Source organism: Phacochoerus africanus, chromosome 5 (genome assembly GCF_016906955.1).
Source record: "Phacochoerus africanus isolate WHEZ1 chromosome 5, ROS_Pafr_v1, whole genome shotgun sequence".
NCBI lineage: Eukaryota > Metazoa > Chordata > Mammalia > Artiodactyla > Suidae > Phacochoerus > Phacochoerus africanus.
Window position 1 is genome coordinate 135,926,160 of NC_062548.1, and position 138,927 is coordinate 136,065,086.

Genomic DNA, 138,927 nt, shown 5'->3' on the forward strand with positions numbered 1-138,927 from the left:
TGGCCAAAGCACCCCAGAGATAACTATTTTCGAGGATTTGTCTTTGTGCATATCTGTATTGCAAACTTTTCCTGTTCGTACTACTTCTGTGAGCTATTAACCATGGCAATGGTAATGGTAGTAATACCACTAATGGGTGGGCGGATTGATCCAGCGGCATGAAGATTCCTGCATGCCTTAGCGCCACAACTGAATCGTAGGCAAACGGGGTGGGGGTGGGGTGGCCAGGATGCCTTTGTGCCTCTGCTTCTCCGATTTCTACTGTAACCACCAGATCTCATTCTAGAGATGAGGATACCTACCCAGCCCGTATCAGGCAAGTGCTGGGCGCTGGAGTACAGCTGAGCCAAACCAGACTCAGCCATTCCGTTCTTATTTTTAATGATTTAAAATATTTTCGACAAATAAAAATATTATGTATTTATGGTGCACAACGTGATGTTTTGATATATCTATGCATTGTGAGAAGGTGATCACAATGGAACAAACGAACTTATCCATCACTTCACTTATTTTCCAGTGTGTGTGTGTGTGTGTGTGTGTGTGTAGAACATTTGGAATCTACTCTTGGCCAATTCGAAGTCTAGGATATATTATTATTAACTATGTTTCCAGAACTTATTCATCCTGTAATTGAAAGTTTCTACTACTTGGCCCATCTCTCCCCCTTTCCCACCATTCTGTCTCTGGTAACCATTCCATTCTGTTACAAGGATTTCAACTTTCTTTTTCAGATTTCACATGAAGTGGAATCATGCTGTGTTTGCCTTTCTGTATCTGGCTTATTTCACTTAGCACAATGTCCTCTAGTTTCATTCATGTTGTCGCAAATGACAAACCTCCTTCTTTTAAAAGGCTGAATAATATTCTCTCTCTGTATATATATGAATGAAAAGGCACTTAAAAACTGCCCAGCTTAAACTGGTTTCCTTAAATAGATGATTAATCAAACCTTGAGTTATCTTATGGACAGCACATAACACTCGCAAGACGGGAACCTATGTCTCCAGTGCGACCCCTCAAAGAATCTTCAGTCTACACAACTCAAGTAGAAATGTGGCTGGAGCCCTTTACGAGGCAAGAAATCTTTCAAGAAGGATTATGTGGCTTCCAGCAGCACGAGTAGTTTATATGGACTGATTTTAGACTAGTCAATCTGCTTCCAAGTTTGAAATTCCCCTAATCTCTCAAATTTCTCCCCAAATCCTGCATCAGGGACATAGATTTAAGACCTGCCTATGTTCCCTTGCTGGTCAGCCTCACAATAAGGACTGTTCTTTTCTCAAAAGCCAATGCCATAGTATGGGCTTCTATGGGCGGCAGGCACTGAGCCCTCGTTTGGTATTATTATACATATTTTTTTCCTTTTCCATCCAGCTGTTGGCAGACGCTTAGTATGTCTCCTTAGCTTACGTTAAAGCTGCTACAATGCACATGGAGTGCAGATATCTCTTTGAGTTAGTGATTTCATTTCTCTCAGATCATAGAAGTGGGACTGCTGGATCATATAGCAGTTCTGCTTTTATTTTTTTAGGAAGCTCCATACTGTTTTCCTTAGTTGATGTATCAATTTACCTTCTCACCAACAGTGTACAAAAGATCTCTTTTCACCAATCCCGCCAACACCTGCTATCTTTTAACTTTCTGATAACAGCCATTCTATGAGGTGTCACGGTGAGAGCTCATTGGGGTTGATTTGCATTTCCCTGATAATTAGTGATATCGAGCATCTTTTCATATCACCTGTTCCAAACCCAGTTATTTGTCACAAAGATTAAGGAAAGACAGTAAAATTAAATGGTCGCACAGATGGAAGAGAGGCGTGCAGTCCTGGAATCTTATGGAATTCAGACTAGTGAAGGAGGTTCAGCTTCAGCATTTTAGGATTCCCTGCAATGTCATTCCTGTCTGCCAAGGGCACTGGCAGGACATGTCAAGGTCAGGCATTTTGGGAGTACTGCCTGAGAGGGGCAACCTCTCCAGCATGAACGTCTTTGGAGACGGAGGGATGCCAGGGTCTTCCCACCGAAACCCCTTTAGAAACGAATGCTGCCAAACAATGGCAGTGGTTCCTGACAGGCATCCTTCGTCACCGCGGCGCTGGTAGTGCGGTCCCTTTGCCAGTCGACACACAGCGCTGGGCACCTGCGGACATGAACTAGCGCGGCCCCTAACTCTAAGGCTCCTGGGCCCAGCCTACCCGGGTCTGAAAGACCAGGCACATACCCTGGCCCCCTCACCTTAACACCCCCGTGCCCCAAACTGTCACACATTTGCAGCGGCTCATCTGCACAAGGTTAAGTATGATGCCTTAGCCTAAGGCTGGAAGGAAGAATTTCAAGACAGTGCCTATAAAACGCGCGCCCGGCGCCCGGAAAAGTACTAATGTCATCAAATGACGACGTCGCAGCCACAGGTGAGCGATTCCCTCTGGAGCAAGGGAGCCGAGAGGGCTCCCCGCAGTGGGCGGCCCAGCGACGGCTGCGACCTGGCGGGGCAGCGAAGCCCCAGGCGAGGCTCCTCCCCTCTTGGTCCTGCTGCCGGGCCGCGGAGCTGAGAGCCCGGATGGGAGCCAAGTGAGCATGCGCGCGAGACCCGCGCTGCCGCTATTGGCCGCCGGCGATGAGTACAGTGATGACGAAAAAGGAAGGCGCCGGAAGTGAGCCCTACGGAAGCCGGGCTGGGCCATAAAGATTTCCGGTTAGACGCCGCCTGGGCTGGAGGGAATGAATGGATACTGAGCTGTGGGCGCGCCGGCTCCGGGGGTCCGCCTTAGGCGTGTGAGCGGCCGCAGCATGGAGGACGACGCGCCGGTGATCTACGGCCTGGAGTTCCAGGTGGGTCACAAGAAGGCCCCGCGGCGCCCGGAGCGGTTTCCCCTGTGTAGCCGAGGTCACTGAGCCTCCGGAGACCAAAGGCCGTGGTCATCCAGGACGGGCCAGGGGTCTGCGTGACCCAGAGTGGGCGCAGCAGGTCCGCCCGCGACCCCCGGGCTTGGGAGCCCCCCGCCGCCTCTCCCCATCCCGGGGCGTTACTGTGGCCTAGTTCGCACCACTCATCTGGGCGTATTTACCTGTGTACGTTTCTTCCAGCATTGGAGTTCCTTCCTGGAGGCAGGCACTGTATCTGTATCTGGGGGTTTTTTTTGGCTTAATTTTGACACAATGTTAAATCCACATAAGCCTTGTGAAGATACAGAGAAAGTTCTTGTGTTTCCTTCACCCAGCATCCCCTAACGCTGGCATCTCCCATGGCCAGCGAACCTTGACCAAGGCTGGGAAATTAGCATTGGTACAGTCCTGTTAACCAAAGCTCACATTCTGGTGGGATTTCATGTGTTTTCCCATTCCTGTCCTATTCCTCCTCGTCCTATGTTCTCTAGCGCCTGTTCACTGTGATCATGCTGTATTCAGTGCCCCCTGGATGACTGAAATGAGTGGGTCCCACTGTAAGCGGTGGAGTGGGGATGCCTCTGGCCATTTAGAAGGACAGCAAGAGAGCTGAGTGGACAGAGTGAAGGAGGGAGGGGCGGTGGGCTAAAAGGATGAGTTAGAAGGGCAGGTAGGTCACACTGAGCTGGGCCTGTTACAGCCCCGTATTGGTTTCTGTCTATTCAGATGGCTGGCCTGTTATGTTCGAGGCATTGCAGGATAGCCACAGAGAAATAAGAACACAATTGGTTGCCCTGTGAAGTAGCTGATGCTTAATTGTGCTTAGCAAATGCATGCTAAAAACATAAATGATTTCCAGTTTCAAGAAACATACAGTGAGAGAAGCAGCAGTGTTAGTTTTTAAAGACCTGGACATCGCTGAAGCTCCTGAGGTTTGAAGCCTGGTTCCAGCACTTATCCTTAAGCTTCAGTTTTCTTGTCCACAAAATGGGGACATGAGCATCTACCCCTTGTGGCTGTTATGAAATGAAACGAGTTAATACATTTAAATCAGGCACTTAGCCTGGCACATAATAAGCATTCAGTAAATGTTGTTCTGATTATTATAATGATACAAAATTCTTACAGATGAATTCCACACAAGGCGGTATCTAAGTGTCCTATGAGCTGGGAACTTTTTTTTTTTTTTTGCTTTTTAGGGCTGTACCCCCAGCATATGGCAGTTCCCAGGTTAGGGGTCCAAATGGAGCTGCAGCTGCTGGCCTACACCACAGCCACAGCAACACCAGATCTGAGCCACGTCTGCAACCTACACCACAGCTTGCACCAATGCCAGATCCTTAACCCACTGAGCAAGGCCAGGGATCGAACCTGCATCCTCGTGGAAACTAGTTGGGTTTGTTACTGCTGAGCCATGATAGGATCTCCTAAAATGAGTAATTCTTATGAGTTGTTTAAGAAGTCAGTTGCTGAAAATCTGATTAAAATCAGCAGGCTGTAAACCCTCCTTTATACATCTTATGTGATTCCCTGAGAACGACCACTTTCAACACTTAACAAACTGGGAGTTCCCCTTGTGACTGAGTGGGTTAAGAATCTGACTTGTATCCATGAGCCTGTGGGTTCGATCCCTGGCACCGCTCAGTGGGTTAAGGATCTGGCGTTGCTGTGAGCTGTGGTGCAGGTCGCAGATGTGGCTCAGATCCCAAGTTGCTGTGGCTGCGGCGCAGGCTGACAGCTGCAGCTCTGATTTGACCCCCAGCCTGGGAACTTCCCTATGCAGCAGGGCTAAAAACATTAAAAAAACCATTTCTCCTGGTCCTTACCTTCCTGCTTTTATCCCCTGGGTATAACCTGGTGACTAGACAACGTGGCCCAAGAGGGTTTTGGCTTTTCCCTGCCCTCCTGCCTTCAGGCTCCCCGTACAGTCAGTCACAGTCTTTTGCCAAATCCTTGTTCACGGTTCTGGGTTTTCTTTTTTTTTTTTGTCTTTTTGCCATTTCTCGGGCCGCTCCCACGGCATATGGAGGTTTCCAGGCTAGGGGTTGAATCGGAGCTGTAGCCACCGGCCTACGCCAGAGCCACAGCAACACGGGACCCGAGCCGCATCTGCGACCTACACCACAGCTCACGGCAACGCCGCTGGATCATTAACCCACTGAGCAAGGCTAGGGATCGAACCCTCAACCTCATGGTTCCCAGTCGAATTCATTAACCACTGAGCCACAACAGGAACTCCTGGTTTTTCTAATTACACAATTTTGTTGACTGCTATTCAAGTAGGCTTCTCTGACTTGTTTAGCCAGCTTTTCAGGATATTTGCTCAGAAACAATTTGAATTTTTTTATTTAAAAATTTTTTTTGGTCTTTTTAGGGCTGCACCCGTGGCAGACAGAGGTTCCCATGGTGGGGGTCGAATTGGAGCTGTAGTTATTGGGCTGTGCCACCGCCACAGTAACGCATCCTCATGGATGCTAGTTGGGTTCGTTTCCGCTGAACCATGGCAGGAACTCCCAGTTTGAATTTTTTTTTTTTGTCTTTTTTTTTTTTTTTTTTTTTTTGCTATTTCTTGGGCCGCTCCCTCGGCATATGGAGGTTCCCAGGCTAGGGGTCGAATCGGAGCTGTAGCCACCGGCCTACGCCAGAGCCACAGCAACGCGGGATCCGAGCCGCGTCTGCAACCTACACCACAGCTCACAGCAACGCCGGATCGTTAACCCACTGAGCAAGGGCAGGGACTGAACCCGCAACCTCATGGTTCCTAGTCGGATTCGTTAACCACTGCGCCACGACGGGAACTCCCCAGTTTGAATTTTAAGTTTTGTGCCTTTCCGTATTTTTGTACTTATCTCCTGCATTGCGGAAATTGGTCATTCCTTCTCAGGTAAGTCTTCTGTGGGGCCCTGTTTTTGGAGACTTTCAGGCCTTTTCCCTCAAGGGCGACATGTGCCTTTGAGCCCTGCTGTCCCCGTGGGCCCCTCGTCCTCTGCACACCTGAGTTCCACCCCAGGGGTTTGATTCCAAGGCTATGCAGACCCTTCCTCAGAAGTGGTGTTTCTCTAAGGGGCATTCGGAGAGTCTGGGAATTTGCTGGTATTATGCAAAATTCTGTGTTGTGTTTGTACCTTTTTGGCGGGAGGTCTACAGATTTGCTAAGATTCATCGATTTTACAGAGGGGTCTAAGGCTCCAGAAATTCTCTAGCTGCGTTTTGCCAAGAAGGGTACAGGCATCCCGATGCAGGAAATCTGAAAACTGCTTAAAATAGTTGAATGGTCGAAGTAGGGTTTTTTTCCCCTCCAAATGTCTAATAATGTGAATATTGCCTTAGACATATCCTCTCTGAGAGCAGGATGTGGAACTGTTGTCTACAGTCTTTTTTGGTGTGTGTGTGTGTGTGTCTTTTTAGGGCTATACTTGTGGCCTGTGGAGGGTCCTAGGCTCAGGGTCAAATTGGAGCTACAGATGCTGGCTTACGCCACAGCCACAGCAACACGGGATCTGAGATGCACCTGTGACCTACACCACAGCTCACAGCAATGCTGGCTCCTTAACTCGCCGAGCCAGGCCAGGGATCCAGCCCATTTCCGCGTGGATATTGGTCGGGTTCTTAACCCACTGGGCCACAGCGGGAACTCTGCATCCAGTCCTTTGGGCAGTGAACACCAGAAGACTCTTGTTTCCCCGGAGGTGGAAACCAAGTCAAGACCAGATGAAATGGCCAGGACAGATGTTCAATGATTCCTCTTACCCTGCTTTAAAAAGAATGGATCAGGGCACTGGGGCAAAATCTGTGGGCATTAGACGTGATGGAGGGAAGGAGGGTGTCCAGCCGCGTGCGGAGGAGAGGACGTGGGCAGAGCGGGCCAGTGAGTGGACTGCGCGCGGCCAGGTCAGGGTCCTGCTGCCCTTTAACAAATCGGCACCAACCTCGTAGATGAAAAGAATTCCCCCTCCCGTTCTCCAGTTCACAGGCCCAACAGGGCCCCCTGGGCGGGAGTCGAGGCACGGGCCAGTCAAAGGATCACGGGGAATCAAGGCTCCGTCCCTTCCTGGAGACTCAGGGGGCTTGTCACTGGCTGTCTAGCCTCTAGAAGCTACCCTCGTATGCCCTTCGGCTCATAGACTCCTTCCAGCTCCAGAGCCAGTGACAGCTGCCCATGTTCCTCTCGTGGCCAGCCAGGTCCTTCTCAGGCGGCCAGCTCTCAGGTCCTCCCCCCGTCCTTACCTCTCTCTCTCTCTCTGATGACCGCCAAGAAGGGTTTTCTGAGTTTAAGGACCTGTGCGTCTAGATAATCCAGGATAATCTCTCTTTCTCAAGACCCGTAACCAGATCACCCCTGCACGGCCCTTTGCCATGTCAGTTAACACCTGCGCAGGTCTGGGGATGGAGATACGGTCATTCTTGGGGCCGTTTCCCTGCCTCCCACAGGCATCAGAGCATGAGCACAGGGAGCAGACGAGACACAGCCGTGGTTGTGCTGGCGGAGCCGGGTTTGAGTTTCTAAGGCCAAAGCGCTGGGCCCGCTCGTCTTTTCCTCTCTAGACCTCGGGCTCTTCACCTGGGATTCTTAATTTGATCCGCTAAACATTAAACATATTAAGTGTAGACATCGTGATTTGAGCTGGGTGCCCTGCCCGCGTTGCTCTTAGGAAATCCTGTAGCTCCTGGGGCCCTGCTGGCTCACAGCTCTCGGCCAGGTCCTGCTCTGGACCCACCGAGCAGACCCCTTTCCCGGTCACCGCCTTGTCCAGGGGCAGCCTGTGGCCAGTGATTGGTCAGTGAGGTGGGGTTGGGCGGGGGGGTGGCCTGGCCGTCTTGCTTCAACTCTAAAGGGCCCTCCCAGGCTCCAGACTGCCCAGGGGGTGGGCTGAGACCTCCGTTGCAGTTGCATTGCTGCTCCACTTTCCCTGAGCACAGCCCTGCTCCCTTCACCCCCACACGGTGCAGATCCAAGACCCCTGCCCCCAGTGAACCCCGTGCACACGGCCGAGTGGCTCAGAGCTCGTTCTCCGGATCCTGATTTTCTGGACGTTCAGCTGGCCTTACTCTGTGTCTGAGGTTGGAGTTCTGATCATATGACTCTGTCTTATTGTATGTCTGTTTTTTTTTTCCTTTTTCTTTTTCTGTCTTTTTAGGGCTGCACCTGTGGCATATGGAAGTTTCCATGCTAGGGGTCGAATCCAAGCAACAGCTGCTGGCCTACCCCACAGCCACAGCAAGACAGGGTCTGAGCCGCGTTTGTGACCTACACCACAGCTCACAGCAATGCCGGATCCTTAACCCACCGAGCAAGGCCGGGGATTGAACCTGTGTCCCCATGGATGCTAGTCAGATTCGTTTCCACTGAGCCACGATGGGAACTCCTGTCTGGTTATTTCTTTCTTTCTTTTTTTTTTTTTTGGTCTTTTTTGCTATTTCTTTGGGCCGCTCCCGAGGCATACGGAGGTTCCCAGGCTAGGGGTTGAATCGGAGCTGTAGCCACCGGCCTACGCCAGAGCCACAGCAATGCGGGATCCGAGCCGCGTCTGCAACCTACACCACAGCTCACGGCAAGGCCGGATCATTAACCCACTGAGCAAGGGCAGGGACCGAACCCGCAACCTCATGGTTCCTAGTCGGATTCGTTAACCACTGCGCCACGACGGGAACTCCCTGTCTGGTTATTTCTGATGGTGTGTTGGACATCATGTGAAAATTGAGGAAACTTTGGTTGTCTGTAACCTCCTCCAGAGGATGTGCTGTGACTGCTGGCGGGCGGCAGGTGGGCACAGGAGGACCAGCTCAGGTCACCCTAAATCCAGGCAAAGGCTGAGATGGTTTGGCACCTCTGTGTGCAGGTTCACGCTCACGCCTGGCTGGTCACCTCTGGGGTCCTTACCCAAAGCCTCTCCTCCGTGGTGGAGCCCACACTTGCTACGCCCACCCGGTGAGCCGTCAGAACTCTCCTCGGCATCACCACTTTGCCCCCCTTGCTAGACTGATCAGGGCCTCCAGCTGAAAGGGGCAGGAGGCCCTGCCTGCCGCTCTCAGCTGCCCTCTTTCCTGGGGATCTTGCACGTCACTGCCGGGCAGCGCTCTGAACACCTGCCCCAGACTCGGGGCTTTGGCTGAGTTTTTCGTGTTCCCTGTGCTGGAGACTTGGCTTCAGCCACCTGCTCTGCAACCACAGGGACCCATTTTCCTCTCTGTTACCGGAGCGTCGCTTGTTGAGTCGGTTACTGCTGAAGATGAATAATGGTTTTGTTAAAAGCAATGTTGTCTCTGTTGCGTCATTGCTCACTCACAGTTGTTTCCGGGGTGGCGTGTCACAGAGTGTCACAAAGTGTCACAAGAGTCGAGGCTGTGCATACGTCCTTCTAAATTGCCTCGCAGGCCCTTGCACCCTTGCTGCTCCGTCCGCGTAGAGGAGCCGCTGCCTCTGTGTCTGTGTGTTGAAGCTGCCTTCACATGTGTGTGCCTTTGCCTCCCTCCCGCAGGCACGCGCGCTCACACCTCAAACTGCCGAGACAGATGCCATCCGGTTTTTGGTTGGGACGCAGTCTCTAAAATATGATAATCAGGTAACTATTTCTGACAAACGTATACATGTTCATTGCTAAGCCTGTTCTGAGTTTTACAGCCATTTTGTTCTTGGTTTTTCAAGCAGCATTTGAGAAAATCAATGCCGCACAAACAAAATAAAACTCCCCCTGGGATTTACACCTCCAACTCTATGCAACGGCCCAGTGAAATGCCGTCAGCTGGTCTTGTGGTTGTCCTGGCCTCGCTGTGTCAGTGGTTGAGGAGCCATCGGGGCACGTGGGCGGCATCGGCCCTTCGACCCTGGCTGGTGGGCGCCCGCTTTGACGACCCCCCAGCGCCCTCTCTGGCTGAGCCTGGACGGGCCCTCCTCCATCTCAACGTAGAGTCCCGGCCGTTGCTGCCGGCCACCCAGGGGGACCCACAGCGAGTGACCCACATGCTGTTGTGGCTGCTGTAGTTGGCTGCTCACGAGCTCAGGGTTCAGTCCATGGCTTGACAAGGTCACAGGCCCCTGACCTTGGGCGAATGGGTCCGCCTTGGTGGACTTCATTTGCCTCATCGCTGAAGCGGAGGCAGAGCCGTCTGTGGGTGCCGGGGGCGTCGCGGAGATGTGCGCTGCCCTTGATCCTGGGCCGGTGCGCGGCAGGCCCCATCGTCACCGGGGCCATGGCCTGAACATAGCCGCCCAGGAAGGCCGGTGTCGGGCAGGGTGGTGACATCCTCACCTCCGCCGTGAGGAGGATTTCTGCTGGTGGAGCCGTCTGGGCAACACGTTTGGTGATATCTATCTAGAGCTTCATAGATAAATGTTGGTATTATTTCACCGTCGTTAACTAATATGTATGAGTTAAATATATTAGTTCTTATACCCGAAACATAGAAAAAGCTTTAGATACAAGGAATGTTTTCCCGGTACCTGTAATGCTGAGAACATTAGAGGAATCACATCGTGCAGGTACCAGGCTGGCTGTTATGACAATGGCAGGTTCATGATTAACCTGGTTGGACCTGGTTGCCCGGAATGGTGTTCACTCATTGCACTTATGGAAAGTTACAGCCTTCCATAAGCATCACAGCCTAAAAATTCGTAGACGATGCAGTGAAATGTTAAGATTGTACCTTCCGTGTGGCCACTGTCATGTAAAAAAGTAGATCCTTTTGCAGTGTGTGCAAGTGTCAGGGCATCACACTGTACACCTGGCACTGGGATAGCACTGTGTCGGGGATGGCTTTGTGACACAGTGACGTCCAAGACTGAATCTCCGCGTAGAGTGAAGACCAGAAAGAAGTCGGTCCAAAGGGCTCAAGCTTCGAGCCCTGGTTATCCTCCGGGACGTGAGCGTTTGCAAGGCAGATCGTCTCTGGATAAATTCTTCTTTCTTTTCTTTTTTTTTAATGATTTTTGTTTTTTCCATTATAGTTGGCTTACAGTGTTCTGTTTATAATTTCCGTTTTTCTGAGCATGTGTGAGTGTTAATTTTCTGCTGGAAAGTGTTGGATGGGAATATGGTTCATTTATGAAAAAAGTTTGCAGAGCCCTGTCCCAGGGAAAGAAGAATGCCCTTGATGGCACCGCGTGGTCTGGGGGTGCTGCCGGCAAGGGGCAGGGAGGAAGGCCACGGTACCTGGTGGCAGGTGATGGGCACACAGCTGCCTCTTCGGGACGGAGCTGGCCAGGTCCCGCGGGCAGGAGTCGGCTGGGCACGTGCTTTTGCCTGGGATGGCCTGGGTGGAGTTGGTGATGGGGTGGGCTTCTGTCCCCAGGCCTCAAAGTGCCTTTTTCTCATCTACTTGCTTTTCAGTTCCCCTGCAGGTCAAGTGCAGAGAAGGAAGCTCCGAGCCTCATCCTCCTCCTTCCGCTCAATCCTGGCCGGAAAACCAACCGAAGGCGAAGGCTACGCACCTTTTCAATTCAGAGCTGTATCATTGACCTTTTTGGTAGGAAGTCAGCTTTTAAAATTCCTGAGGATTAGGAAGAAACTATTATTACGTAATGAGGGATGCTTATAAGATTTTTCTAGAAAATATTACAAGCTAACAGAAACACATGAATTAAAAACAAAAGAGGAGTTAGCATTGTGGCTCAGTGGGTTAAGGATCCAGCATTGCTGCCAGCTGTGGCGTAGGTCGCAGATAGGATTCAGATCTGGCGTTGCTGCAGCCCTGACTTGACCCCTAGCCTGGGACCCGCCATATGCCACGGGTGCAGCCACTAAAAGCAAGCAAACAAACCCGAAGCAAAATGAGGCCATGTAAGGCATTACTAAGTTACATTCAACCTGGTTTATCAGCCGAAGTTACGTGCCACTTGGCTGTGACGCTAAGAAAGGATCAGGCAGAAGTGACAAAGTGCTTTGATCTCCCTGAGCCCCTTTCGGGAGCAAGGTCATCCTGGGAACAGGCCCAGGCGCGGGCATTTCTGGCCGGCTTCAGGACCCCCCGTGTGGCACTGTCACAGGAGCTGGAATCAGCCATGCCGGGGTGGACAGCAGCCTCCTCTGACAACCTGGCGACAGCTCCACGTGCGCCGTTTATCACCTGCAGTTTCTCTGCGTGAACCGTCCTGGTCTCAGTCCTTGGACCCAGTGGGAGAAACGTTTTCTTGTTAAATGAGAGACTCCGGCCCTTCTTAGTAATCAGCCTAGAAACTCAGCTTTCCCGTGGAAGGTACCGCAGCGTTAGATGTTTAATGGTAACGAGCAGGTAGCTGTTGGTCCCCCGCCTCCTCCCGAGTCCCGGCTGCCCGGGCGCTCTGGCCAGAGCCACCGCGTCCCCTCACCTTTCCAGCTGCCTCCCCGGCTGCTCAGTGAGGTGCGTAGCCTCCGCCTTCGGTTGGTTTTCCGGCCAGGATTGAGCAGAAGGAGGAGGATGAGGCTCGGAGCTTCCTTCTCTGCACTTGACCTGCAGGGGGCTTTCCTCTGAATCCACAGCGATGGGAGCGTGTGTCCCACCTGCTGGGGTCCCGTCCCGGGTCCCGGGCGCAGGGCGGCCCCTCCCTGGCTCACCTGCAGCGCTTAGTTCATGACCTGTGGGACTCCAACTCCTCGCTGAGCTCTGTGCTGGAAACCCGGGGACCGGGCCTGTTCCTGCTCCTGCACCTCTGCCGCACGGTGACAGGTGTGCCGAGACAGGTGTGCCGACGGTTGCAGTGACACTCAGGAGGGAGGCACATGCAAAGCGGCGTGTGGCCGGGAGGGCCCTTGGTTTGTCGTGGTGGCATCCGAGCCGCCACCTCTAAGAAGGGGCCTCTGAGCTGAGGCCTTCTGGCCGCGGTGACTCACGTCCCTGGTACTTGGGCTCCTCCCTGGGGCGGGGGCCCCGGGACAGGGGGGTGAGGAGCAGGAGGGCAGGGGCGAGGGCGCACGCAGGTGCTCACGCTTCGTGCGCGTTTCGTCGCAGATGTGGTATGTGTATCCCCCCACCATGGCGTGTGTGTTCCTGTCACACGTGACACGTTTCCACCCACATGTGACGGTATGTTTCTCTCACACATGACGCGTGGTATTGCACACGGGATGAGCCTGGCCCATGACACCTGCTCCTCTCCGTGTGACACGCGTGTCTCGGGAGGCGGGGTCCTGGGAGAGGAGCCCCGGGGGCGGATGGGGCGGTGTGCTCGGCCCTCTGTCGCCATTGGAGAAGCACTGGTCCCTCTCTTTCCAGAAGTGTTATTGTCGCAGTACGATCACCAGTGCCTTTGAAAATGATGAGGACGTCCTCACTGATGGCCCCGTCTCCGGTTGCCTGTCCCAAGCGTGCTTCCCTGCAGGGTGGGCGCCCGGAGCTGCCTAGGGGCTCCCTGTGTCCTCTCCGCTCAGTGGTGTTGTGTGTGTCCCTGGCTGCTGTGTCCTGTGTTGTCTGGGGTTCCCCCCCACCCCCGGCTCCAGCCATGAGCTGGTGAGAGAGTGACCGCCATCCCGGCCCTGCAGCCCTTGGGGACCCAGGACCAGACAGGTAACCCACAGTGGGCAGGGGTGGCCTCCCCCGGGTCAGGGCTCCACTCCTGTGCCCTCGGTGGGCAGGGCGGGTGCTGTTGGCCCCGTTACCAAGCGGAGGATCAGCCCTCGGCAGCCACCTGGTTTCTCCCGGGCGGCCTGCTGGCGTGTGACAGGGCAGCCACCAAGACGCCAGCTTCCCTCGTCTGCTGTGCCTCTGCCCCACAGCACCTACAGCATGGAGCTGTGGCTCTGGCATCGGGTGACCTCCAGGCTGGCTATGCAGCCTGCCCTCCCTGCGTGAGCCGCGGGGCCTTTGTCTCAGGCTGTGCCCAGGTCCCGGCAGCGTCAATTCCCTGGAAAGTGCCTGCCCCTAAGTCAGCACTGCTGACTCCCTCTGCTGGGCTGTCTTTCTGGACGTGTTAGAGGCAGTCACAGATGCCAGCCTTCTGCCTGGTTTTCTGTGCCTCTCATCTTGCCCAGGCCCTCCCTGCGTTCAGAGCAGGCCAGGCACCCCTGAGCCTTTCCCTCCCCGGGACTCTCCTTGCGAGGCTGCAGCAGGGCTGCCCTGCGTCTGGCTGTGCTTCACCCGCACTCTCTCTGCGTGTTGCCTACCCGCTGTTTCTCGTTAGGTGGGGGTGGGCGAGGGGCTGCAGAGCTTCTGGCCCTTCCCCAGGTGAGGACGCGGGAAGAGACCTGGCCAGAAGCCGACCAGGGGGCACCCTGACCTCAGATTCCACCTACAGAGCGTGAGAAATCAACGTCTGGGCTTTATAAGCCTCTGGTCTGGCCATTCTGTTACCGCGGCTGAATGCACGCCGTCCCTGCTGTTCCGGGAAACCCTCTGGCTGGGCACACAGAGGCTGTGCCACGTGGAGTGGTCTTTTCCTGGGCCGCCTCGTGTCCTCCGGGCATCGCAGACACGAGCTGTAGGCGCACGGGGGCAGAGGGATGGGAGACGGCGGTCAGGCGGGGGCGTGTTCCATAACCCGGAGCCTGTGAGGTTTCAGCAAAGGCCCGCGTGGGTTTCCATCAGCCACAGAGATCTTAGAAACGCAGGGTTGCTGCAGACCTGCCCTTAGTGGGAACACAGTGGCCGTGAAGTACTCAGACGAGGGCTGCGGGGTCTCTGTTGTCTCAGGGAGCTGCCAGCCAGAAGGCGGCTTTGGTTCTGGGCGGGAAGGCAGGCGCGTGTCGGTGGCGAGGCTTCGGCCTGGACTGGCTGTGGGCGGTGGCGCCACCGTCCGGCGCTCCTGGGAGGATCCTGCCCCCGGAAGACCCTGGGTTCTTAGCTCTCCCTGAGAGGGGCGCGTTCACGTACTCACTTCCAATTTTGTCCGCTTTTTTGTTTCTGAATTTTCTCGAGGTCAGTAAAAGAGATGACAGGGACAGACCGTGGGGAGGCCTAGTCACGTGCTCAGGCCTGGTGACGGGCTGCTTGGACGAGGGACAGCTCTCTCTGAGCCCTGACGCTGCCGGGAATGAGCGAGGCTGGACTAAGGCCGTCTTTGCAGACTTCCTGATACGTGCTGTAGCCCTGGCTCCTGGGCTTTTGTAGAGCGTCATCTGTGCCCTTAGCCCTGCACTGGCAAATCCAACTTCAGACCGTGAGTAACGGTAATTCAAAGTGTATGAGTTGGAGCTTCATTATAAGCTGTGAAAAACAAACTCAGCGATGGCATGAAGCATTCAAAGTCACGTTTAAATACCACCCAGACAACTCACGTCTTCTCCAGCCTCTGCGGCAACACGAATTGTTCTGTCTTCTGTGTTCCCTTAATCTGTTGCACTCACCTCAATTGCAGTGTGTTCTCTGTTGTATTGCTTATTTGTCTTACTGGCCGGTGACCGCGTGTATTTATGCAACAGAAGATTGCTTTGCGCCTTGTGCGGGCCGGGCACAGGGTGGTACCTGAGAGTAGACGGGTAAGATACAGTCTCTTTCTAAGGAATCGGGAGCTGCCTCATGTTCTCGTGCTGACCTGCTGCAGTGCAGAGCCCAGCGTTGGGGAAGGCGAGGTTCCCCGACTACCTGGTGTGGTGTCCGCATGTGCCTGGTGGTGCGGGGTTCACAGCAGGTGTCTGGAACCCTGTTTCTCAATACTGGATCACTACGTCCGCTCTGTAAGCCTGGGTTCCTCCACCTGTGGTCGTGGCTCTTGCTGATGTGGCAGCACAGGGCTCCTCTGAGGGTTAAGGAACCAGTGTGTGTGCAGCGCTCGGTGCCTGTCGTCTTTGGTGTGTTAGGCGCTGTGCCTTTGATCCCGGCTTGTGTGTGGTGTCGTCCTCCTGCTTTCTGAGCAGGCGCTGTACAGCATCTCCTGAGGAGGTACCACCCTGGACCTGTCTGTCCGGGAGCCTGCTGTACGTGACAGCGTGTGGAGAAGCCCTGGGACTCGCAGGCTTAGCGGTGAAGGTTAAGGGGCCAGACCGTCCGAGTGTGTTAGATGCGGAGAGGTGGACCTGGGGGTCTTGCCCCCCCCGCCATAGTCACCCGAGGGTGGACGAAGCCCCCTCGCAGAGGAAGAACAGTTTGGATCTGAACAGTTTCCTCTGCAGCCTGGTTGGTCAGCAGCTTCCTTGTGAGGTGGTGGGGGGACCCTTCCCCAGATGGCAGCAGGGATCTGGAGCAGCGGAAGACGTGGGCACAGCAGGATGCGGGGCAGGTGGAGAGGTCAGAGGTCAGGCTCAGAGCAGGGGTGCCCAGGGGAGGGCGCACTCACCAGGCGCCTGGGTGCACCAGCCACCGAGGAGGGGGAGGGGGAGGGGGAGGGGCGGGGGAGGAGGAGGAGGAGGTGGAGGGGCGAGGGGCTGGGGACACGCACACTCGGGCGCCCCCGTGTGGCGGTGCGGAGGCCGCGGGAGGGTCACGGGAGGAGGAACGGCGCGTCCCCGCAGCCTTTGTCCCCTGTCGAGGGCTTTTCTGTAAGTAGGAAACGTGCCCTACACTGAAGAGAGGAATTGCCTGCTCCCCCCACACCACACGCGTTGGCCCTGACCTTGCGTGTTGCCTTTCTCGTCCGTGTTCACAGCCAACTGTGTAATGTCCAGACCCGCAGCCAGAACTGCATGGGGCTGTGGTGCTGCAGATACGGGCTGAAGACAGCTTTCAAGATGACAACAAGAGTTTTGGTTTTTAACCCCCCCCCGCCCCCCGCCGTGCACCCCTAAGAGAAGGGAGGGCGCTTGTGTGTGTGTGTGTGTGTGTGTGTGTGTGTGTGTGTGTGTGTGGTAAGCCGCACACGGCCACCTTGGTCCCAGCAGTTCCAGGAGGTTCCTCCTTCACCTTCTCCGTGCTCCCCGGGTCACGGAGGCTCAGGGTCACGCAGGCTGTAAGTGGCAGTGGCAGGATTTGAACTGAGTCCGGAGTGGCCCCCAAGGGGGCCAGGGGTCGTTCTCACCAGAGGGCGCCTGGGAAGCAGCGAGAACAGCATGAGGTCCTCGGCGAGCACAGAGCAGGGATGTCTCGGGTGTCATGGAAACGTTTTCAAAATAGCATTTAATGTTTGTTCTGACTGCAGAGCAGTGCATATTAATCATGAAAAAAATGTTAAAAACAAAAAGAAGTCAACCAGAAAGATGCAAAGGAAAAGCCGCTGTAACCCCGCTGCCCGGAGGTAACCAGTCTCCTTCTGGCTCTCTCGTTCCGGACGCGCTTCCTCTTTAACAAAAGCGCAGGGAGCGCTTGTGCTGCACTTTTATGCTCTTTTCCCTTTAAGAGCACGTTGTGGGCCCTCCCCTGGCACCAGGAGTTGATGGTGGAGTGAACGGCTTCGGATTGTTGTGTTACCGTCAGACACCGCAGCATATTTGAGCAATTCTCCATTGCCAGGCATTTAGGTGGCTTCTGATTTTTCATGACCACAATCCATGCCACGGTGAACATGCGTGGATGTAAATCTTTGTGCATGTCCATAATTATTAATATCAATTTATTTTTTATTTTTATTTTTTTTCCTTTGCACCTGTGGCACCCATGGAAGTTCCCAGGCCAGGGATCAAATGTGAGCCACAGCCACAAGCTATGCCACAGCCACAGCCGTGCTGGCTCCTTTCACCCACTGTGCCACCACCGAGACGAGCCACATCCTTAACCCGCTGTTTAAGGTGTTGAATTTTATTTTCCCCAGTGGCTTAGGGATTGATAAGAGAGTGAATATGAACATCTTTTTCATTCCTCTAAAAATTATTCAGAAAAGCGTGGTGACAGCACAGTAATCTTTAGTGGCTAAAATGTCAGGCTGTTACACTGTTATTTGATCATTTGCATTGACAGCTGTTGGCCTTTTTTGGTTTTGTTTTTTTGTCTTTCTGTCTTTTCCAGGGCCACACTCGCAGCATGTGGAGGTTCCCAGGCTAGGGGTCTAATTGGAGCTGTAGCTGCTGGCCACAGCCACAGCAACTCCAGATCTGAGCCGCATCTGCAGCCTACACCACCGCTCACGGCAACGCCAGATCCCTCACCCGCTGAGTGAGGCCAGGGATCGAACCCGCAACCTCATGGTTCCTAGTCGGATTCGTTACCCACTGAGCCACGGTGGGAACTCCTGTTGGCCTTGTTGTTAGGCTTGCTCACGGGCAGCACTTTCTCACCCCTTCCCTCCTCCGTTGCTTCCAACGTGCATTACGTACACTGGGGAGTGGGCAGAGCAGGCTAAGCCTGGGCCTCATCAGGTGGCCGTGCCTGTCCCCTTCTTCTCCCAGAGCAGGTCTGGGAGGTCTTGGCTGGTTGGCACCACCTGGATGACCCTGCCACCAGCCATGGTCTACCCCCACCAGGCAGGGCGGAGCTTCTGGTGTTGCGGTTGAGGCCGGGGCAGTGTTGTGTAGCTTTGCAGTCTCAGCCGCACTTTGTGGGGACTTCCTACCTGTGTTCCGAGAGGCGCACGGTCAGGTGAGCTTGTGGAAGCATACGCTGTCCATGTACTGAGAGCGCCCGGGCGGTGCTAATAACAGCGTCCGAACCCTGACAGTGCACCCATGGTACCTGCCTGACGACAGTCCCCGTGCACCCGTAGCACCAGCTGGTTAAGGTGCCCCGGGTGACTGCTCGCAGTCGCGGGTCCCCCGAGGGCACGGGGACAGCGAGGGAGGCTCTGACGTGCGCTCTCTTGTGCTTGTAGATCCACATCATAGACTTTGACGATGAGAACAACATCATAAATAAAAACGTGCTCCTCCATCGGGCGGGCGAGATCTGGCACATCAGTGCCAGCCCTGCGGACAAAGGGGTGCTGGCCACCTGCTACAACAAGAGTGAGTATCCTGGGGCCCGTGCCCGCGGGGGGTCGGCGCGCGGTGCGTGAGAGGTGCCGGTCGGAGAGAGTCATGTCGTGGGCTCATGTAGGGGTCACGAGTGGCTGTGGGGACCCAGAGCCTGAGAATCGAGGCTGGATCAGCTGCTCCAGGAGCCTTGACCAGGCCGGGAGCAACGTGCCCGAGGGCCCCCCTGTGGGCGGGGCTGCCCTCGCCTGTCAGTGTGACAGCCGCTTCGGGACCAGTAGGCAGCAGCTTCCCAGGGTGTTTGTGGTCCTTAGTTGGCTTCTGCCCGGCCTCCTGTCTCTGGATCTTTTAACGTTCGTGCCAGTCCAAAGTCTGGGGCACTAACCTGGCCACACAGCATCCTTAATTCTCCTTTCGCTGTCTTGTCCAGTAATGAGTGTGCAAATCCTTGCTTTGGCGTTGCTGTGGCTGCGGTGGAGACCGGCAGCTGCAGCTCTGATTCAACCCCTAGCCTGGGAACCTCCATGTGCCGTGGGTGTGGATCTAAAAAAAAAAAAAAAAAAATTCTGGCTTTGGGGGAAGACTCACTTTCTGTTCTGTTGTTTTATGTTACATAAACCAGAATAGTCTGTGTGGTGTTTGTTTGTTGCAATGTAATTTCTAAAATGTTTCCTTCATTGATCCAGCGTGGAGGATGATTCTAAAGTATTTGTTTATTTCTTCATTTATCTGTAGTTTTTAGACATTAGCTGTAAGCACTCTGTCTCATCTCCCCTCTCATCCTCTAGTTTTAGGGATCGTTTTCCTTCTGATTGGAGTTTGGTCCCCAGGAAGCTCTGTTTCTAGAGCTGCATGATTCGATTGCCCACGTTTGTAGAATTCTGCTGCTTCTTTACCTTCACATGAGCCCCCCCCAAACACACGTTTTCTTTGGGGCTAGAGCATTGTCTTCTGAAAGGCCTTTTTCCCTCCTTATTTTCCTCTCTCTCTCTCTTTTTTCTTTTTAGGGCTGCACCTGCAGCATATGGAAGTTTCCAGGCTAGGGGTCTGATTGGAGCTGCAGCTGCTGGCCTACACCACAGCCACAGCATCACAGGATCCGAGCTGCCTCTGCGACCGACACCACAGTGCATGGCAACGCCAGATCCTTAACCCCTGAACAGGGCCAGGGATGGAACCTGCGTCCTCATGGATACTAGTTGGGTTCATTAACCACTGAACCACATCGGGAGCTCCCTCTCCCCACATTCTCTATTTCTTGTTCTTAGCTTACACAATTTTTTTTATTGAAGTATAGTTGATTCGCAGTGTAGTGTTAGTTTTAGGGGTGTGGCACAGTGATTCCGGTGTGTGTGTGTGTGCGCGCGCGCACACACACACACACACACACACACACACACACACACACACACACACGTGTTCTTTTGCTCTCGGTCTCAGCTTCTGGCCGCGCGGCTGCGCTTCCCTTTCTCCTCCACCGTCAGGGCTGGAGCCTCTTTCTTCTGTGTTGCCTTGTCCCCGAGGACTGCAGGGCTGGTGTCCGCAGCCCGTCTTCCCAGGGCACCTCTGGGAGGGTGATGAGCTCCATGCTGCTGTATCAGCGGCTGTTCTGCCCAACGAGGCCCGAGTGCCGGCCGACACGCCGCCCCCCAGCCTCTGGGCCACCCCCGCCCTGCCCGGGGCCCCGGGCGGTAGGTGCTTTCGCTCGGATGGCCGATGCTGTTCCAGGGAAGCCAGCCATCCCTGCACCGGGGCGGGTCCATCACCGCCCCGACCCTGGTGTTGCCGAGGCTTTTGCCTCCACCCCCCGACAGAGGTTGGCGGCCTCCCCGACTGGAGAGAACCAGAAGTTTCCACACAGGAGAACACATGCGGGCTCTTGTAGGAAATACCTGCAAACGTGCGGGAGCCATCTCCCTTCAGATGAACGCAGCTGACCTGAGTCCTCCCCTGTGCCGTGTCACAGCCCGTAACCGTGGGAGGGCCAGCCCCCCTTGACCGCATCTGGGGGGTGGAAGCAGCCGTGGGTCCTGCCCGCACCCATGGCGGGGTTGCTGACAGCGTGTGACCCCTAGAGACCGGCGTCACGGGCCCCTGGAACCGCCTCATGGGGGCAGAACACCGCGGTCGCCCTTCTAGATGTGCGGCCCTGACGGCATCTGGCCATCCGGGCTCCTGGTGGACTGGGCTGCGATGTCACTCGCCCCCAGCCCGGCCATCAAGCTGTGGGACAGCCCAGCAGCCGTGGACCTTCCATCCGAAAGGGAGACCAGGGGCCCAGAGGTGTCCCACGGGCAGCCCTGCTAACCAGTGTCAGCCGAAGGCGTCCTCACCAGGGCGGCCCAGGTGCCCAGCAGTGGCGTGGGTGCCCCGTGCAGGGGGCTGGGTGCTGCGGGAACACAGGGTGTGTGTCTCCTCTTGGGTCTGGGGTTTGCGTGGAGGCCCTTCCCCGGGGCCCCCTGTCTGGTGGGAGGTGGCAAACCAGCCACGTAGGATATTGATCAGAGTGCTGTTGGTTGTGATTCTCGCATCACGTTACTGTCTTGTTTCCATGCTGTTTATGCTGAATCCTTATCTGCCCAAGGCTGTGCGGCACGTGGTGTCCTGTTCAGTGAACAGTTTCTGTTAGCGGCCAGTGTCGGGTGGCCAAGAGAAACGCGTTCTCTGCCACCTCCGGCTCCTCTGCCACTTGGCTTCCTGCGAAGAGGAAGCAGAGCTTCTGGACAGCCTGGCCCGAGGGTGTGCGTTGGTGTGACCCATTCAAGGGCCTGGGCTGGTCCACGGGGCCCCAGATGGAGGCCAGTGCCGAGTGGGGCGGGTTGGGGAGCGGTGCCCCCGGGAGACTGAGGTCCAGGCCCACCCTGTGGCTCTGGTGGTGCTCGGGCAGGTCAGGCCTTGGAGTCAGCTGTCATCGTCCCGTGTACACGTGAGGAAGCGACGGCGATGTTGACGGTGACACCGTGTGATGCTGATGTGCCGGACGCTGGGCTGAGTGCTTATGTGAACCGTCCAGTTTTCATGTGTTAGAACTGTCTCCAGCTTTTGGAGGCATGATTGACAGGCAACATTGCATTAGTTAGGACTCCAGCTGCGGTGCCTCGGGTTGCTGCGGAGGTGCGGGTTCCATCCCTGCCTGGGGCAGCAGCTTAAAGGATCTGGCCTTGCCCCAGCTTTGGTGTCGTCGAAGCTGTGGCTTGGATTCCATCCCTGGCCTGGGAACTTCCATGTGCCACAGCCATAAAATGACAAAAACGAAACCAAAACCCACTGCATCCGTCTCTGGTGTACCGCATGACAATTTCACACACGAACGGATTGTGAAATGGCCACCCCAGTTAACACCCATCACCTCGTGGTTACAGTTGTTTTTCTGGTGGTGAAACGCTCTTAGGGACTCTTCCTACACACAGCACAGCACCGTGGTCACCGTGCTGGAGTTGTGTCCCCAGGACCTGCTGTCTCGGAGCTGGGAGCTGTACCTCCTGCGGCACATGGAGGTTCCCAGGCAAGGGGCTGAATGGGCGCTGTAGCCGCCGGCCTACACCACAGCCACAGCAACGCGGGACACGGGACCCGAGCCGCATCTGCGACCTACACCACGGCTCACAGCAATGCCGGGTGCTTAACCCTGAGGGAGACCAGGGATCGAACCTGCGTCCTTACGGATACCAGTCAGATTCGTTTCCGCTGCGCCACGACGGGAACTCCAGGGAGTCGTCCCTTCGACCCCCTTTGCCTGCCGCCTCCTCGGTGGCCTCCCCTCTGCTCTCTGTGAGCTTGTTTTTCTCCGATCCCGCGTGTGAGCTGGTGCAGTGCTTGTCTTTCTCCCTCTGACTCATTTCCTTGGCGTCGTGCCCACAAGGTCCTGACGGCAAGTTTCCGTCTTTTTCTGGCTGAGTGATACTCCGCCGTGTGTGTACACCGCATCCTCTGTGCCCGCGTCGGTGGGCATGTGTGTGGCCTCCGCGTCTTGGCTGTTGCGGGTTGTGCTGCAGTGAGCCCGCGGCTCCCCGGTTGTCCCCTTTCATCTGCCCTTAGCGCCCTTTCCAGCCAGGACTTTGCTACCGTGATGAATGGGCTGGCGGCTCTGTTAGCGGCGGAGCCGGGGTTGCATCTGCGCAGCGTGGTTCCAGAGCACCTGACCCGCAGGCTTGAGGCTTCAAGGATGTCGTTTCCGGGGCGAGGATTTTGTAAATATTCTTTCTCATAAAGATGTTTTCTTTTTGTTGGTTTTTGTCACCAAGAATAGAGGAATAGGAGTTCCCGTCGTGGCGCAGTGGTTAACGAATCTGACTAGGAACCATGAGGTTGCAGGTTCGATCCCTGGCCTTGCTCAGTGGGTTAAGGATCCGGCATTGCCATGAGCTGTGGTGTAGGTTGCAGGCATGGCTTGGATCTTGCATTGCTGTGGCTGTGGTGTAGGCCGGCGGCTACAGCTCCGATTCGACCCCTAGCCTGGGAACTTCCGAATGCCGCAGGAACGGCCCTAGAAAAGACAAAAAAAAAAAAAAAGTAGAGGAATAATGTTCCTCCCTTTTGAGTGACGTTTTCTAACTTCCTCCCTCCTTCCCTCCCTCCCTTCCTCCCTTCCCTGAGGTGTGCAGCAGCTTGATGTGGGATCTCAGTTCTCAGACCAGGGATTGAACCTGGGCCATAGCAGTGAAAGGGCCAAATCCTAACCCCTAGACCACCAGGGAGCTCCCAGAGTGATGTTTGTAACGTTCAAATATTGGGGTTTGGAGGCCAGTGAGATCAAAGATCTTAATGCAGGCCCTCGCGACCTCTCTGGGGAACGGACGACGTTTCGTACCCAGCATTTCGTTGTTCCAGGTGTCCCCCCTCCTCTGGCATCTCTCCTCTAGGCACCAGGTGCTGTGTTACCAGAATCTGTTTTGGCCTCCGAGTTTTTTTTTTTTTTTGGCTTTTTAGGGCCACGCCTGCGGCATATGGAGGTTCCCAGGCTAGGGGTCCAATCGGCCTACACCACAGCCACAGCCACATCAGATCTGAGCCACACCTGCATCTTACACCACAGCTCACGGCAAGGCCAGATCCTTAACCCACCACACAAGGCCACGGATCGAACCCGCAACCTCATGGTTCCCAGTTGGATTCATTTCCACTGTGCCATGGCGGGAGCTCTCTGGCCTCCGACTCTCGAATTACAGGTGAAGAGCGTTCCGGCTGCCGGGGCCCCTCTGCGCACTGCTGTCCCTTGGAGCCCGGCCTGTTGGCACTGAGGTCTTGGGCAGTGAGAGTTCAGGCAACACGGGCCACCTGCATTGTTTCATTTGTTTTTTGGGTTTTGGGGCTTTTTTGGCCGCACCCATGGCATGCGGAAGTTTCCAGGCCGGGGATCGAACCTGTGCCACAGCAGTGGCAATGGCAGATCCTTATCCTGCTGAGCCACCAGGGAACTCTATGCATTGTTCTTATCCAGGCATCTGATAGACATCAGATAGAATTCCAGAATTAGGGGAAGTTTGTCATTAGCTTCTTTTTTGGCGATGGCATCCTGGATGTTTCTAACCCTCGTAACGAACCTCTTTGGATCCCGTCTGTATCGTTCTCTGTCCTCATTGACTTTCTGTAGCACCTCCAAATTTAGTCTCATCTGGAAATTTAATTAATGTGCCGTTTACTGCTCCTTCCAGGTCGCTAATGAAGGTGTTAAATAAGACCGCGTCCCCGGGGCGCCCACCGGACGCGTCCTCGCAGCTTAATACCCTGTCATTTATCAGTGCACTTTGTTTACGGCCCTTTCTCCAGGTTTCGGGCCGCCGGGGGGTGCTTACCCGGAGCCCAATTTGAATTAATTTTTCCAGTAAGACTGTAAAAAGCCCTGTGCCAGATTCCTCCCTCAGCCCCAGACGTGTTGTGTTGTCTCTCTGCGCTTCCTGGGCCTGGCGACCGCTCTGCGTCCTTGGCCCCCGCCCTCCGCCGTGCCCATCGCCCCGGAGGTGCCCGGAGATGCGGGGAGGGGCCCTCAGCTGCCTGGCTTTGTGAGGTGGTTCCTTCCGCCCTGCTGTGCACCTTGCACAGAGGGAGGCGCCTGCTCTGATCTCCGGGACAGACACAGAGGTACAGATGTGTCCCTGATGGCCCAGGGCTCCGGCCTGAGCCCTAGCAGCCACGGCCAGCTCCTCTCCGGTCCTGCCTGGTTGTCCCATGGTGCCAGCTGTGCTCCAAGTGGCCTTTCTTATGAGGAGGCTGGTGCTGGTGGGACTTCCCCTGACCTTCGTCACCTCCGTAGAGGCCCCGTCTGCCAACAGGGTCACACCGGGAGGAGCTGGGGGCTAGGGCTTCTGCATGTGAATTTGGGGGATGCAGTTCAGCCCCTAGGAGTGTGGATCCTTTGATGCATTATTTATGTGGGAGGTCTGCGGAGGGGCTTCTGGGTCAGGTCCTCCAGACCTGGACGAATGGTGGGGGTCCAGCCTCCCTCCCTCAGCACAGTCCTCCGCCCACCTGCCAGGCGGCACAGTAGGTCACGTGCTTTGTGCTTTGCCTGGTGGTTTTGGCAGCAGGTGAGACCTCGCAGCCCCCTCAATTCTGATGAGACTCTCACCGTGAGCCGTTTGGGGTGTGGCTGGGGGCGTGGCCAGAGAGGGTGTGGCTAGAGGGTGGGGGTGGGAAGACTCCCCCCTCCTCTGGCTCTGCGGGAGGTGCAGAGCTGAAGGGGCGGGGCCTGGAGGGGCGGGGCCTGGAGGGGGCGGGGCAAGTGCTGGGGCCCAGCACTATTCTGGAGCGGCCGCGGGCCAGTGCAGCATCTGTGGACAGCTGGGCCTGGCGGTGACCACGCCTGCGCCCTGGGTCCCCAGGAAAAGCAGGACTCCCCGGGTGGAGGGCATTTCAGGCCCAGGCCGGGCGTGGGGAGTAGCCCTGAAAGGAAGGGCCGGTCGCAGTGACAGATCTGAGCTCCAGAGCCAGAGCGTTTTCCCGAGACACCCCCCCCCAACCAGGGTCGGGAGGGGATAGAGGACGGGGTTGTGACACCAAGGGCTCCGGAGGCCGTGCTCTCTGTCCTGTCATTCATGTTGCTCTGCAGTCCCTGACTCCCCAGGTAGAAAACCCTGCGAAAACAGTCTTTGAAAAAGGTGGTTGCAAGTGCCCTGAAGAGGAGAAAAATCTCAGCACGCTGGTGGAATTTCAGAAGGACCTAAAGATGCGCTTTAAAAATAATAACAATAAAAAATAATGAAGGTGAACCCAGGATGGAGAATAAAAGGAGATGTGGGCGGTGGCCAGGTAGCGTTTCAGGAGGCCTCCACGTGGCGGGTGACTGCCTCCTCCGCCGCGCCCGGGTGACCGCGAGCGGAGGGTGAGTGGCAGCTGGTACTGCCGGTGTGGACTCGATCTCGCCCCCGCTGAGGAGAGGGTGTCCCAGCTTAGGACAGGGTTGGATTTTTCCGCAGAGGGAGGTGAAGTGTCAGGAAGACTGCAGATCATGCAGCGCAGGGTCCTCAGGAGATGAGAACGCGGAGGGGCTGACGGAGCAGCCGGCGCCGAGATGCCGCCTCTACCGCGCCCTCCCGGAGACGGCGAGCTGAGGACGGCTGGCAGCGGAGTCCTCCCAGGCCCATCGACCAGGCTCGACGTTTGGGGACAGCCCGAGCTGCTGCTGTGACTGTGGGAGGCAGCCAGAGGGGCCCGGGGCACCTGCTGATGAAGACCCTGGGGTGCCGTCAGAGGTCTCCCCCTCCCTGCGCTGCCCCCAGAGCCCGTTTTCTCCTGTCTCCTGCCCAGGCCACAGTGCCGGCCCTTGGGTCTCAGCCTGACGCTTCCCCTTGGACTCCTGCAGCTCATCCTCCAAAGCCGGGTGCGCCTCTCGGCTCTGCTTTGCGGAGCTGCGGGACCCGCCCAGAGTACCGCCTCCTTTCCGGTCGGTGCAGTGGGACTTGTCCTGGCCTCAGTTTGTCCCCTGGACCTGGAGCAGTTAGGGACCCTCCCTGAGCCTCCCCAGACGTCCGCGTGGGGCCGGGAATGTCATTACGGGTTACGGTACAGTTTTCTGGGAGCTGCCCTCCGGTCCCACTGCCCAGCCGCCCAGGTCTCTGCTCGCACCCCCTGCACACGGCCGGTTCTCTGGCTGATTTTCAGGCTGATCCCTCTGCCTCAAGCATTCTTCCTCCTGTCTCTGCCTGTCACAGTCGGTCTTATCCTAGCCCCCTGTCCCCTCCACCTCCTGCACCAGGCTGCGTGTGTTGGAAGAGCGCTGTGGCGGGGTGTGTAGCGAAAGGGAGCCCCGAGGACTCCGCACCGTTCCCGCGGCCCCTGGGCTCTGGGGAGATGGGGCGGGAGGTGAGACTCAGCCTTTCCGCCGTCTGTCACCATCACACAGCCTTTCCTTGGCGTCTGAGGCAGGCATCCTCGTGAGGGGTTACCCTGGAACGGGCTGTGTCCCGCCTGCCCGGAGCTGTCAGAGCTGTTGTGGGTGCCCTGGCAGGCCCGGCTGTCAGTTGCGTTCATCCCCAGCTAGTCCTTGGCGGGGGAGGCAGGAGGGGAAGCGGGGGCCAGGAAGGCGGCCGTCCGCGTGCTCCCCTGGTCCTGCCCGGCCCTCCGCCTGCCCAAGCCCTTCTCGTCCCTCTGTTCCCTCAGCAGTGCTCCTTGGGGCCCCCAGTTTTAGGCGCAGCTCTGGCCATCAGGGGTATGAAGCCCCCAGGGCGTGGACCCGGTGCTAAAGGAGAGGCTGCCCCCAGCAGCCAGAGGAAGAGGAGGGGGCAGCGGACAAGGGCCTGGCGGGAGGCACTGGGGGCGGCAGGGCCTGAACCGGGGGCGTCCTGCTTCCTCCCGCCAGTCAGCATGGGCAGGAGTCAGGGTCCTGGAGGCTGCTTCCCGGGGACCCCGAGTGCGGGCTGTGTGGAGCGAGGGGCGCGGCGGACACTGCCCCTCCCCTTGGCTGACCGAGTGTCTGGACCTCAAGTTCTCTGAGTGGCACTTCCTGCCCCGTGGACCGGTGGCCGCTCCGTGGGCTGCGGCCGGCTGGGCTCCTCATGTCCAGCTCCTGGCTTTGGGGTCGGGACTCCATGGGACCCCGGGGGGGCTGCCCCCCTTATCCGGGGGCTCCACTAATAAGCCTGGGACAAAGCTTCCGGTTTCATAGTGTGTTAAAGATACCCGCTGAGAACAGGGGGCAGGTCCTGAGAACGGGGTGGGGGTGTGGGGGGCGCAGGCACCTAGTGGCAGAGGTTCGCATTTGGGCAAATCAGGGAAAATGCACTGCAGCGTAAGGGTCTCTGGGAGGCGCCCCAGAAACAGGCCATAATTGGGTCTGGGGTGCCCTCTGCCCTGGAATGAAGCGTCCTCCCCTTGGCAAGGACATGGCCCGACATGGGTCTTCCTTCCTCAAGCGTCCGTGTCAGCTTGGCCTCTGTCCCCGACGCGGAGGGGGTGGGTGGCTGGGAGGGCCTGGCGGTCGGGCACACGCAGGGCGGACGAGAGGACCTGCAGTGGCCCTGGCTCGTTTCACGGAGCAGAACCCGGAGGCCCAGAGCTCGCCTTTGGTTTCGAAGAGGGAACGGCTGTGCTGTGGCCGGAATGGGGCGCTCCTGGCCAGCCGGTGGAGCTGCGGGGCCAGCAGGCTCAGCGGCTGTCACAGGAGACCCACCGCTTGACCAGGGACCGGGTGGACCTCCCCTGGGGGAGACGGGGGACTGTCCCCGGAGGTGTCCAGCAGACGCCGATGGGCACGTGCACCCACGCTGAGGGCCGGGGTTCAGTTCCTGCAGGTCCCGTGTCACGCCGGCCCCTGGATGGGCGGAGGGCCTGCCCCTGCTCAAGTCTCAGGTGAAATCAGTGAGCGGAGAAAGGAGGGGAACCTTCGGGAACGTCAGGTTGTTTCCAGATACAAACACGTGACTGCCTCCCACGTGTTCCAAGTGTGAACAAACTGAGTCCTGACTCCTGGGAGTGTTTGCAGTTCACCCGCCCCCAGCAAAACAGACCGCTGCGGAGCACTGTCTGTCCTTAACGTCTCAGCCTTTGTTCAGCGCTGGGTCACTTCCGATCCCAAGTTGCTGGAAGTGCACTGGGTTGGGTTGGCCACGCTGTCTGACTCCTGCCGCTGGTCACCAGCCTGCCCCAGAGCGGCCAGGTTGCTTTCATACCAAATTTACGGCACTGTGAAGAAGTTGGGGTCTCTGCACACATTTTCTCTTTGGTCATGAAAGAAGAATCAGTAGGAATCTTGCTTTATAACCTTGTTTCTAACAGACTCCTTGACCAGGTTCTGGATGGAGAGGCCCCATCTGGATGGGGTAAGACCCGTATGGTCTTGCAAAACCTGTGGACATCCTTACACTTTTCAGATCCCAGATTCTTCATCCAAAGAACTGGTAAACTGAGCGAAGAGTTACGAGAAGATAAACGATCAGCAGTTAGTGTATTTAAAGAGCTGTATGTTATGTTTTGAGAGGCAGTCTGACCTGAGAGTGCGCAACTCCAGCGCTGGTCCTTCAGCTCCGAAAGCCCCAGAGGCAGAGAGCCTCTCCCGCACATCCCACGGCACCTCCGAGCTCTTCGGGTGGTCTTTCCGGTAGTGTGCTGTGTAGACGTCCTCACAGATCCACTTGAGCAGTACGAAAGCAGAGGCTCAGGGAGCTCATTGCTCAGGGCCTTGCAGATGACACACCGCATTCCAGGTTCCAAGGGCACGTCGTCCCCTGCCCCCACCCCCGCCCCCACCCCAGTGATTATTTCCTCTAGAGGGTGGAAGACTAGGCCAGTTTGTTTATCTGGAAAAAAAAAAATCCCATGCTTTGTGGGGGAAAGAACCATAAAGAACTTAGCAGTGTGCCAAAGGCGAATGGATGGAAACAAATTTAAAATACTTCTGTCCTCAGGAGAGACGTCACACCCGAGGACAGGTGGACCCGCAGATTTTGACGTGTTCTGTGTAACACAGGACAGACCTGCCCTGAAGTTCAGGTTAATTTACTGTTTTTAAATCATCAAGACATGTAAGAGCTTTGAGGACTTAAAGTATTTCTCCTCTTTCCAACCAGAACATTAGGAAGAGCGACTTTTACAGAATCCCAGACACCCTCTTCTTCTGAAACCGCTTGTGTTCTTCAGGCTCAGGGGAAAAAACGTGACAAACACCTCTCTGCTGTGGTCAGTCTTCAGTGACCCCTGACTTCTGCCCTTAGTTCTGCGCTAACAGTGCACCTCTAAGGTCCAAATGGCTCCTCGTCCCGTCCTCCCACAGACGTGGTCATCGGCTTGACCCCCAGCCTGGTGGATGCCACTGGCTGTGTGCACAGGGGGTGGCTGGGGCTCCCCTGTCCCCAGTGGCCTGGGCTTCCCTGTCCCAGGGCTGCCACCCAGACGAAAGGAAGGAGAGGGACAGGAGAAAGCGGAGAACCAAGTGGCAGTCCTGTCACTGACGGCCATGAAGACTGAGAGTAAAACTCAGGAGTTCCCGTCGTGGCTCAGTGGTGAGGAACCCGACTAGGATCCACGAGGACGCAGATTCGATCCCGGGCCTCGCTCAGTGGGTTAAGGATCCGGCACTGCCGTGAGCTGTGGTGTAGGTCGCAGATGAGCCTCGGATCTGGCGTGGCTGTGGTGTAGGCCGGCGGCTGCAGCTCTGATTTGACTCCTGTCCTGGGAACCTCCATGTGCCGTGCGTGCAGCCCTAAAAAGACAAAAAAAAAAACCAAAAACAAACTGAAACGACTCGATGGATTCGATAGATTGAATGTTATAGAGGAAAGAGTCAATGAATTCGAAGGTAGGACCATAGAAAATACCCACTTGCAAACGTGCAGCAGCCATTTATTTGGGCCTCATCCTTGCTAATGACTTGTGGCAGCTGTTTCTCTTTTCCTAACTGGAGCCCTTCTGAGCCAGCGGGCGCTGATGTCAGGCCACAGGCTGGGACGTGCGCTTCGCCAGCAGAGGGCGAGGCTCTTCCGGGATCCGAGGCCGTGGCCTTAAGTGTGTCTCACACTGGCTTCCCTGGGGCCTGGGGCGGAGCACTCGGAAATCAGCAGGGACACCTGCCTTCCTTGGGGCTGCTCACCACCTTCTGAACAGCCTCCTGTGCCTGGGGGATCCTAGGTTATTAGGCGCCTTTCCCCTCGTGGAAATTAATCAGGTTTCCAGTTCCCTGGGGTCAGGGACCCCGCGCGAGACCAGCGGGGACCCCGTGCAGGGACAGCAGGAGCCCCACTGCGGCGGCTGCAGAGCTGCCAGCTCTGGGGAAGGGGGTCGTGGTGACAGCAGTGCCCGTGACCTCCAGGTGGAAGCAGGTCCCCAGCAGGAGGCGGCTTTGGTAGCTCACACCTGAAGTGCGCCTGCAGCTCCGATGCCAGTCCTGCAGGTCAGGACTCGGAGGCATGGCCCTTTGCTGTCCTTGCCAGGCCACCTGTCAGTGCCCGCGTCTAGAGGAGACTCTGTCCCTGGCAGAGCTCATGTCTGGGTGGGGGTCAGCCCTAGGCCCGGCCCCCATGGCAGCGTTGCCCGGGACTGGCGCCAGCTCCCCGGGTGGTGACCCCTTGGCCGTGGCCCAGACCCGCCCCTCCTCCCCCTTGGCGTCCCTGGTTCTCCGTGTCCCTTGGTCCAGTGCCTCTCATTTAAGGGACGCTGTTGGACCAGCCTCCTGCAGCCGTCCGCTGCTGAGAAGGAGGCCCTGCTGCTTAGAGAAAGAAACCCCCGGGGCTGGGCGTGGCAAGGGGGCGTGGCAAGGGGTGGGGGCGGGGCCTCGCGGGGTGTGGGACAGGGAGGCCTTCCCTCTCCCCAGACGGAACCTGAGCCACAGCAGTGACCTGAGCACTGCAGCGACAATGCTGTGTCCTAACTTGCTGCGCCACCAGGGAGCTCCCCAGATTGTTGATGTTTATTTTTCTTCTCTAAAGTCAGCTTTCCTTGTGATTCCCGAGGGCTGCAAGGTTGTGCTTCTCCAGGGGTTGCAGGGTGCAGGCAGGGCCCCCTCCACGCGCAGGTCCCCCGTTGACCCCCAGATGCCCTGCTGGCACCTGCCTCACACTCAGGGCTGGCAGAGCTCAGGGAAGTTAGTTCCTTGTGCTGTGTGTCCACAGGCCTTCACACGGCTGGATCTGGAGCCCCCTCAAGTGACTGTGTCCCTTCCCTTTCAAAACTCTGGGGGTTTTGCCCCAGGCTGTGTAGTCTCGGGGGCCCTGTTAGGAAGTACTCGTGGGCTTTCTTGCACCTGGTGGCCCCCGAGCCCTTGTGCAGGTCCCCTCAGGCCCTCAGCAGCTGCCGCTCCACCTCCCGCCTCCTGCTCTGGTTCCAGAGTGAGTTCAGACTGAGTCCCTGCCGTCGCTTTTATTCCCTTGTGTTCCTCAGGGAAACGCCTGCCGCATCCAACACTCGAGAGCTTTCATTTATTCATTCATTTGAAAATTATAGTGATTTTCAATGTTGTGTCAATATCTGCAGTACAGCAAGGTGACCCTCACACATATCTATATATTCTTTTTTTTTTAAAAAATATTCTCTTCCTTCACGGTCCATCCCAGGAGACTGGACAGAGTTCCCTGTGCTGTCCAGCAGGACCGCATTGCTCATCCATTCCAAATGTCATAGTTTGCACCTGCTAACCCCAGACTCCCCGTCCACCCACCTCCCCCATCACCCCAGACATTTTATAAGGTGCATTTGAGTATCCCGAGATTGCAGCTCATTTGTGATCCCTCCACCGGTAACTTTCTTGTTATGGCTGTCACTCTGAGCCTACATGTGGCCAGTCTGAATTGGAGGGAAGTGCTGTGACTTGTCGACCTAACTTACGGGGACAGAAGTACCTGCCCTGCAGCTGTGTTCAGGCTGGCAGTTCAGGAGTGACTACGAGGTGCAGCTGGAGGCAGTCAGCGCCTCCCCGGACCTAGCAGCCTGGCTGGGAGAGTCCCCACGTTCCCGGGGCTGTCCCCTGGCCATCCACAGGCAGGGCCTGTTTTCCAGCTTGTTGAGGCCGGAGGCGTTTTCCTGGCCGTCTGCTTCGTCTTGCTGGGAACTGAGTTGCTGATCCCAGAAGGGGGTGCTTACAAACCGAGTAGACCTGCACGTCCCCGTCCCCGGTGAGCACTGGCCCCTGCCTGTCCCAGAAGCTGCCTCGCCCCTGCACTTTCGGAGGCCCTGGAGACCTGCCTCGCTGCCTGTCCCCGGCTGGGTGGCCCGTCGCACTCCTCAGGGCGGGCCTGGGGCACCCCCTTTGCAGACTCCAGTGCACCTCCTCCTCATGAAAGGCAGTCACAGGACGCTCTGGGCAGCTGCAGGAATTGCCATCAGCGCTGGGGTTCCAGGCTTCGTCATTCGCTCCGCGTTCGTAACCTGGCACGTGTGTCTTTGTCGCAGGTGTGCCCTGGTGACCCCTGCCTCACAGACACAATGTTGGGTCATCAGGTGCTGGTGCGACAGGGACGGTCCTGAAGTACGTCCTTAAATAATAACCCCGAAGTCAGTGGGTGACGGTCAGCTTCCCAGTTCTGTTTCTGGATGATTCTTTTTTTTCATGGAGTTGGTGTGGCAGGCGGGGGCTGTGATGGGCTGTCGGGTCAGTGCTCAGAGTCCGTCTGACCTTGACCTTTGGAAAGGGAAGGGTGAGGGAGGACAGCCCTAGGCCCTTGGTGACGGCTGGGCAGGCTTTGTGGGGACCGAGTAGAAGACACTTGTGAGGAGTTCCCGCGTGGCTCCGTGGGTTAAGACTCCCGCTGAAGCAGCTCAGATTACTGTGGAGGTGCCGGTTTGATCCCCAGCCCGGCCCGTGGATTAAAGATCTGCCGTTCCCGCAGGTGCCGCTCAGATTCGGTGCCAGGCCTGGGAGCTTCCATTTGCCGCGGGTGCGGCCATGAAAGAGAAGGGACGACTGTGAGAGTGGAGGCCGTGTGTGAAGGGCCTTCGGCTGAGACCCCAAGGCGTCCAGGAGGGGGCGGGGGGTGGGGGCGAGGGTGCCTGGAACGCAGAGGGGGCTCTGGCGGGACTGTCCCTCAAGCCTGGCCTTCGCAGCCTCCCCCGCCGTCCGGGTGCAGGTGGCAGGTGCACCTGTGGTGGGGAAAACGGTCTCTGCAACTGGCCTGACAGCACTGCGGCATTTTGAAACTGCCTCAGGTAACCAGGGGTGTTCATTTCGCAGATGTGAACTCTGAGAGGCTAGGAGTTTTACCTGAGGTCGTAGGTGAAGTCAAGGTCTCGGCCAGATCTGAGGTCAGCTGAGCTGGCGGAACGTCATTCTGTGCCCGGCGCTGGGCCCATGAACACGGTCACTCCTCTAGAGTTCATGTTTACCTATGTTTTAAAAAATATTCCGGAGTTCCCGTCGTGGCTCAGTGGTGAACGAATCCGACTAGGAACCATGAGGTTGCGGGTTTGATCCCTGGCCTCGCTCAGTGGGTTAAGGATCCTGTGTTGCTGTGAGCTGTAATGTGGGTCGCAGACGCGGCTCGGCTCCCGTGTTGCTGTGGCTGTGGGGGAGGCCGGCAGCTACGGCTCCGATTCGACCCCTAGCCTGGGAACCTCCATACACCGCGGGAGCGGCCAAGAAGTGACAAAAAAGACAAAAACAACAAACCCCCAAAAAACCCCTGTGTTTCCTGCATGTGACTGCTTGTTGATTGGTCCTTTTAAGTGGAAGAGGGAGTATATCGTTTCATGTTGGATTCAACTAAGGCTTATTAACGTTGGTATTTGTTCAGGGGTTTGGCGTCTGCGATGTTCAAATAGCCACCATTTCATTGGCTTGAACTCCAGGAAGAAACACCTTACTGAGCAGCGTGGCTTGTGTTCCCCTCGCACCACGTTACAGGTGCTCTCAGGACATCCGATGGGCGGGGTTCTGGGCAAGGTCGAAGTCGCCTGTAAGAAAGGTGAGGGTGACCTGGTCACTGCCTTAAAATCACAACTCATTTCTCCTCGCGCGGTAGGGCTTCCCTGGAGCCTGTGAGAACGTCACCCGCGGTCTGGAGACACCTGCTCTGACGCCCGTGAGGACCGTGCTCCCTGGAAGCCCAGGAGGAGGGGGCTCCGCTGAGGTGTGCGTGGCCAGGCTTCCCACACTCCCCTCGGAGCCCAGGGGTGTCTGCACGTCGGGACCGCGAGGCTGGCCCCCTGGGGTGCCTGCAGGCCTGCTGCGAGCCCCCTCGCAGCCTCCTCCTGACCCAGAGGCCACGACGCCCTTTACCTGCCAAACGTCCCTGGGAGGCCCCGTTGGGGTGGGCCTCGCTGGTGGCCCCGGGGCTGGTGGCAGGGCTCTGGGTACCAGGATGTTCTGAGCTCGTCATTCAGCAAATCACGTTGTGTGTGTGTGGATTCGGGCTGGGGTAGTTTGTCAGCGGTCATGATGGAGAGGAAGCCAAGGCGCCTCGACAAGGGGTGGCAGGGGCCTCAGGGAGCCTCAGCCCGTGGCAGCAGATGGCAGTTCTCATTCGGCTGGAAGCCTCGGCCTTTGAGCTGAAGGTCTTATATTCTGGGTTTGAAATGGCTTTTCTCGTTTAATGTCAAAAAACCTTTTCCCTTCCTATTCATGGCTATTTTTTCTGAGATCCAGCCACTGAGGTTTATATTTAGCTTTAGGGTTTTTTTTTTTTTTTTTGTAAAACAGGTCCCTCTCATCTCTGTCTGCCTCATATTTTATTATATTTAGAAATAATCAAATGAACCTATTTACCAAATGAACAGAACCAAATGAACAGAAAGAGACTCAGAGACCCAGAGAACAGACAGGATTGCCGGCAGAGGCGGGGGGAGCGGGAGGGACGGGAGGTTGGGGTCGGTAGATGCAAACTATTCCATTTAGAATGGAGGAGCCGTGAGGTCCTGCTCTCGCCAGCCCCTTGGGGTGGAACATGATGGAAATATGAGAAAAGGAACGTGTGTGTGTGTATGTGTGTGTATACATATGAATGACTGGGTCACCCTTCCGTCCAGCAGAAACCGACTCAGCGGTGTAAGTCAACTATACCTAATAATAAAAAGAAAGAGGGGCCGCGTCTGACCCCGCCGGGGCTGCCGTAGCTCAGCACTGTAGGCGCGCGGGGGCCGGTTAGCAGCAGCAGCTGGTTTCCCACAGTTCTGGAGGCTGCACGTCCAGCCAAGGCCCGCTCGGTGTCTGGCGAGCACCTGCTCCAGGCTCCTCGGCGGTGTCCTCCGCTGAAGGGAGGGTGGCCCTCCAGGGGCTGATCCCGTCACGAGACCCGACCCCCAAGCCCCCCACCATCACTTTGGGGACTAGGATTTCAGCACACAAAGGTGGGGGACATTTAATGCGTAGTAATCCATTCTGAAGAAATGGGCCTTATGTTTGCAGCTGAGGGCTTTTTGGAGGTGGTTTTCTGTTCATCACAGGAGCCTGGGCGGAGTCAGACCAGCCTGGGTTTGAACCCCAGCCCTCCACTAGGCTGTGTGACCTTGGGGAGGTTTCTTGGGTTCTCTGAGACTCGGAATTGCGGGCTGTAAAGGAGGAGTGATGGCACCTACGTGTCAAAATGCTCGTGGTAGGCGCACACAGTAGGGCAGCTGTGGAGAAAAGCCCCTCCGCCCCCATCGTGGTGGCGTAGGAGCATCTGGGTCACCTCAGGCACTTGTCTTTGCTGGGCGACTAGTTTATGGGCCTGCTTGAAGGTGACAACCATTAGCATATGAAGTGACAGGTCCGCCGCCTGGCCGAGCTCTAGGGTCACCTGATTCCCTGTGCAGGTCTCCGGACCTGGCCTTAGCTGGAGCCGGAAGGTTTTGCAGTCGTGGCAGACGTCAGGAGTTTTAAGGTGTCCCAAGTGGTTTTAGCAGGCAGCCAGAACTAGAGCCTTGTTCACAGAGCAGGACACAGGGGCCCGGGGCCACCGCACCGTCCCCTGGGTGGTGCAGGACAAGGGCACAGACAGCTTTGGAGCCAGGCAGAGATCCGTCTGCATCCTGGCCACACCCTCAGCCATGTGATAATATCTAATTGTATTCTCTCCCAGAAAGCCCAGAAAATAGTTGATATTTCAGAACCTTGGTTTTGCTATTTATGAAATGACAGTAATGCTATAATATAAAAAGGTGATACCTGGCAGATCTGTTGAGGGGATTAAAGGCGAGGCTGTGGAAGGAGCCTCGTCGCGTTGCCACCACAACGTGCAGCTCCAGTGCGTTGCCCCGAGGGTGGCTCACGCTGGTTATTCCTAAAACCACTGTCTTAGCAGAGGGTGCATTGTGTTTAGATAAGATGGTTTTAAAAGTACGACCTCTTTTTAAAATAATATTATTTTGCTCGCCATCATAATGCATTAGGAAGGAGCAGTCTTTCCCGACCCCTTTTGAAAGCAGCTGGATTACATGTGATGACTGTTCGGTGTCTAGCAGGATCCGATCCCGGGAGGGCATTCAGGTGTGTCATGAACTGTGCACTGTTCACCTAAGCCAGCATCCCATTTTCCCTCGATGTGAATCCCAAGTACCAAAAAATGGAATTCTTGACCTCCACGTGTCTGAGTGGTGATGCTGGCTGTGAGCCGTGTCCCCCACCTGCGGGAGCCTGTCCCTCAGTGTGAAGGCTGGTGAGCAGGTCCCCAGGGCTGGGGACTCCAGGGCTTGAGCCGAAGGTAAAGTTTAGTCCTGTTTTACCTCCTGGTTGGAAAGCTGGGGGCTGGCTTCCGGAGCGTGGAGCGGCCCACCAGCTCTGGTGGCTTCCCTCCCTCCCTGGCCTGGCCTGGCCTGTGCCCCTGTGCCCCGGGCGGTCAGCTGGGCGTGTCTGTACCTGCTGACACACGTGGTCCGGGGCCCTTCGCCTCGTGGGTTGCAGAAGGACCCTGCAGGATCCCCGTGTTGGTTAGCTGCTCCCGGCCGCCGCTGCGTCCCAGCCACGCTGCCCTGCGCGATCCCGCTCAGTCCCTCCCTCCCTGCGTCCCGTTTGCCCCCAAACCCATCCTCTTGCTCCTTGACAGGCCCTGGGGCCCCTTAACCTCAGTACAGACGCTGACACGAGCTGTGACAAAGCCCAAGTTAATAACCTTTAATAATATAATTAATAACCTTTAGGAAAACTTCCTCCCGAAGTGTGAGCAGAGTTGATTGCTGGGGCCATGTTTTGGGGGAAAGACTTTTCTCTTTTAAGTTTTAGATTCCTGGGAAGTTGACTCTCCAACCCAATCCCCCACCACATGTAAGGGGCAAAATTGCAACTTTACGAGGGGCCATCGTCGAGTAACCTTTGGGACTTAGAAAAGGACTTCTTACATTATGACACCGGCCTTGGGTGGGGGCCGGGCCCTGGGCCTGCAGCCCCTGCCCGCAGGGGGTGGGGAAGCAGACACAGCAGGGCCGGGGGCTGGTTCCTGCGCCCCACATGGCGCCCAGGCGAGGGGGGTGAGGACCCAGGGCCTCCCGTCCCTCTGTCCCCTCCCCCAGTTCCCACCGTTGGTGGCGGGGGTGTCTTGGGGTCTGTGGGTCGTGTCGCCCCCACCCCTGTCTGCCCAGAGGGGAGGACATCCTGAGGCTGGCGTCCTTTGTTTTGAAACTCCGACCGGGGAGATAGCCAGACAGAAGACAGGCAGAGGGCCCGATGGCTGGACAGTGGCCAGCAGCGAGCGCCCGGAGGTCAGGGAGGCGGTCAGCAGAGGGGCCGCCAGTTAGCAGGGAAACCGAGTGCCCGCGCCTCGCCCCAGCCAGTGGACGCATTCAGAGAGCACTTCTGTTCTTGGAAGAGGGCAGAGCGGGCAATGAGGGCTCAGAAAGCTGAGCCACGCGTGAGGATCATGGGTTTGGAAGATGCTTTTAATGAGGGCCAAGGCTGGGTGTGGAGGCACTGGGGTCGCGCCAGCAGGTCCTGTGCTCAGGGACCGGGCGGCCTGGGAGGGGCGGCCTGGCTGCCAGGGTGACGCCGTGCCGGCAGGACCTCTGTGGATTTGGAGAGAGGACGGACCCTGCTTTGAGAAGAGCCCCCGCCTGCCCGCAGACCTCCTGTAAGTGTGGTGTCTGGAATAAGATGCGTCTGTGTCAGATTCTGGCCCTGAGGCGGGGGCGCCCCTGCCATCCCCCCGCGTCTGAGAAGCTTCTGCTGAAAGGGGAGGCTTTTCTCTGAGATGGTGAGAGGTCGGCCCTGTCCGCTGGGATCTGTGCGTTTGGACTCGAGGCAAGTACCTGCCATCCCGCCCTGGCTGCCAAGTCCCAGAGCCACACTTGAGGGGCCCGGGGAGGGAGGGAGGGAGGGGCTGGGGAGGCGGCCCGTTGCTTAGCAACGACTCAGGTCAGCACCTGTCCTTCCAGGGCCACAGCCGCGGGCTGCTCTGTAACCGGAAGGACTTCCTGTTGTTTATAGTCATGTTCCTGCACCATGAGCGACTTGAATGTGCTTGATACTCCCAGTCAGAGAAGCAAAAGAACCCGCCCAGCAACTAGCAGACGGAGTGACGGCAGGCCCCGCTCACCTGCAACACTTGGAATCCCAGGGTCGTCCGTTCACCCCGTAGTAACTCTCGCAGGAGTCGGTTAACTTGAGTGAAAATTTCCGAAACCACTAAAGCTTCCTCACATCCGCCTCCCGTCCAGCGTTCGAACGCCTCCTTTGTTTTGGGCTGAGACGGTGGGTGTAGGTTAAAGGACCCTCCTGCCCCTCGGGAGAAGCGGAAGACGGACTGGAAAGGCCCGTCCCTGGTTTCCAGCGAGGGAGCGGGCGGGCTTCTCCTGCCGGCTCCTTCCCCGGGCACCCGCTCCTCACTGCCCAGACTCGCCTCTAACCACGGGAACGTGAGCCGGGAGGGCCCCCGCTGGTTGGAACGCCAGCTCAGTCCGCGTGTCCGGGGCTTTCGCGGGAGGACAGGCTCGGGTGTGGCCGTGAGGATGCAGGGAACGCGGCGGGCGTCGAGGTGGGAGGGCTGGCGTGGGGAGTCCGGGGGGAGGCGGCAGGGGCTGCTTTACATCACCTCTCAGGGGGCCGGAGAGCCGGGCTGGCGGAGGGCACCCCGGAGGGGATGCCCTGCTGGGCAGGGCCCAGCGCCTCTCCACCCACCCAGCAAACACAGTCAAGCACGTGCGTGGCGGCCAGGTCTCCAGAGAGAGAGACGCGTCACCCAGGCCCCCGGCCACGGGGAGCTTAGTCGCAGCGGAAGCAGCGCTGCGTCTCTCCGGCAGGCAGGCCCACGCCGAGGCCCAGGACTCAGGTGTCAGCAGCTTGGGCCTGACGTCACGGCTGGCTCCTACCTGCTGATGTGTCCTCGGTGCATCCTTGGCTTGGCTGCGCCCCCAGAGCTGTGGTCTCCTGTCCGTATGTGGGGTGGATGCCCCCCTGCAACTGCTGCGTGGTAGACGCAGTGCCTGTGCCTGGGGGGGCTCTTGTTCACGGCGCCAGCCGGGGGCCGGATATTGTGGGGGGAGCCTTCTGCACTATAGAATCTAGTGGTGGGAGTTCCTATTGTGGCTCAGAAGTTAACAAACCCGACTAGCATCCATGAGGTTGTGGTTTGATCCCTGGCCCCGCTGAGTGGGTTAAGGATCCGGCGTTGCCGTGAGCTGTGGTGTAGGTCGCAGGTGCGGCTCGGATCCCGAGTTGTTGTGGCTGTGGGGTAGGCTGGTGGCTACAGCTCCGATTCGACCCCTAGCCTGGGAACCTCCATAGGCCTCGGGTGCGGCCCTGGAAAAAGACAAAAGACAAAAAGAAAAAAAAAAAAGAATCTGGCTGGACGCTTCCCGGACCTGAAAGGCGAGCTCATTATTCAGCAGCCACACCCTGAGTTCTTATTCCCACCAGGTGCGTCCGGTACTGAGCCCACACAGCCCTACCTCCCGGGGTCAGGTTCGGTCCGCCCAGGGTCCGTCCACCTGTCTGTCTGTGGCCTGTGCTGCTCCTCATCTCAGAGGTGCCGCCCGAGCGGCTGGGGGGGGGGGGGGTCGGGGGGCACCTGTGCACCGAGGAGGCCGGGGTCCTGTTCCCGGGGAACTGGGCAGCCGTCTTGTTGGCCTGTCCTCAGACCCGGGGTCGGGGTGCAGAACGCATGCAGGGGTGGACGCTGAGAGGCTAAGCCGGTTTAAAGGGGGATTTGTTGCGTAAGATGGATGATGAACGGGGAACGAGGAAGACTCGGGCATCAGGGCTGGTCCCCCCTCCCCACCCCTGGGGTTAAGAAGACCAGGAAGGAAAGAGGGGCCACGAGACCCCCTTTCCTGTTTCAGATCATTCCTGAACCTTGGGGACCCAGGAGGGCGTGTGCAGAATCAGAGTCCATCTCCCCTCCCTCCTTAGAACAGGCTCCTTGCAGGGTTTAGCTGAGCGACTGCAAGCTGCTGTGTGGTTCTAGCAACTGGGCCAGAGACGTGGGCCGTGGGAGGGGCGGCATTTCGTCCCGCAGACCACGTGCTGTGTGACGTCGCCCCCACACGGCTGGAAAGCAGGGGCCTCTGCAGGTGACAAGGCCCCGTTTACAGCCCCGCCTGGAGAGCACAGCCCCTGTAGGCTCGCCGTCAGGCTCAGTGTCACCCTGTCTCACGGACGGTGTAATTCGTGCGTTCCATTTCCTGTCTCACGTCGTTGTCTCGGAGTCCCCGGGAGACGGGCCTCAGGAGCTGGGGCACCGCAGGAGGGGTGCCCGTTTCTCCACTGGGGAGATGGAAGCGGAGGGCGGTCACCTGCTGTGAGGAGCCAGCACCTCAGCCTTGAGCCCCCCCCCGCCACGCAGACCCCGTGCTGCCTCCCTGGGCTCCACGTGAAAAGACCCTTCCCACCTCCCGCCCCTGTTCACAGGGAAGAGTCAGAATTATTTTGTGTAAATTGTGTTGATTGGGTGTTTTTATGGAAGGGCCTCTCTGATATTTCAGCCTGGGGCAAACTGCTAGAAACCTGAACACACCAGTCAGCACATCATTAGGTTGTCAAAGAATGACCGTATGAAGGTCGGGTGGGGCGGTGTTAATTTCTGCCGTGACTGGGCGCCAGCGTAGTTGAACTGGTGATTTAAATACGCTTGTCTCAGAGTTCCTGGTGTGGCTCAGTGGGTTAAGAACCTGACACAGTGTTCCTGCGGACACGGGTTCAATCCCTGGCCCTGCTCAGTGGGTTGAGGATCCCGTGTTGCCCTGGCTGTGCTGTAGGTTGCAGACGTGGCTCTGATCCCACGTTGCTGTGGCTGTGGTGGCTGCAGCTCTGATTTGACCCCTGGTCTGGGAACCTCCATGTGCCACAGGTGCTGCCCTAAAAAGCAAAAAGAAAGAAAGGAATTGCATTGAAAGTGAGAGCAGAAGAAAAATAAAAATAAGCTCGTCTCTTGGGGTCTTGGGGGACACGGGCCATTCTGCGCCAGCTGAGGGTGTTTCATGAGACCGTGGGTGGGTCACTGTCCAGATAGCGAGCAGGTGTCCGCCCAGACCTGAGTCCTGCTGCTCACACAGGTCAGGGGCTGCCTGAGGACCTGCCCCGCTCTCTTTTCGTCTCCACTGCTGGAGCCCCTGGGCTGGCCCTCTCTGGCCGGCGCTTCCTTCCTGCCCCCACCTTGTCGCTGGAGCCCACGGCCAGACCCCACCCATCCACCCTCGCCATCACAGCTGGGAGCCTGTTCCTGCGGTGCCGTCTCCCCGTCCATCCCTCTTGGCCTCTCAGGCGCAGGGCTCTGACCTCCCCTTTGTTTCTCGCTGCCGCTCCTTCCTGCGCTGCCGGGAGGTGCAGGTTTTGCGGGGTGCTCTCCAGGAGCGATTTAAAGGTCAAGGCCAGTATAGGAGGGCGTTTGTGGGCACAGCTCTGGGCTCAGTGTGGGCGCACCACGTTGTACCTGCTCAGGCGGCTGCTTCCTGGAGCTGGATTCTGCCTCATTCATTCTGCTCAGCCTGTTTCAGACTCAGAGCCGGGAGAAATCTCTAAAAATACCCTCGGATTCCGAGTCGCAGCGCCCTCTGGAAGCCTCGTGCCCTCCAGCTGGGGACAAGATTATGTCCCCAGCCAGGCCCTGCTGGCCCTTTAGCAGAGCCAACCGGAGTGGCTGATGGGGCTCAGAAAGGCAGTAATCCTCCTTTGAGCCCTGAGCCTGCCGCAGCCTGGGCGCTGCGGGGGACAGCTGGCAGCCTCCTGTGTGCCTTTTCCATTCATGTGCCCGATTGTCTTTTTATCTCACAGAGTGCCTTTAGCGCACTGTTGCCTGTAAGAACCGGGCCAGCTCGAATTGGCCAAGACACAGTGCGCAGCTCCGCTTCCGGAGCGCTGGGCTGTGCCAGGGTCGGGAGGCTTGACCTTGTCTCTGACTCCCGGCGCGTGAGGCCTGCGAGCTGGGGTGGTTAAGGCATCAGGCCTTGGTTTCCTGGCTGTAGGATGAAGGGGCGCGGTGGGGAGTCCCCTGTGTGGGGTGCGCCGTGGTTGAAGCGCTGTGATTCCTGCCAGAGGCTTGGCTGGTATGGAGGTGCGACCCTGCCCTCTGCGGCCGGTCACTGCAGCGGGGCTTCTTCAGTCCGGGCCGTTAATTGCAGGTGAACCTCAGGAGCGCTTTGAAAGCAGAGATCAAAGAGGAGCGCCTCCGTGGTTGTTACAGAGTTTTCCTTCTAAAGATTGGGTTTTCCTTCTTAAAAGCGCCTCTGTTTCTTTGATAGCTGGTGGATGTGTGTTGAAGGCTCTGTTGAGATTCCTGCCGATATGGAAATCCTTAGAGTTTCAGAGCCAATTTGCATGTCTCGCTGGGTGTACCTCCAGTGATTCTCATTTAGTGCTGTTTACCTTCCATTTCATCTGCTTCGGAGGGTTTGCAGAGTTTCTGATAATGCCTACCATATTCCTTGGACCTAAAGCTCACTCTGATTCAGCAAATTTTGCAGCTTTGCACGCTTCGAGGGAAGGTGATGTTGGCAGGCGTCTCCAACCTGCGCTGAGTTCTGTCACTCTCTGGTCTTCCTCTGGATGATCCCTGGTGTCTGCGGACACTCGAGCCTCCCCTCGTTCCTTGCATTGGTTGAATTCTTTCTGTCTGCCAGGCACTGTGGCCAGACCTCAGGTCGCCAGCCCTCCACGCTCTTCATCTGTTCCTAAAAAGGCCCTTCCTGGCTGGTCCTTGGAGGCTTAACTCACCTAATTGGAGTTCCTGTCGTGGCTCAGAGGAAACAGATCTGACCAGTATCCACGAGGACGCAGGTTCGATCCCTGGCCTCGCTCAGTGGGTTGAGGATCCAGCGTTGCCGTGAGCTGTGGTGTAGGTCACAGGCGCAGCTCGGACCTGGCGTTGCTGTGGCTGCGGGGCAGGCCGGCGGCTACAGCTCCAATCTGACCCCTAGCCTGGGAACCTCCATATGCTGCGGGTGCACCCCTCAAAAGACCAAAACAAACAAACAAGCAAAAACCAACTCACCTTACTGTATCCCACTTGGCCTGTCAGCCATTCTCTGTTTTCTTTTTTTTTTTTTTGTCTTTTGTCTTTTGTTGTTGTTGTTGCTGCTATTTCTTGGGCCGCTCCCGCGGCGTATGGAGGTTCCCAGGCTAGGGGTCGAATTGGAGCTGTAGCCACCGGCCTACACCAGAGCCACAGCAACGCAGGATCCGAGCCGCGTCTGCAACCTACACCACAGCTCACGGCAACGCCGGATTGTTAACCCACTGAGCAAGGGCAGGGACCGAACCCGCAACCTCATGGTTCCTAGTCGGATTCGTTAACCACTGCGCCACGACGGGAACTCCCCCCCATTCTCTGTTTTCTGAGGTCCCTGGGCCCTGGATCCCACCGGAGCACGTCCCTGCGTCCATTGCTCCTGAGAGCCTCCCTCTGCCCGAGGGAAGGCGCCTCGTTTCTTACGCGTCACCCGCCTCTCTCTTCAGGCACCTGCCCATCCTGGCCTTGTGTTATTTATTTAAATCTTCGATCGTGATTTGCATCCTTGGGGGCAGCATCTGGGCCCGACTTGGACCTGTGTCTCATCTTCCCGCCTTCCTCCTGCTGGCCTCTGCCCAGTGGGCCACCAGCCATTGTCCTGGGGGGTGCAGAGGGGGAGGACGGCGCCGACCGGTGCCCCCCCCCTCATTGCCTTCCTGGCTGCCCTGAGTGCAGCTGTTCTGTGCCACTGCTGTGTTGCTGCACCTGCCCAAGCGCGCCCTCCTCAGGCTCAGAGCCCAGGCTCTTCCTCCCCCCGCAATTAACTGGCCATCAGTATGCGCGAAGGAGGGCACTGAGGGTGGGGGTGTCCTGAGGTCTGTGTCCCCTGGGCCTGCCCGCCTCCGTGCCCTGGCGGTTACCACCGAGCCTTCTCGGGAGTGATACTCCATCACTTGGTGCCCTGTGGTCCATCCATCAGGGCCCAGAACATGGTCAGAGCTGCTTTTCAAAAGGCGTGTGACTCACCAGAACCCTGGGGCCTCTGTGAAGCCCAGGCTGTACTGTCTCTACCACCAGCAGGTCTGCCAAAGTGCGTGTCCCAGCCTGGCCATGCAGCAGAGCCCTGTGCCCCACTCAGCAGGCAGCCGGCCACGCCGCCAGGCTGGGCGGGCCCCGTGCTCCCAAGGTGGGGCGCGGCTCCAGAATGGGGAGGCCTCCAGGCATCGCACCTCCACGGAGGATGTGGGATGCGGCGCCCCGTCTTCCAACCAGTGGACCTCTGCCCCCTCCGGGCAGCTGGTCCTGACCTCCTCAGGGTGTCGCCTGCCCTCCTGCTGAGGTCGAGGTTGCGCCGCAGCGTGCCGCCTACTGGGCGTCCAGCTGTGTTGGACTGTATTGTGGTGGCAGGTGGGCCGGCAGGGCTCTGGCAACACCACACGCAGTTTCCTCCTGCGCAACAGCAGGCAGTTCCCCGGCCTCTTTCTTGGGGGTGGGGGAGCAGTTGGAGGGGCAGCGCCCACAGGTCCTGTACCTGAGGCCCCGTGAAACAGCTCTGACAAAGCCCCACGTCCAGCAGCGCGCTGTGAGCAGGGCTCCGCCTTTGCTGGGCTGATGGCAGCCCGCGGTCGGCCAGCAGGACCCCCGGCTTTCTGCAGAGATTAAACAGGCCGCTGGCCCGCCTGCCTTCATCCTTAAAGCGGCCCACATCCCCCGCCTTTGACGGCAGGAATGGGAGGGCAGTTTCTGAGGCTCCCACCCACTGCCACCACAGGCCACCGGCCAGTGGGCGTTTTACCCACCGCCAGCTGTCTGTCCCATGGAAACGATGTACTGCTGGGTGAGTCTGCGGCCCAGTGGGTCACAGTGACTGGCTTTGTCCATTTATTTCCCAACCCCCAAATGTCCCCAGTCTAGCAGGAGGACAGGGAATACTTTGAGCTCAGTGGACCCTGCACTGCCTGGGTGTGGCCCCCTACCCAGCTTGCGATCCTCAGGTGAGCAGCAGGAGGTCTCTGGGGACAGACGGGGGTCCCGCCTCACCACTCACGGCCCTAGTGTGGTGGGTTCCCGACTGCTGGCATCCGGCCCTGTTTCCATCAGTGGGTTCCAGGTCAGGTCTGAAATGGGCTCAGACCAGGCCTGGGTAAAGGATCATGACTCCTTTTTTTTTGCTTTTTTAGGGCCACACCCGCGGTTTATGGAAGTACCCAGGGTACTGGGTTAGGGTTAGGTCCCTGTGGCCCATCTCTCAGGGCCCAGAACATGGTCAGAGCAGCTTTTCAAAAGGCATGTGACTCACTAGAACCCTGGGGCCAACCTAACCCCTAACCCCTAACCCTAACCCTCACCCTAACCGCGGGGTCGAATTGGAGCTACAGCTGCCAGCCTACATCACGGCCACAGCAACACGGGATCTAAGCCGTGTCTGCAACCACAGCTTATGGCAGTGCTGGATCCTTGGCCCCCTGAGTGAGGCCAGGGGTCAAACCCTGTCCTCATGGGTCATAGTCAGGTTCATTAACCACTGAGCCACGAAGGGAACTCCCAGGGATCATGACTTTTAATGGGGTTCCTCCCTCAGCCCCCTGCTCCTAACTCTTGTTTCCTCTCGAACTCGCGTGTGCGAGCCTGTGCGTACGAGGCAGGCAGTGCTGCCGTGTTGGGGGCCACCTGCTGCACTCCGTGGAGTGCTGTCTCCTGTCGTCTCTGGCCAGTTGGCCTTTCTTGGCCAGTACCCTTGGTTGGTCACTATGACAATTGCTACGCCCTGACTTCTGGCACTTACGTCCATCACTCTGGCCTTGGGGCCAGGTCTAACCGCCAGAATTGGAGGGGAGTCGCGAAGGCAGGTACCAGCGAGCCACTCTCTGTGGCGGTCTCTCCCGGGGGACTGGAGCTGCTGGTCCCCTGGCGAGTGGATGCTCACCTGCCAAAGCGCCGTCCAGACGTTGGCACTGCTTTACGCTCTTCGCAGCAGCCTCGAGAGATGCGGTCGCTCTCTGTCGCCACCCGCGCCTGGGGTGGTGATGGCCTTTACCTCAGCGTCCGGCCCTTCCGGCCGGCAGGTCGCGTCTCATTTTGGTTGTATTTTGCATTCCTCCGATTGTTGGTATTTAGCATTTTTTCTGGTGCTTGTCAACCATTTATATGTTTTCTTCTGTGAAGTGTCTGATTCATTTTTCTCTCCACTTAAAAAACTTGGGTCATGTATCATATTATTAAATTATAAGGGTTCTCTGTATGTTCTGGACAGAAGCTCTTTATCTGGTTACAGACATATGTATTCTGAATATTTTCGCCCAGTTTTGCTTCATTTTTAATCAGTGTCTTTTTGCCTTTTCTAGGGCCGGTCCCATGGCATATGGAGGTTCCCAGGCTAGGGGTGGAATTGGAGCTGTAGCCACTGGCCTGCACCAGAGCTGCAGCAGTGCGAGATCCGAGCTGCGTCTGCAGCCTACAGCACAGCTCACGGCAATGCCGGATCGTTAACCCACTGAGCAAGGCCAGGGATTGAACCTGCAACCTCATGGTTCCTAGTCAGATTTGTTAACCACTGAGCCACGACGGGAACTCTGAATCAGTGTCTTTCTGAGAGCCGAAGTTATTATCAGTCTTTTGCTTTGTAATTAATGGTTTTTCTGCCTCAATGAAGAAATCTTTGCTTATTCTGGTTGGGAGGATATTCTACTGTGTGTTCTAGAAAAGATTTGTTTTATTTTATCTTTCTCACAATGATCTTCGGCACATCCGGAGTTAGTTTTGGGGGATGCTGTGCAGTAGAATGCAGCTCGTTTTTTGCTGTGGATATACAGTTGATCCACCATCTTTTGTTTAAAAGACCATCCTTTGTCCACCCTAGTAAATGGCATTTTGTTGTAAATAGGCAGCCGTCTCTGGAAGGTCTATTTCTAGACTCCATTTTCTTTCTCTGGGCTGTGTATCTATCTGTGTATCAGTAGCAAATATCAGATTGCAACCAAACCATCAGTTTGGTTCTTCTGCATGGCTGTCTTGGCTGTCAGGTGACTCACATTTCCATGGAAGTTTTAGGACTTAGGAAGCAGGCTGTTGATTTCTACTGAACTTTGATGGGGGCTCACAGACTCTTTACGGTAGTAAACTTCCCATCCATGAGCATGGTATACCTCTCCTTTAATGAGGTCTTTGGTATCTTTCAGCAGTGTTCTTCATTTTGCACATCTTTAGTTTGAAATATTATTGGATATTTCACTTTTTAAATTCGACTGGTAATTTTTTTCAAATTTTATTTTCTAAATTTTTTTTTTTGTCTTTTGTCTTTCTAGGGCTGCACCCTCAGCATAGGGAGTTTCCCAGGCTAGGGGTCTAATTGGAGCTGCAGCTGCCGGCCTACACCACAGCCACAGCAATGCGGGATCATTGCTGTGTCTGCAGCCTACACCACAGCTCACGGCAATGCCGGATCCTTAACCTACAGAGCGAGGCCAGGGATTGAACCTGCAACCCCGGTCGGATTCATTAACCACTGAACCACAATGGGAACCCCCTGTTTTCTAAAATTTGACGTCAGTTGATTTTTATATGTTACATTTGTGTTTAGCAATTTACTGAATTCCCTTCTTATCTGTAACATCTACATGTGTAAATTCTCTTACGTTTTCTACACACATAGTCATTTGCAAGTAGTAGTATTTTTAGTCTTCTCCTATTCTTGTACCATTGGTTTTTTTCTCGCCATCTTGAGCTAGTTAGGACCTCTAGCGTAAATTTAACTAGAGGCTGTAACACAAAGCGTTCTCATCTCCATCCTCTTCTCAAGGGGAAAGCATTTATTATTTCACCCTTAACAGCTGTTTGCCGGGTGAGCAGGCAGCTGCAGAAAGAGTTATTTTCCTGACACCTGAGCCTAAGTCTGCAAAGAAGGCGTTGTTCAGCGGGGACTCCACTGCTAGTCGTTTCTCCCGGACAGTAGCTCTTCTGCTGCCCACTGCCTCTGTCGTGTCATGCAGCTCACTCGTTGTGCTGTGCAGCCACTGTTTAGTCCCCATGTTAGTATTTCCATCACTTTTTAGATTAGGCCTTTATTTTTGTATTATGTAGGAAGATTAATATAATCTGTGCTTCTGTTGGGTGAGTCTTGGGCATTTGCTTCTTTCTAACTCGAAGTTGCCAACTCTCTTTGGTTGGTCATTCTTCTCTTTCAGGAGTCCCATTGCCAATTCCATGGACTCTGCAAAAAAAACTATGGAACTGAAAATCTCAGCAAAAAAAAATAAATAAAATAAAAAAAGTTTCTTGCATAGACAGCAACTGTCGTGCTTTTTCATGATTGACAACGGAAATGTTAAGATTAAAGTTATAGACAATATACATTATCCCTTTTTTTGCTTGTTTTTTTTTTTTTTAATGGCCATACCCACGGCGTTTGGAAGTTCCTGGGCCAGGGACTGAATCCCAGCCACAGCTGTGGCAACACCAGGCCCTCACCCCAGTGCTCCGGGCCAGGGATCGGACCTGTACCTCTGTAGCGACCCGAGCCGCTGGACCCTGAGCCCACGGCAGCACAGCGGGAATTCCACGTTCTTCTGCAGTTGCAGTTGCGTGTCGTTCAGGCCATTTCAACGAGGTAGATGACTGCGCCCGGAGAGCGGGGGCAGGAAGACCTAGTTGAAATCTGGATCCTTCCAGGTGCCGTCTGGTCGTGGGTGGTCACGGCGTTGTGGTAGCAACGCCCAGGGAGCAGGGAGCAGGCTCCTGGCCCACGTGTTCACTGCTGCGTTCCTCCGCCGGTCGGTTGGCGGGCAGGTTGCGGGACCGTTGTCGCCAATGAGAAGTGAGACGTTTTTGAAAGTGCCGTGAGGTCCCTTGTTTTGTGCCTTATTTCGTGTGGAGGAACTGCCATTCACGGGTGTTCTCTCTTTTTCGACCTTCTGTGTTCTTCCCTTGATACCAGTTGCTGAGCCTGCTCGTTCATCGTTTCATCCGTATTTACCGAAGACCGTCTTTAGGAGGGGAACGTGTTTAGCACGGAAGCGGTTTAGGACGAAATGGAAAGCAAACTGGAGATGATTTACAGCTAGGAATTTGTGGTTCAGTTTTATCACATAATGTTAAGTCTGTTTCTTTGCGTTTTCTTTGTCTTTCTGTCTCACTGAAAACTTGTCAAGAGGGGCAGAGACCTGGAGCCAGGCACAGTCTCTGAAAAGAGGTGACCCATCTCTCTCGTCTGAGCTTAGTCTCTCTGTCCTCAAAGTGGCTTTGCAAGGCGCCCCGGAATGGGCAGATTCCCGGAGCATCTTAAAGATCAGGAGTCTGACCCCCGGGGTGCCAGGCAGCCTCTGGTAGGAGCACGTGGGCATGCTCTTGTTTGTGGGAGAGGCTGTACCCGCGTGGCTGTGCACCGGGTGGCTCTCCAGCAGGGCTCAGCCTGTGTCCCCTCAGTGGACGGGCCAGTACCGCGGCTCATACCGTTTAGTACGTGTGTGGATGTGGCACCTGCAGGCCTGTGCAAGGTGCTCGCACACGCTTTCTGGGAAGATCTGTTTCATGCCCATCTTAGACTCCAGCTGCCCCTCTGGTGATGATATACCCATCCCCCCCCGCCGCCCCCAATTTTGCTCCCTTTTTGGAAGGACTGTGGAGAAGAACAGAAGTAAATCTATTTTGAGGAAATTAATTTTTTTCTCTGAAATGTTAATGCTTTGGAGTAGGGGGAGGGGTGTCTTGCGGGTTCGGCAGGGGGTGTGCCGGGCTGCCGTCTGTGGGTCCGGGGGCGGGGAGGGGGCGCCCACACTCTCCTGACCTCTCCCTTGTCCCTCAGCTGCAGACAGCAAAGTCCTGACGTGCGCCGCGGTGTGGAGGATGCCTGCGGAGCTGGAGCCCGGCGGCCACGAGTCCCCTGAGGACGCAGCCAGCCCTGCGCACGCCCTGGAGCTGCTCTGCCACCTGGACCACCCGGCCCGCGGCAGCACCGCCTGGTAGGTCCCGCCCTGCGCACCCGGGCAGGCCTGGAGGCCAGGTCCACCCTGCAGAGGCCTGGCCGGTCTTTGCAGAAGGTGGCGTGAGGCGCCCGCCTCCTCTTTGCCAACGCCTGTCCTTTTCCCGACGAGACACGTGGGCAGAGACCCCCCTGCACACAAATCAGGAGAAGCCGCGTCAGCGCCTTTCCTTCTAGAGTTGGTCTTGCTGGCACCTGCCCGCGGGGTAGCGGTCAGGCACGCGCAGCTCTTAGGCCCATTATCTGTTAGGTCAGACGCACGCTTCACTCAGCAGCCCTGGGCATCAGTAACTTCTGTGTTGCTTCGGGTTGAAGGCTTAAAATTTCCTTTTCTGTGGACCAGGTGTGGACGCCCGGGTGCAGGTCTTGCCGTGTCCCAGGCCCTCGGAGGCCTCGTCCTGCATTCGTTTCCCCCAAATGTCCCGTGCGGTCTCAGGACGCAGACGTGCCACTGCCACCCTTAGGGCTCCCTGGCCCGTGGTCGCCCATGTGCCCCCGCGGTGACTCATGGACTCTCCTCGGGATCCCCCGCGCAGCTGTCTGGGCACTGAAGCCGCGGCCCCCTCAGGAAGCCGTGCTTTCCAGGAGGGACCGTGGGAGCGTACCCTTGTTATGGGTGTTTACCGTTGCAGTGGTTGTGACTGTTTTGCTCAGTAATGCAGCGACATGCCTGTGTGTGTGTGTGTGTGTGTGTGTGCGCGCGCGCGCGCGCGGGCGCGCGCACACTTGCCCAAGAGCGCCACCCCCTCTGTGTGGCCCTTCCTCAGTCACTCTGCCAATTAAACACGTTAATCAGCAGACATTCAGCGCCCGCCGCCCATGCCTGCCCGGCTCTGGGGACCCGGGGTGAAGAGTCGGGGGACCCGGCCTCGAGTCACGGTGTCTCGGGGAGACCTTGGTGTAAGTGTGTAACCGAGGCAGGGCAGGTGGGGACCACGTGCAGCTGCTGTGACCCACTCTCCTTGGGCCCCTGGGAAGAGAGTCTTACTGTTTACTAGAGGAGGTGACAAGGGAACCGCGACTGATCCCCGTCCCCATGTCAGCTGTGTCTGGAGGCAGTGGGTGCAGAGTCCCGGCTGGGGACCTGGGATGCCCTCGTCTATCAGCCTTCGGGGGGTGGGGTGTCAGCAAGCGCCAGGTTGTGCTCGTCTCTGATCCCCGAGGAGCCCGGCCGCCGGCCACCTGCAGGGAAGGGGTGTGGGGCTCGTCCTGCCCTCGAGGAACCGCCCGCCCAGTGCAGAGCAGCCCTGCCGCCCACACAGGGCTGTTCGGAGCCCACATCTCACTCAGACAGCAGCCCTGCTTCCCCAGCAAACATTTGCATGTGTGCGTGTGTGTGTGTGAGAGCCTTGCACTTGTCTTTGCACGTGTGTGAGTGTGAGAGCCTGTGCACGTGTGTGCATGTCTTTACGTGTGTGTGTGTGTGTGTGTGTGCGCGCGTGCGTGTGTATCCCAGGAAGCACCCTGGCCCTGGGACAGTGACACAGCGCGGGCTGCGGTCGTTTCCAGGCAGTTGGCGTGTGTAGGAGGCGTCCCTACCTTTGGGGGGTGCTGAGCGGGGTGAGCTCAGAGGGAACGTGCCTCCTGCTCCCCATCAGGCAGGCCACCAGCTGGAGGAGCAGGCTGTGCAAGCTGCCAAGGCCTTGCCTGCCCCTGGGGTGGTGGCAGGAGACGCAGATCGCAAAACAGCCGCGCCCTCACTTTTGAAGGGAAACGTGTCAGGAGGTCGTCGTTGGTATTTAATTACTTGGTGTTATTCCCCAGCCTCCTCAGATCTGCCCTGGAGTGCTGGTATTCAGAATTTGCTGCCTTCGTTCAAAGTATTTCTTTTTTTTCTTTTCTTTTCTCTTCTCTTTTCTTTTCTTTCTTTTGTCCTTTTAGGGCACACTGGTGGCATATGGAGGTTCCCAGGCCAGGGGTTGAATTGGAGCTGCAGCTGCCAGCCTACACCACAGCCACAGCAATGCCAGATCCAAGCCGAGTCTGCGACCTACACCACAGTTCAGGGCAACGCCGGATCCGTAACCTACTGAGTGAGGCCAGGGATCGAACCTGCGTCCTCACGGATGCTCGACAGGTTTGTTTCCGCTGCGCCAGAATGGGAACTCCTCGAGTTCTTTTGTTATCCGCGGTGTGCCGGTGTGTCCTTGGCCTTTTCACTTGGGGATGCGGGTGCAGGTGTAGGAACGGCACGGAGACCCCGTGTGCCCTGCCCGACTCCCCCACGGGGACCTCGTGTAACTGCCATGTGGGGTCAGTTCCAGGAACGAGGCATCAAGACAACCCGGGGCCCCGCTCACAGCACGTTCCACACGCACACGTGAGTGCACACTGAGCCCCATGCCATCTCATCAGGCATGTCTGTCTCTGTAGCCACCGCCACCGTCGGGACACAGAGCCAGGATCTGGCGCCACCTTTTTATGCCACCACCCTCCCACGCCCCTCTTAACCCCTGGCAGCCGCGAGCCTGTGCCCTACACAGAACACCTGTCTCTCCACGAGCTTCTGCAGGTGGGATCACACACTGCCTGCATCTGCCGGCAGCTCGTGCTCTCAGGCCCCTCCCTGGGGCTCCTTGTTGTCGCTCCTTCCTTCTCCCTGAGCGGGACTCCAGGGGGGTGGGCGGGGTCTGTGGATGCCTCGCCCGTGGAGCACATCTGGGCCCCAGCTTTGGCTGCTGTGAGTGACGATGCTCCGAGTCTCACTGTCTCGTCTGGGTTTTCTGTCTCCGCGCTGAGGGCCCGGGGGCAGTCGCTGGGCCTGCGGTGTGGTGTTTAATTTTGTGGACATAGCTGTGTCCTGCTCCAGGGGCGCCGCTCCAGCGTGTGTGGGGGTGCAGCCTCTGCATCCTCACTGGCGCTGGGAGCTGGCGTGTCTAAGCTTCATCATTAGGGAAGTAAAGTTAATGAAAATTGAAGTTTGCCAAATCCGTGGGGGTGAGGGACGCTATTTGTGGTCGAACACGAGAGAAACGGTGTTTTTTTGTTTGCTCACTTTTCTTTATTATTTTGCGGCGAGCATTTCCGGAAGAGGGGCTCCTGGGCACGCCGAGCATCCACCGCTGCTGGCTATGAGGGGGTGCCCAGGACCGCAGTACAGCCCCGATGCCCAGCACTGTCGCTGTGCCCACAGGCAGAGGCACGGGTTCCCGTCCCAGGGCCGTTCCGCTTGCTGTTCTGGAGCAGCCTGGCTGTGGTGTGACGGTCCCCGCGCCTCCGTCTCCGCCAGCAGGGCCAGGCGGCGCTCGCAAGGTCTCTAGTCCTCACCTGTCCTGAGGTGGCCGTAGGGTCACTGGCCAGTCCCCCGTTTCTCTAGATCACGTCCCTGTTCCTGGAAAGGTGATGACACTCGGGCTGACGGCGCCGGGCAGGATCTCTGTACATGTGGTCCTTGCAGGGTCTGAGAAGCCGTGAAGGGGCTGACTCCCGGTCTGCCTGTGGGACGCGGGTCCCAACTTGGCCTCAAGGGGGCTGCCTGTGCCCTGCAGCGCTCAGCTCCTCTGGCTCTGTGTCACCTCTTCAGAGAGGTCCTTCTTAACCCTTCTCTCGGGATTGCGCCTGCTCCACCCCCACTCACGCCTTTCTGCCCTTTTGCCCAGTTTCACCTTCCTCACGGCGTCACCACCGCCTGACGTGGCACTGCCTGCTCCTCTGCCTTCTCTGTGGACTGAGCCGGGCAGGGCCAGGCCGACCGCGGGCCGTGTGCTGAGCACCAAGGACAGCGCCCGGCAGCCTCCGCACCCCGAGAAACGTTTCCAAAATCAGCACCGAGGACAGTGCCCCAGCAGCAGGTCCTCAGGGCCTCACTCACTCTGTGGTTGAATGAGGAGAGAGTGGCTGCTGAGTCAGGGCTGTCACCCGGGCTCTGGGTTCCCGCGGTGACCCTGACCAGCAGGACCGCTGCAGGCTGGACCGTAGGGAGGACGAGACGCGCTCTGCGGGGAGTCACTGGGTTTTGGAGCTGGGCGGTCCGACCCCAGAACTGCCCCCCCCACCCCCGCCCCGGCCGAATGATCGCCACACCATTTAGATGTGGTGTCAGTTGCTGGGGACAGAAACACGTCTTCCTGAGCATGAGGTTGGAGTGTTCACACATCTTCCTGCTGGTCCTGCCTGGATGAGCAGGGAAGAGGGTTCTGCCCGTGAGAGGAGCTCCTGATCCTGCAGATGTTAGAGTCACTGTCTCTCGAGTCACTGGGGAGCCTGATGGGTGATGGGTTTTATCAGCACATACGGCGTCTGCATCAGGGGTGGGCAGTGTGAGTGGGGGCTGCAGGCCCCCGAATTCTCCAGGGCCTCCTGGCACTGCACCCCCGTCCCTGTTTACACCCGTCTCTTTTGGAGCCTGATGCGGGGGGAGGGCTCGGATGTGGCAGGAGAAAACAGGAAGGAGGGAACCATTCTTTGGCGCCAGCTCCCTGTGAGGTTGGGGACCGCGTCACCATCACGATTGGCCCAGGGGCTGATTAGCCGCCACGGGTGACTTCCTGGCTCTCCATCTCCTTCTGATGATGAAGAGGCTCTCCAGCCGCTAAAGAGTTACGCGCCTCTGCTGCTGGGGGGGTGCTCCCCGCTGGAGAGTCAGAGCAAAGCCAGCAGAGTGGAAACCGCGGGCCGTGTCCCAGCCTGCGTGTCGGGAGCAGCCAGGCAAGTGGCGGTGTTTCTTGGACGGTGAGAAACTCCTTAAAGGAAAAGTTACTAAAATCAGGAACTGGCAGCTTTGGAGGGAGAAGCAAAATTCATGACGGTTGGCTGCAGCCCCCTCCCCACTCACCTGCGCCCCCAGAGTGTGGAGTTGGGGACCCCCCCCACCCCCAGGCCCAGTCTTTCTCTACTGCTCCTCCAGATGCACGTGTCCACACTGGCCGCTGACCTCTGCTTTCTGAGCCAGCTTTGGGGGAAGATGCTTCTTCCACGCAGGTGGAGGTAAACATGGCACCAAAGGCCAGGCAGGCCGAGGGGCTGGGGGTTCCTGAGAGGGGGTGTCCAGTGACCTTTATAATTAGAAGAAGGAAAGGGCCTGAATATTGGGGTTGGACTTGGGGAGGAAGCACAAGCAAGGAAACTTGTGTGGGCCCCCAAATCCTTGAGGTGGTTTGGCCAGAATCAAGGATTTGATCTTGTTTGTAATCGTGTTTCTTCTTTTTAGTTCAGAGTGTAGAACGATGTGAACTGGCTCGGGTGAATGTTGCCGAGTAAATTCAGAGTTATCCCTGATGTCTTGTAAAAGGTGTCTCTGAGGATAAGTAGGAAGAGATGTTTGAAGTTTTCAGAGGTCCTGTGCTGTGATGCTGCTGCCCGTGGCGGCGGAAGGCTCCCCGTGCTTCTGACCGTGTCCTCGTGGGAGGTTCGTCAGGTGTCATAAGATCCACGTTGCTGCTTTCTGGCTTCGCCCTTGCACTTGGGCGTAAGAGTTTTCAACTGGAGCCCAGGAGCTGCTTCCCTGGTTGCTGGCCCACCATGGAAATCAGCTGCTGGCTTTGAAAGCAGCCTGGACGATGCCCGGCAGCCCGGTTTTGTGTAGGGAGAAAACAGCCTGTGGTTTCACAGGACAAATGAAGACGCTGCCCTCCCTCACTTCGGCTGAAGTCTCCATCTGCAGGCGGAGGGTGCCCTGGCTCTCATGAGGGTGACTGAGGCTGCGCGCTAGGAAGCAGGTGGGGACAGAGTTGCAGACGGCAGCTCGGGGACGCGGCTCGTCTGGCAGTCAGAATACGAACACTGAACACACGGTGCAGAGAGTGAAAATAATCAGTCACGGATAAACTCATAGCCTTTCGGAGACTGTAGTTCAAGTTTCCATTAAATAATAGGGTTCAGAGTGTGTTTCTGCTGGTCACCCCCCGATCCCAAAGGGTCTTTCCTGGAATGTGCTGGACAGACATCCCGCTGCGTCCAGCGGGACAGCTTAGAGGGGATTTTTTTGAAGTTCGGTTTGTTAAGCTTGAGATTTAAATAATCTAATTTAAGCCTGAAGGACCACTCACTCTGCCTGTGAGAGTTTTCAGCTGTGGTCGCTTTTTCTCCTGCTGTCTGAGGAGAGGGTGTGGGAGGAGAGCGGGGAGAAGGGCCAGCCAGGCTGCTGGTGGGAATTCGGATGGTGTCTGGGGTCTGGACGGTTAGCGCCTGACTCCGAGCTAGCTCTGGACTTGCTGGGAAGACCAGGAGAGCAGCCGTGCACTTGGCGGACTTGCCGTCAGGCTGGCATGGTGCCCGCCCTGCCGGGCACTGGCCCCTCTCTGGGCCTCGAGAGTCTGCAGTGAGCAGCAACCGTGGCCTGGGCTAGGACGGCCTCGGAGCAGAGGCCTGGGGACTTGGACTTCAGGGCTGGAGAGAGTCCCTGGCTCCCCCTGGGGCAGGACAAGACAGGCGCCTCGCCCAGGAAGGCTGGGGCAGCCGTGTCCATTGGCCCCCATGTTCCCCCGCGTCGGACAGAGCGCCCAAGGGAAGCCTTTGTGGAGGGTGGTGTCTTTCTGCCCACACACTTTCCCCGGCTGAATTTTAGTGTGAGTGTGTATTTGTGCTGAGCTGTGCAGGTGAGAGACGTCAGAATAAACACAGACTTTTGAGAACTGAGTCCCTCAGTGCCCAGAGTTACAGACTCGCTGGTCAGCAGGGGCGCCGGGCAGTCCCCAGGCGTGATGGTCGCTACAAGCGCTCGTGCGTCTCAGCCACCAGGCAGCCGTGCATCCGCAGGTTTGATCAAAGCGTGCTTCTTGGCTTAATAGTGGACCTCTTAAAGTGCTCTTTTTAAAACATCCTTATGGCATTTGTGAAAAGCTGTCTTGTGTTCTGCTGTGAATTTTTGAGCAGGAATTTCGAAATGAGCCAGATGGCCAAATCTGTGTATTTTAAGAGAGAGATGTCTAAACTGGGGAAATAATTTATTACATTCTTTTTGCAAAGGGTGTTCAAAATTTGACGGGTGAACACTCATTTCGTCACCAGTGTCTTGATGGGTAGGCCTCTTTCTTGAGGTTTTCCCTTCTCAGTAAAGCAACCAGTGTGATGAGTCGGGGAGGCATCGGAACAGGTCTCAGCCCCACCCCGTGTGCTGATCTGGTTCCCACCGTGTGGCCGCTGCCCCCCCCGTGTCCTGTTCTCTGATTTCCATCCCCTTGGTGGTTGTGCCCTGACAGCGGCCTTTCTGGCCCCCGACCCCCGCCTCAGGGGCTGCGGGGGAGAGGCAGGGTATGTGTGCAAGTGACTCGAGTAAAGTTAACTTTCCATGGAGTCGTTTTAAGAGTTGCACGTGCCCTTTGAGCGTCCTCAGCCCAGGCGCCAGCATCCAGAGCGTGACTCGTGCTCTTCGGACTCGCTCTTCCGGAGCAGGGTGCGTGTTCCGTTTGATCCGCGTGAGACCCGCCAAGTCCGAACCATAAGTCCTGCTGTTACTGTCCTCTTCACTGCCTCAGAGGAGTTTGGGGTTTTCATCGGGTTTACTTACAGAAACAGCCCTTTCCCTGTTCTCTCGGCGATGATGGAGGCTCCAGTGTACATGGATGAGGTTTGGGCCACTTTGTTCGCGACTTAATATAAATCGAACGTCCGCTCGCATTTGCTGGGAGAGTGCGAAAAAGCAGAAACACGAGTGCTTTTTATGAACAAGGAAGTAAACTTGTGAGTTTGGAGTAGCGAGTGTGGCAGAAATTCTGGGTTGTTTTGTTATGTTTATAGCACTGGTTTCCTGGCGATGATCCGTGAGGAAATAGAATTTCCCTGTTTATTGCTCTGTGCACACCCCACTTACTCCACACGCTCGTGATCGCAGAGGCTGCTCCCGATGAACCCGGCACGCTTGTTTGCCGCTCTGTCGCCCGTGGGTAGGTAATAAACAGAAGCCGTTCTTGGCGGCTGGGCCCCGCCGTCACAGGCGCCTCCTTTGCGGACTGTAGTTGTGTGTGCAGCCGAGGGACGCTTTCTCGAGGAGGGTCCTGTGGCTGCGTTGACCGTCCCGGTGGCTCCCTCTGGAGAAGGCCAGAGACGGGGCTTTGTTGAAGCATCTCCCTGAGCACAGGGTCTGGGACAAGAGGCAGATCTGGGGACGCTGTGGAGTCACGTGACCGCGCCACCGCCTTCCTGTTAAGTAGAAATTAAGATGACATCACACGTTCCATCGGATGCGCAGACGGCCCCGAAGCCACGTGTCACCTGTCGTTTCCTCCATGGGGTGGAGACTCGGACTTTCCTGGGGTTTAAACATTCTTAGTGAGCCAGTGTTAAATTAGGGCATAAAATAAAACAGCTTCGAGCAAGACTGAGTGAAGGCGAGGGCTGGGCTCTCGTGTGTGTTGTGCAGGGGAGGGTCCTGGCGCCACCGGCGGGGCTCTTGTGCAGACGTGGCGGGGGGTGCATGTGCCTGCTCTGCCAGCCTGCGTGGGGACCAGGGGGCGCAGAGTGGCCCCAGCGGTGTTGCCGACTACGTGTCATGAAGGGACTCCGGAAAAGAGTGCCGGCCTGGGGTCATGGCCGGGGGGCCACACGTGCCCAGTGACGTGAGTGCGCTCGGGTCAGCAGGCAGCACCGGGCGAGCCAAGTGCTCCACGTGCTCCCGAAAGAGGCCGGAGGAGGGCGAAGGCCTGCAGAGGAAATGCCGGCCTCTCCGCTTCCAGGAACCAAGGAGACGAGTGGAGGGTCCGAGGCAGGATTCTCCACGTTCCTCTCAACAGAATCGGGGTAACTATACCCATGACCCCCTCCTGCACTCGCACACACGGATCTGTGTAATGGGATAGAAGGTTCAAGAGGTACCGTTTACCCCAGACACGCTGCGAGCGGTGTTCTGCCCACCCCGTCCCAGGCTCCCCGAGGTCACCTCATGGCCCCTTGGTGAACCGCAGCCATCTGCTTGAGATGCTCCGCATAATTCACAAAATCAGCCGTCAAAACTTAAAAAAACCCCACATCATGACACAAATGAACCTCTCTGTGAAACAGAAGCAGCCTCAGACAGAGGACAGACTTGCGGTGGCCAAGGGGGATGGGGGACTGGGCGTTTGGGGTCGGCAGATGCAAGCAGTTATATACAGTTTATCACAGCAAGTCCCGCTGTGCAGTGCAGGGGACTCTAGACTCTGTTCAGAAGAGGAAGAAGAGGAAAAGAAGATGTATGTATAAATGTCTGAGTCACTGTGCTGGACTGCAGAAGCTAACACAGCATTGCAAATGAGTTATATTTCAAGGGGAAGGGAAAGAAAAATTGAAGAAATAAAAAACCGGAGTTCCCGTCGTGGCGCAGTGGTTAACGAATCCGACTAGGAACCATGAGGCTGCGGGTTCGGTCCCTGCCCTTGCTCAGTGGGTTAAGGATCCGGCGTTGCCGTGAGCTGAGCTGTGGTGTAGGTTGCAGACGCGGCTCGGATCCCGCGTTGCTGTGGCTCTGGCGTAGGCCGGTGGCTACAGCTCCGACTTGACCCCTAGCCTGGGAACCTCCATGTGCCACGGGAGCGGCCCAAGAGATGGCAAAAAGACAAAAAAAAAAAAAAAAGAAAAAGAAAAAGAAATAAAAAACCCACATTAGATGGAACATTTTCTAAAACCGAATTTGCTATTTACTGTTTTCCAGTCGAGGCTCCTGCTCACGAGCAGGGTCTCAAGGTGAGGCCGGTCCTCACCGGCTCAGCGCGTGTCGTGCTGGGTCCTGCCGCGGCCAGGGCGCCGTTTCCAGCTCGAGTTCCCGCGTCTGTTTCCTTCCTCCCCGCTCGGCTCTCACAGCCCCGCCGCCCTTTGCTCTCAGGGTCCCCACTTTTGGGCGCCCGTCCACCCCGAGGTCACCGACCAGGAGCGTCAGCCGCGGCAGGTGCCGCAGGCAATGACGAGGCCCGGCTGGAGCCGCGCGCATTTGGAAGGTAAAACAGGCGTGAAGCCTAAAAGCTTTTCTCATTGTTCTCCTTTTAGGGTTTTTGCAACCCTCACGCACCAGTGCGGAGCGAGGGGTACGTTAAAACGGTCTCGTTTTGTTCCGTGCGGTGCCTCACTCCTGCCGGAAACCCTGTCTTCTTCCTGGGGGTCCGTGAGCAGCTGTGCATTAAGTACCACGCGCCCCAGACGCTGCTGCTGGTTCCTGTGCAGAACGTCCAGGACTTTTGCTACGTCAGGTCTGCCCTCCAGAAGCCTTCAGTGTGGCGGGAATCTGACGTCAGATGTCCATGTGCCAGAGGTGGCGTTGGGGGCTAGTGCGCCCTTGGACGTGGTCCTGAGCCGGGAGCCTGGCTGCAGGTCAGTGGGTCTGTCGTGGCAGCCGACGGGCCAGCCCTTTTCCTGCGATGTCAGAGACCCGGGAACCCCTGGCTTTCTGCAGTGTCGGCCGAAGACGCCTTGTGTCCGTGCGATGACTCTCAGACCGACGGTCACAGTGTCGGGCAGTGTCCGTCACGTTACAGCATTCACGGCGTGGCCTGGCCGCCAGCTGCTCCCACCCTGGCGTGTGTGTGTGTGTGTGTGTGTGTGTGTGTGTGCGCGCGCGCGCGTGCGTGTACGTGCAGGCGCCGTGCAGGAGTCACAGGCGGGATGTGCTGAGGAGCTTGGAGAGCAGTCCAGGTTCCCTGCTCCTGACAGCGAGGGTCAGGAGCTGCAGCTCTGTCTCTGAGACTCGGGCGTTGAAACCCTCATCTCCAGGGTGGGGTGTTAGGTGGGGCCTTTGGGAGATAATAAGATCATGGGGTGGGCTCTTGGGATGCGGGTAGTGCCCTTAGGAGAGAAACTTGGAGCTTCCCCTGCTCTGACCCCTGTGAGGATATAGCCAGAAGGTGGCTGCCTGCAGGCCGTGTGGAGGGGCCTTACCAGAGCCCCGCCAGAACCCCGCCACGCTGGCAGCCCACCTCGGATTTCTAACCTCCGGGGCTCTGAGCGACCAGCCTCTCTGAGCTCACCCCTGGCCTGTGGTCTGTCTGAGCAGCCCCGGGGCGGGACAGGCCATGTCCCGCACAGGCACGTGCTGGGGTGACCGTTGTCCACTCTCTCTCCCCGTTGCGCGTCTCTCCTTGGCCTCCACTGGCAGCGGTCTGAACTGTTCCTGAGTGTAGCTGTGAACCAGGAGAAGACCCATCAGCTTGCTCCCAAGAAGTGTCTTCAAAATTGGAATTTCCAGGTGGTTATCTTAGGATAACCGGAGCAGCAGATTTCAGAACCGGTTCCTTGGCATCCCCGCGGTGTTTTATTTTAGTGGCTTGAAATCGGGCAGTTTTCGTTGCTGTCACTGGAAAAGGTACAGTCCGCTCTCCTCTGCTCTAGGAGGGTGCACGCGGGGTCAGAGGGCTGTGAACTTTTGTGTCTCCTACACTAGACGAGACGGACACTGTGCTTGGCCTTTCGTTAACGTCGGGGTGGCAGTGGTAACGGCTCCCTGGCAGTCCTGGCGGTCAGCACCGTGGCCCGTCTGAAAGACGGCGCGAGGGTCTTAGCGCGTCTCCAGGCCCTCCCGCGAAGCGGGGCAGCTGTCCTCTCTACGCACTGGCGAGTTTCACCCGGGAAGACAGCCCCCCTCGTCCCCGTCTGTTCACGCTTTCGTCCCAGAGATGATGTGATGTCCGCCTTTCGTTACTTATTGGGGTACACACTGTGTCGCTTAGGGTGGTGTGGGCTGCAGATGACAGGAAACGTGGCTCACGTTGGCTGAGACAGCGGGACATCGTCTGGGTCTCAGCCCTGCTGGGACCTCGGGGCTGTGGGGCCCCCACTCTGCGCTGCTCTCAGGAGGTGGCCGCAGGTGTGGGCGTCCCCTGCGCCTCAGACCCGGCCCCCAGTGGGCCCCTCCACGTCTCAGCGGCCAGAATCGGGCCCTGGGAGGTCCCGTGGGCAGTGTCTCGGTCGGCGCAGGCTGCTGGGGCTTCAACAACAAATGGTGACGTCTCCCAGTTCTAGGGGCTTCGGGTCTGAGGACAGGGTGCGAGCAGGTCAGGCATGGGAGGGGCCCCTTCCCCTGACTTGGGGACAGCCGCCTTCCCCCCGTGTCCCCGTGGCAGCGAGAGGCAGACGTATAAAGGCAGAGACAGGGACACAGGGGGACAGAGACCTTCAGAGACACACAGAGAGACAGCTCGGAACCCGTCCATCACCGAAAGGGCACTGATCCCGTCACGGGCCCCACCCTCCTGGCCTCCCTGAAGCCCGCTCACTCCCTGAGCCCCGCCCCAGCGCCGGAGATCTGGGGGGGACACAGACAGCCAGTCCACAGCGGCGCGGTCGCCCGGCTGACGGTGCCGTCGGAGAAGCGCTGTGACAGCACTGTGGGGGGCGGAGGGCCGTGTGCGAAAGCCCGTCTGTAACCTGTCTGTCTCCTCCCTCAGTGTCGCGTGGGAGCCCGCGGGGGACGGGAAGAGAGTCATCTCGTTGGCCGACAACCACCTCCTGCTGTGGGACCTGCAGGAGAGCTCCAGCCAGGCTCGGGTAAGGCAAAGAGTCCACAGCTTTGGGGCCTTTGTGTTTTTTTTTAATGGGATCTTTCAGCCGAGTTCAGAATGCCCTTTTAGATTCATGTATGTTTAGGATTTTGACAGTAGTTGTAAAAGAATTAATGAACAGACAAAATCATCAGTCGAAGATCTGAGTGAGCGGCTCTTTGAGGCCAAGGCTGTTCGGGGTTTGTCGTCTGGGCCGTGTGCGAGTGCCGCCAGAACCCCGCCGTTGACAGGGCTCCCCTTTGGCCATAATCTGCCCGAGAGTTAGCAGGTATCCAGAAGTGTATTTGCTTCTGTTTCAACTGGATGTCTTTTTAATGAGTGGAGTTTCAGTGTATATTTGGTTAAGATCACCTTTTAGGTAGCAGCAGTCATGAGATGCATGCTTTCCTCGGTAGTGAAAACAACGCTTGACCGTGGCCCAGTGGCCCTCCAGCCTGGCTTCCCTTCACTCCCTCGTGTGCACGTCCTGAGGGTCTGGCCGTCAGTCGCGGCAGCTCTTCTGTCCCCATGACTGCTGGAACCCAGACCCACACAGAGGCCACCTTCCTGTCCCGTCGGGCACCCGCGTGTCACCCTCCGAGTTCCGTCACCAGGCGCAGGAGCGGCTTTGTCTGTGGGCTCCTGACCAGGAGTCCCGCTCTTTCCCAGACCCGTTTTAAGGTGTCACACCAGCTTTCTTGGGAACCGCTTTGGCTTTCGAATATTCGTTGCTTTGAATACTTTGCTTTTGTTTTTTTTTGTTTTTGTTTTTGTTGTTGTTGTTGTTGTTGCTATTTCTTGGGCCGCTCCCGCGGCATATGGAGGTTCCCAGGCTAGGGGTCGAATTGGAGCTGTAGCCACCGGCCTACGCCAGAGCCACAGCAACGCGGGATCCGGGCCGCGTCTGCAACCTACCCCACAGCTCATGGCAACGCCGGATCGTTAACCCACTGAGCAAGGGCAGGGACCGAACCCGCAGCCTCATGGTTTCTAGTCGGATTCATTAACCACTGCGCCACGACGGGAACTCCTACTTTGCTTTTCATAGCGTATTCTTCCTATTGGAATATATATTTTCATATTTGATTCCTTAAAATTTCCTCTTATAAAATGTTTGTCATGGAGTTCCCATCATGGCTGAGCGGTAACGAACCCAACTAGTATCCGTGAGGATGCTGGTTTGATCCCTGGCCTCGCTCAGTGGGTCTTGACCAGCATTGCTGTGAGCTGTGGTGTAGGTCACAGATGCGGCTTGGATCCTGCGTTGCAGTGACTGTGGTGTAGGCCGGCAGCTACAGCTCCAATTAGACCCCTAGCCTGGGAACTTCCATCTGCCGCAGGTGCAGGCCTAAAAAGCAAAAAAAAAAAAAAAAAAAGGTTTCACATACTTTCATGACTTTATTGCATTTGTACATCGAAGCGACAACTTTAGGGAGACCCTGAAGGGATTTGAAACAATACAGCTTTGATGCCGCCCTTACCTGGGGGCCGAGTGCCACCCCTGGTCCAGAGGGGCTTGGGGACGAAGTCTCCTGGACAGATTTCTTCTGCGAACGTGTGTCTCCTTATTGTCCCTTGTTCCTGTGACGCGTGCTCAGCTTTCCGCTCACGGCACCTGCGTGTTAATAAACCCTTTCTTCACCTGCTGGTTGAAGAGACGCGTGAGAAGGGTTGTCGTGTTCACCACGTGGCGCAAAGTCAGGCTTCACAGCGTTGGGGTGGCCTGTTCATGTTCTCAGGCGGCACCATCAGAGAGTGTCACGGCTTCAACGTGAAGTTAAGCTGTTTTCTAGCACGTTAATAATATTTAAGGGAAAAAAATCACTTTTTAATTTTAAAGTTAAAAAAATAAGGCGCACCTATGTGTCATGGAGCAGAATGCACATCTCACCCAAGCGTTTAGGCTGCAGCAGGTAACTTGAAGCAAACTGCATGGCCCAGATTGTCCCTGGCCCCCCGTGTGTGCCCGTTGGACACTTGCACGGCCCCCGCCTTCTGGGGGACTTGCTGGGGCATCTGGGCCAGAGCCCGGGGTGTCCCCAGGGGTCCAGCCTGCGTCTCAGGAGATCTTCCTCAGGAGTCCCTGCTTTCCCGGGCAGGTGCAGCCGCCAGGGGCGGGGGTTGCTCCGCCCAGAGGAGGCCAGCCCCCACCCTGGGCAGGAGGCGCCCAGCGGGAAGGCGGCTTTCGGCCCAGCCCGGGCCGTGGCTGGGGTCCGATGGAGCCCACCTCCGACCCCCGGTCATTGCCTTCTCACCGATTTTCCGGCAGGTGATGAATCTGTAACTTCTTTGCAGCAAAGCCCAATGCGTCTTCCGCCCATTTTTCTCTGCTGTCAGCAGTTCTGTCGCTATCACTTTGCGACCGTTGGCTGCAGTGTGTCATCCCGAAGCTTCCAATCGATGTCCGCTGTCCTCACACCCGGCTCTTCCTTTTTTTTTTTTCTTTTTCATTGTTTGAGGATATTGCCTTCTGTGGTGAATCTAATCTTATGCTCCCTGCATCATTACCTTTTGCAATTAAATTGGAGGCGCTGTGCCATTTATAATCATTAGTGGAGCCCGGGGAGGCCTGGAGGGAGGCCCTGTGGGGTCCTGGCCCGAGGAGGCAGAGGCTGTGCCTCCCCGTGGGGGCTGTGCTCTTTCATCGCTGCTGCGTGACAGTGGCTTTCACTGCCGCCCAAGTGCGCAGCGTCTTGGGGGCAGGGACAGAGGGAGGGGCAAGGTGGCCCTGGGGCAGGGCCCTTCCTCCCACCCCTGCCTCCCTGCAGGAGCCTCGGGAAGAGGCCTGGGTGTCACCTCGTGGTGCAGGCCGGCGGGGTTTACACGCAGATCAGGTCCTTGACGGCAGAGAAAGGGCTTCAGGGGCACAGCGTGTCTTCAGGAATCTCTAATCCAGGGTTTAAAACGAGACCCAGCGGCTCAAGCACAGAGGGGAGCGGGCAGTGGTGGGGGGGGCAGTGGAGTGGGGGCAGTGATGGGGTAGGTAGTGACAGGCTGGGCAGGGACTGGCAGGCAGTGACGCGGTGGGCAGTGCGGTGCGGGGCGGGGGGGGACGGACAGTGACCGGGGTGGGCTCCCCACGTCTCGCTGTGGCCCCGCCTTCCCTCGGCCCCCAGGGCTTGGGGTGCAGCCCGAGGCGGGGAGAGGGAGGGGCTGCCGGCTCAGCCTCGGGGCCTGGCAGCCGCCCGGGACTGTCTCCCGCCTAGTTCTGGGCGTCACGGGTCGTGCCGACGCCCCGGGACCCGCGTGATGCTGGCGAGGAAGCAGCTCCCCCTCCTCTGCTCACGTCTCCTCAGCAGCGTCTTTGCAGGGCGGAGGTGTCTCTTTTTCTGGCGGTCGTCGCTGGGGGCAGTTTTATGTTCGCAGCACGTTGGAGGGGATGGTGGGATTCCCGTAACCCCCCTCGTTATCAGCGCCCCCATCAGAAGGGGCGTCTCCCGCAGTGGGTGGGCCCACGTTGGGCCGCCACCGTCACACGAAGGCCCTCGTTTCATCGGGGCCGACTCCCGACGCAGTCTGTGGCTTTGGACGCATGCGTAGTGGCGCGTGTCACCACTGCACCCCGTGTCCCCACCCGCAGGGGGTCCTCGCTGCCCTCGTGCCCTCTGCTCCACCCTCCCTCCCTCCTGCCGAGCCTGTGGCAGCGGCTTATCCGCGTGCCGTGTCCACAATTCCGCCTTTCCTACAGCACGCGGCCCTTCCCGCCTGGCTTCCTGCACTTAGTCGTGAGCGTGTGAGGCCCGTGGCTTTTCACGGCTCGTGGCTTGTTGTGTTTAGTGCTGGGTAGTATTCCATTGTCTGCGAGGTTTTTGATTTTGCTGAGGTCCAGTTGATCCGTTTTCCTTTTACGGATTGTGCCTTGGGGTCAGGCTCGAGGACGCTCTGTGAATAGCCTTGCATCTTGAAGGTTTTCCCTGAGGGTTTTACAGTTTGCATTTTACATTTTGGCCCTTGGGCAGCCCTTCATGAATCAGTCTGTAGAGGGGACAGACCTGCAGGGCCTCATGGTGGCCTGTGGCGCAGGAGCAGGGTCTTCCTGGGTAGCTTGGCCTGAAGCACAGCAGTCACGGTGGGCAAGATTTCTCTCTTCTGCGGCCGCCCTTCCTGGTCCTCAGGCTGGCGGTGAGGGTTCCTGGGCTTGGGTCTGCAGCCACAGTGTTCCTGGGTTGCCCGCTTGTTCAGCCCCAGGCCTGGGGCACTCGGGACAGGAACTGCAGGCCTTCAGCCCCTGTGGCCTTGTGCCCCAGGCCCCTCCCCTCAGCCTGCTCCTGCCTACCTTTGCTTTGTGTGTAATCCAGCGGTTTCATCTGCTTGGTGGGGGCTGTAAATAAAGAAAAGCGCCTCCACCTCCCCTCCCGGCTGCAGGTGTCCCGAAGGGCATTTGAAGGTCACGGCCCTCCCCTGGTGTCCTCTTTCCCCCGCCGTGTTCGGGATCTTTAAGAGGACAGGGATTTGGTAACTCGCAAGGGTGCGTATCTTAATATCGTATCTTACGAGCGGGATATGCCTTTTGGTTTTATAAATACTGGAGACAACCGGCATTTTTTAATCTTCCAGGCAGCTCTTGGAAAAAACCATTAGATGCAAAATGGGCTGAATGGAGATGTTTATCAGCAAGTGAGTGTTTGCTAAGCTCTCAGAAGACTTCTCTCCATAAGAAAGAGCAAGAGAAAGTTTAGAAACTAAGTGTGTATGAGAAAAAGCAGCTGCTGAAGCTGGGTGCGCGAATGCTGTCACGGCCACGCGTCTGGGGTGTGACGAGTAGAAATACAGCCTCTGCTTCTTTGCGGTTCGACATCCAGTTGCAAGGTCTGTAGTGCGCAGAGGGTGCCTTTAAGTTTTCGGGTTTTCCTGGAACAGGCTGGAGCAGGTGCGGGCCAGTGGCTCAGGGGACATGGGGCTGGAGCACGCGGGCGCATTTGGGAGATGTTGACGGCTGTGAGTTAAGACCCAGTCGCAGCATGACCTTGGGCGAGTCACTTGGCCTGTCCAAGCCTCCGTGTCCACATCTGGGAGGCAGGGCAACCTAACGGGAGCATCGTGTGAGCACAGCATCCCCGCAGCACCTGGTGCAGGGAGGTGGCCAGTGCAGGCCTGATGGATGGATGGGTGATGGGGGGAGGGGTGGATGGATGATGGCTGGATGGAGGCATGCAAGGAAGGGTGCTGGATGGATAGATGGAGGGAGGGAGGGGGGTGGCGCGTGGACGTGTAGGCGGACAGAGCAGCTGGCAAACATCATCTCCAAAAGTGGAGTGTGAACGGGGGTTGGGCCACTCAGTAGGTGCCTGGTGAAAGGCAAGTGGTACAGGGGAGAGGAATCAGGTACCAAAAAGCCCTTTGTTCACGTGATACCGAGGTGACCTGTCCCGAGGTTGTTGCGTGAGAAGTAGAGCTCAGACGGGGAGCGTGTGTCCTGGTTGTCACAGCACTCCTGGTGCTTCAAGCCTTCCTTGTTCTTTTTTTTTTTTTTTTTGTCTTTTTGCCATTTCTTGGGCCGCTCCTGCAGCACATGGAGGTTCCCAGGCTAGGGGTCTAATCAGATCTGTAGCCGCCGGCCTACACCAGAGCCACAGCAACGGGGGATCTGAGCCGTGTCTGCAAACTACACCACAGCTCACGGCAACGCCGGATCCTTAACCCAATGAGCGAGGCCAGGGATCGAACCCCTAACCTCACGGTTCCTGGTCGCATTCGTTCACCACTGCGCCATGACGGGAACTCCTGAGCCTTCATTATTCACAAGACCTTCCCTCTCCAGAGACCCATTCTCCATGCATTGCCTGCATCTTGGCGGCGGGACAGAAATACTTGTCCAGCTCTCGTCTGTCTTGGTCAGAGACTTTAAATCTGCCCTCACGGCCTTTCCTGAGTTGAGTCTGGAGCTGAGGTCAGGCCCGCGTTTGTGGGCATCGGACGCGTCCTTTTCTCCACGCGGAGAGGTTGGGTTTCGGTGCAGCAAAGGGGCAAACCCCTTTCGTTCTGTCTGAAAGAACTAAAGCTAAACTGAAGCCAACCCCAAGTCCCTCCCTCACCTCCGCTGGCGCCTCAGGCCTCCTGTGCACTTTCTAAGCACAGGGGACTCTGGTTTCCAGGAGGCTGCCCCCAAAACCTTCCCTTGCCAGCTCTTCCTCCGTCTTGACAGGGTGTGGGAGCTGCCAGCGCTGCTGGGTCTGTGGCCCTGCTGTGGGCCCCACACAGGGGAGGGTGCCGGCCTGCCGGTGACACTGGCAGCAGCGGGCGGAAGGAGCATTTCTTCCACATCCCCTGGGCTGGGGGTGGGGGGCTCCTGCTAGTCCCTTTCCCGCTCCACCCTGTCAGTTCTGAGGGCCCCCCTGCACCCCGTAGACCGCGCCCTACCCCGTCCACTGTGACCCGGCCCCTTCCGCGTGGCCCAGAGGGCAGATCAGACTCCTCGGCGTGGTCCAGGCCTTTTCGGGGTCTTGTCTCATTTTAATCCTCGTAACCTGGTTGGTTCTCTAGTATCTCTGTCTTGTAAGGAAGACATGGGAGAGGAAGCCAGGACCCGGAGAGACGGAGGGACTCGTCAGGCCGTTCACCAGGAGGCAGGGCAGGGACCCCGCTCAGGGGTCCTGCAGAGCTGGCTGGGGTTCCCAGCCCATGGGGCAGGGGCAGGCCCACCCGTGGGAGCCTGGTGGTGTTGCCTCAACTGGCACCATGGTGGGTCGGTTAGGATGCTTTTGGCTGCAGGACGTGGGAAGTGACTCAGATCACGCGGGGCTTTTCCGATCTGTCCTAACGAGAAACATGGGAATAAAGCCACTGCAGGGTTGGTTAGTCCAGTGTCTCAGTGGCATCCAGGACCCGGCCGCTTTGCATCTCTGCTCTGCATGCCCGATGTCACTGCTGTCCCCAGTTGTGACTGTAAGACCGCTGCAGTGGTTCCAGCCATCACATCCAGAGTCCCACAACATCCACAAGGAGGCTGCAGGTTTCCTCCCTGCATCGCCCTTGGTTTGTAAGGAAAGCCTTTCCTGGAAGTCCCTCTGTCCCCCTTTTAGGCACGACCCCATGTCTGGGCATCACATGTTAGGCTCGGCTCTGCCGTCTCTCAGTCCTGGGGGTGGGAAAGGCTTCCGGGGCAGAGGCGGGGCTGCATCTGATGGGAGGAGGGGCTCAGGTGGTGTCACGGCTATTGTGTGACGGGCTTCTGTCTCCTGGCAGCTCAGGGGCCCGTGGACACAGGTGGACTGGCCTGCTTGGATGTGTCATGCCTCTCCCGGTCAGACAGCCGTGGCACTGCCGGGCTCTGCCTCCAGAAGGGGAAGCTGGCCCTCTCCGTCCTCGCCCGTCCTGCCTCATCCTCCATCCTCCATGCCGAGCAGCACTTGCTCAGCCCTGCATCCTCTCATCCTGTCCACTCCTAAGACCTGGTGCCCTGGCAGCTGGGGGTCTCGGTGGCAGGGAGCAGCTTCTGTCTCTGGAGACTCTCCTTAGATGTGGTTCGTGACCAGAGCCTGAGGTGGCATGGCTCCCCCTCGTTCTTGTCCCTCTCTGGGCGCCTCCTCAGGGCCTTGGGGGCCTTCAGTCCATGCTTCTGGATGGGACGCACTGGATCTTTCTCTCCGGAGCCAGAGAGGAGATGAGCTGGGCGCCGCACCCTCTGGTGTCCGTGCTGAGTCCCATCTCTGTGTCCTCAGGAAGCCCAGGGAAGTGACGGATTGGCCTCACAGCTGTGCCTGCAGGAGGCCCCGAGGGACCCTTACCCACTGATGGTGGGCTCCCTTTCCGGTTTTCCTTAAATCTTCCTTGCAGACGTCTCTGCCCCTGCGGGCCAGGCGTCGCGTTGTCCTGGAGGTTCGTTCGCTAGAGGAGGCAGTGGGGCCAAAGCAGGAGGTGGTCCATCCTGCACAGTGTGACCTGGGGCCCGCCAGCTACCCTCTCTGGTCGGCCGAGCTCATGTGGGGTGTCCCCGGGCTCCCAAACAACCGACACCGGGTTAGTGCTTCCCACGGTGCACGTTTGCTGTCCTGGTCTCGCGGGGAATCAGGAACCGGGAGGCAGCAGGGCTGGGGTCTCATCCGAGGGCTCGCAGGAGGGTCTGCTCCCGAGCTCACGGACTTGCTTGTGGCAGGACCCGTAGGATCCAGGGCCTGGGTTCCTGGCACTGTGGGTTCTGGGAGCAGGCGGTGCCTGATGCTTCTGTTGATGAGCCTGTCCGGGCCCTGTTGGCATCAGAGGCGGGAAAGTGCCCGGAGCTTTGCCGACGTGTCGTTTGCCAAGGACTCGGCCTGGGAGCTCTGCGCTCAGTCGCGGCCCTTTCCCCGTGGTGCGTCCCCGGCGGCCTCCTCAGGAGCATCGCTCTGTCCACTCACGGCGCCTGTTTTCCGATGGTGGGATCTCATGCTTTTATCTGGCCGAAGAGCTTGATAAAGAAACCCTTGTGTGAGAGAAAGTTAATTAAAACACGGAGTGTCCATTAGTTAGGAAACACACACAACCCTCTTTAAAAAAGTCGCACAGTGATGCTCGGTAGGTCCCGGGGTACAGTACAGTGAGTCTCAAGTTTTAACCATTGCATTCCAGGTGCAGTCACTGTGCAGCAGTAGCCACCTGCCCTGCGCTGCACAGTATCTCCTCGGAGCTTATTTTCTACCGAGTAGTTTGTGCCTCTTAACCCCTCCCCCCTCGTGCCCCCCCCCGCCGCCCCCTGCGCTGGGAACCACTGGTTTTTCCTGCACATCTGTGAGTCTGTGTGTTTGTTACAGTCACCGGGTTGTTGTGGCTTAGAGTCCGCGTGCGAGGATGCCCTGCAGGCCTCGCCTTTCTCTGGCCGATCTCACTGAGCAATGCCGTCCTGCCCTCCACTCTGGTGCCAAGGGCAGGCTCTCTCTCTTCTGTGGCTGCTACACTCAACCCTTTTGTGTTCCTGCTGGTCTTACTTACCGAGTCGTTGGAAAACTAGCCTGTACTCTTTTGATTTGACCGATTTTTTCTCCTAAAGGAGATACTCTAAACTCGTAGCCGCTGTCGGTGTGGAGGTGGAGAAGCCGAAGGCCGGAGCGCTCTTGCTGTGGGTCTGGTGGTCGTGCTTCAGGCCCCTTTCAGGGACTGGGGTCCTGGGCACAGCTGGGATGACCTCCGCCTGCACCGGCTCTCAGGGTCCCCTTCCCCTCCGTGGCTTTGCGGGGCCGCTCTGCACAGTCCCCTCTGTGTCCTGCAGGGGCCGGGCTTCTCCCGGTGACTGGTCCAGGCTCTGTGTCCCCCATGCGATGGGAAGTGCTCCCGGCCCTGCTCCGGGGCTGACTTTCCAGTGCTGCTCCGCTGACGGGAGAGACATGGAGCCAAGGAAGGGCAGGGCCCCCTGCTGCCCGACCCCTTGGCCCTCACTGACCCCTCCCCACCCCTCCCTGTGGGCTCCCCACCCGCTGAGCTGGTCTCCACTTCCTCCAGGAATTTGGGGGGAAGTCTGTGGGTCGGTGGGGTCCTCCGTGGAGCCCACTCTTGGGGTGGGTGTCAGATGTGGCGCTGTGGGTGCCCGTGAGGACCCTGGTCTGGAGCCAGAGGAGCAGGGCAGGTGAGGCGAGGGGCAGGTGTGGTTTGGGCGGGGGGGGCCCATCCGCCGCATGGTTCAGGCTGGTTCACCCCCGGGTCCCGGCTGCGTGTGTTCTGCTCGCTGGCGGCCCCTGTTTCTCTCCTGCAGCTGCTCTGCCCTTTGTGACCATCCCCTGCCTCTGGCCTTTGTCGCCGCTGCAGCGCTGGCCTAGGTTCCAGCTCCAGCCGTGCCCCTGCCGCCAGGCACCCTCCACGCCAGCCGTGCCCCTGCCGCCAGGCACCCTCCACAGGCAGGTGCCGCTCCCTGGCTTCGAGGAGCTCCCTGGAGATGCGTCTGCCGGGCGGCCAAGGCCAGGCTTCCCGTCTCTGCTGAGTCAGCGCAGCCGGGCTGAACCCGGGCCCCTGCCTTGTGCTCGAACTTCATCCCGATGGAGCGCCGAGGGCGGGGGTGGGACTGAGGAGGCTCCCCGTCTGGGACCCCGAGGCCTTGGGGCGGCCGGCCCCCGTGTCTCTCAGGGTCTGCAGAGCGAGGCCGATGCTCAGGGCCAAGTGGAGTGAGTGACCGGAGCCCTCCTGCCTTCAGACGGCACCCAGTGGAGAGAGGCCCGGCCTCTGGGCAGCAGACGGCCTTGTTCCTAAAGTCCCAGGTGGCAGGGGTCCCTCAGCCTGGGGCTCTGCGGGGCCTGTCCTCGGGGACTGCCCGTGGGTCTGGAGGGCCTCTTCCGGTACTGCTAAGGTTGGTTAGCCCCGGGGACGGGGCGTAGGGGCCCTCAGGGTCTGCCCTTCCCCGTGGGCCCTCGGTGGCCGCCCCGTTGTCCTCAGGGAAGCAGGTATCGGCTTGCTGTGTGTCATCGCCTCACGTTTGAGCAGACTAATCACATGCTGGCATGTCCTGTTTAACAAGAGGGGCTATTAATATGCCTTCTATTTTCTGCTGCGTTCAATTTTATAGTTTTTTCCAAATAAGGTTCAAACGTTCTTGCCTCTTAAGGGAAGGAAACAAAGACGGCACCTCGTCGTTATTTTCGGTGATTTCCGGCGACGCTGTCCTGCGCGGGATGCTCTGTCCAACTTTCTGAACTGAGTTCAAATCACTTTTCTTTTCTTCTTCTTCTGGAAACTTTGTTGAATTCGCAGCTGGCCAGCTCGGCGTCCCTGGAAGGGAAGGGACAGCTGAAGTTCACGACGGGACGGTGGAGCCCGCATCACAGCTGCACCCAGGTGGCCACGGCGAACGACACGGCCGTCCGGGGGTGGGACACGCGGACCATGAGGTCAGTGAGGCACCTTGACGCCCCCCCCCATTGCGAGCGCCTGGCTTTGAGCCACGTGGCCCGTGTGCTCGTCTCGTTTTTGTGGGGCGCTGCCCTCATCTTTCTCCACCCCAGCTCGAGTGCACATGCACCTCCTTGGTGGCCTTGTGCCCGTGGGTGCCTGCTTGCGCTGGAAACTAAGGTCAGGCTCCTGTAGCAGCTCAGGCAGGGTTGGCGCCCGAGGGCTCTGGGTCTCTGTGGTGGGGACCACAAGGTGAGGGCTGCCGTCCCCTGGCCGAGCGTGTGGCGCTGTCTGTGACTGTCTCTGTGCCTCGTGGACGCCCCCCCTCGGGGTGATCATAGCTTGTCACTGAGGTCCTTACACACAGCAGCCAGCGCTTTAATGGAAGTGCAGCCTCTCCATGGCAGGCGTGGCGTTGACAGCAAAGGAATGACGGTGTGCGCACGGTTGTCACAGCAACGAGAGCCCTGCAATCCTGTGTAAGATACCGTTTGTCCCCTCAGCGCACCGTCATTTATCACTAAGCTGCAGGGACAGGTGTCGGGAAGGAGCTCGTGTTGCCTTCGAGGGGAGGCACACAGCTTTAAATCGAGGTCCGCGGCCCCGCAGAAGGCGCAGGTGGGGGTCAGGTAGTCGGCGCGTGTCTGGAGGGGTTGCGGGGTTTTGCTGCCAGAGGCTGGACGCCGGGGCTCAGACGAGCATGAGGACTGGGGTCCTCGCCCCGGGGCCTGTGGTCCTTCTGTGTCCTTCCGCTCCCGTTGTTTCTGAAGGATGGGAAGGCCGCACTGTCCAGACAGAACCTCGGAGACGGGCATCGCAGACCACAGGCCCAGGCGGGCGCCCCGCACGCCCCCCGCCCTGTCCCTGGGCTGAGGCGCAGCCAGCGCCCGGCTCTTCCCCTGGCACCGTTTCTCTTCTGCAGACAGCCCAGGCTTTTCTTCTGCAGGCTGCTCTCAGTGCCTCTTCTGGAACATTCTGTGCTTTGGTATTCAAATGCTGCCCCCAGAGCCTGCAGTAAATCCTGTCAGTCCGCTGCTTGGGCCTCCCCCAGCTGCCTGCGACCTTGCCAGGCCTGCTTTTATCCACTTCCCTGTTTCACTCGGGAGATCTTAGGTTCGGCGGTCTTATTTTAGGAAAAACTATAGGATATTGGGAAGGTGTGGGATGTAAAAACCAGATCAAGATTTAAAAGTGGTTTTGGGCCGGAAAACCCATCGCCAGAGAAAAGATGAAAGGGCTGGGGCCCTGTGGCCTGGAGCGCAGGGAGCCTGGAGGCCGAAGTCCTGCGTGGGGGATGAGTGCGGGAGCAGGGCCCCCCTCCCCAGGAGCCAGCAGAGCGCAGAGGGGCGCAGACTGGGAGAGGTTAGGTCACACCCACTGGAGGAGGCTGAGAGGCCGGCCTGGGGACCCTCAGAGGGGGATGCAGGCGTCTTGTTCTGCCTCCAGAGGACCTGACCTCTGGTTTGGGCAGGTCATGTCTGCAGAGGTCCCGGGAGAATGGAGTATTCATTCTGATTCCACACCCTGTGAGGAGCAGCCTGGGTGTGGCAGTGGGGGCTTCAGTTAGGTCCGTGCGTGTGTGCGCGTGCACGGGTGTCCCATGCTGCTGTGTCTGCAGATACGTGCGTGCTTGTGCATGTGTGTACACGTGTGTGTGCCTGCACATGTACGTGCACAGTGCCCCCTAAAGAGCCGTCTGCTCGCTCTCACTCTCAGGGTACCGGCCCTGCCTCTGAGAGCTGCCGGCTCCCTCCCTCCCCAGCTGCTGGTGAGCGGGAGCGCCCGCCAGGACCCCGCACCGGCTGGGGTCTGGGGGAAGGTGGGTGTGGGTGTGGGGCCGCCTCTCACCCGCGCTCCCCCTGCAGCCAGATCTACTGCATCGAGAATGCGCACGGCCAGCTGGTACGGGACCTGGACTTCAACCCCAACAAGCAGTACTGCCTGGCCAGCTGCGGGGACGACTGCAGGGTGAAGTTCTGGGACACCCGCAAGGTCACGGAGCCCGTGAGGACCCTGGAGGAGCACTCGCACTGGTGCGCCCGCCGCCGCTTGGGGGAGGCTCAGGCAATGCGTCTTGCTAATTGCTTTACTGTCAAACCTGCTCAGTTTGTGCTGCTGCGAATCAGTCAATCAGCCCAGTTTTATTTTTCTAAAGGAACGCTAATTCCATATCTGAATGTTTATGATTTGTAAACATAGGAAAAGAAGAAAAACAGTAGATTCTGTTTCTTCTGGAAATAGCGCTGGTTCCCTGCACAGACGCTCACGTGGCACTGTCTGTGGTGCAGGGCTGGGGACCGCCCGGTGCCCAACGTAGGGGACAGTTAGGTCAGCCCCGTGCCAGCCGGGCGGGGGGCGCTGTGCCGCTGTCCGTGGGAAGGAGGCGTGGCTGTGCGTGTGGACCGGCTGAGCCCGGGACCGGCCGTTCTCCCTGGAGCGTGTGTTCACGTAGATGCTGCACACTGGGCCCTCCTGGCCAGAAAGTGAAAGAGGACGGGTGTAGAAAAGTGTGCCTAGTGTGACGGGTGTGCATGTGTGTGCTTGTGCATGTGCGCACGCACGCTTGTGGGTGCTCGCGTGCATTTAGAAGCTGGATGCTGGCGTGCAGTTGGGGCAGTTCGGGAAGTGGCTGAAGTGGCTGCGGTCAGAAGCGAAGCCCGGCGGGCTGTCTGGAGCTCCGCTGCCCCCTGGGCCCACAGGGCCTGCCAGGCAGGCGGCCCAGCTCCCGCAGCTCCTGGGCCTTGTGACCCGACTCGGAGAGCGGCCCTGGGTGGGCCCAGGCCCCGGGTTGTGTCTAGTCTGTCTTTTGCTTCGTGGGTGGTTTTGCCTGAGATCACGGGGGGAGGCCTGTGCGGACACGGAGCAGGGAGCCTCCTCCCCGGGCTGCGTGCTGGCATCTGGCTGGGGCGTAGAAAGGCTCGGAGCCTGGCCACGGGCCCGCCCCTGCGGGAGACGCCCGGGCCGGGTCGGGTCGGGTCGGGAGGGTCGGCGGTGCCAGCGCCCCTTGCCGCCCCCGCCCCTCCCTCCCAGGGTGTGGAACGTGCGCTACAACCACTCGCACGACCAGCTCGTGCTCACGGCCAGCAGCGACAGCAGGGTCATCCTGTCCAACATGGCGTCCATCTCCTCCGAGCCCTTCGGCCACCTGGTGGACGACGACGACCTGAGCGACCAGGAGGAGCGCCGTCCAGAGGAGAAGTAAGCGGGAGCGCGCCGAGCCGCGGGCGCCGCGTCGGTGGGTCGGCCACGGCCCCGGGGTGGCTCTGACGCGCCTTCCGTCCACGTTCTCGTCCAGTGGCCACACGGGAAGGGCCGCACGAGGCTGCTCGGCCCTCGGTTCTGAGAAGGAAGCTGTGTCCACCCCGTGACACCTGTGGGGGCTCTGGGGGCGTCCCTCCTCGCTGTCCTGGGGCGGGTCGAGGACTGGTCGAGACCGGTCCCCTCACTGCCCCAGGACACCGGGCCATGTGCCGTGACCTCGTGGTCTGGCCTCAGGGCATGCCATCCCGGCTGTGCCCTTCCCCACACGCCGTCTTCCAGTGCCAGGTGCATCTGCTCAGGGCCCTCTGCACGTTGGGGTCGCACCCGCGAGACACGTGGGTCCTGGGGTTCGGGACCCACGCAGAGCCCTCCTGGTGACGCAGAACCGGGCGCCGGGACCAGGCAGGGGGCCTGTGTCGCCCATGAGCACATGGCTTTTGAAAGGAGACACGCCTGCAGTGAGAAGACCGGGCCCCCTGCCCGCCACGCCGGGCGCCCCCTCGCTCACATGTGTCTCCGTGCCTCGCAGGAGCCAGGAGCCCCCGCAGGACAGCGTCATCGCCACCTACGAGGAGCATGAGGACAGCGTGTACGCCGTGGAGTGGGCCGCGGCCGACCCCTGGCTCTTCGCCTCCCTGAGCTACGACGGGAGGCTCGTCGTCAACAGGGTGCCCAGGGCGCTGAAGTACCGCATCCTGCTCTGACCGCGGGCAGCCCGGCTGGGAGTCACGGCGGGGCCTCTGCCAGCCGACCTGACAGCTCGGGCCCGGCAGCCTGGGCCCTGGCCCCGCGGCTGCCCGCCTGTCCCCTCTCCTTCAAGGATGTCGGGCGTGTCACTGTAATTGTTGCAGCTGTAGCGACTCGTCTGTGTCTCGAAATTAAAAATGAAACAAAAGGAGCAGGCCGCCGCTCGGCTCCGGCTCGGTCTTGGCGGTTCTGTCCCGGTCCCGCCTCTTCGTTTCTTCCTTCCGTCCCCGCCCAGGACGCAGGCAGGTCAGCCTCTCGTGCTGGGTCCTTGGCCTGACCCGCCCGCGCTGGGCTGATGGTGACCAGGGGTCTCCTGCCGGCCGTGGGCCCCGTCCCCGAGCGCATTCCCCACAGGGTCCTCCGTCACCCCGATGACGCCCCAGCACCCCGGGGTCACGCGACCCCCCGCCCTCACCCACTGGTGTTCTCTGTTGTCGGGTCAGCCCCGCCCAGGTGATCCTAAACTCTGGGCATGGGACTCGAGCGCTTGCATCCTCCCATGGTCCCAGGGTCTGTTCTGGCCGTGGCCTCACCTGGCCTGGTGTCCCATCTGTGCCCAGAGGGAAGGGCTGTCCCCAGTCGGCTTCCAGGCTTGGTCCTTTTGTCACTATGGGCTTCGATCTCAAAATGGACTCGTGGAGTTCCCTATGAGGTGCAGCGGGTTAAGAATCTGACCGCAGTGGCTCAGGTTGGCCTGGGAACTTCCCTGTGCCGTGAGTGCAGCCATGAGAGAAGGAAAAAAAGACCAGCTCTAAATGCCAAAGCCACGTGCCCCCCGCCCCAGTGTCTGTGTGAGGTTTTCTAGCTGCGCGGTGAGCCCAGAGGGCGCATCTGGGGTTGGTTTCTTCTTTCCAGGGGTCAGAGTTAGTGGGGGCAGAGTGGGGACCACGGGTGAGCCGCGAGCAGGCAGGCCTGTGGGGGTGGGGAGGGCAGGCAGGGAGTTTCAGGCCCTCTGTCCGCTTCCAGGTGAGACCTGCGCGGGCGAGGGTGCAGGACAGCTCGGCGAAAGCCCTCCTTCACTTTGCTGTCACTTGGACAAAATGCCTCCGTTCAGCAGGTGTTTGCTGGGCGCCTCCTGTGTGCTGGGCGCCTGGTGGACTCGCGGCTTCACAGCGCACGGGGCAAAAGCCTGGACTCACGCGGGGTCTGCCAACCGCAGGAGACCCTGTCGGGCAGAGGGTGTGGATCTGTTCTCTCTGAACACGAGCAGGGTGCCTGGGCGAGTGCAGACCAGCCCCAGGGTGCTGCGGGGAGCCGGGGTGAGGCGCTGAGGAGCGGGCCACGTGCCCAGACCCAGGCTTGGTGACGGGTCGCATGGGCTATAGCTGCAGGAGGGCGCCCAGCAAGGGGACAGTGCGCGCAGAGGCCCTGGGGCGAGGCGTGCTGGGCGGTGCGTGCCGGCCCCAGCAAGACGTGGGAAGGCAGGTGGGGCTGGAGAGCTTGGCTGAGGCCTTGCGGGGCCTGTGGTGGACGCTGCTGGGCGAGGCCGGGGCGGCGGCTCGGGCTCACAGCGGGGGTGTCTGCTTCTGCCTGTGCTGTTATTCGTGTCAGCGACAGGATGGATCTCAGCACCTGCAGTCACACCACCTGCACCACCTCCACACACCCACCCGTTCTTGACCACAACGCCCCCTCCGCCGCCCCCTCCCGGCCTCCCCCCCTACCCCGCAGACTCCCCCTCCTCCCCTTACCCCCACGCCCCAGAGCCTGCACCTGTTGCCTGGCCTAGTGTGCCTTTCTGAGGATGCCCTGCAGAGGGCACCACCAGCGTGCCGCCTGGCGCGGGCGTCTTCCCGCGGCTGTGGAGCGCCATGCGCTGCCCCCGCTGTGTGTCGCTGCTCGTCCCTTTGCTCGTATGTTGTTAGGGTTCCCTTGGGAGGATCCACCACCGGTAGCTTATCTGTGCGCCTGCAAAGGCTGCCTGTGTGGTTTCCACTTTGGGGTGATCGTGCCCAGAGCTGCTGTAAGTCTTCGTGGGCAGGCGTTTGTGTAACAGGTTTTGCTTTTCTAGGCAGCAGGGTTGGCAGACACCCCGCACAGCCCTGCCGCCACCTCTTTCTGTCAATAAAGTTTTATTGGCCCCTGGCCCCACCCTCCCACCCACTCACGTGCTTCGGCGCAGCGGCAGAACCTGCAGTCTTTACCGCGTGACGCTTTACGAAGAAGCAGCAGGGTCGGTGCTCGCAGGTGTGGCCGCCGGGTCCCACGCGGGAAACTGCTTTTCCGAGGGGCTGCCGTGGCTTTTGTTCCCACAGGCGGGCAGCAGGCGCTCCGGTTTCTCTGCCGGCGGCTGGGCGTGCGGGGTGTTAACGCGCCCCTCCGTGCAGTGACATGGGACAACTTTCGACGTACTGAGCATCAGCCACGCGTCCTGGTTGTTTGTTTTTTAAGTTACATCAATTGTTAATTATCCTTTTAGTCCCGAGACATTTAGAGAGTTCTTTACGTGTCTTGGGTACAAGTCCTGGTCAGCGGTGTGGTTGGCGAATATTGCCTCCCAGGTTTTCTCTTCTCTTTCTCTCGTCCTAACGACGTCCCTGCAGAGCAGAAGTTTGAATTGTGTTGAAGTCCCACGTACCCAGGTTTTTCCTTCATCGACCGAGGTACTGGGGTCGCGTCCGAGGTCGCAGAGATTTTCTCTAGAGTTTTCTTCTGAAAGTTTCATAGTTTCATGGTTTACATGCGGAGCCACAATTTCTTTTTAGTTTATCTCTTAAATGAGGTGTGCGTTTGGGTTGTGGGTTTTCCATGTAGACACCCAAGTATTCCAGCACCATTTGTTGGAGACTGTAGCTCCCACCTGGAATGACTTTTGCTCCATCGTCACTTGGCCCTCCTTGTACGGGGCTAGTTCTGGACTGTTCGGTGCCGCCTTGCCGTCTGTCCCCAGGGCGTTCCTGAGCAACCATGGGGCTCTTTACAAGCTCCGCCCTTGCTGAGATCTTTCCTTGCTGAGATCTTTGTTCCCCCACCTGCCGTCCGGTGGTGGGAGGCTGGGGAGAAGGAGCAGGGGGCCCTCCTGGATCACAGCCTCCCATCAGTCGGGGGCAAGCGTCCTGTCCCCTGTGTGAGGCTTCTGCAGACCTCTGCTGCTGCCACTGTCGCTGCTGCCCCTGCAAAACTGCCTGGGAGGTGGGATGTGAGAAAACAAGCTTCTGTCCCGGAAAGGACAGGAGAGCGCGGGTCAGAGGTCGCACCTGGGTGTGGCTGTGTCTGGCGAGAGCCTCCTCCGTCTTGTCAGGGACCCGAGCTTCCCGGGACATGACTCGATGTGTCCCTTTGGAGAAGCGGGGGCAAAGCAGTGAGAGAGGGCAGGGCACACAGACGTGCTGGTCCTGGGGGCGGGGCTGGCGCTGAGATGCCCAGAGGTGGTTGGTTTCTGGATGGTTCTGCAGGTGGAACGCCCAGTTTACTGACGGATTAGAAGTAGGGTGAGGCCAGGAGAACCCGGGAGGTGGGGGCAAGGTTTGTTCTGAGCCACTAGCACAGGTGCCGAGGCAGGAAGGACCGAGACGGCAGCCTGGGGCAGGGTGCCGCGCAGCCGGGTTTGGGCTGTCGAGCTGGAGATGCCTGTGAGCTGGTCGAGGGGCCGCACCGGCCGGAAGCTTGGATGCCTGAGATGAGTCGGGGGGGTCCCCTGTCTGGCTGGGCAGCACCACTGCCTGCTCCCTTGGGACGTCACTGCAAGGTCATTGCTGAAGGTGACTGGTGTCACCGTGAGGGGCTTGTGCCCCGACTCCCTGTCCGGCTGCACGAGGCAGGGACGTCCTTAGTAATTAGTGGCCCCTGGGTGCCTGCTGGCCCTATGGAGACCCCAGGGCTGTGCTGGAGCCAGAACAACGTGCTCCTGGACCTGACTTTTCCACCAGCCCTTCTTGGTGTGTGCTGCCCTGGAGTCAGCTGCTCTGGGGGGTGTGGGGCCTGGGCCGGGGGGCGGGGGTGGGCTTCACATGAATGTGTCTGTCCGGAGCCAGTGCAGCACCTGTGAAAAAGCTGTGTCACCTGGAGGCAGAGGAGCTTGCGGTGGGGACAAGGTGATCGCCTTTGAGAGGCTCGGCGGGCTGTTGAGGTGCCACCGAGGGGCAGGACAGCTCCCGGGGAGCTCTAGCAGAGCAGGTGTCCCCTCGATCGAAGAAGCAACTTGCAGGCAAAGGTTTGGGCAGCCGCAGCAGCAGGGCTCCTAGGCCAGCAGCCCTGCATCCCCCGCCCATAATCGGGGGCCCCTCCCCTTGCCTCTGCAGCCTGAGGGCAGACACAGCACAGAGTGTGACGTGGAATTTCCAGAAAACGGGGGAAGCTAAAAGGACCAAATAAAAGGAACGAAAAAGAAAAAAGGATGACAAGATCAAAGCACATGGACCAGGATGGACGAATGGGCAGCGGGTCAGCCACCTGGCTGCGCACCTGCCAGGGGACCGAGGAGAGCAGGGCCTGGCCGGGCCTCCAGCCTGTGGCCCTACAGGGCTGCCCGCTCCTTCTCCTTCCATTGCAAGGCCTCTTGCTCCAGGTCCCCTCCAACTGCATCCCAAGTTCACCCTCTGGAGCCCCAGTGATGCACAGAGGTTGTGGTTGACCCTGCATCCAGGTCCCCCCACTCCCCCTAGAACTCAGTCCCATCGGGCTGTGACCCCCTCAGCAACCGGCTGGGCTTGTCCCGGGGCTGGGGTTGGGGGGAAGGACGCACGTTCCTCCTGGTCGCCTTTGGAACACCCCTCGGGCTCCAAGTCTCTGCTGCCTCTGTGTCGACGGCTCCCCGCCCTGCACCCCACTGTCTGCACGGACTCTCCAAGAGAGGCCCAGGTTGACCACCCCCCCCCCGGCCCCAACCCCAGGCAGCATCCCGTGAGCTCAGCACAGCCTCTGGGTCCCTCTGGGGTCTGCTGGGCCCCGCACGGCTGGCTCTGCCTCCTCCAGCCCAGCCTGGCCACTGGGCCACCGTGCCCTGGCTGCCTCCACTGGCCTGGCTGCAGTTCAGGCCCAGCTCGCACGCTTCCAACCCCCTCAGCCTGCAGGCCTCGCTCAGCACCCTCTGGCCCCGCCTCCTGGAAGCCCCCCCCCCCCCCCGCCCTGCCCCCCGAGAGGCTGGCCCCCCAGTCTCTGTCACAGTGGCTGCCCGTCCCACGCTCATGACGGGACTGCGAGAGGGCCAAGAGCATCGCTTTGCAGACGTTTGGTGCCGACTGAATACATGCAGACTGCATAGATTCGTGCTGGGTTGCCTGCCAGGCCAGCCTTCTGGCCCAGGGCCAGGGGCTTCTCCAGCACACAGGTCAGGTGGGACCCCAGGGGTCAAGGCGATGCGAAGGCTGGCTGCAGACCTCAGTCCCCGAAACTCATCCAATGAAACTTGTTCCCTGGCGGATGTAGCCTGAGATGGGCCTCGTCCACTCACCTGCGGGATGGCCTCACTCTCTCTGCAGCATCGTCCAGGCAGCACCTGTGCACTCCCACGGGAGGGGCTTCCACGCAGCACAGCACCCTCCAGGGTCCGACAGCCCTGAATCCTAAAGCGCAATGACCACAGATCTCTGGCCTGCTTTTCCAGAGTCACCAGGAACACGCCCTGAATCCTAAAGCGCAATGACCACAGATCTCTGGCCTGCTTTTCCAGAGTCACCAGGAACACGCCCCCTTCACAGTCGGCAGCTCCCCTCCCCACTGGCACAGGCCTCCAGGTCGCCTTCCTGACTGCTGCTGCCACCCCTTCCCCATCCGCCACGTGGAGGGATGGACGGGTGGGTGGACAGACAGATGAGTGGATGTGTGGATGGAGGGGTGGGGGGATGAGGGGACGGGTGGGTGGAGGGCTGTATGGGGGCTACGCACGCGGAGCAGAGGGGGCCTGGCTCGCTGGCCTGCCACCTGTGCCCCAGGCAAAGGAGAGGCGTGAGGCTTCCTCGCAGGCGCTGACGCGTGGATGGAGAGGACAATGGAATCACGATGTTCCACGTTTCAGATGGAACCGAAAAGCATCCCCTGGATCTGTCTGCACTCAGGATGAACTCCATCCCGAGCCTGCGAGCCCAGAGAGCTCCGAGGGGCCCCATCCCCAGGTCAGCAGGAGGAAGGGTCGAGGGCAGCCGGGCTGAAGCAGTGAAAGTGGGAGGCCGAGCTCACGTGATCTGGCCGTCGCAGCAGGAAGGTTGCAGGAGGAAATCAGCAGACTCCCTGGGCGGCTTGTGTGCAGCTGTAGTCACCTTCACCAGGCGCCACAGGAGGAGGGACCCTCAGAGCTCACTGGCCTCTTTGCTCTGCCCACGGGGGGTGTGCCCCAGTGAGTCGGGGGACTGTTCTGTCCGCTGAGGCCCTGGCATCATCCTTGAGCACAGGGCCAGGCAGGAAAGGCACAGCCTGGGCAGAGCAGACCAAGGGTTGGGGGGTGGGGGGGTGCAGAGAGGCCGGCTGGTCAGCTTGGTTTCTGTCCTTGGGCCTGGCATGTCTCAAGGGGCCGGCAGGGCCCGTGCGCTGGCCACTTGTGGTCCAGAAGCTCTGTCCTGCTGCCCCCTGTGAACCAGTGGGGACAGGGAGAGAATTGCGGCAGGAGGAGCTTAGAAAGCCTGGACCACAGGATGCAGGTGTCGCCTTGGAGACACCATCAGCGAGCGGGGGCGGGAGGGATGGAGGGGCAGGGTTGCCTCCAGGTTTCCAGCTTGGTTTCTCACCCATCTCAGAGGGTGGAGGTGTCTTTAGCAGGAAGGGATGTGAATCTATTTGTGGCTGTTGGTGCCTGAGGCAGGGGGGGATGCGCAATTCCATTTCAGGCAGTGAGTTTGAGATGCCGGTAAGGCCTGGTGGGGGGTGGCCTGGGCAGTTGGCACCGGGAGTCTGGGCATAGAGGGCGGGGAGACTGTGTACTCTCATCGGCACCCAGCAGGGGTGGACCTTCCCTGGCGCCTCAGCTCGCTGGGGCCGCGTGACGTCTCCGCACCTGGCAGAGTGGGATTGCTGTGTCCCAGCGCTGGGGGCTGGATGCGGGGCTCTGGTGAGGAGGGCACCTCCTTGGGGGTTAGGGCTGCATCACAGGAATCTAGGGGGACAGTCCATCCACAGACTCAGGATGGGGGGACGGACATTTTGAGGCGGGGCGGAGAATGGAAGCCTGAGGAACGTCACTTCCCAAGCCCGTTTCTCAGAGCAGAGCCCTGACTTGGAGATAAGGCAGCTCGTGGATGGCGCCAGAACCTGCTTGAACAGCTCAGGCGGTTCTCTTGCCTCCTGGTCTAGGGCAGTGCCGCCCCCCTGTCAGCACATGGCAGGGCATTCATCCCACTGGCCGCCCCAGGACCACTCGGGGCTCATGGCTTCTTCCTAGGGGAGAGAGGCCTGGAGCCCACATGGGGTGCATGGGGCATCTGTCTGCATCTCTCTGGATCCGGGCACTCCTGGGCCTCCAGGTTCTGAGGCAGGGAGGGAGGTGAACTGTCCACAGGCACGTGCGATTGAGGACCAGGCGCGGCCAGGAGCCCCTGTTGGCCCAGGTGGGCCTGCACCCACCCCCGGCAGAGCCTGGCATGGGCATCTGCTCTCTCTGCTGTGAGAACGGGGTCCTGGGCCCGCCTTGGACCTGCCCCCCCCCCCCCTCCGCAGTGCAGTTGTTGTGGGAACTGCCCCGGGGGTGTCCGTCCACCAGTGTGATCGCAGGGAGGGAGGGGCCGACCCCCGCGCGGAGCCTGGCTCTGGGGCTGCTTTGGTGCTGAGCTCCTAAAACCACCAGGACGCTTTTGAGGCTGGTAGTAATCAGCTGTTGTTAAACGTGTTCAGAGCCAGTTAGTCACCTGGAGAAGAGGAGCAGCGCCGAGGACCTCGGCACAGTCGCCCCACGTCCCACCCCTCGTGAGCGGGGACCTAGCCGCTGAGTCACAGCTTGGGAGAAGACACAGCGGGAGGACCACGGGCCTACAGGAGGGCTGGGCGCGGTCTGCAGGCGGGACTGGGCGGGGTCTGCGGGCGGGACTGGGCGGGTCTGCAGGCGGGGCTGGGAGGGTCTGCAGGCGGGACTGGGCGGGGTCTGCGGGCGGGACTGGGCGGGTCTGCAGGCGGGGCTGGGAGGGTCTGCAGGCGGGGCCGGGCGGGGTCTGCGGGCGGGACTGGGCGGGTCTGCAGGCGGGGCTGGGAGGGTCTGCAGGCGGGGCCGGGCGGGGTCTGCGGGCGGGACTGGGCGGGTCTGCAGGCGGGGCTGGGAGGGTCTGCAGGCGGGGCGGGGCGGGGTCTGCAGGCGGGACTGGGCGGGGTCTGCGGGCGGGACTGGGCGGGTCTGCAGGCGGGGCTGGGAGGGTCTGCAGGCGGGGCGGGGCGGGGTCTGCAGGCGGGGCTGGGCGCGTGCCTGTGAGCGGCGCGTGCTCTTTTAAAAGCAGGTTTGCGTGGAGCCTGGAGCCTTGAGAGCTACGGTGTCTTGGCCGCGGCCTGTCGTCTCTGAGCTTCAGTTTCCTCCTTTGTAAACTCTGGTGAGGGGTAACGATGTGTCTTTGTCGTCGCAGACCCAGTGGTGTAAGCCGGCACCAGCTGACTCTGCTGATGGATCGTCTGGGGCAGGAATCGGGGCAGAGATGGCTCTGCCCTTGGGCGCTGGGCACCCACACGCCGCCCCGCCCCCTGTGGCTGGGCTTCCTCACAGCCTGGTGGCCTCAGGGCCTTAGGAGGGAGCAGTCCAGACCCCGAGGTCACAGAGACCCTTCTGTCGAGTCCCATAGCTGAAACTGTCACAAGCCCACTCAGAGAAGGGGAGCCGTCTGCTGGCGCCAGGCTCGGGCTGTGACCGAGGCTTCCAGAACCCCTGGGCCCTGCCTGTGGGCGGTGTGTATGGTCGGTGATGGTGGCCACTCATTGTCCCCTGGCATCGGCTCTTCCTGTGGAAGCTGTCCCTCCTCTTCAGCCGCACAGCCCACCGTGGACGAGGTTCCCGTCGAGGGAACACAGCCCCCTTCAACCCCGGCCCCCACGCCTCTCTTTGCCGGCTCCGGACTTTTGCCCTTTCCACGTGTGACCCGTACACCTGGAGCCGTACGCTGTGCGGCCTGCCGTGACATTTCCTTCACTTAGTGACATGCGTTTAAGGTTCCTCCAGGCCTCTTCATGGTCTGATGGCTCGCTTCTTTTCAGCGATGAATAATGTCCCGTTGCCTGGAGAGACACTGTATCCGTCCACCTGCGGAAGGGCATCTCGTTTCGGTGGTTATAAATAAAGCTGCTGCTTCCTCTGCAGACAGACGTTTTCAGCTCCTTTCCTTTGGCCCCTGTGGCCGGTGCTGGGCAGACGCCTTGCTGAACAGGTGTAAGGCAACTAGACTCGATGCCGGCAGGCACACGTCTTGGCCTCTGCCGGGCCGGGTTCTGCAGGTTGGGGTGGCTGGTCCAGGCCGAGCCACAGAGCACTTGTGCCCAGCTCTCGGTCGCTGCTGATCTGGGTCCTGCAGGCCCCTCCTCTGAGCGCCCCTGACCTGCGCTGTCCTCTCGTTCCCGACCTCAGGGGATGTCCCCAGGTGCTCTCAGGAGAAGCCAGGGTCACCGTGCCCCCCCCACACACCCAAGGGGGCCCCGCTCCTCCCCATCGCCCTCACCCCTGCCTGCTGGGAGCCGCCATGCACAGCTGACCCTGCGGCCCCCCCATAAACTCTTCGCAGGTAATCAAGCCCCTATCTGAGGTGGGCACTGGCTGGATGTGGGCTGTTCCTGGATGGGGCATCTGTGGCTCTGTCAGAAGAGGGCCAGGCCCCCCCCCCGCCCACGGAGGGGCTCGGAGGGGCTGCTGTGGAGGGCGGGGCCCCAGGCCCCAGTGGTGGCTCTGCACCCTGGGCTCCACAGGGGCGGGGGGATTGGGGGGACGACTTGTACTCTCTGCCCAGATAATGAATTCCCCCAGCTAGGCCCTGAGAGCCCCCCTCAGCCAGGACAGCCATGAGCACAAGCCACCTCCCTCCAGCTGGCTTGGGCCATCATTACTTTCCCAGGAACTGGTCTGTAGGGGACAGGGCTGTGGTGGGGCTCACAGGGCCACAGAACCCTGCACTGCCTGTGGGACCTCTTCTTGGGGTCAGTGGTCAGCCCGTGATGTCACTGCAGCTGCCACTGCTGTCCCTTGGTCACTGACCTCAATTGAGAGAGGGAGGTGCCGCATCCACATCCACGTTAGAGAGATGGGAGCAGGACTGGTCCCTCAGCCCCATGGGCACCACTAGGAAGCCCCTCATGGCAGCGGCTCACCCTGCTGCCACGTGCAAGGGGCATGTCCTTGTCTGCTCCTGGCTTTGTTTTGGGGAGGCGCTTGCATTTGGGGGCATTGGGGTGGGGTGGCGGTGGCAACAGCGGTTCCGAGGGCTGAGGCGGGGAGGGGCCATTGCCTCGCAATCCATCACACCTGCCGCAAGGCACTCGGGCTAAATGAGGGGAAACTGAGAGGTTTGTGCCGCAGGTGCCCCTCAGCTGCCTGGGCCAGAGGGGACGGGGGCGTGGTTGAGTCCTGGCCCTGAGGCTGAGGCTGAGGCCCCACAGGTGCCAGGAAGTCCGGGATGGCCCGGGTCCCTCGGAGCAGCTGGAGGGCGGGTACCACAGGACTGGAGCTGCGGGTGCCGTGACTGACCTGCCTCCCAGGTGGAGACCCCCCTCTACTGCTGACCTGTCCACCCGGCGGCGCCCATGGGACACGGGGGAATAGATGGGTTCCAGGCACGCAGGATGGCAATGGAGCCTCCCCGCCCCCACATCCCCCATGTGGGCCTTGGAGCTGGCACTCGGCCCGAAGGGCTTTCCAGGGCCAGGGGCCTGGTGTAGGGACAGTCCTTGCAGGAGCCTCAGCCTCATGCCCGCCCCCGGAGGGCCTGCTTTGGCTGATTTTGAAGCCGGGTGAGAAGCTGGGCACTTAGCCTCCTCTCTGGCCTGGAGTGGGCGCTCAAAGGAGCGGTTCCCACTCAGCTGCTGGTTTATCCTGAACTGTCAAGCTGATGGCCCAGCCACTCTTTGATGCAGCCCTGATGGGTTTAGGAGATTCAGACATGATTTTTCATAGCGTGAAAAAGAAAAATAGAACCGAATATATGATAATGATGGATCCTCCGACTTTTGTGTCTGAAATTGCTTCCAGGCTGGAGTTATTGCATAATAATTCACGCCTGTTGTGTCTCACTGCTTAATAAGTGTGTGGAAAATGGTTATGTTGGAATTGTCTTTCCCTTGTCATTCGATGCCGTTTAAACTGTGCTTGCGCGTTGGTTGGGGGGGGGGCATTGGCAGGCGGGGGCAGCACCGGAGGCAGAGGAAGCAGCCCCCGGGCACAAGCTCCTCCGCAGCAGGAGGGATTCTGCGTTGACATGCGGCCTCTGCGTCCCTGTCCTCAGGGCCTCAGCATCTGTCAGACTTGGTCCAAGTAGACCCCATGTCTCAGGTGGGAACAGGTGCAGTGGCTGTCTCCTGGGCTCCATCCCGTGCGTGGCATTGGGCACCCCTCCCCCAAGGTCCCCCCATCTCTTTTCTGGAACCTGCCCCTTCCTTCCATCCTTTGCCGTGTTCCGCAGCAGCAGCAGCGGGAGGGAGGGCCTTGCCTGTCCCTTCCCTGGGGACCGTAGGATCTGGCATAGCGCCTGGCACACACGGGCACTGAGTGAGCATCATGCGGAACGTGGACCAGGCGGCTGGTGGGCCCACGCACTTGTAGGGCTCGTGGTTCTGGGAAGGACCCAGGCAGGAGGGCAGAGGAGCTCATGGCCAGGATGCAGCGGCATTGCCATTGTGTGGCCACAGAGTAGCAAGCAGCCCTCTGTCTGGTGCCACTTTCTGGCCAGGTGACATGGAGGGAGGCCTTTCTCCCCTCTGGCCTTCATGTGCAACACGGGGAAGCTGACCTGCGGCCTCGGGGCTCTTCCTGCCCCGCGGAGCTGGCTCCTGGGCCCGAGGCTCAGGCGCGGACACTCCCCATCCTGCCCACCCGGCCCTGCTCACCAGCAGGGAGGCACAGAGCAGAAGGCTTGAGCTCTGGGACCTGGCTTTGACCTGATTCTGCCACCTCACAAGTCCAGGACCTTGACAGATCGCTGGGCTTCTCTGCCCCCGTCCTCTCATCTGAGACGCAGTTAAATGACCTTTGTCAGGATGCCTGAGGCCTTGGTGGCAGAACAGGGGTTCCTGCTGCCTGAGACCCACGAGGGAAAGGTCTGGATTAGGGCCCGCTGGGGGTCCGTCTGTCCCCCAGATGTTTCCTGATGGGGCTGCCACTGTGGGTCACGGGATCTCCTCTCCACGCCTGCTGTGTGGATCGCAGTCCAGGCGGGAGCTGTCGGGCCGAGCACGTGGAACTCGGGTTGGGCGGGCGTGGATGGGAAGTGAGGTGCCGGACAGGAGGTCCCGGCAGAAACCATCCCCTGTCGTAGAGACCGGCTTCCCCCCATCCCCCATCCTGGGGAGCTGCCCGCACCCCAGACTGGCTCCTGTTACCCACGGACACCAGCCTTTGGCACTGGAGGTGCAGTGAACACGCGTCTCCGTGGAGGCTGGGGCGGCGGGGCCTGGGGGTCGGGGCGGGTCGGGGCTCAGGTGTGCCTGGCTCAGACCCTCGGAAAACGGGGAACACCTGTCATCCGGGCGGAGCTGCGGGGGAGGCCCAGCGCCCTGCTGCATGCGGGAAGGGTGTCTTGGTCAGTGTCCTGTGGCTGGCTGTCATCCTTGGCAACCCCCGGGAGGAGCCTCTTGCTTACTGAGAATATTCAGAAGCGTCACGGTGACTTCAAGTGACCAGAAGAGCTGTGCTTGCCAGCCCTGGTCTAACCAGGGAGGGGATGCGGCGCCGGGTGTCACTGAGGTCTGTCAGCACAGGGGCAGGGACCTGTGCCACCTGTTGTTGAGAAGGTGGGGTTGGGCCCCAGGACGGTGATGGTTTTGCCAGTGTCCCGCGGTTGGCACGGCTGCCGCACAGTCTGGAATCCAGTCTGGCTGCCTGGCCGCAAAGGCCCCCTCTTTGCGCTGCCCAGCTGTTTCCAGACATCTGGCTGTCCTGACACCTCTGTTCACAGGTGGATGAATACGCAAGGTACATGCACACGCGAGGGTCTTGGGTTACCCCCCCCCCGCCCCCGCCCCGCCCGAGCCTGAGTGCTGGTCCCTGTGGCTCCACATCCAGAAACAAGGAAGGAGTGGAGCCCAGACCTGGGAGTGGTGGCTCCATGCAGATAAGGCACCCTGGTCAGGGGGCTGCCTGGGAGGGGAGGGAAGCTTATTTCTGAAGCTCAAGACACCAGGCAACACTGGCGTGTAAAGCTAAAGAGAAGCAGATTTCAACTTGATCAGAAAAATAACATTTGGTCCTGAGAATCACACTTGGTAGAAATCAGTGCCCAGTGACGTGCGTGTCATGGGCAGTGCTGTGGCGTTCCGATCAGGCCATGTTCCAGGGGGTTCTGTGCATGTGGAAGCGGACAGCTCTTTGATGCTATGGCCAACGCGGGGTCAGACGTGGCCTGGATCCTCCTGACTTGCTGCCTGGCCTGCGTGTTTTGTCTGCACTGAGTCCTTCTGTGTTGCTCACGCCCATCCTGTTTCTCCTGGAAAGGACCCTCGGGGGGACACAGGCTGAGTTATGGCCACCTAGGGCTCCAGGCCCAGCCCCTCATGTCACACTGGAGATGGCCCGGCCTGCACAGCTCATGTTGCCGTCAGAGCCAGGATCCAACAGAACCTCCTCTGGCTCCCCCACCACAAGGAGAAATTTAGGTCATTTTTCTACATCTCAAATTGAGGTTTATCATGAGAAGATGTTGAATTTTGTCAAATGCTTTTTCTGCATCTATTGAGATGCTCTTATCTTTTTATCTTTTATTCTGCTCACGTCGTATATCGCATTTGTTGACTTTGTGTGTTGAACCATCCTTGCACCCCTGCAATGAATCCCACTAGAGGATGGAGCATGGCGCTTTTAACGTGTTGCAGACTTTGATTTGCAAATGTTCCGCTGCAAATTTTTGCATCTGTGTTCATCAGGGATATTGGGGCGTCGTTTTCTTGTGGTGTCCTCCTCTGCCTTTGCTCTCAGGGTAATGGTGACCTGAGGACATGAGTTTGGAAGTGTTCCCTCCTCTTCAGCTTTTTGGAAGAGTAAAGGAGGATTGGTGTTAGTTATTTTTTAAATGTTCGGTAGTGTTCTCCAGTGAAGCCATCTGGTCCTGGGCTTTTCTTGGTGGGAGGTTTTTGATGACTCGTTCAGTTTCCTTACTCATCATTGGTCTGTCCTGGGTGAGTTGCTCGTTTCTAGGAATTTATCCTTTCCTTCCGCGTTCTCGCCTGTGCTGGCGTTTGATGGTCAGTTGTAACCTCCGACCATACTTTGTGCTTCTATGGTGTCAGTGGTGACACCTCCTCTTTCATTTCTGATTTTAGTTATTTGAGCCTTTTCTCTCTCTCTCTCTTTTTTTCTTGGCCAAAGGTTTGTCAATTTTGTTTAATGTTTCAAGGAAACAGCTTAGTTTTATTGATCTTTTTGCTTGTTTTTCTGGTCTTTGTTTCATTTATTTCTGCTCTGATTTTTATTAGTTTCTTCTTTCTGCTAACGTTGAGTCTAGTTTGTTCTTTGTCTCGTTCCTTGAGGTGGAAAGTTAGGCTGCTTATATGAGATCTTTCTTTTTCCTTAATGTAAGTGTTTTAACTTTTTCTTTGAATCTGTACCTCACACAGTGCTGGGCCAGGGACCTCTAATAAATGTTACTAAGTGAATAGACTTAATTCCAGAACTGATCTGTACCTTATACAATACTATAAAAAATTTTAGTGAATACTGTTAAACAAGGCAATGACAACAATTAGGCTTATTCTCTCTCTCTCTCTCTCTTTTTTTAGGGAGGTTCCCAGGCTAGGGGTGGAATCGGAGCTGCAGCTTCCGGCCTACACCACAGCCACAGCAACACTGGATACTTAACCCACTGAGTGAGGCCAGGGATCAAACCTGTAGCCTCATGGATCCTAGTTGGGTTCGTTACTGCTGAGCCACGATGGGAACTCCCAGTCAGGCTTATTCTTAAGGCTTGATCTATTGCAGGTGTTCAGGGCAGAGTGCCGTACGCTCTGTCACAGGGTGTCGTGGCAAAGCATTCTTTGAGGTCATTCCTTCAGCAAACATATACTGGTCTTCGGGCGCTTTGCCAGGTACGAGGGACATGACGCGGGGCAACCTTGTCCTGCCTCAGAAGCACTCACGATGAGTCTTTGGTCCCACAGGGCGGAGGAAGGCTGGTGCATCCAGGGCCCAGACGCTGAGTCTGGGGACCCCACACCCCAGCAGGGATGGGCCTCCCGGGCCCCTGTGAGAGGAAGCGGAGGTTGGCGCCCTGGGGCCCTGCTCCTCCTTCCAGCAGCCCCGGGGGTTACCTGCAGCCTCAGGCAGGTCCCTGGGCTGTGCTTGGGGCTCCCGTGCCCTGGTTGATAAGGGAAGAGTAACTGCTCTGCAAAGCCTGGTCGGAAGGGAGGCTCCGATGGACATTTGTGCCCCCTGAAGTCAGTGCAGCACCCCCCCCCCACCCGCCCCGACCCCAGGTGATCAGGCGGACTCCCGGGGCACGACGCAGCCGCTCGGCGTCCGCACTGCAGGGCACTCTGTCTTCGCGACAGTCGGGCTGCGACCGTCACTCTGCCAAGGCGATAAATCTGTGTGACCTTCATGCATCCTTGTTTAAAAACTGCTAATGTCGCTCCTTCTGAAATATTCACGATGCTGGGTGTGATTAAACTGAAGGATTAGGTGAGTTACTGCTTTATTTAAACTTTAGCTTGTTGGGGTCGTCTTATTAAGGGAGGCACCGAAAGAGCTTAAAAATCCAACAGGGCAAAGAGCAGGTGGTGGTTGGAGAGGTGACGCACTGCGGCGGGGGCTGGAATCCGTCACGGGCGCCATAAAGCCGTCATCCCGGCGAGATCGGGACGGGGCCTGGCCCGTAACTCCTCCCGAAGACAGTGCCGCCCCCCATGCCGCTGGGGGCACCTGCCGGAGGTGCGGTTGACGCCTAAGGCGTCAGGGTGCCGTCCAGGTGCTGCGAGCCCCTTCCTGTCCAGCTCTTGGAAGCTGTCCTCCTTCAGGCGGTGTCCCCAGCTGGGGCCAAAGTGCCTCTGAAGAGCAGATGTGCCGTCCAGAGCCGTCCGCCTTCGCCCAGACGAGGCTCCAGGCCCTCCTCCCCCCAGGCCTCCCCAGGGCGTCCTCCCTGAGCCCCCAGGACCCACTCCAGAGGAGAGAGAGCTGGATTTGGAGCGAGGATTGGTTGGTGTCCTCGCTGCGTGACCCTCTCACCCCGCAGCAGGCCTCTTCACCCAGTCACTAGGGTAGAATGTTCTTCGCTCCCCAGTGGGGTCGCCCAGAGGGTGGGGACAGGCACAGCTTGTGCGGGGGGGCGGGGGGACCTGCAGAGCTGGAGCTGGAGTCAGACCTGGGCCTGGGACTCAGATCTGCTGCTTGCTGTGGGCGACAGCTCACCCCCTGGTGCCTCAGTCTCCCCGTCTGTGAAGTGGGAGGAGTGGAATCTGCATCCACCACCGCGTCCTCAGGCTCGTGTTGTGACGTGTGGCAGGAGAGCAGGGCCCGGCCCGACGCAGAGCCTCACGCGGCGGCTTCTTACTACCCACGATTGGCCTGTGCTCTCCCGCCCGAGCCGCGCATGGAACAGCGTCGTAAAGACACCGATGGGATTCCTCCGAAGCGCAGCCAGCGCCCCGCCTGTCGTGGAGCAGAATTCACTTCCAGATGGAAACGACCAGGGCCCCCTCCGCCACGACCAGGGCCCCTTCCCTGGCGTCTCCTGGGACTGTCGGCTGTAACCGTGCATCTCAGATCTTCCCGGCCGGGTCCGCAGGCCTCCTTCGAGGGCTTTCCTCTGTCCAGCTGTTCCAAGGAAATAGCCTTGGAGTTCCCTTCCTGGCTCAGTGGTTGACGAATCCTACGAGGAAACATGAGGTTGTGGGTTCGATCCCTGGCCTCGCTCAGTGGGTTAAGGATCCGGTGTTGCTGTGAGCTGTGGTGTGGGTCACAGACACGGCTTGGATCTGGCATCCCTGTGGCTGTGTTGTAGGCTGGCAGCTACAGCTCTGATTAGAACCCTAGCCTGGGAACCTCCATATGCCGCGGGTGTGGCCCTGGGGGGGAAGAAAAGGCTAAGGAAATAGCCTTGCTTCTCCTGGTGGCTGGTGCACTCCCCCCCCCCACCGCCAGCCTTAGTCCCTAGACCTGGGTGTCTAGGGGTCAGTGCAGTCGTCCAGTCCCCTCGGCCAGTGTTTGCTAAGTGCTTGCACCCCCGTGGCCACCAGCTGGGTTTGGGCGTCTGGGGTGCTCAGCGGGGACACAGAGCACAGAGCGTGGAGCCAGGGGACAAAGACAAACACCCATCGTGTCACCCGCTGCCCTCAGCTCTGCTCAGGGCTCTGATGTGGCGGGCAGGTGGCTTAGTGCCTGTGCTGGGCACAGGGTTCAGTCTGGGGTGCAGGAGAAGGTGACAGCATCCTTGTCCTCAGGGGCTCAGTCCAGGGACCGAGGCCCTCTTTGACCAAGCTGTCCAGGCCGCCCTCAGCTTTCCAGCTAGGCCCTGACTTCCGGGCTCTGCAGTGTCCCATCTTAGCACGAGTCCTGCCAGGTTGGTTTGGCTCGAGTCCCCCATCTTCCCATCTAATCGTGTTCCTCCTGCCCCGTCCCAGCTGGCAGTGCCCTGTCTGCCTGCAGCAAGCGTGCTGCCGGCTCGGTTTACCCACCCCCCGGCTTCCTCGAGTCCTTTTCCATCCTCTGACCCCACCTGCTCCTTGGCTGTGGGGCCTCACATGCTTCTGGGTACGTGGAGTTGAACTTGAGTCTATGCCGCTGCCTTTCTTCTCCTAATTTACTCCTGAGTGGAGCCAGTTTTTATCACTGAAACCACCATCCAGCTCAGGTTTTTCTCTGACACGAGAGGCGAGCGGCAGACTGGGGAGCATGTGATTTAATCCTAAGAAGAATCAAAAGAGGAATAAAACATCGAGGGTTTCGAAAGCGGTGGAAGCCCGGCCAAGAGGCAAGTGATGACACTGAAGAGGCCTGGGAGACGGCGCTGAAAGGACGAGGTGTGTGATTTGCAAATATTTGCCCCAATTTGCGGCTCTTTTTTTTTTTTTTTTTAATTATTCTTTTAACAAGTTCTTCCACAGAGTAACAGTCTTCAACATTGTGCTGAAGTCTAATCTAGTAACCTTTTTCTTTTATGGATTACGCTTTTGGTGCCATAGCTACAGCCCAGTAACCCCACCCCAAGTCTGAAAGGTGTTCTCCCCCTTCTCAGTTCGGACCTTACAAGCCCACGTCTTCATTCAGGCCTGTGACCCTGCGAGTTAATTTCAGGTGCCAGCATCTCAGTCACCAAGCATCCTGTGTGGGAAAGATGACCCTTGGAAAGCTGCTACGACTGTCAAAACTCAGCTGGGGCTGTTCGTGTGAGTCTGTCGGACTCCGTTCTTTTCCGTGGTCCGTGTGCACGTGGCTTTCCTCTTGGTAACGCTGCACCTGCCGAAGCCACCTGTTAGATCCGGGACCTTTTTTTTTTAACTGTCGAATACTTGGGATTTTCCAGGTGGACAGTGGTTGTGCTCCGCTTGAAACCAAGACAGTTTTCTTTCTTCCTCGCCATTCCGGGGGCCCTTCATCTCTGAGGGCCCCTTCTGGACGGGAGAGGTGGGAGGCGACGCGCTTTCTTTCTGGCTGCCCTCGGGCAGTGAGCCCCTCAGGCTTTGACTATTAAGTGGAATTGTGCAGCTGCCTTATATCAGGTTGAGAAGGTCCCCCCCCTTTTTCTTTTCCCTCTCTTTTTAGGACTGCACCTGTAATATATGGAAGTTCCCAGGCTCGGATTTGAATCAGAGCTGCAGCACAGCCACGGCAATGCCGGATCCTTATCCCATTGACTGAGGCCGGGGAGCGAACCCTCATCCTCACGGACACCGTGTCGGATCCTTAGCCTGCTGAGCCGCAGCAGGCTATCCCTCTTTGTGACAGGCTTTTTAAACTTGGGAATGGATGTTGAATTGTCTTGAATCCTTTTCTGTGCCAATAGATGTGATTATGCAGTTTTTCTTCTGGGGTCTGTTCGTGTGATGAACCGCCTCGATTGGTTTTTAAATGTCGACCAGCCTTACTAGGGAGAAGAGAGCCTCTTGCTCCTGATTCCTTATCTTTTAGAAACGCGGCTGGGTTTCGCTTGCGGGCATTGTGCTGAGGGCTCGACATCTCTCTTCACCTGCGCTGTCGGTCCGCTGTTTCCTTTGGCTGTCGCGTCCCTGGCTGTGTTGGCCTCTGAGCAGCGCCGGCCGCATGCCCCGCGTCGCAAGTGCTTTTCTTTCCGGGAAGCAGCTGTGGAGAGTCGGGTTCGTCTTCTCCTAAAGGAGGCCCCGTCCTGCTCGCGGGGGTCCTGAGACCGAGGCTGCGTTGGGGACAGAGCCGAGGTAACGCCCAAGCAGCTCCCCCCGTGCTGGCCTCGGCCACCTTGCAGGGTCCCCAGCTACAGCTGCTGGCGTCTGTCCCGGCTCCTGGCTGTGACCAGGAGGACAGGGGCCCCTCCCGCTCGCGGCAGCGGAAGCCGTTTGTTGTCTCTTTAAGGAGAAGAGAGGAAGGAGGGGGTCGGGGGCAGGCGGGCCCTTTCGAGGCGGGAGGGCCGTGCCATTCTTTTTCTCGCGAGACTCTGCGAAGCGCGTTGCCGCTGCACGGAGCTGGTGCGCAGACGCCAGGCGGGATCGCGGACCTGCTGTTCTGGGTTCCGGGACCTCGAGTGCTCGCGACTCGGTGACTCTGGGCCTCTTGCGGTCCGCTGTGGCCACATGATGGGCCAAAGGCACGCGCAGCCCTGCCCTGTGTCCCCGCCTCGCTCGAACCCCTGCCGTCGGGCTGTGCTCATTGGGGCCGCACACAGAGGGTCCGGGCCAGTCTGGTCCAGCCACACGTGGAGGAACCTGGGTCCCGAGTCCCTGGGCCACGTCGGCCAGTGGCACCAGCACAAGAGTGGTGTCACCGGATAAGACGCTGAGCTGTCTGTCACGCAGCCAGACTTTATTCCCCAGAGAGCCAACCTTAAGGGGCCCCCGGAACCTTTCTCTGGATGGGCCACGAGGGGAACGTGGAGCTTTCCACGAGGGACTTTCCATCTCGTCTCCGTGTGACCCTCGCACTCGGGCGTATTAAGCTGACCTGTGACCCTCGCACTCGGGCGTATTAAGCTGACCTGTGACCCTCGCACTCGGCGTATCAAGCTGACCCACTCGTGTTACTTTTATTTTCTGCACAGCAGAGTTGAAAGTGATACTGAGGGACTCTTTGGGAGAGTTTGACCTCTTGGAGGCAAGAGTCGCAAGGACAGGGTAATATGATGATGATACTTTTGGCACCGCCGAGGACACAGGGAACGTGTTACCTGCGCCGTAACTTGGGCAGATCGTGAGGGCTGTTTTCACAGCCGAGACTCGCAGGTGACGAAGAGGCGCCGTGCTGCCTGCCGACCGCCCGCTCCCGGGTCTTCCCGCGGTGCCCTTGCAGTGCCCTTGCACCGTTCGCGGGCACCGCGCCTGCCACATCGGGGCCCAGCGCAGGGCCCGAGAAGCGGATCTGCTTGGGGAGAGCTCGTTCGGCCGACAGGACTTCCTGGCACCGGGTCCCAGGAAGCGGCGGGCACGCCTGTCCCTGCCGCTCGGTGGATGTGGTTTAATTAAGCGAGGAGGGCGCCGCGGGAGACAGCGCTGCCCGCGGTTTGATTTGTGAGATGGTTAAAGCGTTTGGAAGCTCCTCGAAGAAAGCAGGTGGTGAGGGTGAAGGGCGGTCCCATCAGAAGCAGCCCCGCACACACCTGGCCCAGGTCGAGGCGTTCCTGGGAATCAGCTGCCTCTTCCCCGACCTGGGGGGGGGGGGCCGCGGCTACAGGGGCCCAGCGACCCCCAAGTCCCTGGGCCTTCATTCTGTCTCCCTCTCGGGGCCCAGTCAGACCTACGGAGTCAGAACCTCTGGGGTCCCGCCTTCTTATTTTTCAGGCTTCAATTTTAATGTAGTTGTGGGTGCACACTAATCCTGAGAACCGAGGCGGAGACCCGTGTAGGCCTTACCCGCTCCCTCAGTACCGGCGCCTTGCAGAACTGGAGTCAAGCGGACGCCCAGGGCACGGGGTTCGAACCGCATCCCCTTCTGACGCCCTGCTTCTCTTTGTGCTCCTCTGTGCACGCGTGTGTGGAATTACACACCGCGGTGCGTTGTCGCATGTGTGCCCAGCCACCGCCCAGATGTGGACATGCCCGTCGCCAGCTCAGCACCGCCGGGGACGCCTGAGTGAGTGTTTGCTGAACGGACCTTCAGCCTCCGCTGGTGCCGAACCTGTGTGACAGGGAAGCGCTGGTCAGATCCGCGAGCCTGGTAGAAACCAAATCCGGCCACAGGGAATGAAGTAGGTGTGGCCAGCAGGGCGGGGCAGGGGGCTTGTCCCTCCTGCAGTGTGTCTGCAGGTGCCGCCTGCGTCAGACGTGGGCGTGTCTGTCATGAAGTCATTAGATTTTAAAAACACACAAAGCGTCCTCAGGCCCCAGTCCCTGTGCTGACACTGAGCTGCTCCTGCCAGGTCAAACGGGGGGGTGGGGTGGGCAGGAGGCTGCTCCCCTGTTCCCGGGAGATGTCTGGGGAGGTCACACCCCAGGGACGGCGCCCCTGGGTCACGTGTGAGATTCACACCAGCCTCGTGCTGGTTTGGGACAAAACAACTTGAACTTGGATCCTGTGGGAACAGAGAGAGCCTGGGGTGTAGGCCTCCATGTTCTAAATGCACTGAGAAGCATTTTCCCTGCCCGTGGATGTGGTGTCTTCTGAAACCAGTCGGGCCACGGTTGCTTATAGACATGGAGGCAGCAGAGTAGTGGGATGGGGGCGGCGAGTATTTGGACACAGCTCTGATGTGCTTGAAAGAGCCCTGCCCTTGGAAGCCGAGCAGCACAGGTTCACGTTCCGGTCGCAGCACCTGCCCAGATCAGAGTCCGCGTGTCTGTCTCCAGCGGAGGCCTCTCCTTCTCCAGCCTCGGGGCGTCCTGGCCTCTGCAGGGTGGCAACCAGCGGCTCCCTTCCTCCTGCTGGGGACCGCGCTCTCCATAGCCAGCTTTTCTCTGCACACGTCCCGTGCGCTGGCAGCACTGCCGGCAGCCTCTGGGACTGGTGCCCCCGCTCTGTCCCTGCTCCTCCTCCCCCTGGGCTGTGGGGTCCGCTCCTGCTGCTTGGCCTGGTCCTGTGAGTCCTTTCCAGCTGCTGAAGCTCCCTGTGGGGTGACGGGTGACGTGTGACCACTTCAAAGGACCATGGTTGTTGAACAAGGGTTGGGGGCGGGTGGCTGATCCAGCAGCCTGCCGGAGCCGGTGAGGGTCGCATCAGCACGCGGAGACCCTGCCCGAGGGAGAGCCCTTGCTGGTGGTCACCCAGGATGGACTGGGCTGTGGGGGCAGCGAGGAGGGACTCCAGGGCTGACCCCCGAGAAAGAGGTGGCGTCCAAGATTGTCACCTGAAGGACAGGCTGGCGTTCCCAGGGGACCAAGGCCCGCAGCTGGAGGAGCCAGCAGGCCGGGCAGAGTCCCAGGCGTGCCAGGCCCCTGCAGGCCTGCCCACGGCTCGCGAGCTGGGGAGAGATGGGAGGGGCCGTGGATGCTGAGTCAGGAGAGGTTTGAGGGGGAAAAGGGGTGTTCAGGAAAGCCTCTGTCTGCTGGCTGGAAATGTTACCGTGCGCTTGGGGCTTGAATCGAGAGAACCTGGGCTTGGGACGCTGGCTGTGCTGCCGCGGTGGAGTGGAAAATCGTTACTGGGCGCGGATGCATATTTAATAAGGCCTCTCTCTCCTTTGGCAGCCGTCAGCCTCTGCTTTCCCCGGAGCTCCGAGAAGTGCACGAGGGGGCGTCTGAAGGTTACTCGGCTGTTGTTCTAATGGAACAGAGAAGCATGGGCTCGGGCTTTAAAAATGTAAGAGGAAGGAAGTGGCTCTGGTTAGATCAGGGCATCCGGAGGTCAGGCCAGCGTGGGCCCGGCACGGCCGGGCGAGGCTCCTCTCAGCTGCCGCCTTGGCCTTGGAGGGCCCTGGCCTTCACTTGACCCCGTGGTCTGCAGCCGTGACTGTCCCTGTGCCCCTGCCGTGGGGGTGGGGCCCCTCCGTGCCTCCAACAGTGGCCTCCACCCCAAGCTTCCCTCACCCCCTACGTGGTCCTGTGCCCCCCACCTCCCCGCCAAGCACCAAACAGGACTTTCCAGGAGGAGGGCTCCCCTCGGGCCACTCCACTGCCCCGCCCCCCGCCCCAGCACTGGGAGTCCCCAGCCTGCACCAGGGCTCAGGCCCCCATGCCGGGCCTGGGCAGACAGGCAGGCTGGGGCGCCCTGGAGTGCGAGCAGAGTGGAAGCCGGTGCTGCGTGCGGGTCTTAGCACAGATGGGCCCCGGCAGGATGGAGGTGTCCCCCCGGCGTCGTGTCCCCGTGGGTCCTGGCGCTGCTCTTGGGTGACTCTGCTCATCCCCACCTCCTCTAGGACGCAGTCCTGCAGAGACTAGCCTGGCAGTGCCCGGGGTTCCGCACGGGGTCTGCGATTGCTTCTTAGGGAAGGTGGGAACACGCCTTGTCATCTGCCTTAAAACTTCTACCAGCTCCCTGTCCACCGTCTGTCCATCCTCTGTCCATCTGGGTTAGAGGGGTGGAGGCCTGGGCCCCATTGCACAGCCCAGCCGCCGGGCCCCGGGGGCTGTGTGGACAGAGACAAGGAGGGCCTTCAGTGGGGCCAGAGTGTGAGGCCAGGCCCTGGCCCGTGGCCTGGTGAGGACGGCTGCAGATGCCCGGGGAGCTGGGTTTATTCCAGAGTGTCCTGGTGGGACAAGTGTCCTGAGACCTGGCAGAGGGCGCTGTGCCTAGGGCACCGCCCAGCTGCTCTTGCCACCCTCCCTGCAGGTCTCCCAGTCATTAGGGGAGGGGGGCCCGGGTCCCCCTGCTCTCCAAGCCTGTCTGTGTTCAGAGGACCCGCCTAGGGGGGTGGCACTGGGATATGTGGCCGGCCGGCGGCCCTGGGCATCGATCTTCCGTTGGGGCCACGAGCAGCTCCTATTCCAGGGGCCGCTTCTCGCAATAAATCCCAGATGGGCTCTGAGAGATGGAATTTCCGGGAACGAGGCTGTGGGGACAGCCAGAGTCAAGTAAATCCTCAGAAGCAGTGACACTTTCCAGATGGAAGCCGAGCCGAGGGTCCCCCCAGCGAGGCCTCGGGGCCGCATGGGCGGCGGGAAGGTGCTGAGTCCGTCTGTCCTCTCGGGGTCAGAGGTCGGGGCCGTGGTCAGAGATGCGGCGGTTGATGAGGGGTCTGAGCACGTGGAGGGTTTATTGAGTGTTTTATTTATGCCGCTCGTCTCGCTGGGGTTGATGGAAAGAGCCCAAGATGGTGGGCTGGGAGTCGGTGAGGGAGCAGTGGGTTTGGGGGGCAGCAGGGGGAGCACAGAGGTGTCCACGTGTACGTCACCGCCCCGCCCAGCTCGCCTCCGCCTGTCCCGGGGCTGGTGCAGCCCCCTCCCCTGCAGAGGCCTGGGAGGTCACCGCTGCTGCACGATCGGCCACACACTGGCCTGACTGGCGCCCACACCGCCTTCCACGGGTACACTCTTGGGTGGTGGGGAGAAGCCCAGCCCTGCAGCACCCCCTGCCTGCCAGGTGACTCACCCAGGAAGAGCCCATGGTGTTCAAAAGAGTGACAGAGTCCAGGTCCCCAGGGTCGGGAGGGATGAGTCTGGAGGGACGTTGCAGGTCTCTGCTGGGACAGGACTGCTGATGCCCCTGCGTCTACCCGCCAAGGGCCTGCCGTCCGGTTCCTCTCCCCCACGGCCCTGAGGGCACGGCCACTTCCACTTACAGTCAGGGTCTGGGGACGCGTCACGGGTCAGTAGAGCTGGGGGCCCGAGCGTCTGGCTCTGGCGTCATCCCCATGGACCCCCCTCCTGGGGCTCAGTCGGCGTAGGAGCCCGAGCCTGGCTGGCTTCAGGCGAGTGTCCACAGGAGACCAGGGCCCAAGGGGAGATGGGAAGGCCATGTGGAGGCCAGCCTGCAAGGTGGCCCTGGGGCCCTTGTCCAACGCCCTGGCCATCCTCCCCCCACCGTCTGGGGCCGTGTCCTCGCCCTCATGTCCCAAAGGCTGGCCTTGGATGCTTGGATGCAGCATGAGGTGGAGTGAGGCTGTGCCAGCCGGGGCCCTCTCCTGAGACACCTGGCAGCCCTGCTGCTGCCCTTGGATGCTGGCTGCCGCGTTTGAAGCCCATCCCGTCCCCCTGGGAGGAGGACGCTGCGTGGACAGAGGACAGACGTGCTCGGGGATGGCCCTGTCCAGACCCCACAGGCGCCTCTGACCAGGCTTCAGGGAGCAGCCTTAGGTGTCCAAGGACTGTTCCCGGTGGAACAGGGTAACCCCAGGCGCTGGCGGGAGCGTCAGCGTTTGCAAATGAGCACTGGAAATGCTTTTAAACTGCCCCACCAGCCGCCTCTGCCCCTGGACCGGGTGGTGGCGGAGGGTGCGTGGAGGCAGGGGCTGCCTTTCCACACAGCCTTGCCCGAGGGCGGCCCCACGGCAGGGGGCTCGAGGACCGTCTCCAGGTCGCGCTGTCCTGCTCTGTCCCCTCGCCTTCCGGACCCCCGGTCTGACCTCACCGCCCCACTTCCTGGGGCCGCCGTCCAGCCCGGGCACTGGCTGCCGTTTTCTGCCCTCAGCCTCCTCCAACTGTAGATTTGGGTTCATCTAATTCTCCTATTTTTTCTTTCATTCTTTTTTCCTTTTTAGGGCCGCATCTGTGGCATATGGAGGTTCCCAGGCTGGGAGGCAAATCAGAGCTGCAGTTGCCACCCTACCTCACAGCCACAGCAACGCCAGATCCGAGCCGTGTCTGCAACCTACACCACAGCTCACGGCAATGCCGGATCCCCAACCCACTGAGCGAGGCCGGGGATCGAACTCGCGTCCTCACGGATACCAGCCGGGTTCTGAGCCCGCTGAGCCGCGACGGGAACTCCCTCCTATTACTCCCCATCAGGTGAGCCTTTCTCTCCAGCTCTTCTTCCTCCCTCGCCCTGGCGCAGCCTGAGGTTTCCGCTAAACGTCCTCCCTGTTTTCCTCCGCTCGTGTCTGCTGCTTCTTCCAGATGCGGCTGCCTCGGCGTGGGGGGCCCCGCCTCACGGATGTCCTTCCCCTGTGCGGCGCCAGCGCCGCATCCCTGGTGACCGGGGACCAGCCGTGGGGAGAGTCAGGGCTGGGCTGGCGGCGGGGGCTCTGAGAGCAGGAGAGGCGCTCCTTCCGTGTCCCCCTCAAGCCAGCGTCTCTGTTTCTGCAGGGGCTGCGGGGCGGGCTCTGAGCACTCCCGGGCCCCGTCCGCTGCCTCCCTCTGCTCCTTCCAGGCCTCTCCTAGGAACTCAGCTCCCCCCTTGTGAGGCATCAGTTCCTGGCGGCATCTCAGCTGCACTTCTGAGCTCCTGGAGCTGCTGCATCCTGGAGCCCAGGCCCTGAGCGTCACATTTGACCTTGAAAGCACCTCCACCACAGCGAGCCGCCTCCTCACCTGTGATGGTGACTACGACACAGGCTGGGCTATTCCGAGGTTGAAATGAAGTGATGTCACTCTGCATACCCTCGACGCCGTGCCTGGCCTGTGACACGCGCTCTGTGACGCTCCGTCTCCCCCGTCGCTCTTGCTAAGCATCGGCCTGCGCTGCTGCCCCCACGCTGCCCACAGCGTGACCATCCCAGAGGGGCCCTGTGCCTAAACCCCTCCGCGCTGACCTTGCCGCAGGAAGTTTGTACCCCGAGGAGGAGGAGAAGAGGGGGAAGAAAGAAACCTGCCGACCCTGCTCCCCCCGCCCCCCCCGCCCCCGGGGGTTCCATGGGCGCGTCCGCTGGCCCTCGGTTCAACCAGTGGCCTGATTTGGGCTTTAGCTTGTGTCTCTTCTCTCATAAAAGATGCGGCTCACATGACAGCCAGAAAGGAAAGGAGGAAAATTACCAGCAAGGGAGAGACGTGGGACCCGGCGGATCCTGCAGGGCTCAGCGTTTTCCGAGTCAGCGCTCCTAGGAGACGGGCGGGCTTTGGGGCTTCAGGTTGCATTTCTTTGCTGCTGCGGCGCTGACCGGCGTGTGCCAGAAGGCGCGGCAGTTGGAGGGAAGGCAGGGCTGCTTATCGAGATGTGGTTTGCATCCCGGAAACTCACCTGCGTCAAGTGCACGAGCCCATGAATCCTGCTGTTGACAGAGTTGCAGGAGCAACCCGGCTTGATGTTGGACTTTCCACCGCCCGGAAAAGGAGCAACAGGCCGTTGCCACTCACTCCCCTGCGACCCCAGCCCTGGGCCGTCCCTCATCTACCTTTTCTCTGTATGTGTGCCTTCTTGTTTGTTCGATATTTAGCATAAATGCAATTTCACAACCTTCCCGTTTTCTGTCTGGCTTCCTTGACGTTGCATAACGCTTTGAAGGGTCACCCGTGTCGCGGCGCGTGGCAGGAGGTTCTTTTTATTACCGGACAGCATTCGATTATGTGAGCGGACTGTATGGGCGGACTCAGAGGTACTGCGCGTTTCGTTCCAGAGCCCCGTGTAGTGAGTAGTCCGAGAAGCTGCGTCATAAGCCAACCGCGTTGTTGCCCAGTGCGTGTAGACGTCAGGGGGACGCGGGGCTGTGTTGCGTCTAAAGATCTAAGTACAGCCGTCATTTAAAACACTTGATTGTTAAAAATGCCATCCCTGGAGTCTTCAGGGAGTCGTAATCCCTTTGCAGTAGAAGCGTCAAAGGTGTGATTCCCAGGTCACTGTGACAAACACGGTAATAACTAAAAGCGTGAAAGGCCGTGAGAATTACTAAAATGTCGCATAGAGACATAAAGCGAGGAAACAGATGCTATTGGAAAGATGGTGCCCATAGGCTTGCCTGATGCAGGGCCCCACAAACCTTTAATTTGTTAAAAAAAAAACAAAAACCACCCAACCCTCCCCCCCCAGATGCAGTATCTGTGAAGCGCAGTAAAAGGAGGTGTGCCTGTATTTTGCCTGTCAGTCCACCGCCTGAGGGATGGATGGATCCAGGGGTGAGCTCATGGATACTTGAGTTGTTTCCACTCTGGGGACCTTGTGGAAAAAGCTGCCACCAGCACGGTGTCCAGGTGTTCGCGAGGCCCTAGGCTCCCTTTCTCCCGGGTTCCGCGTAGGCGAGGAGTGGCTGAGTCACACAGGGACCAGGACCTGGTAGTTTAAGAAGCAGCAAAACATTTTCCGAAGCGGCCGCCCCACTTACATTCCCATCAGCCGCGTGCACGCGTCCAGTCTCCCGCATCCTCGCCAGAAAGGCGAGCTTTCTGCGAGCTCGGGCGACAGCCATCGCAGTGGGTGAGCAGCGGTGTCTCTGGCGGCGGCGGCTGAGCCTTCGCCTTATTGGCCTCGTCTGCCTCCCTGGGTCAGATTTCCGTGTTCGATTCTCCGTGAACAGGGCGCCCTTCACCCCCCAACACGCGCTGCCAGCACTTCTCAGCCGGCCCGACACATCCTGGGCCTGGCACATGGCTCCCTCTCCCGAGGCCAGGAGAGTTCTTGCCGATTTTGTGCAGGAGGAAAGTAAAGCTTGTCCAGTTTGCTCTGTGGACGGGGCAGGGGCGCTGGCACCCTCATTGTCTTCTTGGCTTCATGTCTGAGGCCGCCGAGAGCAAGCGTCCAGATGGCAGGAGTGCTTTCCTCTGCGGGTCCGCTTCTGAGAACTGGCCTTCTCTTCCTTTTTGGGATTTTTGTCCTGCAGTACAACGTACCTGCTACAGAACTTGACCATTTTTTAAAAAATTTAAAAAAATTTTTTTTGGCTTTTTGCCTTTTCTAGGGCTGCTCCCATGGCCTATGGAGGTTCCCAGGCTAGGGGTCGAATCGGAGCTGTAGCCACCGGCCTACGCCAGAGCCACAGCAACGCGGGATCCGAGCCGCCGCGTCTGCGACCTACACCACAGCGCACGGCAACGCCAGATCCTTCACCCACTGAGTGAGGCCAGGGATCAAATCCGCAACCTCATGGTTCCCAGTCAGATTCGTTAAGCACTGAGCCACGGCGAGCACTCCTGGACTTGACCATTGAAGCATTTGTAGATGTGCAGGCCGTCCGCGTTGCTGTGTGTCCACCACCACTGCTGGCCTCTGCCACCCTTTTCGGCTCGTAAAACTGAGACTCTGTGCCGGTTCAACGGTAACTCCCCCGCCTCCCCCCGGGCCCCACCGTCCTCCTTCGTGTCTGTGGGTCCGTCTGCTCCGGCCCCACCGTCCTCCTTCGTGTCTGTGGGTCCGTCTGCTCCGGCCCCACCGTCCTCCTTCGTGTCTGTGGGTCCGTCTGCTCCGGCCCCACCGTCCTCCTTCGTGTCTGTGGGTCCGTCTGCTCCGGCCCCACCGTCCTCCTTCGTGTCTGTGGGTCCGTCTGCTCCGGGGCCTCGCACAGGCGGAACCACGTAGTGTCTTTTTGTGACGCTTGTTTCTCTGAGCATGGCGTCTTCCAGGCCTACCCATGTGGTAGGGGTGTCAGAACTTCCTTGTTTTTCTAGGTCAAATACTCTTCCGTGGCATGGATGGCCCACGCTGTGCTCATACGTTTGTTTACCACGGACGCGGGGCTGCGCCCGGCCTTGGCTGTTAGGAATCACGCTGGGACTGGGTACAGAAAGGCGCGGGTGTCTCCACGACCCTGCCCTCGGTTCTCAGGTGTACTCTTGGAAGCGGCATGCTGGATCATTTGGTCCTTCTTTTTCTGACTGCTCCAGTGGCATACAGAGGTTCCCAGCCCAGGGATCGCACCTCAGCCACGGCAGTGACAACACTAGGTCCTTAACCCAGGGAGCCACCAGGGAACTCCCTCGTTTGGTAGTTTTGCATTTAGTTTATCCCCAAGAACTATTCTGTTTGATGCTGTTCTCTCCAGCTGCACCCTGTGGCTCTCCCTCCAGCTGCGCAAAGGGCTCCAGGCCGGCCTCTCTGCAGGGGAGGGCTTACTGGGCAGATGCGGCCCATCCAGGTCCCCGGGTGTCCAGGAGCCACGTCTGAGGTCAGCCTGTGGTCTCCGCGGAGGATGACGAGGGCTCGGAGCAGGGGAGCACCTCCTGCCAGGGTGGCAGCGGGTGACAGGGCGGGGCCATGTCCTGCAGTGTCCGGTGCTGGCCACCTGTGTGTGTCCACTGTGTGTGGCTGAGCCTAGAGGTGCCTGGTCAGTTTTTACCCCCTTTTCCTTCCTGACAGACCACAGTGTGCTCCCGTGTTTGACTGCATTGCGTTCCTGGGTGCGACCTTCCCAACCCCGGGCTTCCCAGGCCCCCTGCGCAGGCCGGGTGCTCCCCCCGAGGCCGGGCAAGGCCCGGGGGGCGGGGGGGGCACTTGTGGGATGTGACACGTGGCAGGGGGACTGGCGGGGCTGCAGCTGGAATCTCAGAGCTGCCCCACCCCTTTCCCAGCCCAGAACCCGGCGCCAAGGGGTCGGCGAGCCAACCCCGCTGCCGGGGGGCTGGCGGGCAGGCGTTTCGAGGCCCCTGGGGACCTCAGGGCGAGGGCCAGCCCTGGCTGGGATGTGGCTCTGGACCGCGGTGGTGTCCTTTGTGTGGAAGGAAAGGAGGCTTCGCTGGCCCGTGTCTGCGGAAAAGCCGAGGCCTGCAGATTTTGTTATTCCCTCCAGGTGACCGTGGGTATCGTGGGGCCAGGTGGCTGACACCTCTGAGGGAGCCGGAGTCATTCCAGCGATGAACTGGGTGCACTTGTGTAGCGTTTGTATGTGCCTGTGTGTGCACACGTCTGTATTGTGTAGATGTGTGTGTGTGTGTGTGTGCGCGCATGTCTGTACGTGTGTAGGGTGTGTGTGAGCGCGTGTGTATGGGCGTGCTTGTGTGTGTGTGCATGTCTGTACGTGTGTAGGGTGTGTGTGAGTGCGTGTGTATGGGCGTGCTTGTGTGTGTGTGTGCATGTCTGTACGTGTGTAGGGTGTGTGTGAGCGCGTGTGTATGGGCGTGCTTGTGTGTGTGTGTGCATGTCTGTACGTGTGTAGGGTGTGTGTGAGCGCGTGTGTGTGGGCGTGCTTGTGTGTGTGTGTGCATGTCTATACGTGTGTAGGGTGTGTGTGAGCGCGTGTGTGTGGGCGTGCTTGTGTGTGTGTGTGCATGTCTGTACGTGTGTAGGGTGTGTGTGAGCGCGTGTGTATGGGCGTGCTTGTGTGTGTGTGTGCATGTCTGTACGTGTGTAGGGTGTGTGTGAGCGCGTGTGTATGGGCGTGCTTTGTGTGTGTGTGTGTGCATGTCTGTACGTGTGTAGGGTGTGTGTGAGCGCGTGTGTATGGGCGTGCTTTGTGTGTGTGTGCATGTCTACGTGTGTAGGGTGTGTGTGAGCGCGTGTGTATGGGCGTGCTTGTGTGTGTGTGTGCATGTCTGTACGTGTGTAGGGTGTGTGTGAGCGCGTGTGTATGGGCGTGCTTTGTGTGTGTGTGTGCATGTCTGTACGTGTGTAGGGTGTGTGTGAGCGCGTGTGTATGGGCGTGCTTGTGTGTGTGTGCATGTCTGTACGTGTGTAGGGTGTGTGTGAGCGCGTGTGTATGGGTGTGTGTGTGTGTGTGTGTGTGTGTGTGTGTGTGTGTGTGTGTGTGTGGAGGCTGGGCTGCCTGTGCTCAGACAGGACAGGACTGAAGGAGGCAGGTCCCCATTTTCATCTGACTCTTTTCTCCCCATTTTCCGTTTCACTGTTTTAACAAACGCTTGTGACCCTCGGCTCCAGCCCAGAGCCGTGTTTAGATCCCAGCAGAAGCAGGAGCCTGTCTGGCCTCGTCCTGGCGTCGCCGTGAGGCACCAGGTTCCCCCCGCCCCCCCCCCCCGCCCCCATCTCGAGCCCAGGGCCTGGCCGAGGCCACATGCTGCCCAGGGCCGCGGGCTGCTCCCAGGAATCGGCGGATGCGAAGGAGGCATTTCCTACGCTGCGGAAACAAGAAACCCGGAAAAGGAGCCCCGCTCTGCCTCAAGCCTCCCAGCCCGCGCCTTCCCACCGAATCCTCTGGCAAGAAGGCGGGGCTTTGCGAGCAGGGCCCCGGGGGGCCGTGGCTCCCTGCGGCTCCAGTCGGACCTTCTGCAGAGACTCCCCTTCATCCCAGGTATCGATTCTTTCACAGCATCTACTGATGACGCGAGGAGGCTGCCTGTCCAAGTGTCAGTGCCATCGATTGCTCCTGAGAGCCACGAGGGCCCGTCAGCTGCATCCGGCCCCCGCCTTCTCGCTCTTCCCGCGCCCCCGGGCCCACCCCTCCTTCCAGCTCTGCCCCCCCCCCGGGCACCCCCTCTTCATCCTTCCAGCTCTGCCCCCCCGGGCACCCCCTCTTCATCCTTCCAGCTCTGCCCCCCCCCCCCCGGGCACCCCCTCCTCTTCCTTCCAGCTCTGTCCCCCCGGGCACCCCCTCTTCATCCTTCCAGCTCTGTCCCCCCGGGCACCCCCTCTTCATCCTTCCAGCTCTGCTCCCCCGGGCACCCCCTCTTCATCCTTCCAGCTCTGCCCCCCCGGGCACCCCCTCTTCATCCTTCCAGCTCTGCCCCCCCTCGTCGTCGTCTGCATCTTGGCTTCAAGGTCTCCTGCACGCAGGCCGCTGGCCCTGCTCTCAGTGCTCCTGAAGCACCTTTCCCGCCCTCTTATCCGTCTAAACCCTACCTGCTCTCTCAAGACACATCTCAAATATCATTTCAAATGTCACAGAACAGAGTGATCTTTAAAAAATATAAATCAAACCTTGTCATGCTCGTGCTTAAAACTTCTAATGGTCTGGTTGCACTTTTAGCCCAGCCGAGGGCCCGGCACGCAGCCCCTACCCCCGCTCCTGCCCCCTGGGGCCTGTGGCCGGTCCCCCACAGGCCCCGCTCAGCCTGCCCTGGGGCCTGGACCCTCACTGTCCCTTCGCCGGGGTGCCTACCCCGGTCTGCCACGTGGCCAGTGCCGCCCCTGACAGCCAAGTCTGGGTTTAAATGTCACAGAATCTCGAGGGCCCCTCCCAGATCACTTGCTAGGAAGTCGCCCCTGCAGAAGGCAGGACAGGGCCCCCCAGGATGCCGACCCCCTGTCCCCGGGCCGTGAAGGTGCTGGGTGCCATGGAGGCTGTGCCGAGGCCTGTGCTCCTGTGACCCGGTGGGGCCCTCAGTGCTCCTGTAAGTGGGAGAGGGCAGTGGGGAGTCGGGGCGCAGCGCAAGGAGCTCAACCCGCGTTGGTGGCCCGAAGCTGATGGAGGGGCTGAGAGAGCAGGGGATGCTGTGCCCTTTGGACCTGGGGTGCCTGGCCAGGAATGGGTCCCCCGACCTCCGGAAGGGAGCAGAGCCCACCCACACCGGGGCTTCAGCAGGGACCACACAGCCGGGACATAAGGAGTTTGGGTTAAGCGGCTCCCTTTGTGGGAATTTGCTGGGGCAGAGTCAGAAAACGCGTCCGCTCCCCAGCACCCCCGGTCCCATCCGTCAGTGGCTGTTTCCTGTGTGGCCCTCCTGTTTTCTGAAATAAGGCAATTGCTCCTGTTCTGTGTCCCAGCCCCCAGCTAAAGGCAGACCCTCGAGGACCTGGCCCCCCAAGCCAGTGCCGAACGTGGCACAAGAGGAGTGAGCGGCTTTTTTCTGATTTCATAGTGTTCAGGTTTTGTAATGAAGCTGATTGTGTAACATACAAATACATATGATTTATCAAAACTCCTGACAACATCCCATATAACTTGATAAATGAAAAAAAATTTGGGGGGGTCAAAACCTGCATTTCAGGAGTTCCCGTCGTGGCTCAGTAGTTAACAAATCCGACTAGGAACCATGAGGTTGCGGGTTTGATCCCTGGCCTGGCTCAGTGGGTTAAGGATCTGGCATTGCCATGAGCTGTGGTGTAGGCCGGCGGCTGCAGCTCCCATTTGACCCCTAGCCTGGGAACCTCCATATGCTGTGGGAGCGGCCCAAGAAAATGGCAAAAAGACAAAAAGAAAAAAAACAAACCTCCCCAAAACCCCCCTGCATTTCAATTTTTGGCTCAGAAATGTAGTCACTATGTCCAGGGCCCCTGCAAGCTGCTTACGGGGGAGGAAGGGGGGAGGCTCGAGACCCTGCAGGTTCCTGTCCCTGCCCCCGCCCCCAGGGGTCAGCCTTGGGCCTGGTGGACAGATGCCCACTGTGCTCCCAACGCCTCCCCCCAGAACCCTCCGCCTTGTCCTGCCTCCGACTGGCTTCCTTCAGATGCTGCTGGCGGGGCCGCTGGAGGCTCCCATCCTGAGCACAGCCTGGTGACCTCAGGTCCTCAGCAGGACGGCTGGTCCCTCCGGGAAGCTCCCGGCAGCTTGTCCCCTGCCCCCCCCCCCCCCCCCCCCCCCCCCGTCTACCAGCGGCTCTGCCCTGGGGTGCCTCTGGCTCCATGCGAGCTTTTCCGGGGAATAATTTCAGGGGGAGAGTGGTGGCTGGTAGCTGGATGGACTCCACGGGATTTGAAAAAGCAGATGGCTTGGAATTTAGGAGACGAGGCAAGGCTGCCGAACAGAATAATTCTTCCTGGGAAATGCTTCCTGTCAGGCAAACACCAGCAAATCAAAAACCAATTCTGTGCAGGGAGGGTTTTTGCCTTCCCAAAGATGAAATCACGAAAGCTAAGAAACGCTGTGCATGGTGTCGAGAAAACCCTAATAAAATTGCCGCGCGACACGTGTCGTTTTGTGTGCTCTGCTCCCGCGGGAGTGAACCCATGAAGCAGTGATTATGGGCACAGCGGCAGATGTCAGGCCCAAAGTGTCCCTTTTGCTGGCAGCTGCTGCTGTGTCTGTCCAGGTGCTGGCGTGTCCCTGACCCCTGCAGAAAGGCGTTTGAACCCATCTGTATAACTGTCAGCCCAGGTCAGACGAGGAAGGATGCTGGACCTGGCCAGGGGGCTCGGTCCCAGGTGTGGCTGGGCCTGGCTGGGTGGAGGCCACATGCCCTCAGCTGTCCCTGTGTCACTGAGCAGCTCCGTGGCCTGAGCTCAGACCAGCGTGGCTCCAGGGCCACCTTCAGGCGTCTTTATTGTCAAGGAGTCAACCTTTGTTTCAAATAAATCACATCCGAGACAGCAGCCCAGGGATGTGGGCCCTATTTCCTCTCCAGGCTGATAACAGCCGACAATTGATTTCCTGTCCGACGCCGGGCACTCCAGCGAAATTAAAAGAGTCATATCTCTACGGAAAATAATATCGTAATCTCACCCGCCCCATCGCCGGCATGAATCAAGCATTTTATGTCCTGGGTCTCTTGAAGCCTGAAGCAGCTGTTCATTTCCGCTCTGCCCGCTCCCGTCCCACTTCGCCCGAGTGAGCGACCCAGACGGCTTCCCTCTGACCTGCGCCACGGCCTCCTTTTTTTTTTTTTTTTTTGGTTGTTGTTGTTGCTATTTCTTGGGCCGCACCCATGGCATATGGAGGTTCCCAGGCTAGGGGTCAAATTGGAGCTGTAGCCGCCGGCCTACGCCAGAGCCACAGCAACGCGGGATCCGAGCCGCGTCTGCGACCTACACCACAGATCACGGCAACGCCGGATCGTTAACCCACTGAGCAAGGGCAGGGACCGAACCCGCAACCTCATGGTTCCTAGTCGGATTCGTTAACCACTGCGCCACGACGGGAACTCCGGCCTCCTTTTTGAGAGGAGACAGGGCAGCAGTGTGGCCGGCGCTGGGGACTCTGCACAGTTTGGCGGGGGTCGGGGGGCTTTAGGCTGCGAGGGGAAGAGTCAGGAGGGAGCCTCGGTTTCTTGTCCAAGTCCTTCGACAGCAGGACACAGCCTGTCCCCACCCTCCTTCCTGTGTCCCCTAGGATTCCGGGTCTGTGCAGTCAGGGCCAGGCCTCTCTGTGACCCAGGGAGCCGTGCTGGGCCCGGCCCAGGTCCTCGCGGCCCTCGCGGCCCTCGCTGGAGTGGCGTGATGACCTCCGGTGGCGTGACGGTCACTGACCTCTTCCAGACTAAGCCGGGTCCTGATGAGGGGGTGGGGAACACAGGGGTGGGGGGGACTGGCCAGTCAGAGCCAGGGTGTGTGTGGGGGGTGTGCACGTGCCTGTGCGTGTGCGTGTGTGCCGACACAGAAGGCCCGTCTCAGGGCCCCTTCCCGCCATCCCGCAGGACACAGGGCTCTGACGACCCCCCGGAGCCCTTGACCCTGGGCCTTGGAGTGTGACAGACCTGGGCCACCTCTGGCAAGTCACTTGCTGTCGGGCTTCCGTGTCCTTGTCTGAAGGACGGGTGGGTGGCACTCCTCTCCCCGTGCAGGAGCGTCTCTCACCGTGTCACCCTCCACCCAGGCACCCAAGTGCTGCCCTGGGGATGGGGTGGAGAGAAACAGACGAGGGAGGCGTGGGGGGCAGCGGGCAGTAGACACACAGATGTCCCGTTTCATTGTCCTCTAAGGACAGACTCTGTGTCACTTGCTGCTGTCTGGTGATTTTAAAAACCCTTCCAGTCTGGCCAAGGGCACGGCTTCTGCACAGCCCTCGTCTGGCGGCACCTGCCCGGCGCTCTCCAGAGCGGCTGGGCATCTGCTTGAATTTGGGGTCAGTCCCAGCAGCCCTGGAGCAGGGCTCAGGGCTCGGCCAGCTCATCTGAGAGGCTGGGGCCACGTGCCGTCTCTTCTGCTTGTCGCCGTTCACTCTAAGGAACGTGTGTCAGGGTGTCCAGGCCTCGTGTCTCCTCCAGGCAGGAGCAGCGGCTGGCGGCCCGGGCTCTCGGTCTGTGAGGCGGCCGCCGCGGGCCAGGCGGGCTTTCCCGCTGGTCACCGTGTCCTGGGGGCAGGCGGCCACTCTGCTTGGACACAGCGGATGGAGGTTCTCTGCTGTTCACGTGGATTCTGCGGCTGGAAGACGGAGGCGCTCTTCCTTGAGACGTTTTTAATGTAAAAAAATAAAGATGACATTTATTGGAGATGTTTCAGCTTTTCTGTTTTTGTTTTCTGAGGGTTTCCTCCCTAAAGGCGGAGGGTGGAGTTATTACCCCCCAGGTTATTTCTGCCCCGACCCGTTTATTTTTGCTTTGAGTTTGTGTAGTTATCCAGGTGGAAACAGATCTCTCTCGACTTGTTTACAAGTTTACCTATTTATTTATTTATTTTTGGCTGTGTCCAAGGCATGTGGAAATTCCCGGCCAGGGATCAGACCTGCGCCACAGCAGCGACCCGGCCACCACCGAGACACTGCGGTTCTTAACCCGCTGCTCCACCAGGGAGCTCCTCGCCTGGATTTTGAGGGCTTCTGACTGTAAGAAGAGCTGCCTCTGCCCCTTTCTAGTCCTGACCTCGTCATCCTCCGTCCCCTCTCTGTGTCCGTCTCTCTCCTCCGTCAGGTTAGAAACGCTTCACTCTCCTGCGTCCACACTTTCTGCCACTAACCTAGCGGTGGTGCTTTGCGCATGACTCTGCGTCCCCGCGGCCGGGAGGTGGGCGGGCTGAGCAGGCGGGGGTCCTGCCCCTCGCTCCCCTGACGACCGAGAGCCTCGCAGCATTTTTGGTTTCCTGGAATGCGCTGGCACATGGCCTCGCCCAGTGCTGGGACCTCGGGAAAGGGCTTTACATGCACGAACCTCTTTGGGCCGCACGGCAGACCTGTGGGGAGATACTGCCAGCCCCACCTTAGTGACGAGGGACCCGAAAAGAAGCCACAGGGGTCGGTCGGGGCCACAGCGACTAAGGTGGAGCTGGCCCCCGGCCAGTGGCCAGGCAGCAGGCCGGGCTCTGGAGCCCCGCGGCCGCCCCCACATCTTGATGCCCAGTGGTCGCTTAGACGGCCTGGCGCGTTTCCGGCCTCCGTGCCCGGCGCCGCAGCGCAGAGTAGCCGCTGGGTCTCCAAGTCCTTCCCCTTCGTTCCCTTGCTTCTCCTTCTTCTCGAGGCCTTGGAGCAACTCCGCGTGCGCAGTTCTGCGGGGCTTTTCATTACGTTGCATGGAGTCGTCAGTGAGTTTGCTGAGAGCGTCCGTCTTAACACGGGTCTTGGGGCGTGGACTACGCTGGATCGGTCCGCGGGGTGAAGCTGTCCCCACCGCTCTGCCGGCTGGTGGCTGCGAGCCTTTGAGCCCCGCAGTGGGTTTTACTGCTCTAAGGGGTCCCCTTTCCATTTTTGCCCTGTTGCCATGTAGGAAAACGGTTGCTTTTTCAATGTTCATATTAGTGGGGTTTAGAAAATTAGTAGAGGGAGTTCCCATCGCGGCACAGAGGAAACGAATCTGACTAGTATCCAAGGGGATGAGGGTTCGATCCCTGGCCTCGCTCAGTGGGTTAAGGTCCCCTCCCACACCCCCCACCCCCGTGTTGCTGTGAGCTGTGGTGTAGGCCAGCAGCTGTAGCTCTGATTTGACCTCTAGCCTGGGAACTTCTATATGCCGCGGGTGTGGCCTTAAAAAGCAAAGTGAAAAAATAAAAAAATAAAAATTAGTATGTTTTTAGATTTTTTTCAGGTACACAGCCATATCATGTTTGGTTGACATCAGTTTTGCCTCTTACCAACAAAAGGGACAAAATTATATACATATATAATAAACATGTATATCATATATAGATATATATGTTTTTTTTTTTTGTTTGTTTTTTTTTGCTATTTCTTGGGCCGCTTCCACGGCATATGGAGGTTTCCAGGCTAGGGGTCGAATCGGAGCTGTAGCTGCCAGCCTACACCAGAGCCACAGCAACGCGGGATCCAAGCCGCGTCTGCAACCTACACCACAGCTCACGGCAACGCCGGATCGTTAACCCACTGAGCAAGCGCAGGGACCGAACCTTCAACCTCATGGGTCCTAGTTAACCACTGCGCCACGAAGGGAACCCCTAGATATATATGTTTTTAATCTGTTAAACTCTGCTCTCCCCTTTCTCATTCTGCTGCGTGGCCACAGTCAGCTGCCTTACGTTCCCCGTGGTTTGCTATGGGATATTGGTTTTCCGCTTTCTGTTTGAGTACATTTTATTTATTTATTTGTTTATTCATTTGTCTAGGCTGCCCCTGCGGCATGCACAAGTTCCCAGCCCAGGGATCGAACCTAAGCCGCAGCAGTGACAGCGCTGGCTCTTTAACCGCTAGGCTGCCAGGGAGCCCCAGAGTGCACAGTTCTAATTACCCCCTGGTCCTTAGCTTACCAGGGGGTGTAACTTAGCCGATGTCCCCGTGTGGGACGCCATCACCGTGCCTTTCTCCTGGGCTGGCATTTGGGCGGGTCCCTCACTCAGAATGAAGGGCTGGAGCTCAGACCAGTCCTCCCCCGTTTCAGGGTTTGGACCAGAGGCACTGTTGTTAGCACACCGCTCTCCTAGCTCACGTGTAATTTTTGCGTCTGTCCCGGCGTAGTTTCCGTTTGTGGCTTTTTTGCTCATGTCTCCAGGATGCGCTGGCTTCGGGGAGGGGGGCACTGGGCGCCCCGCCATCTCTCTGTGTTCTTTGGACGCGTTTATCCAGCGTGGAAACGCTCTGTCCCACGACAGCCTGCAACGCTGGGCTGCGAGGTGCCCGGGGCTGGTGCCTTGGGAGGAACACGTCGTGAACACACTTTCAGTCGTACACGTGGCATTTTGCTATTGCTTCTCCTTTCAATTATGGCGACTCATTTTCCTGGAGAAGAGGAGCGCGTATGCTGTCTACACATCAACATTAAGAGTGAGACCTGTCTATCAGTCTTCCCTTATAAATCCAGGGGATTGATATGTTTATTTTATTTTATTTTCGCCTCTCCTTCTGTCTCCCGTGTTTCCCCCTCGCGTTGTCCAAGGCTGGCCGTCGCATGAAGTGTTTTCATCTTTAAGAATTACACACGACAGGTGCATCTAGCTTGTAACCATTATCCAGAGTCGTTTGATGGCGTGGCTGTAGCGCCCTGTGCCAGTTTTTGAGGGACCTTCTCTTTATGTCCTTGCTGGTGGCCTGGCGTGTGCCTTCAGGAGGAAGGGCCCGCAGTGTCAGTCAGGAACCTTAGCTGGGTGTGGAATTTGGGGTCACAAACTTTGAACTCTCAACTCTCTGCTTCCCCTTTTTTCTAGGATTTGCTGTTGTGGGAGGGACACTGAGGCCAGGCTGATACTTGGTTGTAAAAACTGGATTTCTGAAGGAAGCTTTACTCACAACATGCAAAATTTCTCCGGGTTTTGACCTGGGTCTTAGAATCGATGGTATTTGGCGTGTGGGATGTCTCCTAAGTGTCCAGATTTGCTTGTTTCAAGGACATTTTCTGCTGCCTCTGCGAAAAGGGGTGTGCGAAGGGCCCCGCACCCCGGGGCAGGGTGGGATGGGGGCACTGCCTGGGTGGGCAGGGCGCCTCCTCTCCCCTCCTCTCCCCTCCTGTGTGATGCTGCCGTGACGCTGCTGTGCCCACCCGGTCTCGGCTCCGGTCCCCCGCCCCCCTTTCTCTCCCCCTCCCCCACTGCCGCATGTCCCCTGTGTACTTGGCTGATTCTTTAGCCGCCGGGCTCTATCATGGGACGATGCCACTCCCGCTAGTGACTCTGCAGGTGGGAAGCAGTGGTTTCCGGGTTTTGGGAGAGTGTAGGCACTCCTCCGATTAACTGCCCGGGTTGAAACCAGCGCCGCCTGCGTGCCATGCGGGCTGGCGGCCCCTCTGCCCTGGCGCTGTGGAGGCCTCTCCCCAGTGCCTTTCTCTCGGGGGTGGTCGGGGCCAGGGCGCCCTCCGCTCCAGCGCGTCCCCCAGCAACCCCGCTCCCCGTTTGCCTCCAGAAGCCGTCAAGTACGTGGCCCACTTTGGGCTCCGGTTCCCGCGTTTTGGCTCCAGGGCGATTCAGGTGCTTTCATGCCATAGACCTTTGGGAGGAACGAGGAAAGGGCATGTGCCAGTTGGACCGTTTTGGAAAAAGGTCTCCGTGGGACAGAAACAGACTCAAACCCAGAGAGCAGACTGGTGGCCGAGGGGCGAGGGTGCGGGGGAGGGATGGGCGGGGAGCTTGGGATTAGCAGGTGTGAACTACCATGCGGAGAAGGGGTAAGGCACAAGTCGTGCGTGTAGCACAGGGAGCTTTTCAACATCCGGTGAGAACCGTATGGAAGAGGACACGGAAGAGGCTAGAAGGGAGTCACCCTTGTCGCCTTGCTGTACGGCAGGAGCGACGCGACTCTGTAAATCCACCAGACCTCAATAAATCAACTACAAAAAAAGAACTTGGCGGGACGAGGGTCGTAGGGAGAGACCGGAGAAAAAGGCTTTTGGAGAGCAGGCTTGGACGACGGTGTTGGCTGCCGTGGCCGCTCAGGGCAGCGGGTCGTGCCCTTTAGGGGCAGGAGGTTAGAGGGCACGGGGGTGGGGTGGGAGGTGGGCAGATTGCAGCCCCGTCCTGGACCGAACGGGCCGCCGCTCTTGCTTCACCTGCTGCTGCCTGCCTTCCTCCTCCTTCCTCTTCTCCCTCCCTCCCTCCCTCCCTCCGACTCTGACCTCAAAGGAGCACATCAAAGCTACTCAGTTAACCGTAGGCACACGTCCTTTCCTTTTCAGATTCTTTTCCCACATCGTTTTTTTTTTTAAATGCCTTAATCGCTGTTTTTTTTTTTTTTTCTTTTGGCCACCCCACAACGCATGGAGCTCCTGGGCCAGGGGTCAGACCGAGCCTCAGTTGCCACCCAAGCTGCAGCTGCATCCACACCAGATCCTTAACTTGCTGAGCTGGGCTGGGGATGGAACCTGCGTCCCAGGGCTCCCAAGACGCTGCCAATCCCATTGCACCGCAGCGGGAACTCCTCCCTCGTAGGTTGTCCCAGACTCCTGGGTTGAGCTCCCCGTGCTCTACAGCAGATTCTCTTGTTTCTCCAGTATCCCTTTCCCACTGCCCACCAGGAAGCTCTGGGCCCCTGCTTACTGGAATCCAGCTACCAGGGGCCCTCACATCTTCCTCTGAAAATATGGGAGGTAAATTAGTTAATTATTGTTTTGGAATCGACGTGCTCTTCAGGTTTCTGATTTATAACTTAATTGTGCTGCTGTAGGTAACTTCCAGTTTTGCACAGGATCCATTAGAATAAAGTTTGTGTTCTCCCAGAATTAGCCAAAGGAAGATTAAAAAGTAAGCCAGAGAGTTTCGTAGCTTTGTAACAATAGCATAAAATGTGGAATAATGAACTGTAAATGTGTCTAATTACATAAATAATGCATTTGTGTAATTGTCAAGTAAGGGGTGTGCTAATGAATCAATTATTTTTAATTGTAGGATGCTTGATTGTTTCAGAAATATAATTGATTGTAATCAAGAATCAATTAAATGTTGATAGTAATTATGTTTATCAAGCTTAAATACATGACATCATTATACCATAACTGCTTCAGGAAGAAGAAACTAGAACGAGGTTATTATACGTGAGGAAGGAATAGCTCATATTTATGCCGGCAGCCCGGCGGCGGCGGCGTGGTAATGAGCTAGAAAAGAGACGCTCTTCAAGGCTTATCAGTCAAGGCTGATGGAGGCAGAGGCTCCTCCAGCTGAGAGCTCGCCACCTCCCAGAGCTGAGCAGGCTCCTGCCTCTGGGGAGGGTCCGTCTGATGGGAGCCCTTTGAGGTGGAGCCACAACCCCACGCCGTTCCTGGCAGACGCTGGGACCTCGTGGCTGCTTGTGCGCTTTGACGCGGGTGGCGTTGGGCCCCGGCGAGCTGCTCGCCCCTTGACCCTTGACGCTTGGCTCTGCGGGGCTCACGGCCCGTGTCCAGACAGCAGGGAAGGGCGTGCAGCCGTGCGGCGGGGTGTCAAAGTCCCCGTCCGCCCACTGTAGACGTGAGCCCGCAGGCTCCTCCAGCTCTGGGCTTGCATCTCGGTCCTGTTTCTGTCCCCAGTGCTGCCGTCCTGCCACATCATAGGTCCTTTCCAGATGTCAGGGGTAGTAAAGGCACGATTGGTGCTGTGTTCAGTGTCTTGGGACAGCCTGCGACCAGCGACCTCGTGTGTCAGCCGTACTTCAGTAAGAAATTATCGCGAGAGCTTCAGGACTCTTTGGTCATTGGAACCCTGCTTCTGGGCGTCTCCTTTTGTTCTCAGTGCTCTCCCTGCGCGCATTTGTCCAGTAAGCACGTATCACGAACCTGCCGCGCGCCAAGAGCCGTCCCAGAGCTTAAGGATCTAGCAGGTGAGATAGTCCTTTACCTTCATGGGGTCCTGGCACATAAGGGAAGCAGGTAATTGAACAAGTCATGGCAGGAGCATGACACGGGCTCCTGGCACTCGGGGGCCTTGGCCCAGTCGGCTCAGAGGGTGGGTGGTGGGGCTGGGCAGGGCATTGCCAGGCCGTCTCTTGGCCCCCAGGCCACCTGGTGTCCTCTCTGTGCTCATGGTCTGAGCCTGCACAGGGCCTGCTCTCAGGGCCGTTCTTGCTCAGTGAGCTGGGCTGAGCGGCTGCCCACCTGGAAGGACACGGCCTTTAGTTTTGGAAATTTTCTTGCGTTATTTCTTTAGTCATTTCCCTCTCTCTGCTCCCTCTCTCTCCTGTGCTCCTGCTTTCTTTTGATGTTGGATTTCCTGGACCCGTACCCTGATTTTCTTGTACTTGCCTTCCCGTTTTCCACCTTTCTTGTTTTGTTCCACTCTGTAATACAATCATATCATTGTATTTTCTTTTTTGTCTTTTCAGGGCCACACCCGTGGCATATGGAGGCTCCCAGGCTAGGGGTCAAGTCAGAGCTGTAGCCTCCGGCCTGCGCCACAGCCACTGCAATGCAGGATCTGAGCCTCGTCTGCGACCTACACCACAGCTCAGGGCAACATCGGATCTTTTAACCCACTGAGTGAGGCCAGGGATCGAACTGCGTCTTCACGGATACTAGTCAGGTTTGTTACCACTGAGCTGCAAGGGGAACTGCAATTATTATTGTATTTTCAATGTGTGTTACTCTACTTTTTAATTTTCAAGGGTTTTTTTAAATTTATTTTTTTATTACTCAATGAATTTATTACATTTATCGTTGTACAATGATCATCGCAATCCAGTTTTATAGGATTTCTATCCCACACCCCCAGCGCATCCCCCCACCTCCTGAACTGTCTCCTTTGGAGACCATAAGTTTTTCAAAGTCTGTGAGTTAGTATCTGTTCTGCAAAAAAGTTCCGTCTGTCCTTTTCTCGGATTCCACATGTCAGTGAAAGCATTTGATGTTGGTGTCTCATTGTCTGACTGACTTCACTTAGCATGATAATTTCTAGCTCCATCCATGTTGCTAAAAAATGCTGGTATTTCGTTCCTTTTAATGGCTGACTAATATTCCATTGTGTGTATGGACCACATCTTCTTGATCCACGCCTCTGTCGATGGACATTTAGGTTGTTTCCATGTCTTGGCTGTTGAAAAGAGTGCTGCAATGAACATCGGAGTACATGTGTCTTTGCGAGTCGTGGTTTTCTCTAGAGAGATGCCCAGGAGGCTCTTGGTGTTTTTATAAATAATAATGGTTCACATTTATTGAGTACGGCCTGTTCCAGGCTCTATGCTAAGAGTAACTCCTTTAATTCCTCAGCAACTACTGAGGTGAGTTCTCTTTTCAGTCCCATTTTGTAGATGAAAAACATCAAGGCCACAGGGACACTGAAGCTGGAGCCAGCACTCTGTCCCAGCCCGGACCCCTGGGAGCAGCGTCCTGGCCCTGCCCCCCGTGGAGCCCTTGAGGACTGGCTCCCGTGGAGGGGGTGGGGGGCAGCGTTTGTGTTGTAATCGGATCCTCCTGAAAACAAGCTGGGCCGCATCTCCAGGCCAGCCCAGGACTGGCAGAGGAGGAGGGCCGCTTAAAAGTCCTAGTTCTTTGGTTTTGCCTCCAAAACCACATGGTTTTTGTCTTTCTGTCTGACTTTTTTCACTCAGCATAACACCTTAAGTCCATCCGTGGTACAAACGGCATTATTCCCCTCTTTTTTATGACTGAATAATATTCCATTGCATATAGGAACCACATCTTCTTTCTCCAGTCATCCCCTGAGGGGCGCCTGGTTTGTGTCCGTGTCTCAGCTGTTGTAAATGACTCTGCAGTGAACACGGGAGTGCACGTATCTTTCCAAGCTCTTGTTTTGGTTTTCCTTGGACAAAGGCCCAGGAGTGGAAGTGCTGGGTGACATGGCAGCTTTGGTCTTGGTTTTGTGAGGAGCTGCCCCCTGTTTTCCACAGTGGCTGCAGCAGGTACAGTCCCAGGGACAGGGCAGGACCGCTCCCTTTCCCACACCCTCACTGACACTTGTCACTGAGACCGGTGGCTAAGCTGTGAAGCCCTCCCAGGCCGACTCAACCCCCACTCCTCATGTTTCTGCTGGGAAACCGCCCTGCAGCCCCTGGCCCCGGGCAGCACAGGGCTGATACGAAGTCCGCGTTGAGGTGTGGACTGGAGGGCACGGACCGCACGTGCCCGGCTGGAGGTGAGCCCGGCCGCGCGGGGAAGTGGTTGGCGGGGTTTATTGAGGTTTACTGGCGTGAGTTCCGTGACCTTGAACGCAGGCTCCCAGCACTCCTGGCCCAGGTTTGTGGAGAGGGTGGACCTCGGAACTCTGCGTGAATTTGTAGAGGCTTGAAAATGTGTCGTCTTAACTGTGATGGCCACACTCTCGCACCTAAACCGCGTCTTAGCACCTGGGGTGGTGGTTTCCTGCCTCCGGACACGCTGGCCCTGGGGCCGCGCTGGACTTCGTGCTGAAGCTCGCCGGTGTCCCGGGTCTTCCCTGGCCCGACCGTGTGGACCTCTGGCTTGGTCCCTCGGGGTTCGTTGGCCCTGCGTCCTGCGCTGGGGACGGCTTCAGGTAGGGAACCCGCAATCCGTGGGGGCATCCGGGTCCTCCGTGGTGTCTTCAGCTCACGCGGCCACTGGCTGCTTCCCGTGTCCCAGGCAGGTGTCTGGCGCCCGAGAGCAGAGGCCCGTGAGACGGGGTCTGTGCCCAGGCCTCGCGGGGGTGATAGACCCGGCCAGGAGGTGGGTAGGCGCAGCGAGGCTTTGGGTCCAGTGTGGGCGGTTGAGCTGTCTTGAAAGAGAAGTGGGGTTTTTGGTCGGTGTAAAAGCTCAGGACAGGGGAACAGCAGGTGCGAAGCCCTGGCTCTGGGGACAGGGGATAATATGTGACCAGACACAACTGGGGGGAGGGGCAGAGCCAGAGGGTGTGGCCGTGCAGGGTCCTCGACCCTGACAGCTGGGCCTGTCACCAGAGGGGGACAGGTTGGGGGAGGGGTGGCCGGGGTCACAGGACCTTGAGATGGGCCTCCGGGGCCGGGGTTTGGCGAGGGGAGCGGAGGTGAGTGTGTGGGTGTGAAGGAGGCTCCCCCGCCCCCTGACCACATGGGCTGGGGCCCCCTGGGCGAGGGCCACGTGGCAGGGCCGTGGCCAGGAGAGCTGCACCCTGGCAGGACACGCCAGAGAAGGGCCTGCTGATGCTTCTGTGACCACGTCGGACTGGAGGGGCGGCAGGTGACGGGATCCACAAAACACCTGAGCAGGGGCTTCTGAGAAGAGCCCCCCCCCCCCCCCCCCCCGGCGTGGCGTCTGGGACAGAGAGAGTTTTCCGGAGGAAAATCAAGCTGCGGCCCGGCTCTCTCGACGACGTCTCCTGTGAGCACGGCGCTAGCTTTCAGATGGAAACAAGAATCCACTGTCTACACAGCAGCCGAGTGGGCAGGCACGCACCGAGGGTCGTGCGGAAGTCCGCCAAAGCCAGGCTCTCCTTCCCTCCCGCTGAACGTGCTGGACGTTTCTGGGAATCGATGAAGCATGAATAATGCAAGAAAACCCATTTTTCCAGGTGGAGGAAAAAGATGCATCCTGTGGGGCTACCTGGAGAAAACAAATCTGTGTAAGTAAAATATACGAGAGCCACAAAGAGAAAGCCGCCCCGAGGCCACAGCGGAGAATGGCGGGGCGGGGCGGGGGTCCAGGGGCGGGGCCCCCGCGGGGAGAGGCGGGCTCAGGCGGGTGGGGGCCGGCGGGACCGAGGTGGGGAACCGCCAGCCGCTTGGGCTCCGTCCCGGAGCCGCCTCGCCGTCTGGCGGGGCACCGGGTAGGCGGTCTCTGGACAGTCGGGGGAACCCCGCCCAGGGCGGGACGCGCCCCCTCCGGGTGACGGCGGTGGTGCAGGCGGTGCAGACCTTGGACCTGGGGCCAGATCTGGGGCCCAGGCTGGCTGCCGCCGCCGCTCGTCCTCCTCCCCGCTCCCCGCTTCGCCCGCCTGCTTCACGGCTCCGCTGCCCTCTCTCCCGCCCTTCCTCTTGCCCGTCTCTCTTTCAGGCTCTGGTTGTGTCTGTCCCTTTTCCCTCTTTCCTGCCTGAAAACAAGACATCGGTTTACACCAAACCCTTTCTGCCCTTTGGGCCTCGGTTCCGTCCGCCGTGAGCAGGCCTGTCCGCGCCTTGCCCTTCAGCGTCTCTGCTGCCGTCCCCTGTCCCCTCCCGCGAGGGCGCTATGGGTTCCGTCGCCCCCACCTGCCCCGGCTCTCCGGGTCTGCAGAGTGGAACACGGCCGGGGCCAAGGAGAACGCAGACGTCACACCGTTTCACAGAAAAGCCCTCATTTCCTTTAATCGCAAGGCGTGCATTGCCAGCCACTGCCGATGGTTGGATGGTTGGAAGTGAAGACTCAGATGGGGCAGCTGGAGGTCACAGCCACGGCTCAGTGTGGGGCTCAGTGCTCTTTGCGCTGCCCTCTGAGGAGAGGTGGAAGAGCGTCTTTGTGCAGAGCTTCTGAACACGGTCTTCAGTTGCCTTGGGGAGACACTTGCGGTAACCCTCAGCTCAACTGCTGCTAAAGGCGCCCACTGCTGTTTGGCCGGCAGCCCGGAACCGGAACCTGCCCTCTGTCTCTTTCTGGGAGCCTGGTCTTGGGTCTTGTGTTCAGTGAGGCCTGAGCCGATATGGACCAACAGCTGATAACAACAGCACCGGGGAGGGCGTGGTGATGGCTGGAGGTGCAGGGCACCTGCTTGTCTGGTCCAAAATGAGCCCCCTTCATCATCGCAAAAACTTTCAGAGCCCCCCTAACGATTTCATTGGTTACCTTTAAATACTTGCTGATTGGAAGAAAAGCGTAAATAAAAGTACCATGCATTTGTTTACAGTTTTAAGATAGAGTCTTATTTTATAAACTGCAGCAGCATCGATGCACACTTGACAACAGTCTGTGGTTTAGTCTCTGGCCGCTTCTGTGAGTCGCACAGGTTGGTGACCCCTTGCAGGGACTCTCAAGTCCCCTCGGAAACCTGCAGGTTGGAATCTTGCTCTAGGTGATTTGAAAGTTCTCCTTAGACGGAGCCAGAGCAACAAGAGCTTGCTTGCGGCTTGTGTCTAATCTCTCCTTCGTCCCCGCAGGGAACTTCCTCTGCTGAGCTGTATCCTATAATGTTACTGGCCGGAGGGGGGCGCCACGGGAGATGGTGCCATGGAACCTGCAAGCGGCTATTGAGATGTCTCATTCGTGGCTCAGGCAGGGTTCCTGGTTGCCAGCAGCCATACCCTGCTCTGGCTGAGCTGGGCAAAAGGGAGCTGGTTTCAAGGACCCCCGGGGGTCTTCTGCTTCCAGCTATGGCAGAATGACTGGTGCTGGACTTACCCCCTCCCCATATTAAAGAGGCATAACACTGGGCAACATTCGTGAGACAGCTGTAATCAGGCGTGGACATCAGGCAGTGCAAGTCTGTCACCCTACTTGGGGGGACCTGACGAGTGCGCCTGTGGTTGTCCTGGTCAAAGCTCCCACCTGGCAGAGGAAACTGGAGTCCAGCGGAGCATGGCGACCCCACTGGGCTAAGAAGGCAAAGGTCAGAATTTGGGGGAGCCCCCACACTTGGAGTGAGCAGAGCAGGGGATGGGGAGGAGGGAGCTGTGCTGTGGGGCATCCAGGGGTCCCTGTAAGGGCTCCATGAGAAGCTGGTAGGGGTCTGGGCTGTGGGCTGAGAAAGGAGCAGAGATACTGGAAGTGCAACAGTGCTAGGGGACTGGGCCCCGAGTGTGCAAACACTGTCAGCACCTCTGCCACTCAGCTAACAGGAGTGAAGGAATAAAGTCCATTTCCTTAAGTAAAGGTCTATCTAAATCTTCCCTGAAGCCTCTGACGAGATCTGCCGAAGACAGAGTTTAGAGAGCACTCTCTTACCACATTAGAGAGCCTGGGCCAAAATAAAAATGAAAACAAGGAAAAAAATAACACAGAACAAATTGACATAAGTGCAAGGCGATTACCAAACACTCTTCAGAAGAAGGTAACAGAACCCAGAGTCTACATGATGTGTCTTCATTAATGGCCAAAGCAAACAGGGAAATGTGACCACAACCGAGAAGAAAATCAATTAAGCACCTAAAAGAAACAGATTCAAGACAGCCGAACACTGGCGTCATCTGAAAAAGACTATACAGCAGTTATTGTAAGTATGTTTTAAAAGCCAAAGGAAAATATATTTAAAGAATTCTTTTAACATATTTAAAGAAATGTCTTAGAATTAGGTTGTGCAACTATAAATATAATAAAATTCATTGAATTATTTTAAAAGCCCAAACAACCACAACCCAAAAACGTATGGCTAAGACCAGTGTCAAAGAGCGCACTGATTGTGGTTTCTTCCAGGAACTTTGTGGTTTTAGATCTTAACATTTAAGTCTTTAATCCAAATGTAATAGACAACTGTTTAGGGGACATTTGGTATCAAAAGCCTCAAAAACGTGTGTACTTATTAATTCCATTTCCAGGTATTTAAGGAAATAATTATAGATGGTAGTATGGATTTATGTCTAAGGAGGCACACTGCGGTGCAGTTTATAACAGTGGAAGATTAAACACATCCTAAACAGCCAGTAATACATGATTAAATTACCAAACATCTATGTAATGTGATCCCATGCTGCTATCAAAATACATTATAGAAAAATAATAACTTTTCAATAAAAAGAATGACAGGAGAACTTGATCTTCATGAGTTGACAGACAGGGAATCTGAGCAGAGAAAAACAAGCTGGAGAAAAAACAGATGGAAGCTTTCTAGAACTGAAAACCAAAAAGGTGGAATTAAAAAATGTAATGTATGGGCTTCCCCATCAGATAGAAGAGGGCGGAAGAAAAAGTGTACAAACTTGAAGACAGAGCATTAGAATTTATCCAATTTGAAGATGAGTGAGAAAAAAAAATGAAGAATGAACAGTCTCACATGCAACGAGTCTCCTAGAAGAGAGAGAAAACACTGCAGAAAAAACATTGGAAGAAATAATAGCTGAAAAAATCCCAAACTTGGTGAAAAACATCACATTAGAGATTAAGAAAGCTCAGCTAATACACAGAAAACCACAGCAATGCATATCATAGTGAAGTTGCTGAAAACCAGCAATAAAGAGAAAACTTCAAAAGCAGACAAACAAGCCAGCAAGCAGGTCTCGGGAGAGGACAATGATAAAATGATGACCGTCTTCCTATCAAATATAAAGAAGCTCCGGAAAAACGGTGGAAGAACACCTTTCAGCGTGGAAGATAAAAGTCGGTCTTTCCAGAATTTCCTATGCGATGAAATGTCTTTCAAGAATGTCAGCAAAATAAAGACAGAATTTGTCACCAGTGGACCTTCACTATAGCAACTGTTAAAAGAGGTTCTTTAGATCAGACAGAATGAAAATGTGAATTTATGGGAATTTATAGAAATAAGAACACCAGAAAATAAATAGGTAAATATAGATTGTTTCCTCTTCTTACAATTTCCTTGGAAGACGATTGGCCGTTTAAGACAAAAATCATAACACTTTAGAGTGACGTTTATACAGGATACAGAAGTAAAATACATGAAAACCATCGTATAAAAAGCCGAGAGTAGAGAGGACAGGAAAATGGAATTATGCTGCTCTGAGTAAGGGGAAGTTGTGAAATTTGAAGTGGAAAATGGACAGTGTCAGATGTGAACTGAGAAGCATGAAGTGCTGCAATAGTGCCTCCAAATAAAATTTGATAATTTAAGGATGTGTATTGTTTTAGAGCAACAAAAAAATAATTTAAAAGAAAAAAAGAAGCTACAAAGCTAAGAGAGGCTGTAACATGAACTCCTGAAAAACATTTGATTGACACAAAAGAAGGCAGGAGAGAAGCAACAGAGGGACAAAGAAATAGAAGAGATAAATTTAAATCAACCACATGAGTGATTGCATTAAATTTAATTGGCCTAAATATTCTAATTAAAAGACAGAGATTGTCAGATGGAATGGAAAAAACAGTCTCCAATTATATGCTGCTTAAAAAGATGCACTTTAAAGTTGAAGATGCAAATAGATGAAAGTCAAAGAATTAAAAAAATTAAACTGCACACAGGAAGCATATGAAAGGTGTCATAGCTATATTAATATCAGACAAAGCAGACTTCAAGACAGTATTGCAAGAGAGCAGAGCATGTATTGTGATGAATGAGCAACTCATCTGGGAGACATAGCGACCCAACACATGCATGCACCTGATCACAAAGCTTCAAAATTCGTGATGCAGCAGGGGACAACCTACAGGGACAACTCTGGACCTCGACTGTTTTCTTTAGTTAATTGTATCAAATACTTAAATAAAACGGCACCAGTTTTACACACAAGCCTTTCAGAAAGCGGAGGAAGACTTGAAACTTCCAACACATTTTCTGAGGCCAGTATTAATCTGATACCAGGTGACGAGGTAGTCTAAGAAAGTACAGACCTCTAGTCCCACAGGAGTAAACAAACAAACAAAAATCCTTACCAAATGTTTTCAAATTAAGGCTAATATTATATTAAAAGGACATTACATTGCTTTTTTTTTTTTCTTTTGCTGCGGTGTGCAGTGGCTTGATGTGGGATCTTTGTTCCCAGCCCTGAGCCTCAGTGGTGAAAGCAGAGTCCTAACCACTAGACCACCAGGGGACCCCCTGTGTCATTCTTAAGCAGAGTCTGCCTGGAACCTGTGTTTAGTTCAACATTGGCAAACCCATCAATGTGGATTCCATGTTGGTGGAGTAAGACCCTAACCAGCTAACCCTCCTGAAATTAACTAAAATGTCTGGACAAAATTAAAAAACGAATTACATAAACACCCTGAAAAGTGAACAAACCAGGCAGGTTTTGGGTGGGGAATCAAAACTTGGACGAAGGGGCTCGCAGGGGCTGAGTTATGAAGGCAGCTGAACCTGGGGCCTGGCTCAGGAAGGCCATCGGCAGGGGAACCTGTGCTCTTAAACAAAACACATGCCACTCACTTTGTGGACTTGGGCAGCGATGACCCTGCAGCCACCCCAGCTTCCACCGCACTCTCCCCGCTGCTCGGCACCCAGGGGCTGGCGTGCAGCTTGCCGCCGAGCCTGGCAGCTTCTCCGGGAAGCATCTCTGCGAGGCAGCAAGAGACCAGGTCGCAGTGTGTCTGTGAGAGTTTCCATTTATCCCCAGGGGCCCAGGTGACCACAGAAGTTCTGGTCTGTCCTTGAGCTTGGCTGCACCTGGTTTCCTTGCTGATTGCAGGTCTGGCTGACCTACCCCCGCTTTCATCGGGACCTTCTTGTTGCCTCTTCTCTCTTCCCCGTGCTGCTTCATCTTCATCCAAGTTCCGTAAGTGGCCTCTCTGCAGCCCTTGTCCTGAAAGGAGTCCTGCTTGATCAGTTCGGAGAGTCGCCGCCGCCTTGACCTTGGTGCCGACCGCTTCGGCTCTGCCGCCGAGAGTCTGGCTGGGAGCGTGTCTGGTTTTGGCTGCGGATCTGAGGTTGGCCAGATGCTCACGGGCACCACCTGCCTTTGCCTCGCAGACCCCGGGGCCACGCAGACCTTGTGGATGGTTGTGGTTTGTCTGCTTCCACTTACATTTGGGGGTTTGTGGGAAAACCTCAGGTAGCGGGAGGAATTACGTCTCCCAGAAAGACAGGTCCCCATCTTAGGACCCCGGAATTAAGTTGGGGCTCTTGAGATGAGCTCATCCTGAGTTTAGGGTGGGTCCCTATGTCCCCGGACTGCTGTCTGTACACATAGAGGAGGGGAGACCTGAACCAGAGAGTCACAGAGGTGGAGGCGGAGGTAGGGAGGATGCACCTGTGAGCCCAGCGTGGCCGGCAGGTGTCGGAAGCTGACAGAGGCGAGGAAAGGCGGCTCCCGCAGGGCCTCCAGGAGGAACCAGCTGTCCGTGCCGACGCCTTGATTTGGGGCTTCTGGCCTCTATGTCTGTGAGGAAGCGAATTTCTGCTGTTTTAGCTGCCAGGTTTTTGGTTGCGGCAGACCTAGGAAATAATATATGAGACCAATGGGCATCTTAGTCTGTTCAGGCGGCTCCAGTGGATACCACGGATCTGTCACAAACCATAGAACTCACTGCCCTGGCTTCGGGGACTGGCGGTCCGAGATCCAGGCACTCACAGAGTCCGTGTCTGGGGAGAGCTGCTTCCTGGGTCATGGACGGTGCACACGCGGCGAGGGGCCCCGCGGCGAAGGGACAGGGCGCGCTCCAGGGTCCCTTTTGTAAGAAGGTGAATCCCGCCATGGGGCACCACCCTCGTGACCTGTCACCTCCCAGAGGCCCCACCTCCCAACACGTCGCATGGAGCATTAGGACTGAACATGTGAATTTGGGGGGACACAAAACCAGTCTATAGCCCCTGGTTCTTGCTTTGTTTTCGCAAGTAAGCGAAGTCTTTATTCCAGAAAAGCAAACAGCTCCCGGGACAGCTGGGAGGGGGGAGAAGAGCCCCCGCTCTCTATTGTCCTACAGGGGTTTTTATCCTTTAAAGATGGGGGGTACCGAGGCAGGGTCCGGGCAGATGTGGTTTCCCCCGTCGGCCTTGGCCAGCTCCCTACATCAGTCCTTGTCCAGCGGGGGCACCGAAGCCCAGGCTCCTCCGCTGACTCCCCGGGTTAGTGTTCTGCCTCAATCCCCCCTCTAGAGTTGGGGCCGGGGTTGGGGGGGGATGACTGCTCTGACCGCTTCCTGCTGCCGGGGGCGTCGTTAGGGGGGAGCAGTTAGTCTCCACTCACGGGGCGGTCGAGGGGCTTCCACACGTAACATCGTAGCCCCGGTTGAATGGAGCGGGTTGTGGGTGGTTTTGGCCTCGCTCTATCGAGTGGCTCTGTTTTCTACTGTGGAGGTTTGAAGAGATGGTAAAACCTGCCGTCACAGCCCCCGTCTTCCCAGTTTGACTGATTCCGTGTCGGCTGCCTTGGGGATCCCTGTCCCCCGGCACCTGCCTCCCCTCCGTCCAGTGTGGACGGAGCACCCCGGCAGCCTGCGGCTGCTGTCACCCTGGGCATGACGTCATCGTCATCCTGGGCTCCTGCACCCTCTCCGAGGTGGGGTTCCTGTCCCCGCACCCTCTGTCTTTGTCCTTTTCTTTCCCCGCCTTTTTATTTGGAGCTCTGATTGCTTAGTTCCTGTGCGTCTGGAGACGTCTTTACGAGACGCGATCATTTTGCTGGTTTGAGAAGTCCAGCCTCGGAGGCGTGGCGCCTTCTTTCCTAGAACCAGCGTGTTCATATCCGGACACCTTCCCACCCGTTCTTTGCGTGCGACCTGATTTCCCTCCTGGGAGCGCTTAACGTCTTTCATGCATTCATTTCCACCTTTAAAATTCCGCGCGGTGTCGGTGTGCGGCCCTGCTCGCCATTGTCCCGGGTACTCGGTGGCCTTGCTCACGGAGGAAGCGTTGCCTGCGTCATGGCCTTGGCTTCCTCGTCCATCTGGACTGGTTTTGAAGCGTCTGACTGTTGGATGTTGCGCGTCCTGTGTTCGTCTTCTAGACCCTTAACGGTTTCTTGGTTCTTTTTCATTCCTGGCAGATTTCCTTTATTTTCCAACTTGTCTTTTTTTTTTTTTTTTTTTTTTTTTAGGACTGCAAGTGCAGCATAGGGAGGGTCTGCTAGGGGTCGAATCGGAGCTGCAGCCGCTGGCCTGCACCACAGCCGCAGCAACATGGGATCTGAGCTGCCTCTTCAACCCACACCACAGCTTGCGGCAATGCCAGGCCAGGGATCAAACCTGCGTCCTCATGGACACTAGCTGGGCTCTTAAGCCCCTGAGCCACAACGAGAACTCCTGTGCTTTGAATGTTTAATCTCCCTATCATAATCTTAATTTTAAAGAGCTCGCTCTTGTTCTTATTGTCTTACGCCTCCCCCCTCTTCTCCTCCTTCCTCTTCCTTTGAAGGAATTCAGTGGTTCTGCTCTGGGGATATTTCTTTCCTTTTTTCTTTTTGTCTTTTTAGGGCTGCACCAGAGGCATACGGAGGTTCCCAGGCTAGGGGGCGAATCGGAGCTGTAGCCCTCGGCCTGCACCACAGCCACAGCCATGTGGGATCTGAGCTGCGTCTGTGACCTGCACCACAGCTCACGGCAACGCCGGATCCTTAACCCACTGAGCGAGGACAGGGATCAAACCTGCATCCTCAGGGATACTGGTCAGCTTTGTTTCCGCTGCGCCAAGAGGGGAACTCCTGTCTTTTCATGTGTAACAGTGAGCAACTGCGTGGATTGGAAGCTGTGTGTGAGCAAGGGTTTGTCAGCCTGCTGATTTCATTGCTGGAAGGTGGGCAGTGACAGGTGTTGCGTCTGGAGGCCCTTCGTTCTGCTTAGTGACCCTCAGCAGAATCCCACTGGGGTTTAAACCCGTGTTGGCAGCGTCCCCGCTGGGGTATGGCCGAGGGTGGGTGGGGGTGGGGATGGAAGGGAGAAGTAGCCTGGGGGGGCCCTGCCCTTCCCTGCGCAGTTTTAATCCATCCTTGTCCTCCTAGCCTCCCCACCGCCAGCTGTCCCCGGTGTCCCTGGTCCGGGCCCCTGCTGCTGGAGTCGTCTGGGGAGCAGTTCTCTGGTGTCCGGCTCCTGGCGGGTGGCCGGGAAGGGGAGTTACCCGGCTGTGAGCTCGGAAGCCCGCGTGGCTCACCCACCTGCTCTGTCTCCTGCTCAGCTCCCCGCCCCCCATTTCTCATCGTGTTCCTCACCCTCCCGGTCACCTGGTCTGGTTCCCTCCTGGGGGCCCGTCCTGAGGCCTGACGTCCCTGCTGGCCCTTGTCCCCGTCCTTGTCCCGGTCCTTGCTGTGGTCCTTATCCTGCTTCTTGTCTAGCTTCTCGTCCTGGTTCTTCTGGTTCGTCTGGTTCTAGTCCTGGACCTCGTCCCGGGCCCCTTGGCAGGAGCGGCTGTGTGTGGCTGCCGTGGCTTTGATAAGCCACGTCCCCTCCTGCATCCACTTTCTCTGCTCACACAGTCTGCTGACAGGCTTGCATCTGCTGCCCGTCTACACCCCTCTGCTCTGGCCTCATGCTCAGCCTTCACGGTTGTTTTGTGGGGTCTCCGGGGGCCAGCCTGCCCGCATCACCGCACTTCTCCTGACGTTTACTGTGTCAGCTGTCATAGCGTGTCTTCCTGAGAAGCCTCTTCTGGTCGCAGGGGAGCAGGCAGGCGCGTCAGGGCACCCAGGGCCCGCTGTCCTCGGGTCTGCGCCGCCTGGGAGGGGGCGAGCCTGTCCCGCCCTTGACCTCATCTCCACCCTTGTCGTCAGTTCAGCGCCTACTGCTTCCGGAGGTGAATCCCAGGGGGCACCCTCAGCTGGCAGATGGGGCCGCAGGGGCAGGAGAGTCCTGACTTTGATCCGGCGTGTCTGGACCCTCGGCTCTGGGACCACCTGGGCCAGCTGGACACGAGCATCTGCTGTCACAGGACCTCAAGTGGTTCAGTGTGAAAATGCTTGGGCGGCACCCAGCAGGTGACTCTCAGCCAGTTCTGGCTTCAGCTCGTCCTGTGGACTCGACGGGGGCGAGCCCCTGTGGGCTCTGTGGAGGCAGCGTGGTCCTGCGGGGCCTGGGGTGATGCTGGGGGCCAAGCGCGCACACACACACACACACACACACACACACACACACACACACACACTTCCTTCTAGACCTGAGCACTGCCCCTCCCCCGGCAGAGGCTGCGCTGTTTCTCTTCTTACTTTGGCTCTGCCCCTTCCTAGGAGGGCGGGAGCCTGTGTGCAATTGAGTCTCGAGGAAGGGGCTGTCCCGGGGAGCAGAGACCCCTGCCTCTGTCGGCCACCTGCCACTGGGTCAGGGGGTCGTTGAGGGTCAGCCCTGGAGCGGGAGAGGGAGGGTCGGGGAGCCGGGAGGACCCCCATGCTGGGCTCCGGGGGCTGAGGTGCGCAGCCGAGGTATCTGCTGGCAACTTGCTGCATTTGTTACAGCCTCGCTTCCTTATGGTGAAACATGGTGTTTATTCGCTGTGAAGGTTAAGGAAAACAGCCCTTGAAAGGGAACGAGCTTTTGTTGGAGGACTTTTTTTTTTTTTTAATGAACGGGATTATGTTTCTCCAGTTGTGCATTTTGCGGGCACCCTTATCATAAAAGAATGAGGACTTTTCAGAGTAAAACGAGATTCTTTAATCAGAAGGCCTTTGAAGACGCCGGCTAGGGACAAACCCGTGCTCCAGCTCTGCCCGTGTCTCCTTGGAGGCTAATGGCACGTGCTCAGGGTGCTGGCTTCTCTGCCTGGTCCATGACCTTGATGACCCGGTGTCGGAGCTGCAGCCACGGGGCTGCGAAGAAGCGAGACCACCAGGACGGTCTGGGTCAGGACAGAGACTCAAACGTGCGTGTGCCCGAGCTGCCCGGGCACACAGGTCCCCAGGTGGGACCCCGTGTCTCTCCCAGGACCCCCGTGTTCTGACGCAGAGGCCCCCAGGCCACACACAAGGAGGGGACACAGGGAGGGTGATTAGGTGGCTTGGATGGTGGGGAGAAGAAGGTCCGGGAATGACAGAGGCTGGACTCGGGGCGGGCTGGCCCTGGGGGCCACGCTGCACTATCCGGGCCCCACTGGAAGATGAAGAGCCCGGGTGTGGTCATTCACCAGGTCGGCGGTTCTCAAGGGGGAGATTTTGCCCCTTCGGCGACACCTGCCGGCTTGTTTGATCATCATGGTGCTGCTGGCATTTAGTGGGCAGAGGCCGAGGGTGCCGCTGAATGTCCTACAGCTTGCGGGGCGGCCCCACGACACGGAGGCTTCCGGTCTAAAATGTCGCCAAGGCCGCCGTCCGGGAAACCCGGGCTGAAGACCAGAAATCCTGACATGCAGTCCTTGTTTTGCTGGAAATTTCTGGCTGGTGAAGCAAGCACGTGCCCACCCGCCCAGGGTTTAGCTGGGGAAAGTTGAGGGGCGGGCACAGTGCTCCCAGCTGCACTGCTGGCCTTGCCGACCACGGGGGGCTCATGTGCAGACTCGATTTCAAGGATGAAAATTTCAAAATGCTGTCGAAAGTAATAAAAGAAAACTTAAGTAGAAGAAGAAACACCGTACTGACGGATTGGAAGAGTCAGTGTGATAAAGGTGCTGTTTCTACCGAAATTGATATATAGTTTTAACATAATTCTTATTGAATTCCCAGAAAGGAGTTTTTTTTTTGGGGGGGGGTAGATATAAACAGGCTTATTTTATTTTATTTTATTTGGTCTTTTTGCCTTTTTCTTGAGCCGCTCCCGCGGCATATGGAGGTTCCCAGGCTAGGGGTCTAATCGGAGCTGTGGCCGCCAGCCTACGCCAGAGCCACAGCAACGCGGGATCCGAGCCGCGTCTGCAACCTACACCACAGCTCACGGCAACGCTGGATCCTCAACCCACTGAGCAAGGCCAGGGACCGAACCCGCAACCTCATGGTTCCTAGTCAGATTCGTTAACCACTGCGCCACGACGGGAACTCCCGACAGGCTTATTTTAAAATGTATGTGCAAAGGCAAAGGTTCTATAATAGCTAAAGTAATTCTGAAAAACAAGAATAAGTTGGAGAGATTTCCCTACCTGATGTGAAGGCTTTTTATATAGCTATAGGTACTGAGACAATGTGATGTTGGCAGAGGAGTGGACACATAATACAAATCAGAAAGAGACCTACAAATATGTCCAACTATCTTTTGTGTTATTGAGGTGAAACTCACGAAAAAAATTGCCATTTTAAAATGAACAATTCCATGGCATTTAGTAATTGAAAATGTTGTGCAATACCCACCTCTATTAGCTTCTGTGCTATTTTCATTGCCCCCAAACAAAATTTTTACCCCTTCCTCCCAGTTCCCAGCAACCACCAATTTGCTTTCTGTCTCCATGAATGTACTTATTCTAAATATTTCGTACACATGGAACTATACCATTTGTGAAATTTTGTGTCTGGTTTATCGTGCAACACCACATTACAGCATATATCAGAACCTGAGTCCTTTTTATGGCTGAATAATATGTCATTGTGTGGATATACCGTAATTTGTTCATCCCTTCCCTTCATCCACTGATGGACGTTTGGGTCGTTCCCGCCCTTTGACGACTGTGAACAGTGCTGCTAGAACATTCTCATGTACGTTTTTGTTTGAACACTTGGTTCTAATTACTTTGTGTATATACCTTAGAGTGACATTGCTTGGTCATATGATAATTCTGTGTTTTACTTTTCGTGGAATTGTTTTGCCCCATTTTAAAGTGTTAAAGTCCCACACATTTTAACCAGCAGCATGTGAGCGTTCCAGCTTATCCGCAGCCTTGCTAACAACTATTTTCTGTATTTTGATTACAGTTACTTTGTGGGTCTGATGTGGTAGGTATCTCACTGTGATTTCGATTTGCATCTCCCTGACAACAAATGATGCTGAGCATCTTTCATGTGCATCCATCACACATATGTTGAGATGCTTCCACAGATCTCTTAGGCAAGGTTTATTTTTCTTAATTCATTTTTCTTTCTGCTCCTGAGACTGGATTGTGTCAACTTACCTGTCCTCAAGTTTGCTGCTTCTTTTTTCTGCCTGTACATATGTGCAGTTATAACCTTCAGAATTTCTATTTGATTCTTTTTTATAGTTTCTATCTCTTTATTGATATCCTTTATTTCATAAGACAGCATTTTCCTGGATTCCTTTAATTCTTTGTCCATGGTTTTCTTTAACTGTTGTAGCTCATTTAAGACAGTTGGTTTACAGTCATTGTCAAGTAACTGTCATATCTTGTAGGGACACTTTTCTATTAATTTCTCATCTCCCTGTGAATGGATACACTTTCTTTTTTCTTTGCAAAAAAAATCATAAATTTTTTTTGTTGAAAAGTGGACATTTAATATATGACGGCATGGCAACTTTGGAGATTACAATGCCCCCACCTCCAGCCAGGGTTTATTGTTGCTCTCATTTGGATTGTTTAATTTAGAGGTTTTTCCTAAGCATTATGGGTCAAGACTGTGTTCTTTGTCATGTGCGGTCACTGAAGTCTCTGTTCCATTATGTTGAATGACTTGGCAGAGATTTTCTTAAATGCCTGGGGCCAAAACCCAACCAACCAACCAACCAACCAACCAGCCCTCTCCTGGTCTTTGCAGATCAGCTCTGTGTTGGAGTGGCCCTTCAGTGCATTTCCAGCCTGTTTACAATAGCTGCCACCTCCACTTCCTCTTCTCATGGAGCCACAGCATTAGGCAGGAGTGGAAGCTTAGGCTCTCTCAGGTCTTCATGGGCACGTGTCCAGCCCTGCCTATGTTTGTGGCTTTCTAGGTTCCCCGGGATATGCAGGGGCTTTTCCAAGCCCCTTATTCCTCCCAGTGTCTCCTTCCCCAGCCTCTTCCTTCCAGGCTTTTCTGTGTGACTGTTGCTTTCCATGGTGTGCACTCTTTGCTCCAGGTGGCTGCAGATACCACATGTGCCTTTAAATGTGTTGGGCACATAGCATCCCTGGGAGAGGTCCAAGGGGGTGGAACAAAGACAAGCCCTTGAGTCGGTCCTGCAGGGGTGACCAGGAATCCACGAAGGAGCGAAAATACAGCCACAGGTCCTTGAGAATGAGGTCCATGTTGCTCTCAGAGTCCAGCAAGCTGCAGCAGGAGATGCCACCTCCACAGCCCTCACGGAGCTGGGGACCAGGAGATGGAAGCAGGCCAGTTAAACATCACGACGCTCTTTTGCTGAAATTTAACAACTTCTTTATTAAGAAAGAAGTTCCCCTGGGTGTTGTAAGTCTTTGATTATATGCTAGAGTTCCAAAAAATTCAACCTGACTGGTTTTGCCAGTTTAATCATTGCTTTAGTGGAGGAATG

At 57.9% G+C, this 138,927-nt stretch overlaps 1 protein-coding gene across 3 annotated transcripts; it reads left to right on the forward strand.

The window, feature by feature from the left end:
- Positions 1 to 2,649: 2,649 nt before the first annotated feature.
- On the forward strand, positions 2,650 to 78,088 carry EIPR1 (EARP complex and GARP complex interacting protein 1). Of its 3 annotated transcripts, none has more exons than XM_047782717.1 (9): positions 2,650 to 2,837; positions 9,371 to 9,454; positions 18,475 to 18,607; positions 50,582 to 50,738; positions 63,046 to 63,145; positions 73,792 to 73,928; positions 75,795 to 75,962; positions 76,960 to 77,127; positions 77,720 to 78,088. In XM_047782717.1, exons 1-9 carry the CDS (start codon positions 2,796 to 2,798, stop codon positions 77,892 to 77,894), a joined length of 1,164 nt encoding a protein of 387 aa, XP_047638673.1. In that variant the 5' UTR covers positions 2,650 to 2,795; the 3' UTR covers positions 77,895 to 78,088. The 3 variants fall into 3 exon arrangements, with proteins under 3 accessions (XP_047638673.1, XP_047638674.1, XP_047638672.1); XM_047782716.1 differs by lacking the exons at positions 2,650 to 2,837; positions 9,371 to 9,454 and adding exons at positions 16,916 to 16,968; positions 18,131 to 18,245; XM_047782718.1 differs by lacking the exon at positions 9,371 to 9,454 and having other exon boundaries at positions 2,667 to 2,837.
- Positions 78,089 to 138,927: the final 60,839 nt, after the last annotated feature.

Coding starts and splice junctions, on each gene's coding strand:
- EIPR1 (XM_047782716.1), top strand. CDS start 16,931: ATGCAAAGGAAAAGCCGCTGTAACCCCGCTGCCCGGAG. Junction 16,969..18,130: donor TGTAACCCCGCTGCCCGGAG/GTAACCAGTCTC, acceptor TACCCCCACCAG/GCAGGGCGGAGCTTCTGGTG. Junction 77,128..77,719: donor GAGCGCCGTCCAGAGGAGAA/GTAAGCGGGAGC, acceptor CGTGCCTCGCAG/GAGCCAGGAGCCCCCGCAGG.